Source organism: Neopelma chrysocephalum, unplaced genomic scaffold (assembly GCF_003984885.1).
Source record: "Neopelma chrysocephalum unplaced genomic scaffold, ASM398488v2 Primary Assembly neopelma1_60, whole genome shotgun sequence".
Classification (NCBI taxonomy): domain Eukaryota; kingdom Metazoa; phylum Chordata; class Aves; order Passeriformes; family Pipridae; genus Neopelma; species Neopelma chrysocephalum.
The window spans coordinates 14,249,207-14,390,378 of NW_020897715.1; the positions used below are offsets into that span (position 1 = coordinate 14,249,207).

At 44.6% G+C, this 141,172-nt stretch overlaps 6 protein-coding genes across 14 annotated transcripts in view; 4 read left to right on the forward strand and 2 right to left on the reverse strand.

The window, feature by feature from the left end:
- The first annotated feature begins 10,138 nt into the window (after positions 1-10,138).
- On the forward strand, positions 10,139-39,087 carry LOC113966458 (galactosylgalactosylxylosylprotein 3-beta-glucuronosyltransferase 1-like). Of its 3 annotated transcripts, none has more exons than XM_027681206.1 (6): positions 10,139-10,451; positions 29,402-29,550; positions 29,940-30,475; positions 31,815-32,111; positions 32,607-32,714; positions 35,774-39,087. In XM_027681206.1, exons 2-5 carry the CDS (start codon positions 29,439-29,441, stop codon positions 32,691-32,693), a joined length of 1,032 nt encoding a protein of 343 aa, XP_027537007.1. In that variant the 5' UTR covers positions 10,139-10,451; positions 29,402-29,438; the 3' UTR covers positions 32,694-32,714; positions 35,774-39,087. The 3 variants fall into 3 exon arrangements, with proteins under 3 accessions (XP_027537007.1, XP_027537005.1, XP_027537006.1); XM_027681204.1 differs by having other exon boundaries at positions 10,141-10,451; positions 29,937-30,475; XM_027681205.1 differs by having other exon boundaries at positions 10,141-10,451; positions 29,406-29,550; positions 29,937-30,475.
- A 3,742-nt stretch (positions 39,088-42,829) lies between these two features.
- Positions 42,830-57,229, forward strand: LOC113966457 (beta-1,4-galactosyltransferase 3-like). Its single transcript, XM_027681203.1, has 6 exons — positions 42,830-43,405; positions 50,135-50,370; positions 52,012-52,202; positions 52,766-52,888; positions 55,521-55,625; positions 56,567-57,229. Exons 1-6 carry the CDS (start codon positions 43,168-43,170, stop codon positions 56,706-56,708), a joined length of 1,035 nt encoding a protein of 344 aa, XP_027537004.1. The 5' UTR covers positions 42,830-43,167; the 3' UTR covers positions 56,709-57,229.
- A 923-nt stretch (positions 57,230-58,152) lies between these two features.
- B4GALT4 (beta-1,4-galactosyltransferase 4) lies at positions 58,153-86,117 on the reverse strand. 5 transcript variants are annotated; one of them, XM_027681198.1, is made up of 7 exons: positions 86,011-86,117; positions 71,462-71,941; positions 70,522-70,754; positions 66,906-67,093; positions 61,711-61,833; positions 59,244-59,348; positions 58,153-58,790 (listed from the first exon to the last, which is right to left on the reverse strand). In XM_027681198.1, the coding sequence occupies exons 2-7, from the start codon at positions 71,727-71,729 to the stop codon at positions 58,649-58,651; spliced, it is 1,059 nt and encodes a 352-aa protein (XP_027536999.1). In that variant the 5' UTR covers positions 71,730-71,941; positions 86,011-86,117; the 3' UTR covers positions 58,153-58,648. The 5 variants fall into 5 exon arrangements, with proteins under 5 accessions (XP_027536999.1, XP_027537000.1, XP_027536998.1 ...); XM_027681199.1 differs by having other exon boundaries at positions 86,017-86,037; XM_027681197.1 differs by lacking the exon at positions 86,011-86,117 and adding an exon at positions 85,601-85,783.
- A 10,851-nt stretch (positions 86,118-96,968) lies between these two features.
- Positions 96,969-116,483, forward strand: TMEM39A (transmembrane protein 39A). 2 transcript variants are annotated; one of them, XM_027681208.1, is made up of 9 exons: positions 96,970-97,291; positions 108,178-108,371; positions 109,900-110,122; positions 111,488-111,571; positions 112,951-113,093; positions 113,546-113,888; positions 114,692-114,879; positions 115,378-115,498; positions 116,054-116,483. In XM_027681208.1, exons 2-9 carry the CDS (start codon positions 108,259-108,261, stop codon positions 116,285-116,287), a joined length of 1,449 nt encoding a protein of 482 aa, XP_027537009.1. In that variant the 5' UTR covers positions 96,970-97,291; positions 108,178-108,258; the 3' UTR covers positions 116,288-116,483. The 2 variants fall into 2 exon arrangements, with proteins under 2 accessions (XP_027537010.1, XP_027537009.1); XM_027681209.1 differs by lacking the exons at positions 109,900-110,122; positions 111,488-111,571 and having other exon boundaries at positions 96,969-97,291.
- A 245-nt stretch (positions 116,484-116,728) lies between these two features.
- On the reverse strand, positions 116,729-133,903 carry LOC113966459 (fatty acid amide hydrolase-like). Its single transcript, XM_027681207.1, has 20 exons — positions 133,728-133,903; positions 133,579-133,635; positions 131,985-132,022; positions 130,577-130,717; positions 129,547-129,609; positions 128,278-128,398; positions 127,760-127,852; positions 126,545-126,705; positions 125,353-125,438; positions 125,054-125,137; positions 123,763-123,825; positions 123,549-123,626; positions 123,368-123,456; positions 122,652-122,688; positions 121,259-121,407; positions 120,981-121,043; positions 120,620-120,695; positions 119,902-119,986; positions 119,633-119,720; positions 116,729-119,091 (listed from the first exon to the last, which is right to left on the reverse strand). Exons 1-20 carry the CDS (start codon positions 133,884-133,886, stop codon positions 118,981-118,983), a joined length of 1,842 nt encoding a protein of 613 aa, XP_027537008.1. The 5' UTR covers positions 133,887-133,903; the 3' UTR covers positions 116,729-118,980.
- Positions 133,904-133,962: 59 nt separating this feature from the next.
- Positions 133,963-141,172, forward strand: part of CHD1L (chromodomain helicase DNA binding protein 1 like) — a 23,071-nt gene continuing 15,861 nt past the window's right edge. For both annotated transcript variants that reach the window (XM_027681444.1, XM_027681445.1), the window contains exons 1-6: positions 133,963-134,108; positions 135,668-135,780; positions 136,580-136,686; positions 137,917-138,031; positions 138,342-138,373; positions 140,484-140,565. In XM_027681444.1, the coding sequence (XP_027537245.1) occupies positions 134,012-134,108; positions 135,668-135,780; positions 136,580-136,686; positions 137,917-138,031; positions 138,342-138,373; positions 140,484-140,565 (546 nt within the window). In that variant the 5' untranslated portion in view covers positions 133,963-134,011. The remainder of the gene's footprint in view (positions 134,109-135,667; positions 135,781-136,579; positions 136,687-137,916; positions 138,032-138,341; positions 138,374-140,483; positions 140,566-141,172) is intronic.

Consider the following 141,172-nt stretch of genomic DNA (forward strand, 5'->3'; position numbering starts at 1 on the left):
CAGGCTGAATCCGGCGTCTTACAGCTCCGCGATACGCCCTATAGGTTAGTAAAGAAAAACTCTTATGTTAGTGATTTGCTAAATTCATTTGCTTGTAATAAAACCGATTCTTTATTTCTCACAAGGTCCTAAGAAGGGAATGGTACTACTATGTTTGATTGCCCTGAGTTTCTACCTGCCATATGCTCTTCTACCTTCACTTGAACCAAAACACCCACCAGGGATTGCTACAAGAGATCAGGGTTTGGTTCAGAATGCAAACCTGATTCCTTGTAACCCTTATTTTCGATCTCATTGCAACAGAACTGACTTATCTCTAGCTAGAATGACACAGCACAGCAAGAGGTACAAATATCTCCCATGAACCCATTTCCTCTCTAGGCAAGAGTGATAGACAAGTCGCTCAGTTCCTTTGCAGTAAAGTCCCATTCAGCCAGATGAAAGGGACACAAATAGGATTTGTTTTAAGAAGGTGTTGGAAAGGAGTGGGTAAAGACACTGATGACTGGGAGAAGTGAATCCTTCTTCTCTGGGAGCCATCTGGGGAGGAAAAATAGAAGTGTGGCATTATAGACCTCAGGAGCTGAGACCTGAACATTTGGGGTGAACCGAGTGCTATGTAGAGTAGGGAGAGGCTGCATCGTGGCTCCCCAGTCCTGGCTACTCTTCCCACCACACACACGGCTGCCTACTAACCTTTTGCATAATGACTCCCGGCTCTTCCACACTGGGCATGAGACTGCAGATTTAACTCTTAACACACACTTCAGAGAGAGATGGCAGCTTTAGAAAATTGCAGTCTGGTTAGCTGGAAACCTGTTCTATCCGTGCAGATAGCAAAAGGGAGGCGATTCCCCCCTCTCCCTCGCCCGGCTCACACCTTGCAGTGCCCCGACTGAGCGCTGAGCTGGCAAGAGAGGAATCTCTCACTCGCCCCTGGCAGCTGCTGAGCCGCTAGGGAGAAGAGCACTTGGTAATGATATGTATGCTTCGCTCTGTCAACACGAAGATTTGTCCCCTTGCTACCCTCCCCAACCTCACCCTGCAGCTGGATTTCAGCCAGTGGAAGCCCTTTAGAAAATGGAAATGGATGCGTCTTTCACAGTCATTAGTGTGGATTGTGCTAATGGGATGTCATGATAAATACTGACAGTTAGCTGAGGGCAGCAGCGTTCACTGTGAGACTCCAAATGAGAGGGCAGCAGATGCTACAACAAGCTCAAAGTGTGCCCGTGGAGGGGGAGGATGCAGTAGGAAGGCAAAGGAAAGCTGGTGGGAGGGCGGGCTGGTGGGGAGGTAACAGAGCTTGCTGCTTCAAGGTCACCAGCCTGAGAGCACTCCTGAGTGCTAGCAATGCTGCAAACACAGAGCGCGGGGGTGAGGGATGCAATGGCTGGGGATTTTGCATGTTAGAAAGATGAGGGTCTGCACAAGCCTCAGGAGAATCCCAGATGTTAGCAAATGTGTGGGGAGCCAGGGAAGGGCAGGGCAGGTGGCTGCATGGCAGGAGGGGGCACAGGCAGGATCACATAGGTCCTACTGAGCCCCGCTAGCAAGGGTAGTTGCAGGGAAGAGAAGAGATGCTGATGTTCAAGGGAGAGGATTACTTGACTTGCATTATCATTTGTGCTCGCACGTACATGAAAAAATGAGCTTAGAGCTTCAGTACCTCAGGGAACTGACCAGCATAACTATAGTTAGATAATTATACCATTAAATCTATGCTAATACTACTAAGGCTGGTCATGAATTTTTTAACAAACCAGTGTTTCATTGGAAAATACCAACTGATTTTATCAAAGATGAAATTTTTCTCAAGGACAAGGACATTTCAACTAATAAAAAAAAGAAGACAATAGGAGTCAGAACACACACTTATTACAGTGAAGTGTTTTCAGGACATTTCTCTCTAAGTAGAGTTTCCAAGTAAAAGTCCATCCATGAATCAGACAGTCAAGGGACCTCAAATTGTGGATCCTCCACCCATTGCAGACACTGATCAGCAGGCTGCTAAGGAGCTTTTCCTGACTTCTCTGATTTATTTTCACAGATAAAAATCTCAATCTGATTTTCATTCTGATGCAGATCAGAAAACAATTTTTGCATCCTGAAGTTTGGTAAGGCAGGAAAAACTAGTTCATTCTCTGCTCTTAGTATAATTCACCCTCAGGGAAATGCTGTTCTAGAATAAAAGCATTTTCTTACTTTGGAGTAATTACTCTTATTCCAGAACAGATTATGCACATGAGGGAGTTAAAAAAAAACATAGCTAGAGCAACAATTGTTATTCTATTGCCACACTACTAAACTTCCCAGTATATTCAAGCCTTAAAGGATACAAAAGTACATGTGTACTCTTTTTCTTATTGAGAGTATTAGCTCTCCTTAGGCAAAGGTTGCACATAAACACCTCGTTGATAAAATTAGTCTGATCGGACAAAATTAGACCTGCAAAGACCAGTGAATGATGAACCGTGACTTGCTTGAGGAGTTAACATTGACTTTACTTCTTGTGCAGCACAGCTGTGTAGTGTCGATGTGCACACATGTCCACATATGAACACATGTGCATGCACACGTACACAGGGCCTTTGCATAGTCATGTTTATTTCATGTCTTTGGCCTGATCCTTTGCTGATTCTGAGATGGGAAGCACAGAAATAACAAGGAGGCCTTTCATCACAAATGAGACTGAAATAAAGAGGGGGTAAAAGGTGCATGTGATGTCAGCATGTTACGTTACACCCACCCATCGTTTTTCTCCCAATATTTCTCACTGGAAGTAGCTCTGAAGACATCATAATAATGACTATTGGCAGGATTTGTGTGGGCGAGGTGCTAAGAGCCAAGCAAGCCCAAAGTCTGAATTAACGTTTGAGTCTCCCACGCAGAGTGGCCTCTGCAGTGCTGAGATGAGGTCAACAGATGGAGGAGGATGGAGAGGAAGGGAATTCCATATCAGTGTTCATGAGCTCATCCCATTTCTTTGTCCACCAGCAAAGGATATAGAGTATTCCCACCTGTTCCAGGCTGGGTGGCAGTGACTCTTGTTCTTAAAGGCAGCCCATCAGCAAGAGTATATCCCATGCAGAGGATTGTCCAGAGGTTTGAAGGCTTTCTGAGCCCTCTTATGTCATTGTCACATCACGTTGGCCCAGCACTACTTTGCAATACTCTGTTTCAGGTTGGAAAGAGAGTTTCACATTGCAAAAGCAACTTAACTTGCCATGCTACAAGCACTCAAAACTAACAGCTTAAAGGTTGAGATGCCTTTAACAAAGAGCCCAGCACAATGGCCTTTCCATCTGCTAGTGCAGCACAACATAGCAATCATCAGTCCTTAGTTCTTCTACAGACACTTACATTTGCAGCCTGTTGTCCCGTTCATGTCCTGTTTTTGCCCATGGATATGTGCTTTTTCACTGCTGATTGACATGGAAACAGCCTATCTTGACATTCAACTCTTTTTTCTTTTTTTGCTGTGCCACTCAGCACAGCTGTAATCACCTTGGCCTGAACAGTGCTCAGGAGATTTCCAGAAAACAAGCAAAGACTGTTGAAGGCACTGAATCAGTAATGTCCAAGATATCTCCCAGGCAGAAACCTAAGCAGGACTGCATTGGAGTGGTAGAGGCTGCCCTTGCTGAGGGAGAGCTTGCAGGCTTAGCGGAAAAGACATTGCAAAGAAAACTGGACAGAAACCATGTACTTCTCTGCCTTTACAAATTCTGCTTTCTCATCAACAGATTCAGCCCTCTCAAGAGGGAAGGCTTTGCCCAGATTTGGCTACCCAGCCTCACAAGGCTGGCATCAGTAGCTGACATAGTCAGAGGGACCCACAGGCACAAGAAGGCTGGATGAACAAACATCTAAGTGCATACCAGCAAAGATCAGCATGCATCCTAAGCATCTTTCTGTGAGCCCATAATATACAGCAGGAGGCAGATTCTGTTCTAGCAGAGGGTGATCAAAAGCTTCTGTCTCATTTGTGAGATCTCTTTGCATGCTTGTGTTGGAGGAGGCATGCAGCTGACTCGGAGAATCCATAGGGATTTGTGGCTGCCTCTCATTTAAATCACAACTGGAGTTGTTACCAAGATCAGAACACCACCAGATCAAGAGAAATTTCCTATCTGACCTCCACATGTGAGTCTTTTATACAGGACTTTACAGTTGCAACTCCACCGAACTGCAGGCATGCTCAGATTTGCATCCAAACACTAACCCAGCAAGTGGGGGGACACCAAATGCAGAAAAGCCCTCACCACCCACTAGATGTTGCACGTATACAGCACTGGATCTTGCAGAGGGCAGCACTGCCCTGACATTTGCCTCCTTCCCTGCCTGGATGGATGCATGGACTCTGCCCCCGTGTGTCCAGTGCCAGGAGGGAAGCCAGCCTTAGGGGCACATACAACTAACAGCGATTGTGTGTCTCCCGGACAAGCCCATACTATGTGAGGCAGGTCCCAGCCTGTGCAGGCAGTGCTATTTGACCCTTACACGAACCATTCATTCCCCTCGTACAAAAGAAAGTCTTGTTTAATGCGATGTCGATGAAAGATGTCAAGCAGAGAGAAGCTCGGAAACAGAAGCCACTTTCTCATATAGCCAAAGAGCTGGGTGACAACTGCCCTCTGTTCTCCACTCCCATCCTCCCTCCACCTCCCAGAACGAACAAAGGACATGTCATGATGTGCTTTTGGAAAAAGAAGGACTTGACATCGCTGTCAGTAGAGCGGTTGTGGAAAGCAGGACCGTTCACATCCTTCTGGATGTGAGATTAATATTGGCTGTTAGGAATGGCAGTGCACAGAGAGAGCTGCTGTGGTCGTTGTGTGTTGAGTGGCAACGTCTCCTCATCAAAGTTGGGGTCTCTATGACAGCACTTTCAAAAGCTGTTCCTGCATTGATTAGATGTAATGGGATGGAGGATCCATTTGTGCTTTCAACAAATAGCTCACTTAGGATGTAGTTTCTTACAATAGAAGTTACTGACCTTTATGGAAAAGCCTTATGAAATTTTACGGAGATGAGACTGACAGAATGGCATAGAAATTATTCTTAAAGCCAACAGTTTAACAGAGATTGTCTTTTTAAAGCCATTCTATAGAAATCAACCATCAGAATATAACTCTCTTCCTGACATTAAAGAATGGGTCATAAATCAGTTGAAAGGTAAATCATATTTTCCCTCTGCAAAACTTTTCCAGAGGAGCAGGATCTTGAAGTGACATCTCTGGGGCACATATGGAACCCCTGTTAAAACGGCTTAATGGTTCAGGGAGACCAGAAGGGCTGGTTGCCTTCAGATGATAGTTATGCGTATTTAGGTTTCTCACCTGCTACTGGCATTAGAGAAAGCTCAATATGAATTTTTCACCTGAGCTTGGGTTTCTTTAAACTTCTCCATCAGTACAACACTCCTTCTCATCTTCCTCTTTGCATCCTGTTCTCTCCCCTGGGAACATTTCCTGCTACTGCTGTGAGACCAAAGCTTGAGACTCTCTTTTGTTCTTTAGCTGGTGGGCAGGCACCAGCTGGGGAAAGGCAGGTACTCAGGCTTTCTCTAGCCTTTCATGGGTAGACCCCATCCCTAGGGTGCAAGGTACATGCAGAAGCAGGCAATTGCTTCACCCATAGAGAAGGTGCATTAGGGTTCTGGCACCCATACAGCGACCCTTGCACATGCTGCACAACTGTAAGCTGATTCCCAGGGGAGTTTTGCAAGCTTGAAGCCCGTTTGCAGTAACAGTGCCTTGCAGGTGACTAAGGAATAGGCAGAAAGCACTGGGAGCACCAAGCCAAAGCCCTGTTGGAGGCTGAGAGCCGAGTCTTCACAGCAGCTCCTTGTTGCACCTTTGGAATTGCACTGCCAAAAGATCTGCCTCCCAGTTGAAGAATAACAGATGTGTTTACCACACATCAATCTGTCTCTGTCTGGGTCCTTACACGGCCCCCATCATCATCCTATTCAAGAGTCTGCAAAGTATTTAAAAATAGCATTAACACTAACAATCTCTCTTTCTTTCCTCCCCAGCTTGTAGCAGAAATAGCTTGATTAGTGTACAGTTCTGGTGCTTCAAGGGGGAGAGAAATGAAATTGCAGAGCTTTGCAGAGTGGCTTTTCAGCCTTCTTCAGGCATCAACTGCCGGCTGCTTCACTGAAGCACAGGTTCTTCAAAGGATGGCAGATTTTAGATCAAGGACTGCTTGTTCTGCCACACATATTCTCAGGCAGATATACAATGAGGAGAGAGAGAGAGGCCCTGCTGCAGCTTTGGACCTTGGGAGAGATGCACCTGATGCCCCTCCCAACTTCCTGCTGTCACTCTTTTACCATGTCCAGAAGGCTGGGAAGGAAAGGACTTGGGAAGGGGGTCTGTCCTGGGGCAGATGAGTGGGTTAGCCAGAAAATAGCTCAGCAAGCTCTCTGAAAATACCACCAAGCTGTAGCCTGACCAGGGAGGAGCTTGGCAGGCAAGACCACCAGCATCTCATCCTGTCCTTCAAATGTGGATTTCAGGGGTGACTTTGAGGGAACAACTTGTCTTCTCCAGGGCTCATCCTCCTTCTCAGAAGAAAAGGGAGGTTCACAGGGAAGGTTTCACTCACTTTAGTACGTGTGCAGTGTTTTGAGGTTTGCATTTACAGAGGCTGTGTGATGCCTCTACCTAACAGTGGCATAGGCCATGTCAGCTGCAGGCATGACTCTTGACTGACCTTTTCAGTAGGTTTCCTGCCCAACTCCATATCCCCTCTCTGCCTTCCTCTAGGGCTGCTGGCAGCTCTTCCTCATCTTATGTTTCTGAAATACACCATGCCAGCCAGAAATCAGCAACAGCTCTGCTTGCTTCTTCCCTGCCTTGAGGGCAACAAAGAGGCAAGTTCTCAGCACAGCTGCTAACAGATGTGTACCCACAGCACAGCATCACACACACACCCACAGCTGAGGACACCAGCAAGGCCCCTACTGCCCTGTAGCCAAATCCCTTGTCAAAAGCAAGGGTGGGAAATGCAAACAACTCACTCCCCCAGTCCTATAAGGTGCCTCAGATGCTCATAGTGCCTGCTTGTAAGAGCAGCAGCAGCAGGAATGATGAGCCAGGAGATTGGGGAGCAGCTGCAGCCACTCAGCCCAGATGGAGCAAGACCTCGGGAGGCTCATAGTGCCGAGGCACAGTTTCCTCCTTTGCAACATGAGTCAGTGAACATTTTCCACAGCATCTCCTGTCCTATGACTTACTGCTGCAAGGCTTGGGGATGTGGTCTGTGGGTCTGCCTCAAGGCTGACACAGCATCAGGCCCCTTAGGGCATAGCAGTGAAAAAGCAAGAAGAGCAAATTGCAGGAATAAATTGCACACAGATTGCAACAGTAAGCTACCCTCTCCAGCAGCATCTCTCCCAGGATCTCAAAGCACTTACAACTTGAGAAGAAACTTAATCTTAGTGGCAACCTCAGGATGGAGATTTGATGGAGTTTCACATCATGTTGTACTTTCAGTGGAGGAAGTGTGGGCAGAGAGAGCGGCAGACAGCCTACAGTGTGCCAGGGAAGAGTTGCCATCCAGAGCACTGCAGTGTAGATTGGTGCATATGTCTGTGCTGGTCACAGCTGTGGTGGTAGTGGAAGGAGAAAGGTCTTACTAGGGCAGCAACTCCACTGCCATGTGGCCAGGAACACAGACTGCTCCAGGCATTGCTTTCAGGAGGGATAAAGAAGACTCTAACACACTGGATACTCCACTGTCTCCTCCAATAAATCTACTCTGGATGCTCTAGCCAAGAAAAATATCTCTGCACAGACCCACCTTCCCCAGAACTGAGTCTCATTTCAGAAGTGCACAGCTTTTGTCAGGAGCCAGCTCTGACCAGGGGAAGGGGGAAAGAAGCATGATCCTGAACTGCTGACCCTCAGCCCCTCCAGTCCAACCATAGGATGGACTAACTAAACTGTGGCTCTGTGTGCGGCAGTGAAACAGTCATATCAAAAGTTGTGGACGTAAAAAGGGAGAGCCTGGAGCATGAGTAAGCAAAGCCCGAGTGGTATGGGCTTCCAGAGTTTCCAGCAGCCTTGGATCTGATCTCTTCCTCCTGCTTCTGCACTCCAGAGAGAACCTCAGAAGTCAAAGTCCTTAGCCAGCCTCTCCTAGAGAGGTCCCAGGGTTAGGGTGTTCACCCAAGGATCATCTCCAACTCACCACCCAAGTTGTCTGTGGCTAATAAGCAGTCAGTTATCTCCTCTGTGAGTTCTTTCTCCAGCCACAGGAGGATAAAGTCTCTGTGTTATCCTGGGGAATGCTGAGAGATTCAATGCCTTGCAGGCGTAGGCAATCAATTTCCTTGGTGCAGGTTTTCCTAAAATCAAGGTGCTGCAGAGCTGGAGCACCCCAGCTAGCTAATTCTTGGAGCAGGGTAATGCTTCTGCTGGCAGTGCAAGAGTAATGCAGGCTTCTGCCGAGCCATCTGCGGGGAAGCATCTTGCCATTTCCTGACACCCACATGCTGGCTTTCAGCCATGAGCACACAGAACTCTTCTGGGCTGACCATACAACCTGTGGACTTCATACTTCCAACACTGAGCTGGCTGGGTGGGTGGGTCGGTGGGTGGATGGATGGATAGATGGATGGATGGTTTCCTCCCATTAAGGGCAGCCTGAGATGCCAGAGAAGGATAGTGCCAGCCCTAAAAACACTTGGTGAAGGGCAGCAATTTATGCCCTGCTCTGGCCGAGGGAGAGGCGCGGAAGGACATAGCCAGTGTCTGCACAGCCATGAGGACAGCAGTGGTGAGCATGGCAGTAAGTCCTGATGGGTGCCAAACACATCCCCCTCAGAGCGTCCCCTTGGCAAAGGGAGAAGCAGAAGAGCAAAGACACTGGCACTGGCCTGCTGCTTTGCTCATGTTGGGTTTTCCTTTGTGTTCCACTTTGTAAATGTCATTTGGGCTGTAAAATGTCACTTGATGTCTTTCTTTCCAAGGTGTTTTCAGCAATGACTGCTCCAGAAACATGGTCAAGACCTGCCAGTTAACCTGAGAAAACAGACTTCTCTTGTTCTTCTCCAAGAGCACTTGCCAGCCAAGGATCTCAAAATATTTTGCCCCACTTAGTGCTTCCCACAGCAGGAGCTTTGTTACCTGAAGCCAAACCTGATGAACAAGTTCCCACCTGAGCCTGGGACTGTGCTACCTTCTATGCCTAATGGTTTGCTGAAAGTTGTGGCCACCTCTTCAGGAGAAACTCCTGAGATACGGCAGTCACAACCCTCGGAAGGGTAAGGGAGGCACAGATGTGTACTGTGCAGCCTAGTGCAAGGTGAAGGCAGGAAATTAGTCTCTCACAGCAGGGCTAAGGTGTGATAGCCCTCACTTCTGCCTTTTGTGCATCCACCCAGCATCTGGGAGGCTGAAGGAAGAGCTGCTTCTCACCTGCCCCCTCAAGCAGCATGGTGACTTTATGGCCAAGAGACACAGCTCCTAAGGGAGGCAGGCAGGGGAAGATTGAAGCAGCTGTTCTCTGCGCCCACATAACCTGCTCCGAGTCAGAGGCTGCCAGACAAAGCGTTGGCTGTGTCTCTTTACGTGGCCAGAGCAAGAAATGGCCCAGCGGCTGCTGCAGTGGGAAGTGGTTGCACCAGCACTCTTGCCCACCTCAGAGAAACTGAGGCACGCAGCGGCGATGTGCGCCATCAAGCACCAAGTGGGGGGACCAAATCCCAGAAGCACAGTGGTCCCCGGCTTAGGGCTGTGCCCCGTGGGTTGCCTTATCGATAGCCAACCCTAATGGGCATTAGCCGTGGCAGGTGGCTCCTTCTTGCTGCAGTCGGAGCGAGAAATCGCTCCAACACCCGGTTAGCGGTAAAGCGATCCCCCCGGGACGAACAAAAAAAATTCCACGCCCTCGCCTTCAGCGGGGAGAGCAGCGGCCGAGCCCGGGTCAGGGAACCCTCCCCCTCCCGGGGTGCCCGGCCCCGCCGCGGGCGGCGGGGGCAGCGCTGCGGCCGCGTCCGGCCCCGCTCTCGCTTCCCCCGCTTGTCCCGGCTCTGGTCCCCCCCTGGCCGCTCCTTCCCCCTTGCCGGCTCCGCTCTCGCCCCTTCCCCGCTTAAGGCGGCCCCGCGGGATGCGCGGCGCGCAGGAGCCGCTGCGGGCGGCCCTCGGCGCTCCCCCACCCCCGGCGCGGGGTGGCCTTAAATCGGCCCCGCGCCGCCCGTAGCCGCATCGCCGGCGCCGTCTGAAGGCGGGCGCCGCCATCCGCCGGCAGCGCCGACGGGCCGGTCCCGGCTGCCATCCTGGTCCCGGTCCCGGTGCCGGTCCCGGTGCCAGTCCCGCGGCGCAGGGAGGACACGCCTCCGCCCGGCGGCGGGCGATGCTCCCCCGGCAGCCACCGGCGCGGTTCCGCCCCGCGCTCGGCTCCCCGGCATCTCCGCCGTGACCGACCCATCTCGCCAGGTAAGCGGGAGCCCCGCGCTCGGGCACTGGGGTTTTGGGGGTGGGGGCAGCGCCGGGGATACAGGGGTGACCTTGCCGTCCCCTGGCGCTTGGCGCTGGAGGAGTGCTCTGCCCTGCGACCGGCAGCGGGGTTCCCGAACTTAATCCCTGCTCAGCGCCCGAACCGGCTCCGCTCTTCACGGGGAGCCCCTGTCCTTGCATCTCCCCACACCTTGGCCCGGGCACCTTCCAGAGGAGCGACAATCCACTCCCAGGCTGGAATTTTCCAGCTGTGGGGAGATGCCCCCATTCCTGGTGTGTGTCCACCCGGGAATCTCGCCGCCGGGATCTCAGAGCGATGGTACCCAAACGCGGGTCCTGGACACGCCGCTGCTCCCGGAGAGGTTTTATTGCGCCTCTTGGTGACAAATATCAGGGAAGCCAAAGTACAGAGGGGCGAAGGGGTTTGTGTGCAGGCACAGGCAGGAACGTTGGCAACCGAATCCAAGTGGACATCTCTGTGAGGGGCTCTGGAGAGGTGGACTGGGAGAGGGCAAGAGAAGGAGGGCGGGGAAGGGCTCTGCCCTTTTCACCCCAGCCTGACACACGTATGTCTGCCGAGGGATGCACTTGCTGGTTTTCTGGAGCAGAGTTTGGGGTCTATGTTGCTAGGTGAGTTGGAAAGTACTTTTTTCAGCATCGTACTCCTGCAACTCACCCATCCAGCTTCAGGCCAGGGGAGAGGAGGGTAGTGCATGACAGGGAGAAACCCCTCAAGGTGCTGCAAATCTGGAGAGAAGCAGCTGTTTTCTCTGTAACTCTTTAGGGAAAACTGCCAAGGGGCAATTTCTGTGCATCTAGAGAGAAGGGCTATTCGAGTCAGTGGGGCAGCACCAAGCATCACCATAGCAGAGCAGTAATGACAAGCAATAAATACCTGTCCAACAACTTGAAGTCCGCACAGCTCAAGCAGTGAGTGGGGGAAAGGGAGCGATGCAGCCTCTGCAGGTGCTTTCAGCTCGTTTCCTGGACCCAGTTTCCTTGTGCAAAGCACGTATGCAGAGAGTGTAACAGGCAACAGCAGCTTCACATACAAGTCTGATCACCCACCTCTGCTTCGCCTTAAATCTCATCTGCTGCAAAAAGGGAAAAATGAATGGGGAGGTTCATACCTTGCATCCCTGGATAGCCAGCAGAAGTGCAAGGCATTGACTTTGCTAGCCTCAGACAGGACTAGGAACAGGGACCATATCACAAGTTGGGAGACAGGTGCACAGAGACAGCAGGATGGGAACTTCACAGAAGGGAGGCCATCGTTTCTCTGAAATTAGATACCTTGGTAGAAGATTATGGGGACCTCAGTCTCAGGTAATAGGGAGGGTTACAGGGCATGAGGGGGCAGTGGCAGAGCTGTGTGTGACAGCCTGTGTCACATCTTTTTGCAGCTGTGCATGCTGCCAATCCCCTTCTCTTGATGCCTTGAAGCAGGCTCTGGGGAGCTTGATGACTTTCGGTTGGTGCTTGCTCCATGGTTTCCTGGAAGCTCTCTGTTAGCAGGCATGCTTTGGACACAGACCGTGCGTGAGTGCCAGCGGCTGAGCACACACTGTGTCTGCCTGGTGTGAGGCCAGGAGCTCAGTGACTGTGATTCCTGCCCTCCCTACCTTCCAGGAGCAACTTTGGTGTTGCTTTCAGGGCACTTCAGTCTACACTGAATTAAGGCTCTGCAGGGCAGTTAATGTGCAGAGGTAGATGCACTGAGCAGCTAACTTGTCGTATCGGGTGTTTCAGGAATAGATGACATCAAATTAAAACTCTTGGCTTCTTTGGCATTTTCAGTGCAGTAACAATAATAATAATAATAATAATAATAATAATAATAATAATAATTTTAAAAATCATCTAGGCACCCTTGCAATCCCAAAGCAATTCAATCAGCTGACACAGAGCACAGCTGAGATACAGCCACCTTTATAGCGAAGGGCCTCGGTCTGGTTTGCAAGACACTTTAGCAGCCATGGGATAGAAAGCAAAGCAGTTGGGCTGAGGACACTTGCTCTCACGGAAAGGGTTTTAACGAGGGAAGCTCCCGCACCTTTGGGCTTTGTTACAGTGTCATTTGGGAAGACTGTTGCCTAGGGAGCTGTACAGAGCTATAGAGCAGCTAAATGTACACAAGAGAGAAAACACTTTCACAATGTACAGCCCTTAAATTCATATTCTTTCCACGGTTTTGGAACGTCTTTGTGACTATTGCCTATGTCCTCTAATGCCGTTTTCCCTGCAGAGTGTCCGAGGTCACACTGGACAGCTCAAGGCTATATCTCCTATGTAGCCAGCGTCCTTTCTTCTTGCTTATGAAGCATTGGTAGAGGTGCTTTTTGGCAGGGAACTTCCCTCTGCTTCAGCAGCAGGCCAGGAGATGTCCCTAGTGTCTGAGAGCAAAGTCATACCTAGCTGACAGCTTGCTGGCAGGAGCCTGGATTGCATTCACTCCAGCTGTACCCCTGGATAGCTTTCCTCCCCTCTTCACCACAGTAGTCACCTGCCAACGGCAGTGCCCTCCACATCCTCATGTTTCTCAGTGCCTTCATAGCTCCAGCCTCTGCTGCCCCTCTCCCTCAGGGTGCTGGTGCTGCAGGCACAGTCACCTCCAGCTTCTCACCAATGCCTCGGGACGCAATGTTGCTGTCCCAGTCATCAGAAGCCACCCCACAACCCCATCCAATTCCAGGAACTACTTCCAAAGCCTCTTCTTCCTCGTCTTCAGCTCTCTCGGTTGTCTTTCCTATTCCCAATATTTGTGAGCAATAAAGATATATGCTGCAAGCCTTCATATGTATGCCTACAAGGGATGACATATTTGACAGGCTCCAAAGATGCCCTTTACTAAGCATGGAAAATTGCTTTGGGAAAGCTCTGCAATTATTCTGCAGGATGTACACAGGAAAGATGATATCTGCCCCCTTCCTCTTTGTATCTAATTGTTCCTAATAAAAGAAGAAGCCTAAAAGGGAGGTAATAAGCCAGACTGGAATCCAGGTCCCACACACCTCCAGGGCCCCGGAGAAGTCTAGGATCTCTCTGCCCTTTTTGCTTCTGGCCTTTCTGCCTAATAATAAGCATTACACTTTTCTGCGCCACTTCCCATCCCGAGATCTCAAAGTACTCCACATATGTGATTAAGAGCACTCCCTGCCCACATACAGAGCTGTTTGTCAGGATGACTACCCCCACTTTACAAGGGAGACACTGCAGCTCATCACGTCAGAGCTGAGACAGACCCAGATCATCTGTCTCCCAGGCGAGGCCCCTGCAACTCTGAGAAGCACTTGCTGGGAAGAAGCTCGGACTGACAGGACAGCGATTTTAAATCAATGAATACTACAAAAGACTAATAAATACAGGGCACAATGAGACCTGTGGCTGTCAGCAGCCCTCCTCTTGGGTGCAGGCAGAACTGCCTAAAGCCCATTCTTCGACAGGGACGCTGGTCAGACCCCACTGATTCCTTCAGGTTGGGGTGTGTCTCCAAACCGTGCCTTGATCCATGGTCAGCACACTTATAGAAACTTGGTCCTTTAATCTTCCATGCTGTTTTAGGCTGTGCAGGCTCATAATTAAGAGCTTGAAGTCTCTTCTAGTTTGCTCTCATGTGACATTAGTACTCCCAAAGGTCTTTCCTTAAAAGTTTGAATTTATCTACTTTGCCAATGTTCCCAAGTGTTCAATCAACTGCCTTGTTGGCTTACTCCACTATGCAGTGTGGGGTGCTGTCTGAGATCCTTCTCCCTGAGTTGAAAACAGTGCACTTCGCAAATTCCTCAGATTTATAAAATGTGAGCCAAGTTTCCTCAGGAGGCACAGCTTCCCAGGACTGAGACACAGAACTGGGATCTACAGCTCCAGCACAGGGGCCTTTAGGTTTCGTTTGCTGCTCATCCCTACTCCGATCAGCTAAACCCACTAATGCCTAATGCACATAGAGACATTCCTTAAAATGGGGTTGGTTAGCTCAGAGACACAGTTGACAAGGGACATTGAGGTGAAAAACAAAGCAATCAACAACACGGAAGAGGGAGAATGAATGCTTCTTTATATGGCTTTTCTCAGTAGAGGAACTGGAGTGCATCCAGGAAAATGTGAAAGGTAGCAATTTGATGATAAAAGTATGTTTTTTCCCCTGCTGTGATAGTGACATAAGAAACTCGCTGCTACAAGATGCTGCTGGTGCTGAGTGTAGGATTAAGAAAAAGAGGAGACATTTTGATGGATAGTAGATCATTTATCACTGGACAGGTCAGTCCATTTGAAATAGATCTAAACCTTCAGGCTTCAACCCCTCACAGTTGCCGAGCATAGGATTTCTTATATCTCCTAAAACCCACAATATTTATCAATGTAAGAGACAAAGAACAAAAGGATAGAGACATGTTCAAGTGAAGATCACTGGGTTGTATTTTAATTTCCAGGCAGAAGCAAAAAATATGTGTTTTCCAGCCTGTGTGCTGACACTTAGCTCTCATAGATTTGGGTTTGTCAGCTAAAACAGGTTCACATTAAGTTCTGTTGAGACTTGAGCTGGTCCAGTGGTGCTTATGTTGCCACTTCCCTTGCCTGTGTTATGGATTTTGACAGACTGGAAGCATCCTGGCAACTTTGTGTGGTGTGGGTCTATCAATAACGCTGTATTTCAAAAGGAAATGGTATTGTTCTATTCTTTGGATGTTACCTCCTGGCAATGAAAGCAAGGGCATTTATTCCCAGTACAGCCAACCTCTAGCCAAGCAAGTGCTGGGATTACTTGGAGCTGAACAGGGTTAGCAGTTGGGCAATCTCAGCTCTGGATAAAAGATTTTTAGAGCAGCAGTATTGTCTTGTTCTGTAAGTTCACGGTGGGTCTGTGTGTGGGAGTACAGGGCACGTGGGAACTGTGATTTGCTAAGCAAAGCAGGATTGCTCCTTGACAATCCTTGTATGGGAGAACTTGGAGAAAAAGCCAAAAGCAAGGCAGGCAACAGTACCTTGCAGACCCTGCCTCCCCTGAGACAATGCTCCCCATGTGGCATTGCAGGGCAGCCTGGCTCCTAAAGACACTGTCTTTAAGGGCAGGGTAGCGACGTGGTTTTAGCAAGGTCCTCTACATCCAACAAAAATCTCCCAGTACTTCTTGATAGAAATAGCACAGGTGATCCTTGCCTGACAGAAGCAGAGGTTGCTGGCTTCTCTCCCCTTTCATGCCCCAGTAGTTAAAGTAAGATACTTTAATATTCATCTTGCCCTGACCCTCCCTCATTCTGAAAGCATTCTAAAAACAGCTGTAAAGGGGTATTTCTCTTATGACTGTAGTTTTATATTATTATTATTGTTACATCCATAGCTATGGGACAGGCAGCAATACTGAGCTTCATGAAAGTCCTGGCTGTGACCACAGCAATAGGATTGACATTCACCGGGGCAACACTGCACCAAGTGTCACCTCAGAGACCAGTGCTGACTGAGCCTGGGTGGCAGCAAGGGATCTTGTCCTCTCTGCAGTGCCGGGGTGCCTTCATCAGTGGAGGTGGTCCGGTCTATTGCATTCATTTTGTCCTCTCCTCCACTTTCTCCAGCACAGATTGCCAGGGTGAACTTATCTTTCTCCCTACTGATACCTCACCCCCTGGATCCTTCCCTCTTGAAGCCCTTCCCCCAGCCCAGATCCACACAAAGGTGAAAAGGAAGGAGGAGACTATGATTTCCTGTATCTGCCAGCTTCTCTCTCCACCTCTGACGTGAAAGAGGCCCTTCATGGTTTTCTCTTGAGCAAACACAGATGCTTTTGTTTTATGGGCTGGTGGGACGGGATGGAATTAATAAATCAGAGAGCCAGTGCTGTGCCGCCACATTCCTGCAATTTTAAGGCAAGATCACACACACAAAAAAAGCAGAAACAAAATAGGCAATCTCTTCAGAGAGAGCTCAGATGATTTGACTGTGCCTCCTGCTTGCTGTCCCACTCGGTCTCCTGCTCCCTCACCCTTGTTCATTCCTCCTCCTCCTCCTGTCTCCTACTTTCTCATTCCCATTAACCTCATTTCTTCTCCTGTTCCCTCTCCTTCCCTCAGGAACCACTTTCAGTCACACCTTAGTATCTCACCTACACCCATTTTTCTTCCCTCACCTTCCTTTCATCTATACTTCCCTTACCTCTACCGCACAGTAAGGTGCAATCAAGGCTTGTGCATCCAGGTATGAGGTTCAGTGTCCTGTATGCAAGTCCAAGAGCCAGGAATGCCTCAGCTTTTATACTGTGGATTGAAATGTCCACTCTTACACCTGCTTCCTCCACCCTGCTTCATTTGCTCCTCATAAGGAGAATGTTGCTGCCTGAGAGATTCATTGAATTTCTCTTGGAATAAAGCACACAAAGTATTACTGTTCTCTCCGACACGGTATTTAACAGCGTTCCTGCAAGCAAAATTGGAGCCTGCCTCAGAGGTAGCAGACCCTTTTTCTCCTTGAAGGGTAACCAGAAATGCTTTGTCTAAAATTAATTCTTTTGAGCCCAATAACAAGTTTTAACATCTATACTTGCCTACCATCAGGTGGTAAGGGGCTAGGAAAAGATTTTTTTTCCGCCCTGTAATTAGCCGACTGTATGTGGGGCTTCAGGAGGGCAATGCAAATCATGTGGTTAGTACAAACCACCATCAAGGGGCTGAGACAGTTTTTATTCACTGCAAGGTTTGTTTTTCTCTAATGAGCTGAGGCACTTGAAAGTCATTTCCCCAGAGTGCTTATACATTGTTGTGCTTATCTTACCTGTGGGGGAACTGAGGCACTGAAGCAGGTGAAACGATTTGCCCAGATCCGCATACTGACGCATAGTTGAAGCCAGAAAAAGAACCAAGAAATCTTGTTTCACAGTTGACTGCTTTATCCTCTGGCCTTGGAGGAGGCCAGTAAAGACCTTTATCTTGTTTATATGAGTGGATAGTCATTCCAAGAGGACACTGGGGCAAGGGTATCTTTCTGTACTAATATGTGTCTTAATGAGTCCTGTTGCTAAGCGGCTTCAATGATAGATCATGCATCTTCTTCACTAAGCATTGAAATAATTTTTTAATCATTAAAGCTAATATAGAATCCTCAGAAACATCCAAATCTCACAGCAGGGGCTGAAATTAGCAAGCAAACAGAAACCAAATCATGATTACCCCTGTGCACCTCTACAAAGCCCACAGGCAGCATCTGCTGAAGTCAAACATGAGCAGGGCTGAGCTGGGCTGGGCAGTCAGAGGCAAGCTGGCAAATCCTACCGCTTCAAGGTCCACAGCAAGCTTCTTTCCTCCCTCAGACGTGTCCCAGCTCCTCATTTTGGTGGAGCAATAGGAAAGGAGGTAGGAGTATTAACCGCTGACCCCAGATAGCTGAGGCATCCCCTGGCAGATCTTTTGGAAGGAGAAATTATTTGCATTTTGTCGAGTGCTATTAAGTGGCAGATCTCAGCCTGGCCAACATTGTTCCCCCAGCCTGTTTTTCTGTTTTGTTTTGTTTTTTCCCTTGGAACCACATCCTCCATCCTGCTCCTGTCAACCTCTTACAGCCTCTGTTTTGTAAAATACTAGATATTTCAGGTGTCCTCTCCAATCCAGTCCCCTGCTCTGCCTTCACTCACACCTCTGCCCTCCACTGTGGGATACTAGCACCTCTTGCACTGTATCAGACCATAGTCTTCTCCACAGCTCCTCCAGTAAATTCCCAGTGTGTTTCCCATTCTGGTTAGCAACTCTTATGCTGTTTCCTGTTTTCCTCAAACCTACAATGCTCGGCTGCATGTTTTCAAATTGTAACGGGAGCTTTCTTTACAGCAGAAGTGATGTTTCTAACTTCCATGTTAGAATAGGACTCTTGGAGCATTAAGAAAAACACAACAGATCTCTTATTACTCGATATGCATCAGCAGCTCCATTACAAGGGAAGTCACAGGACATTGATAAGCACTTTGCTAAGATCATTACCACTGACCTCTGTGTTAAGAAGACTTTCAGGGGTGAATATAGTTTACACCAACAGTTTACAAAACAATAGTTTACAAATCTTTGGGAAAGGATAATTTAAAATTGCTCTTTCCACCTCCAAGAGTCTTCATGCATGGAGTCTCTTGTCACCCGCTTGAGAACAAATCCAATACTGTTCCTGTACCATGACCAGTCTCCCCACTTGCCCTCCCAGTCACGTTAGTCTGCTGGACAAATTCTGCACCCTTCATCCCACCTAGTAGTCTCTTCTGGAGGTGCTGCAGAGGACACTTGTGGCTCTTCTGTCAACACCAGCTCCCATTCAGTGGTAGATAAGCTGCCATCCCAGCAAGTTTTGTTCATAGTACATCAAGCCAAAGCCATGCTTGGACTGTAGCTCCCTGGAAGTCAAACCAAGTTCTGGAACTGTTAAACACCGGTGCGAAAAAATTACTAAGCAAGATTTCTGCTTCTTTATGCTCCCTTTTGCAACACACCTACCAGAGTGATAAAATCTGATACTAAGTATTTCTTTCCTAACACCAATATGGGCCCTGACCTGAGCATCGGGACAAACACAGATGGCCTACAAATTAGTTACAGCAGCAGGAGCAGAAGTCCAATTTCTTCCCTCTTCCTTCCCAAGAGGTTTTTCGATGTTTCCTCTGTCTAGGAAGTGTTGCTGGTCCTTCAGCATAATTTTTTGTGGAGCTGGTAAGGGATAGAGGTAGTTCACATGTGCATGTGTAAAGCTAGGAATGCCTCACCTGACTTCTTGACTTCCAGAAATGTCCTCACAAAGAACTGCTTTCGGTTTTGTGCTGCAGTAGCTCAGAAATACCAAGGTGACTGTCACGCTGAGGACACACGAGACCACTGTCGACAGAAGACCAGCACGCCAGGCACCAGCCAGAGATGCAGGGGTTGTGTACACGCTTGCAGGGGTTTGGGAAGGATGTGGGTGGGAGCAACCTTAGTAACACCATCCTAAGTTTAGCCCAATTTGGGTAACACCCAGCATTGCTCTGCTGGGAAAGAGCTGATAAGTTGAAGAAGGAGACTTTACTACAGACAGAGAAAAAAGTCTGTTAACAGTCACTTAATGTATGGAATCTGGTTCAGGACAAAGTCTGTGAAAAGCAACCAGAAGCGTGCTCCGGGGAAAGGAGTTCATTGTCCAGTAAAGACAAATTGGCCCCTTGTTTTAAGGCATTTCTGAGTTTCCAGAGATCCAATTTCTACTTCTGCAGCTGCCACTTTTCCCAGCATCTCTGTGTGTGGGGAGACTGCACCCTGACCCAATGCACGCAAAGTTTTTTGATAACCAGAGCAACCTTTCCTCCCTGCAACACAAGCAGAGAGCCAGATTCACCCTCAGAATTAAGACAGATTCAGATCCACCTCTCAGATTTACAGCAGCAGCCCACTTTTAATTTTAACAAGAAACCACTCTTTGACCTGACGTTTCAGGCCAACCTGATCTGCTTTTGAAGTGAGCTCCAAGGGCTCTCAAAGTGCAGAGGAGGGTTCAGAAAAAGCCTAGTTCATCTTTCCTCTCCGACCAGAAGTATCTATTCATGAGTTATTCTGTCCAAGGCCAACTGGCAGCCCATGAATGTGGAAGGAAGATAGGAAGGACAGCACGGTCCAGAAGCCTTGAGTGCAGAGGTGTAAGAGCCAGGGAGAGGCATCTCCCAGGATTTTCTTGCTTGTATTTCTGCAAAGATGATACTTCAAACTCAAGAAACAGACAGAGCAGGCAACTTACCAGGTTGGAGGGAAGCATCACCCCCTTATACATCCAGGTCTCGAGCAGCCTGAAGCACACAATTTCACAGGTAAGCCCACAAGTACAATCAGCATAGGCTGACCTCCCTCTCACAGGAAGGTTCACAAACACTGTGTGTAAAGATGACTTTTAGACCTGTCTGCTTTCAGGTGCAACTAAGGAGCATGGCAGAGAGCAATCGCTGTACAAGCAAGCCCTATGGCAACCCTATGCACTCTAAGGGAGAGATCAGAGTTTGTCTCTCATGCTGAGAGCTCGTCTGCCCTCACAGCCTTCCCTGCCTTCCCAACAGACTCTTCCATTTTCACAGTGCAAGACATGGAAAAACAGAAACCAAAACCCACATCTTTTTTTTCTGGTAGGCTTGGATTGTTGTCAGAAAGGGGCACTTGACTTTTGCTACTCTTCAGCTCCATCTGTTCACCCAAATGGATCCACTGCTTACCTTTTCTACAAAATAAAACTTATTTCAATATCTTCTGGCAGCTGCTGCCAGTGTCCAAGTTAGATATTTCAACTACTGCACTAACTGTTCCCTTGGCAGTGGGAGGTGGGAATTGCATATGGGTTTCTTGATACCTTGGCACCTTATTCAGATGTGACCTGCCTGTAGTCCAGAGTCAACAGCTTCCCTGATAGGACAGGGAAGGACAGCAGGACAGCCACAGCAGGACACTGGCCATCATTTTCCTGCCCCTTCTTTCCTTTGCAGTCTTCTCTTTTTATTTCACATGCAGAAGGCAGAAAAATAAACACTATTTTCTGACTCTAATTTTCATTTTACTGTTTCTTTTAATTGAGCCCAAGCTACACAGATCAGCTGTGGCATTGAAGGTACAAGTCAAGCAGCGGACCATAACGTATATCTATTGCAAAAGACAATTCTCTAGGTGCCAATTTATTTCTCCATTCTACATTTGTTTATAAAAATGTCTGCATGACACTCGGATGCCGCGCAGCAAGTGGCAAATCTAATGAGTGCTGATGATTTATTTGGAGGAAGAAATCAGAATTAGTATTTTGGACCATCTCAGCTAGTTACAAAGCAAGTGTATTTCACACAGTTCAGAGAACTGCAACGGCAAAAATGTCCATCAGGGAGACCAAAGTGATGTTTCTCCTCTTTTTACTTCTCACACAACTAACAACTGCGTGATGTGGTGGCAACTCATCAGGGCTGGTCAGTGTCCTCTCTGTGCTAATCTATATGGAGCAGTCACTCACAAAAACATTCCACACAAATTTGCTGTTTTCTTGGTGGTTTTATTGATCACATAACTCAGCCAGCACTCCCAAATAAAAACTCTGGGCGATTCTTGCCTTTGCATTGCACTCACTTGCCCACAGTTCTTCCATGCAATAATGGAACTTGACTTCAGATTCTTCAGGGTGCCAGCACATACATGTAACCATTAAAATGTCAGTATTCCCACAGGTTTTGGGAACATATTCAGCTACATTGATATTTTAAATGGCATAATCACTGTTCCACTCATTTGCACTCTGATTTCAGCCAGAGAAGCTTCTCCTTTGCTTTCTTTTGACCTCCTTAGGGCTAACCAGGAAGTCCAGCAGGGAAGAGCATTTCAACATTGCCTTTGAAAGCAGGAGGAAAACAAGCTGTCTAAATCAATCAAGGGTGTGCATTAGTGATAGCATGTTCCTCTGGAGGTCTGCATTTGATGTCATATTGACACATAGCTAAGATCAAAGCCTGTCTCTGCATCCTGGCTGCTACCACAGGAACAGCATTAGCCTTTGGGCCTCATATCTTTAGAAGGAGCTTGTGATCAACATGATTTTTTTCCTCCCAAAACAAGCACCTGTGAAATATAATTATCCATCAAATAATGCCTAATGCCTTTTTCTCTGATAAAGTAATTCCTCTCCATCTTTGAAAATGTTCTGGAAGGAAATACTATGGGTTTTTCCTTTCTGCTTTTGTAAGAAATCTGTAAAATGACAGCTCCCACTCCTGCTGAACAGGCATCAGCTGTTAACTCAGTAGGGAAAGATCTGAATGAAATATACAGAAACTTTGGAACAATCCGCTATTGTTTTTGCTTCCTTAGAATTATTTTGCCTCCTCGGAAAAAAAAAAAAGAAAAAAGCCTTTTTTTTGTTGGCTAATGCAGATATTGGGCTGATTCATGCTGATATGTTTGGAATGATTATTCTGTAATAGTCATCAGCGTCTGAAAAGGACTTCAGTTCTGCCAGAGCTCAGCAGCAGGGGAGAGAAGCTGACATTTGAATAAGCCCCCGACTTTCCTTCCAAGAGAGGATAACTCCAAGCTTAGAGGTCTCTCGGGAGACAGCTAGCTTTCTCAGGAGACATCTGGTACCACCTGCTTCTCTTTAGGCCTGAGTTGCTAATCTTTCTCCAGGTCTTTCTGGCACCCCTGGATTACAGCTCTGCAGTGCAAGGAAATTGCGATGGGGCAGAGGGCTGTGTCCCTCAGAGTCACAGCCCACCCTTGCCAATGCTCAGGGGGCAGGAAGGTGGTGACAGGTTGCATGGGTCGATCATGAAGGACATTTGGATCTCAGCTGATTAAAAATAGCCTGGTTTAGACCTCCTTTTTCAGGCTCCGGAAGGCTCCCTGCAAGGATGAGTTTTGCAGCCAAGTTCAAGGTCTAGTGTTTATCTGAACTGGGTTATCTCCATTCCTGCTGATAGCCCAGATAGCGCCTGGATACCCTTGATCTACCTGGGGATAGCAGGCTGAGCCACGTGCTGTCTCTAAAGTATTGGATCCCATGGGACATAGCCAGCAGATTTAATTAGCTTCGTTAAAGTTTCCTTTTTGTTTTCTGTTGAGGTTTTTCAGCCTTTTTTTTTTTTTCAAATTGGAACAAAGCCCTGTATAAAGCATCACCCTCCTCCAGTCTGTGTTCCCCCACGCAAGCCACATGTCTGGGATAAGGATGCTTTTGGGAAAGGCACCATGCCAAGCTGTTTATGGACCAAGACTGGAGGAAGATTCTTGACTTGGGTTCATGTGGGCAGTGGAGAGATGGGGGGGTGTGCATAGTGTATTCCCCAAGGACAAGTCTGGTTTCTGGGCTGAAGTAACTGCGCTCCCATACGGTGAAGGGATCAGAGCTGGCAGGGAGAGGATGAATCCTTTCTTTGCATCTGAGGAAAAGGCACAGGAACTTGGGAAGGGCGGCTGTTTCACTGGGAGTGACTCACTTCCTGGGGAAGTTGTCCCCACAGGAGCCTGCTCACCGAGAGACAGAGTATAGATGGGGCTGAGCCTTGAAACCCCACAGCTGCTGGTAGTTCTACTCTTCCTGCCCTGGGGAAGGACCTGGCCATCCTTCCCTGTATTGTTTTATTATTTGTAGTTCTCTGATTTTTGTCTCTTCAGGGGACTCAGTTAATTTTCCCCTGCCCTCTGTCCCCACAAGTGGTAGAGAAGTGCTCGCCTCATTCAGATGGCAGGTGTCACTTGCCTGAAGGCATTCAGAAGGTCTGCAGCAGAGGGAGGATTAAAACCCCTAGCAGAAGAACATTCTTCCATCTTCAGACAGAACCACAGTCTTCTACATTGCCTGTACTACTGTGGTTTAGGTGTGGTTTAGGAGAGAGCCTTTCTCTTCCCTGTTCCATGCACCTCTCCTATGAAGTCATGCTGAAAGAATTGAGATTGTTCAGTCTGGAGAAGAGAAGGCTCCAGGAAGACCTTAAAGCACCTTCCAGTACCTAAAGGGGGCTACAAGAGAGCTGGAGAGGGACTTTTTATAAGGGCGTGTACTGATAGGACAAGGGGAAATGGCTTCAAACTGAAAGAGGGCAAGTGTAGATTAGATATTAGAGAGCATTTTTCACTTTAAGGGTAGAGAGACACCAGCACAGAGAGCTTGTGGCCGCCCCATCCCTGAAAGTGTACAAGGCCAAGTTGGATGCAGCTTTGAGCAACCTGGTCTAGTAGAAGGTGTCCCTGCCCATTAAATGATCTTGAAGGTCCCTTGCAACCCATATCCTTCAATTATTCTATGATTCTATGACACTCTTTCAGATGCACAAATGCTGCTCAATCCAAAACAATCCATGATTCCATAATTAACATTTCTCTTCCTGGAAAAAAATACTCTTCCTTCTTTTTTTTCCCTTTGCTTTTCAGCCACCCAGTTCCATCAGAGTTTAGGGGAGAAATTGGTATTTATTGAGCAGAAAACCAAATTTTCCTTTTCCCCTTCTCTTTCTCACCACCACAAAAAATACAGCTGACCGTGAACCCTCCTTTCTGTCCTACAATGATGCTATTCCTGCAGATCTGTCTTGGGGTCAGAGGAGTCTCACTACTGAGAAATGTCCTGTGTGGCTGTGTTTGCACAGTAATTACCCCTGCTTATTCCAGAGCAATAACCCATTCCACCCACTTCTGTGGTTCCTTGAATCCATCCTCCCACTTTATCAAGCACATCTCAAACAGGCAGCCAGCTGCCTGGTGAGGGGAAGCGCTGCAGCATCTTGGCCTGTCTCGATTTTAAACACTATTGTAGTTTCGGCTGAGGGCTCTGATGGGCCCGAGGGAATGGGGGGAGAGGGGACAGCAGCTTCCTGTGCATTTCAGCAAAGCAGAGACTGAGCCGGTGCTGCTCACCACAAATACCGGCACTGTCATGAATTATGCATTCCTTGTTTAAAGAGAGGTCGCTCTCATCAATAATTGAAAACTCCCTGCTCTGCCTTCAGCATCACATCTCCCACACCGGGAGTTAGGAATCTCATGAAATCTGCATGGACTTCCTCAAGGTGGCTAGAGGCTGATGGAGAGAGGCAGCAAAATGCAGGCAAAACAAACCAAAAACCCTGCTGACAGTTTCAGTGCATGAAATTAAGAGTCATCTGCATCTACCTGCAGCTCTGCTCCAGTTCTGCCCCTCACACTCCTCTCTCCTCCCCTCTCCACGCCTCTCTCCTCCCAGGGTATGCACAGAATGGTAGGCTTGTAAACATGGTACAAACCAAGATTAGCAAGTGTTTCTTGAAACTTTTGGCTCTGTTAGCTGAGACTAGTTTGCTTTGAGTGCTTGCCTAGAAAATCTCTACACTGAATGGCGGGATGTTCCCAGGGGACACTTTGAACCGTGAAACTTGTCCCTCTGGGAAGATAATGATCTTTACAGCCTGTGTCTCCAACTATAGCTGTACAGTCCTGGGGCTGGTTCAGCATTCAGGGTCTTCTAAGCCTGGCTCAGGTAGACTGGCTGCCCTGAACCAGAGGCTGCAAAATCACCTTTCTTGCAGACCAAACTTTTCAAAAGGTGTGGTTCTTATTCCGGATAAGGAGGAGGAGGGCAGAACCAAAACCTCAGAACAGACCTACCGAAGCCCATGTGATTCTAATAAATTTCTGAGTTATCAAGGAGGATGTAAATTGAGCAGCTTTTCAACACGGTTGTAGGAAAATTGCAGGCACCTGAACTCATATGTCAGCCTGATAATCCCCAGTCAGCTGGGTCTCTTCCTAACTTTCACCTTTCTCTGCCATTCACTCAGCACATCCTTTCAAACTCCTCTGCAACTTAGGGAGAAAAGTCACTGCCTGAGTTGTTCTCCAGCCTGGAATCCTTATCCCTCTCTCAATATCTGGGCTATCCTGCCTGTAACAAATTGTTGGTAATTAGTCAACAGCAGATGAAGGGACTGGTCACATGCAATGCTCTGAACCTCAGCCAGATCTAACTTCTCTTCAGTATCAGTCTGGGGCATTCGGCTCTTCTCACTGTGTGCTCCTCTGGTTCTCTTCTCCTGAATCCTTTCAGATTAAGGCCCCCTGCATCAGCACATGAGCCTAAACGGAGGCTGAATGTTGTGGTATCTCAGGAACTGAGAAGTCTGACAAAGCAGCATGAAACAAAAGCAGTACAAGAAACATTTTGTCCCTATCATGCTCAGTTTTGTGCTCTGTGTGTGTGTTTGTTTATTTTTTAATGGAGAACAGAAGATTGATGGATGAAATTAAGAAGAGGGATGTGTAATTGGAAAACAGCTCAAGAAAGCTACAGGCAGCATATTGAAGGCATCCATCAAACATCCAGCTAATGTTGTTAAGGGTGTGTAACACAAACAAGGGCTGCATGAGACACTAGGGAAAAAAAAGAAAAGGAAAGAGAAAGGGGAATAGGCAGGACAGGAGAAATAGCAAGGGAGGAGAAGTGCCAGCAAGAGAGTACAATCAATAATATTTGTATTGCGAGCACATCCAAAGGCTCCTGTTGGGATCAGTGCCGGACTGTACAAGCACATTAAGGGATAGTCCCTGCCCTCTACAGCTTAAATCCAGGAATTACCGGATGATCGCTGGAGATGGGTTTAGATGATCACAAAATTTTCTTCTGATCTTCAATCTCATTTAATAGGATCTACTCTGAAAGAGTTTAAGGCAGAAGGAAGGTAACTGGTTGTGCCAAGAATACACATAGTAATGCTTGCCAGCAGGCATGCAATTAATCTGAACCACTTAGGAGACTTTGTTTTTAATTATAAAAAGTAGGTAAAAATATGTGCAGTAAACCTCTGTAAGCCCCACTGGGGCCATCAGCAGGCTACTCAGAGGTATTGAAATGTGACTGGGTTCTGATACTCTGTTTTCAAAAGGATGGGCTGATGCTTTAATGGACTACTTTGTGGGAAATATTCTATGCAGGGTGGACATTAAGAGAATGCAAAGGGCCTTTGTGTGGGGAAGGATAGAAGACAAAGGCTAAAATTATTAGTAAGTCAGGGAATTCCTGCAGTCCTGGAAAGAGGTAAGAAAAGAGATTCTTAAGGATTGAGATAAGGCAGGTGAAAGATGTAAAGCAACAAAGAAGAGCACAAGCATGATGGATACAGTGGGAGAAAGTGGGGGAGAGAAGGCACCATTTTAAAGAGAAAACAAAGTATTCCAAGAGATATTTTTTGAAAATGGGGTTAAAGTCAGCTCCTCTGCAAGGTTCACAAGTTACCCAGGGCTTTATGCAAGGCTTAACTTGTTCAGCATTGCCTGCTTTGGAAAAGTAATAGAGAGAAGGTGCATGTAGAAATAAATGAGCACAAAGCACCAGGGGAGTTGCACACACAGACAACATCTCCACTTGTTTGCAGTGTTCGGGAAGCATGAACAGGGCTGGCTGGAAGGGGGAGGAGGAGAAAGAACTAGAAAGGGAATTCGTTAAAAAATCTTCTAACTCTGATCCACTCTCCTCTGTGCTCTCTTGGTAACACAGCTGCCACTGCTGCCTCCTCCTCTCCTTCCCTCCAGAAGCAACCTGAGTTTGCAGCAGTGGCAGATCTGCTGCATAGAAACTGCGTCTGTATAATTAAGTCCTTTTATTAAAGGGAAAAAGCACTGGCTGCCTGACTCTACTGCAGGGATGTTTGTAATTTCAAGCTACCAGAGGAAGCAAGGAGCTTCAAGGAGCCTGAGTGGACCTAGGTATCTGCTATTGTTATTAGCAATCTTTGGATTTCTTTTGTGGCTCTGTCTGTTTTCACAGCCATGAATGATGGAAGCTTTTCTCTGCAGTGCTGTGCGAGGAAGAGAAGGGATTTCCTGTAGGGAAAGCAGCCCCTGGAGTGGGTAATATCATTCTGCCCTGTGTCCAGCCTGGATCTGTAGCTTACCAAACACCTATGCCTTTGGCATTAGAGCTTGAAGGGGACTCTTGTACCTGCCTGGGACCCAGTCATCAAAACCCAATGAAGCTATGCAGAGCCAGCATGTTTGCTGCACAAGGCTCCTGCTGGCATCACCAAAACACTCCCACGTGTCCCCGGCCACACAGGTTCCTTGGCCCACTTCTTCACCAGTTTCTGATAGCATGAAAGTAGAGAAATGGGCACCATGGTGTTTACTGAGTGAGTAGGTAAGAAACATTAGAGATTATCACCATGAATGGCTGTTTTGGGAAGCAGTCAGTGGAAGTAGATTCCCTTGAGGGATGGCTCCAGTGTGGTACCATTGGTGCCGAACAAGGAATGAGCTTGTGTAGCAGTAATTACCTTAACAGGGAATGCTTGTGTGCATCCACTTGAAGACTTGCTGAGATGTGCTAGCTTCTGTCAGATCTGGCTGAAATAGATTTGATAGTTATTGGTGGTAGGGCACTAATGAGCCCCGCAATTGTATAATCCTTGTTTTTTTCAGGACACCAAGGTAAAATGTCAGGGAAACAATTAAAGACAGATTGTAAGAAGGTCCCAGAGGATAAATTTAGAATAGCATCTCCTAATAATTCCAGGAGTACCCTGTGGCTGCTGTCACTGCAAAGCAGAGCCCTTTTGAACTAGTTGTCGTGTTTCTTCTCACGTCATTCTCTAAGGCTGAAGCAAGGCAATCCTTCCCGTTTGGACAGATGAGGAGCTGCTAGACCCAAATCCTTGACAAGGAGTTGTCTTTGAATAATATGTGCCTAGGTCCCTTTTAGGACCCTGGTTTTAGATGACTGGCCTTCACTACACATAAAATTCCCTGGCCTTCAGCCCAGGACTGCAAGAGGATCTGGTGGAGCCTGCTGGGTACTCTGAAGTCTGTCATTTAAACTAAGTGCTGCAATAGCCAAACACTGGAAGCCAGAAGGAGAAAGTGATGTGGAATAATTAAACTTTCAGTAGGCATCACCAGCACTGTGGAATGACCAAGGCAGGGATTTCATGGAAAAGTTAGTAGGTGATAACATGCATCCCTGATTGCCTCAGATGAATTAAAACCGCAGAGATGAAAGAGATGCTGGCTATCTTGAGGATGCCTGACATTATTTGTTTTCTCCACTTGCATATGCAGGCACACAAATCTTTCACACAATTTTAAAAAATTGTACAAAAGAAGCAAATTAAATGGTCACTGCAAAGCTCAAGAATGAACACGAGTCCCAGAGAGGGGGCAAGTAGCAGTCTTCTCTGGCTTCAGAATCAGCAACATGAACAACCTTAAGTTAAGGACAGTGGGTTTATCATGGGACAGTGGAAGTTCTTTATAGCAACATCAATAGCTAAAAGCTTTATTCAATAGCACCAGAGTTGGCCAGGGCAGCTGGCCCATGGTTAGGGCCTGCAATGTTAATGGGGCTCCTTGTGAACTTAGGCAAACACTTTGCTGGATCAGGGCCAAACATTTATCATGTCTCCCTGCATTTGTGGCAACTGATATTTTGGAACCTTACTCTTTTTTCTTTTCTGAAAGGTAGAGAGATGCCTGGGCATTGGAAGCTCCCTGCAGCATGCTGAGGAGACGTAACCTTCTTACCACGCTCCTGATTGCCTTGCCATGGGCTCTTCTCCTGACCTTGTGGCACCAATACCCAACCACCCACTACCTCAGCCTGCTGAGAAGTAAGTGCAAGAGTTCTGCTGTCATTGTGCTGGTGGTTGTGATGATTGCTGGTTCGAATCCTGGTAGGAGATGCTCTCTAGTGGGATGGGTTAAACAAAGATAAGGTTGCCTGAAGGCCCCCTAAGGGTTTGCCTACAGTAGGCACATAAACTGTTCTTAAGAGCATGTTAAACATGTATCTTGGGCTGGCTTTGGGGAGAGGATGCTGTTGTGCTGAGCACTGACTTCAGACAGATGTGTCCCAATCTCCTCCTTGAAGAGGAGGCAGCCCGGCAGTTGTTAGTCCTCTAACATCTTCTTGTTCTTTTCTCCTTCTCCTTCTTTTTCTTCGTCTTCCTGTTCCTTCCTTCCTGCCTTCCTTCCTTCCTTCCTTCCTTCGCCCCAGAAGAGACAGATGAGAACGTGACCTCTAAAGCTCTCCTCAATGGTACGTCTGCACTGAGAGAAGAAGGCTTCCCATCATGCACTCGGCAGCAGCAAAGCATAGGGGCTACCCCTAAAATCATCCAGAATTATGTGTACTCCAGGCCTCCCCCATGGTCAGACACCCTGCCAACCATCTTTGTTATTACTCCTACCTACACCCGGCCGGTGCAAAAAGCTGAGCTGACCCGCCTGGCCAACACCTTCCTACATGTACAGAACCTGCACTGGGTGGTGGTGGAGGACTCGCCGCGGAGGACCAACCTGGTATCCAACCTGCTGGAGAAGGCTGGGCTCAACTTCACCCACCTCAATGTGGAGACGCCCAAGAGCCTGAAGCTGGGTCTCTCTTGGATCCCATCCCACACCCCAAGAGGGACACTGCAGAGGAACCTGGGGCTGCACTGGCTGAGGGACAGCTTCAGCAACACTGCACCACCAGAAGGGGTGGTGTATTTTGCCGATGATGATAATACCTACAGCCTGGAACTCTTTGAAGAGGTAAGAGATGTAAAATTACATGGGGCAGAAAAGCAGGATATAGCTGCAGAGCCTCTTAAGTCCAGTTGCACTTGCAAAGACCTCTAAGGCAGGTCTACCACATGGACTTTTATCATCAGCTGGGAGACAAGGGCTCTGGCATGCTGCCTGGAGCCCACCTCACCAACTCTGCATATAATGCCGGCTGGGTGTAGGGCAGATGCAAACCTACAGTTATGCAAACCCAGGAACCATGTTTCAAAGGGCTTAACGAGCAAAGAGCACATCTGCCATAGTACAGACTGCAGATGTGAATAGTCACTCACACACCATTGCACCAGCTAGAGTCCCTTTTGCAGGGGACCAGAGGATATATACCCCAGAATTTATACTTCACCACAGGGACAGCTGACCTAATTTAAATAAGCACCAAAGACATACTTCCGGCAAAGCATAAATCTGCACTGTTGTAGGGGTGTGATGGGTAGGGGATGGCAGGACAGTTGTCTGAATTTCTAGTCTGCCTTTACTCCTTGGCTGCCCTTCAGTACTTCAGTTGCAGCCACCACAACAGGGCTGTGCCTCTGGGATCACAGAAGCTTGCCCAGACTTCAGCTGGAAACCTGGCTTTTGTGAGATGCCAAGTCTATTGTAAACTTGCAAAAATCCAGTAAACTCTCTTGTCACCAATTAAAGCCAAACTGTACTAAGCCACTTGAAGTGCAGAATTATGCATCAGAACATATTTCCAGTTCTCAGAATTTTTTAGATGTCTGTTAAGCTCATCCTTTCTTGCTTCCTTCCAGATCCTTTCTGACAATTTCAATAAAACCACACTCTTTTAGGCAGTAGCCATGGATGAAAAAACAGGGTGGGGGATGGGGGGAGAAATAATAAATGAGGACAAAGATGGATCAATCATGGGGGGAGATTACTTCCGTGAGGATGAAACTGGAGTGAGTGGCGTTAATAGTACAGAGCTAGAAGCTTGGTAGAAGTTGTACGTGGCATTTACAAAAATGATAAAATTCTACCAAAAAAAGGAAGAAAGTTCAAATGACATCAGAAAACCGAAGGTTTTCATTCTTCTGAGGGACTGAACATGGGCACAGAGAAGCAGTGAAGCAGGTGTTCAGAGGATAATGTGCTAAAAAACAGTCTTGTGGCTTTGGAAGCTGTAGCTCTTCAAGCGGTAGCACTAGTGCTGCCTAGAGCGATGTGCTGCCTAGAGCAATGTGATTGAATGAGAAGTCAACAGGGGAGGACGGGTGCCAGTGAAAGCAAAGAATGGCACACTAATGGTTTGGGACAAACACTGTGGGGTTGAATTCTCACAGCACTGTTTCTTTCCGGCACACAGATGCGCTACACAAGGAGGGTGTCAGTCTGGCCAGTGGCTTTCGTTGGGGGGCTGCGATATGAATCCCCAAAAGTGAGCCCAGCAGGGAAGGTGGTGGGCTGGAAAACCGTATTTGATCCTAATCGTCCCTTTGCTATTGACATGGCTGGATTTGCTATCAGCATCAAGCTGATTTTGGAGAAGCCTCACGCCAGTTTCAAGCTGGAGGGAGTTAAAGGAGGCTACCAGGAAACCAGTCTCCTGAAGGATCTAGTGACCATGGATGGGCTGGAGCCCAAAGCAGCCAACTGCACAAAGGTGAGTAGGACAAGAAACCTTGAAGATACAATCTCCTTGCTGTGTCCTGGCTGCTTTTACAACCTTCTGCCCTGCTCCTCTACCTTCCACTGTGCCTGCCCTGTGCTGGCACATGTCAGTGCCAAATGGTGTTGGGACAGACGGACAAAGCCTGCCAAATTCTTCTCAGATGTGAAGCTCAGAGAGAGCTGAGAAGCAGTGTTATGCATTCTGTGTTAATAAAGAACCTCAGACGTACAATTTGTGCCCAGACTGCTTCTCCAAAATCCAGGAGGATTGGCAGAGGTTTGAGTCTGGGGTTTTGGTCCAGAATGATTCCTCCTCCTTGTCACTGTTTCATGCACCTGTGAAGTGTATCCCAGGATCAACCCCTTTGAATCACGTGCTTCAAACAGCTGTGAACCCCAGGTTTCTGAGTATCCCATCCCATGGATGTGGTACTCCCATTGTTTCCATGGCATCCAGAATCCTTGAACTCCTTGTATTTCCTTCTAGGTGCTGGTCTGGCACACGAGAACCGAGAGGCCCACTCTGGTTAATGAAGGCAAGCGTGGATTTACAGACCCCAGAGTAGAGGTGTAAGCAAAGAGCCAGCTCCAGGGTGTGAGTACCTTTGTCTGTATTGTTTTTAACAGGACAAAAAATGTGTACCCGTCTCCTTATTTATGCTATTATTTCCTCAAAAACTGCATATATGACTGTCCCAGTAATTAACCATGCCACCCTTTGAACAAGAAGTTTCTTACTCATTCAATACTCCTTGCAGATCACATGGAAGCTTTGCCAGCTTACAGACAGAGAGAAAAGTGGCAGCAGAGTCCTTCAGCTTCACTCAGTATTAAGGACAAGATAAATTCCTTGCTCCACTCTTTCTGCCAACTCCAAACTCTCTTTAGTGTGGGAGTTGTCCTACAGTGTATGGAAGGAAACCACACTCCTGCAGACAACCTTTTGTCCCAGAAGCCCTCCCACCTCTGCAGTGCTTCATGCATCCACCTTCAGCTTTTATCCTGGATGAACAGCTGTGGTGTGGGTGCAGCAGGGAAAGGCTGATGGAATGCTTAGACCACCACAGAACAGGAAATGGCAAAGCACAACCTACACAGACTCTCAGTTTGAGGGGTTTGGTACCAACGTTATGAGAGCTAGGAATACATCTGCTGCTGAGGAGAAATAGTAAAGGCACTAGGAAGTGCCTTTGCAGTTCGCAGAGCCAGGATCAGCAGAAGAATGGGGGATTATGGCAACCAACACTGGTGAGGGCAGGAATGTATCAGAGATCATCGATATGTTCTTAGGAAGAGCTTGATGAAGAACAGGCTTCAGAGGAGCTATGACCTCCTTTGCCAGATGCCATGCCCTCTCATCTCAGTGTCTGCCCCTGACAGATTCCTATCCTAAAAGATTCAAAAGAATAAATGTATCCCATTTTGGGAGTACCCAGCTCTTTCTGAAATGATTCATATCTGTGTCAGGATACAGGATGCTGAGTGATTTAGTCCTACTTAGGAAGATATTCTAGGGCTGCTTTTAGTTCTGACCCCAATATACACCTCAGCTCAGCTCTACCAGTGGAAATAAAACTGGCAGCTTTTATACAGACAGGAACAAGTATTTCAACTTCTGCACTGATTTCCTGTGCGCATCACGAGTAGCTGCATACAGCATTTCCACATTGTCTCATCATCTCTGAGTGACAGCTGTACAAAGAGTGCAAAGCAATCCCAGTGCCTGCACACCCAGCAGCAGATGGAAGGGACACACGTCAGTTGCCTAAACACAGACACCTGGTGCCACCATAGGCACCCTGGGGTAGCCTACCTGGCCCTCCTGTAGGGCACAAACTCTGTACCGTATCTGCCAGCCTTTTATTAATATCTCAGATATCTTAGCAACCCATAAATGATGCAAGACACCTGTGCTTAGGCAGCAGCTCCGCTTTTCACCACTGCTTTTGTGAGATCCACTAGCAGCAACAGGCTTATTTTGCATACTCACCCATTCTGAGCCTGCAGTAGGCTGAAGGTAAGATTGCCCAAACTCAGCTTACAAGCCCTCAGAATCTGGTTAACTGGTCTGGAATTACCACTTACCTTGTAAAGAATGAGCAGGTCTATAAAATCTCAGATAGATTAGATCCTCCTTGACTAATTGCCAGAGGAGGGGCTGACTGTTCCACTACAGATGCAGGGTGCAGATGCGATGTTTCCATAAATGTGCCATTTACATATCAGCACTTTTGTCCTCACCATCTCTCCCAGGCCAAACACTCAGTCATCCTCCATGAGAAATGCCACACAGAAGCTATGGATTCTCATGGGAATGGCTCCCCACAAGTCATTTGTTGTGGGAAAGGAAAGCAAACAGTCTGAGAGATAAAGACGCTGCCAGACGTTCACCAGCAGGACTTGCATCCTTATCTAAGCCATCCTCTCTGATGCTTTCAAGCAGATTGTTGGCTGGGTCAGCCCTGTAGATTTTGAAGGAGCTTTTCACTTGCACTAGCAGTGAATTTGACCACAATACCTTCTGCATCACTGTCTGCCGTGTGGGGCATCTACTCTGACCTGCCAAGTGGGCAGGAGGCATCCACTCCAGGAGACACCTGCAAGGTAAATTGCTTGACTGGGCAGTCAAGCAAAATTGTTAGATTGCCTCTCTAAAAGTTTTAAATTGAGATCTCTGCTGATGGCTACGGTGTTTCGAAGGTCCTTGCTATCAAGGCAGCTAAACTTCAGAACTTTGACAGACATGATCTCGATAAACCAGGGCTGAGGGGAAAAAAAAATTTGCTTCCCTGGGGATATTCTGTTCTTAGACACAATAGGGAGAATGTTTCCGTCTTTCCCTCCTGGCAATTAGTCCTTGTTGAGGATCAGACTGAGCCAGTTAAATCCCAGACCTCCCAGAGTCTTCTTTCCCTTCAAAGCCTGCAGATGTGAACTAGGCAGACATTGCTTGATGCAGGATTTGGCAATCGCTCATAATCTCTAGTTGGGCCACTTGCATGGCTGCTTGCCACAGAGTAACCAAAAGCTATCACAGCATACATCCCTGCCGACTCTACTGAAAAACCTTCGAAACACAGGCTTTGGCTTCTGAAAATGGAAGACAGAAATTAATTTCACTTCCTTTTTTTCTTTGTTAAAGCCCTGAAAACTATCACTCAAGACTGGTATTATAAAAACTACTTAGTCTTATTTCTAACATTTATTTACAGGCATTTGAGAGAGAAGAGTGTGTTTAGGTTAACACAGGGCTCCTGATGCCTTGTGAAATTCAGAAACAGAGAAAGTTCATCTGCATTTCAGAGCTCCCAGACAGATTGAACAGGGATCCTCAGATCTCATCCTCCTGCTCTTTCTTTAAAAAAAATTATCAAAGCAGTTAAAATAATGATTTTTAAGGGCAGACAAAAAAAGATCCATCAAAAACTTTATCTAATCCATAAATAAAATCTCCCGGCTAGGACTCTCTAGTGCAAATAGAACGAGCAGCTCTTCAGCCATATCCCAGCCCAAAGCTGTGCACAGTGTGGCTGAGGAACCTATTTGCTGATGCCTGCCAGGTGTTTGCCTCAGCCATGGGATAGTCCTGTTATACTGGATGTTGTATTGACACCTCTATCTCCTTCTTACCTCACCTTGTGTTTGTTTTGACAGAGGCAGCTGGCTGTGATCGTTCCTGAACTTTGTCAGCAACCATAGCAGCTGTGCACCCTGCCTGTTCTGCCCAGCGCTCTGCTCCACTGCTGGAGGATGATAAACACTCCCAAATGTCACCACTCTGATCAGCTCCCACTGCCCAAAAAGGTGGTAATAAGCAGGGACAGAGCTTATGTGATGCCCTGCGATCCTCCCCACCTGGGAGAGGAGTGCTTCCCTTCCCCCATGGGCCCTGTACTTCTAACCATTCATTAAAATTTATTAGATATGATCTTCATTCTCAGCTGTGCCAGCATAGGGGTTGACATCTGGGATGGGTGCAGGTGCCTCCAAAGGTCTCTCCTGCCATATGTAAAACCTGAGCTTCTGTGATTCGAGGGCAGGAGTTGTCACTAAAGCACAAATGTGGACCTGTTGGCCTGAGGCTGGTATGCTCTCAAACCAGCTTTAAAGCAAAGCTAGCCTGAGACACTCTCGCTCTGAGGGATGCATTCAGATACTTACATGGATCAGCCTTCAGTGTTGGAGAGGAAGCTGTGATGAAGCACCTCATTTGGGGTTTGGGAGTTCAGAAGCGATCTGGTGCCTACCTGTCAACTGGGATCTTGAACTGTTCCTGCTTAAGGTTGTTTTGGAAAATGCCATCCCAGATCCCCAGGCACAGAACCCTCTGGATAAAGTTCCTCTCCTGCTCGGGGAGACCTGGCAGGTACTGTACCTCAAAGGCCATGCCTCTGTGTCTTGCTGTAGGGACCAGAAAGCAAGGGCAAAGATGGATGGACTTGAACATGTTCAAGGCCTGGAAGCCTGCTGCAGCACCATCAGGTGCTCCAGTAGTCTCAAATCATGTACATGGACTTCCTTCCTAGACCGCCAGAGAGGAAGACAACTCTCTGAAGTGGAGGTGGGCTAGAAGTGCTCAGAGAAGAGGAACCCTCAGCTGGCACTCATCTGCTGTGAGAACATCAAGGAATGGGGAGACATCACTGGAAAACCTATCTTGAGCACTTACATGACAATTGAAATAGCAAATGTGACAAGGTTTTCCAATTGAACTTTGAAAGGAGCATGTGGTGCTGTGAAGAGAGAGGAGTCAGTGTCATGTGGAAGGGTTTCCCTTTCCCTCAATAGAACAGGAAGACAGCCAGGTGGAAGGCAGCCCACAAAGCAGGAGGTGCAAATGAGGACCGAAGGAAGGATGCACTGGATTAAAAGCACAAGTGTTGGTACCATGTGTGTGCGTGGGGAGTGGTGTTGCTGTGACTTTTCCAGGAAGATTCCTTGAATGACCCAGAAACCCCTTTGAGCATATCTTGAAAAAAAACCTTCTTCACTCAGGCCATGAGAAACAAGGCTTTAGGCATTCAAAATACATCAAGGATTTCACAGCTGGGGGAAAGTTATAAGCAACTGAATCATCCCTCACCCAAGAAATTCTGGGCTAGCAGAAAACTTATTTATTTGTTGATTTATTTATACTAGAATTCTTCTCTTCCTATTCCTTGTTTAGTTTTGATTTTTAGCTTAGATCACCTGACATATTCATGAAGAAAGAATATTACCCACTCGCCTCAAAACAGTAGAGCTTGGTGTTCACCGATGAATGTCATATGTTTTGTGCTCCCTGAGGTTTTTTTAAAATGGTGTCTTAAACTGGCAAAATAATCAGAAGCACAGCAAGGAGGGGAGTACAGCGAAGGAAATTATAGTTCCTTTATGCAAGAGACGTGGGTGGCATCAAGTTTCTGGCTCCCAAGCAATCACTGTGAGGTAAAAACATGAGCAAAGGAGTGCCTCACTCAGCAGATAGTCCCCATGGGATCTTAGGAAGCCTCCATGAAGGGGCCTTCTTGAAGAGTATCTGAGAGAGGGAGTTGGTCCATATTCCCTCAGTGGAGAATGAACTGCCATGCATCCTGCTAGGAGGGGGCTAAAGTACAGGAGGGGGCAAAGGGGATGAGATGCCTCCCTTCAGAGAGGGAGACAGCAGAAATCAAAGAATAGGCAACAAATAGAGAAATGGAGACTGTGTTCAGTGAGGCTTCGGACAGGGTCTGTCTGGATGAAGACACCCAGCAGTACGAGGCCATCCTCCCAGCTGTCTCAGTATGAAGAAATACTGAATGGGCTGAAAAAACAGTGTCTGGTCCCTAGGAAGGTCCTTACAGAGCAAGGGTCTGGCGTACTGTCACTGGATAGCATGAAGGAAGCCCAGCATCCACAAAATGCTTTTCACTCTGCATTTCTCAGAGCTTTCTGTCCTGTCCTCTTCAGAAGGTAACAGGGCTTGCACTCCAGTGAGCTTTGCCAACCCATCCTGCCAACAGGGCTCAAAGCTTCTACCCAGCATTAAACCAAGATTAGGCCCCCTTCTTTGTGATTTTAATGAATGAGCAAGAGTGAGGGAATAAAGGAGTTGATTTATGATCCTCCATTTTCTCCTCTGAGATAGGCAGGGTTTCTGCCCGTATGAACAGGAGGAGGAATGGTAATTAGTTCTCAGGCCTTTAGTCCTACACAGGCACTACAATAGGCTTTTGACACTGACAATGAGAGTGTATACCAAGGATCTATTCTCTTTGCAACACATACCACCATACACGTGTTTTTAGTGAGTTGTTGTTTCTACACCCCAGAAGAAAGCAAAATTACTATTCCTGTATGTACTACACTGTCAGTTCAGTGTCGGTCAGATTCAGCTCTCAAGACCAGCCCCACCACACCATCTCCATTCTTGCCCCGGCCTAGCCCTGGGGAGCAGACTTTCTGTGAATCAAGAAGTTCTGTCTGTCACTAAATTGTGCAGAACCAAGACCTTGTATGGACAGCGTGAATGTACGCAGCTGATGTTCCAGGCTAGCAGACATTTAGACCTGTTCAGCACAAATGCTCTTCCCTGTAGAGCAGCCTAAGGACAGCAAGGACTGCTGCTGGCCAAGGTGTATCAGCTAAGTTAAGATGCCTGTTTGTTAGCAGAGATGGGTGGGAGAGCCCAGCAGAGAAGCAACTGTCAAGAGTTACAGGCTTCAGGGCAAGTGAATGCAGTAAGGAGGGAAGCTGCAGATCAAGCCTGAAGTATTTAAACAAGAGAAGGCATCCCAGTGCCTGGTTTTTACTGGCGCATTAGTTAGTACCTGATATTCATGTTCTCTGAGATTCATCCAATTCACCAACCAATGTATATTACTAACCTTTCCTGTTGCAGAAAATACTAGTGATGAAAGAAGGAGAATGTCAAGAAAGCACTTTTTAATGGTTATTTATTTATATTGAATGGTACTAGAGCATTATTAAATACAATGTGAATAGTATGATATTGCACCATTGTCTTGTCTGCAGCGTAAGTGCTTACTCCTTTTCCAGGAAAACACAGCGGACTCTGCAATGGAGAATGTATCCATTTTAGTTATTCTCATTTCAAGGCTACTCATTTCAGTCTTCATCTGACCCAAATGTTACAAGAGAAAATCAAGCAAAAACATTTCAGGTCCCCAAGACTGGTGCCTGCATTATGGAGATATAGGAGACAGGAGAATATAACCTGAAATCTATAGTCTTACGGCATCTCTAGCTGTCATTTTGGACATGGTGACCATCCCTACTGAGATTGTTCTGCAAAGGTGCTGACCACGACTCAGAAGCGAGTGAGTGGTGGTCAAAACATTGGGCAGGCTGTCAGTTCTCCATCATAAAAGAGAGGGGAAGACAAGCTCTCTCAGTGAAACGTCTATTTGACAGGAAGACACTGTTGGCTAATCCAGAATCCTGGAAGAAGCTAGCAGATCCAGGTCCTGTTTGTAATGCTCTCACTGATTTGCTCTGTCTTTGGGCCAAGGTACATGACCAAGGTACGTAACCCAGTTATCTGGGTTTTTTAACACCAGCAGGACACCCACCTCCCAGAAAAGTGGAAGAAGTTTCAAGACTTTTGTGAGGAAGCCTTGCTGAAAATTTAGCATGTTAGAGCACAAGCCAAATTCATATATGTGTAATAAAAAAAATCACATTCACAAAGATGCTGCTTAAAGTACAATATGAAGTTTACAAGCCAAGATCCTGCAAAAGGCTGAGAAAGAACTTCTGTGGCCAAAGAACCTGAAACATCTACCCCATTAGAAAACAGTCACTCCCAAAAAAGAGGGACAGCTCTGATTGGCTGTAGTGACTGAAAGTTGCTGCAATGTTTGTACAACAACTAATTCTTCGTCTTCCTTTTATAGAAACCCTGGGGACTGAGAGGGCAGTGGATAAGGCACATTGACCAACACCATAGGAGCATCTGCTCTGGTATTGCTCCATTACACCAGCTGTTCCTCCCCTCCTTGGGCCCTGCATTTTCAAGGCAAAGCTCCCCAAAGTCACTTTGCTGCAGGGATCTAATGCAGGCCCCAGGAGACAGGGCATGGAAGGGAGGTGGAGAGAAAAAGAGCAAGCAAGAATGAATCTTATTAAATGCCAAAGTACTTCTTTCAGTCTCTCATCACATTTGGGGCTGATTGGAGGTAAAACTGCACTTGGAGGGAGGGAAAGCCCCCTCCCCTGGGACAATTCAGAGGCTGTCGCACAAACTTAATTTCAAGCTCTGTTGAAGATGGTGTTTGTCTTTTTTTTTTTGTATGCATTCAATTTAATTTCTCAGGCAGACGTGTGAAAATGAGAAAGGCAGACTTTTGACTGTGAAGACAGCCTCGTGCCTGTTTCTCACAGATCCAGTCTCACATTGTTTTCCTCCATCACTGCTCTCAGTAAATCGCTATGCAGAGGTTGCTAAAATGCCCGCCACCTCCCTTCCACGCTTCGATGGAGACAGTTACATTTTTTTTTTTTTTTGCTTTTAAGCAATACAATTCACTTTTAATTCAAAACACACCCTAGCTTTCCATAGCTCTGTTTAAAACAGGATCATTGTGACCTTGGAAAGGCTCAGACTTGCTGGCACCATGAAGTTCTGATCTGTACTTTGCTCTCCAGACCTGACTTGTTTGCTCTCTTGTGAGAAAAAGGGTCTTGGTGGATTTATGATCTACCCTTTTTGGTGCTGATGATTGAAGGGGAAAGAGATGAGCTGCATTTGGTTTTGGAAGGCTCCCAAGGGAGACATTCCTGGACATTCAGCTCTCTCAGCCTGCACTGAAACATGTGCTGTTTGGCTCCTCTGCAAACAGTTGATCTGGCAAGCTATATGTTCATTTTCCAGCCTTGAGAGCATATATACACACAGGTAAAAATACAGATTGGAGTAGGCTTCTGCCTTTCCATCTGACCTGATTTTTCTGACCAAAAACTGGCACAGGGTGACGATTTTTAAATCTAAGCCCTGGCTGCGAGGAAGTTAGCAGAGCCACTGGTGCGGGACAGTTCTAGTGGGTCCAGCTTCTCCCTTCTCCAAGACAGATGGAGGCAGACATGCTTTGCCCAAGTTGCTCCTACATTGTGATTTCCTACTGTGACCCAAGGAAGGATCGCAAGCGAAATATAAAGCAGTACTAGGCCCTAAAACAATTGCTGTCTGCAACTCCAGGTCATACCACGAAAATCTTGGTTGCTTTGTTTGTTTCATAGCTGACACAGAGATTTTTTCCTGTCCATGGCATTGTACTCACTGGAGCTACCATGGAACAGCAAGCGTTGCTTTGTTTTGTGGAGGGGAAGACAAGCAGGGTGGGTTTGCCGTGATCGTGGAGGGAATGGCACAGGGAGAATGTAAACAGTAGAGACTCACAGCAGTGTGCAAGAAAAGCAAGCTTTGCAGCAGCAGCATTGGGTGGGTTTCAGTAAAGAAAGACTTTGCCCAGGGAAAAGAAATGTTAAGTACATTTTTCATTTTAAAAACCAATTAAGTTTAAATTAAATGTGAAATGACGACAATTTGCATCCAGGCCTTAAGCAATCCACTTAAATTGAATAATGAGTTGTTCTGTGCAGCAGAATGACTGAGGTCGTTTCCTCTGTAGACGTATGCCCTATATCTTAGACCAAGTCTGAAGGAAGAGTACTCCCAGCTCCCCAGCTCCCCATAAAAGTGCTGTCAGCCTCTCCCCCCATCTTTTTCCTATGCCACCCTATTTGGAGGACAAACAGCAGCACATGCTTCACAGAATCACAGAATGGGTAAGGTTGGAAGGGATCGCTGGAGATCATCTGGTCCAACCTCCCTGCTCAAGCAAAATCCCCTGGAGCACGTTAGTCAGGATTGTGTCCAGGTGGCCTTGGAATATCTCCAAAGAAGGAGACTCACAGCCTATCTGGGCAGCTTGTCCTGGTGTTCAGTGCTGTGCCTGATCTGGGATCGCACACAGGGGCTGGCTGCCTGGCCAGCGGCTATACCTTGGAGCGGGATGCTGAGCTCAGGGTGCTGCCCCCTCTCACGGGCACAGATTTCGTTTTAACTCTCTCCCCAGTGCAAACCCAACCCCTGGCTCTTCTTTGGAGCCTTGTAGGAATTTAATACCTGTAAGACGTCTTTTCCTCTGCCGCATTTAAGTGAAAACGGGCTCACAATATCAGGCAGATGACTGACAGCGCAATCTTTTAAGAAGCCCCATCTCTTTACAGAATCAGCCAGTGAAGAGAGGATGTGTAAAAGCCAAAATACTTAGGGACAGCGAGGCCATGGCGGGAGGCCCCTCACAGTGGGGTTGTGCTGCTGTGGTTCCTTCAGGCGCAGGCAGAGGTGTACCCATTTCACAGAATCACGAATCAATTAAGTTGGAAAAGACCTCTGAGATCATCAAGTCACATCAAGCACCACCATACCAAGGAGATCATGGCACTAAGTGCCACAGCTGTTCTTTCCTTAAACACCTCTGGGGACAGTGACTCCATCACCTCCCTGGGCAGTCCATTCCGATGTCTAAATTTCTGTTCACCTCTCCCTGACCAATTTAAAGTGGGAACAGCAGCCAGGTGTTGACCGAGGAAACGCCACGCTGTGCAGCCCAGTCGGGGGGACGGGGTCGGACTACACCTCCCAGGATGCCGCGCGGGAGCACGGCCTGCCCCGGGCCCGCCCCGGCTCTGCATGCTGGGAGCTGTAGTCTGGCCGCGAGGTGGGCGGGGGTGGGCGGGCGCTGAGCCCGTGCCAGTGCCACAGCGAGCCCGTGCCGCTCTTACCGGGGCTCTGCTCGGCGTGGCCTCGGACACTCTGGACCCTCTACTAGCCCACCTGACACAGCTCGCAGCCGGAACGGGAGGTTTGGCTCTCGGCGTCCTGACGAAGCCGCGCTAGGAGAGCACGCTGCCGCCTCAGAAAGTTGGAGGAGGAGGAACAGGAGGAGGAGGAGGAGAAGGTGAAGGTCTGCACAGCGATGTAGCCCAGAGCGTGGGACGGCAGCTCGTGGAAGGCAGATCAGCTCCTTGCCGCCCAGATCCCGGAGCATGGGCTAAAAGCTATGTCCCTCTCCCGTGTGGAAAATCACTGTTTTCTGCTGTTTGTGTGTGTCTTCCAAGCGGTATTTATACTCATCCTCTACCGAGGTGGACCTTCGAATGTGTTTCGCGGGATTTTAGACTCGCCTCAGGTTGTGGATTACTCGAAGCCCCACGATGTGTACACAAACCTCAGCTTGTTCACCCGGGCTCCCAGTGAGGACTCTATGCCGTACTGCTCAGCTCAGTCACCGGTCCTTGGTAGGTATAAACTCAGGGTGTTCACGGTAACCTCGAACGCTTCACAGATGTAAGTTGTATCTGCTTCAAACTTTTCCACTTTGGAACCCATGTACTGATGTAATGCTTACACTGACAGAATTTTCTCCCGTTAACTAACTTGGTTTTTTTGGTCATGCGAGGAAAAGTATTTTACTGACCTATAAACTTTCCAATATTAAGGGCTTGGCTACATAGATGTTGAGATTGTAGAACAAGAGTGAAAACAGTGCATGGTGATAATATCAAGTTAGTAATACTTTTTTTTCTTGGCAGCCCTGAATAAAATGTGCCAACAATTCGGTAGCTGCCTAATATTGACATCTGACTCACTATAACTTCTGGGTTCTTTGTCTCAACCTTATATCAAGCCTGTAGTTCAATATAAATTGATTAAGTTGGATTTAAATATCATTTGCATGAGGATATAGCTTGGCACCTCGGTCTTCATGGTGAACTTATTGGCCTGTGATTGTTACACATCCTTTAGACTTAGAAACTTCTCCATTATACTTAAAAGTCCGGACACAGATTAGTTTAGATTTACACTAGAACCGCATTAGAGCTGATCCTAAAGGCAGCATTCATCCAGCTGTTGCACTACTAAAACAGTTGAGAATTTTTAAGGAAATACAAAGTCAAACCTATACAGCAAGTGTAGTGATATTAAAGTGCTGATGCATGTCAGAAAATAGTGATTCTGCCAGCATGCACTTAACAGCTGGTTTGGGGCCACCAATTTCTTAGACTACTGTGTAGCACATTACTCTTGCCTGGCTTTTCTGAACTGCACAGGTTTCTGCATATCTAAATGCTGTATATAACTAGCCTTGGACTGCTGCTTAGTAGTGGCCCTGCTGTTCTAGGACAGCTGATCACCACAGATGGAACCCATTAAGAGCAAATGTCTGATCTTGGTTCACGTGGAAGTTTTGTGGGAAGCCAGTGCTCTTGTGTCAAGTTGCTTCCTTGTGTTAGAGAACTCTGCTAGGACCCTTTGGATGGGCCTTTTTACACTGCCATCTTTGTAACGATGCCTGCTCTTTTGAGAAGTTTTCTTCCTTCGTCTGTTGTTTGTGGTTAAATGAAATACATGCAGTATGTATGATGAACTTGTATGATAACTTTTGGGTATATGTTTCAGCGTTTTCCTGGGAAACAGCTCTACTAAGTAAATCCTGAATCCTGATAGCACAGAGCCTTTTTGCACAGGTGCCAGCTTTAATGGTCTTAGTGCACTCAGACCATCAGTTCTTCTGGGAATCTACAATACCTTGTTTCAGACTGAATTGTTTTATTTGAAAAAGCACAGCAGAAACGTGACTGTACCCTATTTGTCTCCACTACTGATGAGAATCCGCTGTCCTAAAGAGTCAAATGAGACAGCTTTGGTCTCAAAAAAAAAGAACACCAAACAAAACTAGATGCAATTCTGTGCAGCCTGTCTGCAAACCATCAGATAAGCGGGAGTAGTGACAAATAGGAAGGAGGCAGATGCAGGGTAAAATTACCCTAATCTGTGCTCTTAGAGCTATGAAGTCTTTTTAAGACTTCTTCTGCCCATCCCTGAGAGTGCTGGGAACAGGGGATTGGCCTGCATGTGGTACTGCAGAGCTAAAATGAAAACATAATGTTAGTCATAGACAGAAACAGTCAGTTGGCTGGGAGAAAAAAAGTAAGAGGCAAATGAGACAGAGTAATTCTTGAGGCTTTGCTGCCTGAAAAATTTTGAGTGGAGCATATGAACCATTGTTGTGGTGAAACACAAGGAATTTGGAGCACTGACACAGATTCAGCTTAAGAAAAATGAGCGCTCTGCTACAGCTTAACTTTTACTCGGTGATATTTCCCTTTAAATATAGGAAGTAAATTATTCCTTCTGGTATCTCTGTATGCTAGCGTCTTCTGGGTGTTTTGCTTTGTTTTTAACCGAGAAACATGCTACTTTGCAAGGTAGTTTGCCCTTTGTTTTGTATATAATGGGCACATATGAATAGATATATAAATACTTTATAAATATCTTGACTGGTTGTTATCATCTCTCATGAGACTGATCTCTCTTGGAAGTGTTATATCAGAGACCAATGCCTTTTAATATTTATTTCATAAACTCTATTAAATGAGATTTTGAATCAATTCTCGAGGACTCCAGTCTCCAAGTCAGAGCTGGTAATAAGTCACTGTGCCCACTCCAAAGCGTGTTAAAGTAACTGGAAGGATGCCAAATGGCTTAAATGGTTTCTGCATCAGGGCTTTTATGAAGTGCAGCACTTTCTCCATTTATATATATATAGTAGATCATTTTGATAACTGTTTGAATGTAAATCAGCTTGCAGCTCATCTGTCTTTTTCCTGCCTCCTCAATCTACAGTATTTTGGTTCTTCCAGGGCTGTGAAATAAGAATTCAAGTATAGTTGCTAATCATCTCTGCCTTAGAGGAACTAGACTCTTGCTGACTAGTGGTCCTTTTTTAACATCTGGTTAAAGTCTAGACATTGGACCTTTTGTCATCACAACTTCAAAAGCATTGCACAAGGTATTCAGTGTCTTCATTAATATCATGAATAAATTACTCGAGTTCCCTCAAAGGTTAAAGTTTCTACACAAATAACCGGCTGCCTGTTTCCTCCTTCTCTGTTTTTGGAAAAAGTGAAGTGTTTGTATGCTAGAGTTGTATTTCTTTAAACATAACGAAGTAGCATTTAAATTCAAAATCTGACTTTCTCACATTGCGTGCAAGATGTCATGTTTTGGTCCGTCTTTTCCTCTTACCAGGAAGAAGTTTGATGCTTAGAAGAATTGGCCTTTTTTATTATTTTTATTTTGGTTTAAAGAGGTACCTTACTTTATGCATGGGATGTGCTGAACAAGTTGGTTTGACCCTTGAGAACTTTATTAGTTGAAAGTTCTGTCTGTAACTCTGCTGTTTATAACTCGCTCCTGCTATGGAAGGATTTTTTTCCAAGCCCTTCTTATAGCAGTTACTGCCTTTCACTCCCATCTGTCATAACCTTTTCATGAGCGTGACCATCTGTTGTGGTAATAAGTAGCTCCTGCTATGTTTTCTAATGCTACCGGAGTTTCTTCTCTTGGATTTAAGGAAAAATAAAAAGGTGGTAATGCTGAGATTTATTTTCAGTTGCCGCTGAGGCAGCCTTATATTCTGTCATTAGAAACCTGTGCTTAAATTAAAGCTGTTGGTCTGCTTTTTTTTTTTTCTTCAAACAGTGTTAGAATTACACAAATATGACTCTGTTAATGTCGTGCGTGTGGTGCTGCATTATCTCAGTGCAGCATTCAACCATGCTACCCTTCCCATTTCCTTAGCTTGTGTAAGTTCTGCTTGTTCTGGTTGAGCTTGGTAATTAGAGCTGCAAACTCTAATTGTGTAACAAGGAGTTTAGAAGTCGAGTAGTTACTTTCTTAAGGTGGGATGGATCTGATCAAAATCAAGATATCCCTGACAGACAAATGTGTTGCCTAGAAAGTAAAGCAAACAAGGAATGTGTTGTTACTGGCACAACAATGCAGACAGGGAATCATGAGCTGTACACACTGAATTTCATATTAATTAAACACCCTCTGTGTGATGGTACAGGCACAGAAAGAGCTTAGGAACCAGGGTATGGAGAAATTGCTTGGACAGTTCAGAGTCTTGGCTCTGTACCTTGCCTGAATTGAGATCCTGTGCTTTCTGATATGTCTAAGATGGGGTTTTCCTCCTTTCGAAAAGCTGTGCTTTAGCAGTTTTATTTTTCCCTCTTTGGTCCAGCCTGCAACTGCTCTGTTCACATTTGGGATTTAATTGGATTAAGATGCATTAGCCTTTTGTTAGTTGGGCAGAAAGGAGACATGACAGCCAGAATTTAGCTTGTAGCCAAGGAGTGTAGGGCAGCCAGAGATTTTGGAAATATAAGTCACACTAATTTCTTTTCTCCTTGGCGTATACTAGTTTCATTTTCTGAGCTGAGTTGTCTGAGGTGTGGAGCCAGGCAGCATGGGAGAAATGACATCTTGAAAAAACTGGAAAATGCAGATACTACCCTCCTGAATGGTATGCTTGGGTATGGAAGGAGAGAACAGGAGTGAAACTATTGCATGTTATCTTACTCATACCATTTAACACTCAAATTTAGATTTTTTTTTTTTTAATTTAAGGATTATCGCTGCAGAATCTTACTCTGCAATATAAAGAGTCCTAATTGTTTTATAGAAAGCAAAATCCTGCCTTTGTGGAAGGGATTAATTCCCTTTCTTATATTTTCCTTTGAGCTGTGATTTATAGTTGAAATCCCTGAATATAACATTTCTTTATCAAGCTCCAGTAGTCATAAAATCCATGGTTAATGGTGGTTTAGTTAAAAGATCTGATAATCAGGGAGTCCACAGATCTAAAAGACAATATAAACTACAAGTTAAAAACGTTGGACTGAAACATGGGGGTCCTAAAGGCAGTAAAGGAAACCGTATGCATAGAAGTAGGTGACAACATCATAAAATCTTAACTGTAAATGTGACCTACATTCATGGGCCCACAGCATGATTCTCTGAAGAACTACCCTTCTGTTTCAGGTACGAATATATGGCAATGTACTCCAGTTTCCTGCTGAAGGTAATGCAGTCAAAATCAAATTGCCCTGCATTTTAGGTGCTTGGGAAAGGACTGAAACTTAAGAGTCAGCTGTTGTACGATCTTGCCAACAAGCAAAATTCAGGTTTTCTTTTTAAAAACAAATAGAAACCAACCAACAAAAACCATTAAGTGGGATTCACAGTGGCTAGACCTTTTTGACAGCATGAGGAATGAGATCAGTGGCTGCTAAGAGTTGACCTTCAGGAAATGCCGTTTGTATGTTCCTTTGCCCATCAGAAATGTGATGTATAACAACTTCCACGTAGTAGCAAAACATTTCCCAGTTCTGAATGGACACCTTGAACCTTACAGTAAATTTAGTCCCTAAGCCTTGTTACTGCTCAAAAAACCCCCACCAAACCCCAAAACAAACAAACAAAACCAAAACCAAACCCCAAACACACAAAAACAGTGGAGGATGTTGCTTCCTTCTGTGTCAGTTAAACAGGATGTGGGTGAGCACAGGCTCAATTTTTATGTTTTTCATTAGAATTGTAGCAGAGACTTGAATGAAGGATAGCCTGGAAGAAGTAGTTTCTGGACCTGCTTGATTAGTCTTAAGACACACCTGTACCTCTTCCTGCTCAAATGAAAGCCACTAAGCACCAGGCCTAAACATTTGCCCTCTCTGAGGCTTCATTATCAGAAGGTTTTAGAGAGAATAATTTACTTCAGTGGTTTGAGAGGGAGTCTGACTTACAAGACATGGAATAAGTCAGCTGTAGCATTAAATATGAGCTTGGAAGGAAAAAAAATCTTGTTTACAGCTATTTAAAAAAAAAAAAAACTACAACAAACTTGCCTTACAGACTTTTGGTGCAAAAAAATATTTTGCCTTTGGTAGCATGGTTTGCAGAGAATTATTGAATAGAAATGTCACTTGAAATTGTCAGCTTGCAATTATGATTTACGTGAAAGTTTTTCCCTAGTTCTTTACAGTATAACATTTTAATCTTGCTCTGCATTTGTTCTTTATTTTCTTAGAAGTTGACAGTTGTAGGAAATCATTAAGACACACTGATTTGTATATAAATGTAACTCTTCTGCTACTTCTGGAAGCTTTTCTCAGTACTCAGGATGACAGGCATTTAAATAATTGTAGAATTTGTTTATTTATATCATACAGTGAGATTTGTGTTAAAATGGTAATTGATTCTTTTTTTCACTTGTGACTTTCCAAGCTTTTTCCACCTAAAGAATGGATGAATTCATGTAAAAATGCAAATTATTGTTTTTAATTAGGTAAAAACTGTTGAACGTATCCAGTATGTTTTGTATTTAAAATTGAGGTGCTGAGTAGAGGAACAGCAATATGTAGTTTCTTTTGCTACCTTGCGCCTGTTCCTGAAAATGTAACACCTTTCTTCCTTCTCATTTCTGTCATCTGCTTCTCCCAACATTTTGAAGTACTGCCTACTTATCACAGTGTATAAAATGAAATAATATAGCAAATACAGCCCTTGTGGCATGTGATTATAACATCAAATTGAACTTGAAACGTTTTTTAAGATAAAGCTAACATTTCCTAAAGTACTTGTATTCATCCAGGCTTTAAACTATTTCTCCCCTGACCTGCTGAATATCCATTTGGACGTTTTTGTCCTCAAATCTCTTCTGAAAGAGGCTTAGAGAAATTTTCTAGATGGGTAGCAAAAGCAGATGTGTCTGTTCATCTTGATTAATCTTCAACTCTATTCTTACAGTGAATACATTATTCAAGGATCTCATCCAAGCAACACAAGACTGTAGGAGGGAGCCAATACCAGGGAATAGCAAGCTGTGCAGGAGCCCAGTGAGACCTGCTGGCTGTGCCAGGACTCAGGATGCCTGGCAGGGAGCGTGCCATCCTGGTACTGAGCCCGGCACCCCTCAGTGTGGAGCCCTGGGGAGGTGACCAGCAGGCAGTGGTGAAATTCCTGCCGTAGGCACAGCTGTGTGGGCGTTGTTAACTGCTCTGTGGTAGGGCTGGTGTCTGAAGTAGTGAACATATGTAGCTAATCTGGTAGGTCTAAATGAAGGTTGAGAAACATCACTGACCTTACTCTTTTTTGTTTCTCCTTTCTGTCTCTCCTTACAGTTGGTCCGTTAACCATCACCTTCAGGATGCTCCCTAGCGAAAGGATGATCATCAAAAAAAATCCTTTCGTTCAGGGTGGTGGCCACTACAGGCCACCTCACTGCTTCGCCCGCTACAAATCCGCCATCCTCGTGGCCTACAGGAACCAGGAGAAGTACCTCCACCATCTTCTCTACTACATTCATCCTTTCTTGCAGCGCCAGCAGCTCAGTTACACTATCTACTTGATTCAGCAGGTAAATCTAAATCAAATGTGCCTGGTGGTGCAGCTGAGCTTCCCAGTTATGGGTTAGTTCTGAACTTGAAATGCACCTGGGTCGGGGCAACCGTCAGTATCAATACAGACTGGGGATGAACAGATTGAGAGCAGCCCTGCCAAGAAGGACTTGGGGATGCTGTTGGATGAGAGACTTGAGATGACTCAGCAATGTGCACTTGCAGCCCTGAAAGCCAAATGTGTCCTGGCCTGCACCAAAAGCAGCATGGCCAGCAGGTTGAGGGAGGTGATTCTGCCCCTCTATTCCACTCTGGTGAGATCCCACCTGGAATGCTGCATCCAGATCTGGGGTCCCAACACAGGAAGGAGCTGTTGGAGCAAGTCCAGAGGAGGGCCACCAAGGTGATTGGAGGGCTGGAGCACCTCTCCTGTGAAGAAAGGCTAAGAGAACTGGGATTGTTCAGCCTGGAAAAGAGACACCATAGGGGTGACCTGATTGTGGTCTTCCAGTACCTGAAGGGAATCTACAAAAAAGATTGAGAGAGACTTTTTACAAGAGCATATAGTGACAGGACAAGGAGGAATGGCTTTAAACTGACAGAGAATAGGTTTAGATTAAATAGGAGGAAAAAATTCTTTACTGTGAGGATGGTGAGGCATTGGAACGGGCTGCTCAGAGAAGTTGTGGATGCCCCATCCTTGGAAGTGTTCGAGACCAGGTTGGATGAAGCTCTGAGCTACCTGGTCTAGTGAAAGGTGTCCCTGCCCATAGCAGGGGGTTTGGAACTAGATCATCTTTAAGGTCCCTTCCAAGCCAGGCCATTCTATGATTCTATGAAATATGACTCTTCTAGTATGGAAATACTGTTTTATGCATGGGCTGAGAAGAGATCAGTTACATGTTGTACCATCTCCATGGCTGCTAATGATTGAAATATCATAACACTTGTCAAGATCATCATTCTGCTATTGATTGGTTCTGTTGGGGATTTTCTTCTAGAGGGATAAGTTGTCATTTAAGTGATACCTTGTATTTTCATCTGTTTGAGAGTTGAATGCGGTTTGTCTGTAGCTTGTCAGTGTGGCTACTGAGCAAAATCTTAAAACTAAATGCTAAAGTGAAGTTGGATATTTTCAGTCTGTATCAAATACAAACATCTGGCTTGACCCTGCTGAGGGGCAGCCTATGCAGGGCAAACAGCTTTTTGTAACTGAGGTGCACTGGTGTTGCAAAAGATCTGTGGTGAGAGAGCAAGTTTTGGATTCATGAATTAAAACTGATAGTTTATTGGGAGGGAGAAGAAGCTTTTTTGTTTGACCAAGATCTTTTTTTCTCATTTCTAAGCTTTAATAAACAGTGGTCAGGGCAAAAGTGTTGATGTACAGATGTACCCCTGAGGATTGGCTTATGGATCTCTTGAAAGTCAGCCTTCTTCAGGTGCCAACAGTGTATAGCCCCTGGCACAGCAAAGCTGACAATTGTTGAGAATGTTGTGAAGAGGGTGGATGAAATCTTCAGAGTCAGGAACATGGAATTTGCAGCCAGTATTGATTCAGTACTGTGTAATTCAATTGAATAAGGCTTTTTTACTAACACAAATTTTTAATTGCATTACCATCTTTGTTGTTTTGGTGAAGAAATGCAGGTTTTCTTTTCCAGGTGGGGGCTGGTTCATTTAACCGAGCAAAGTTACTTAATGTTGGTGTCCGGGAAGCCATGAAGGATGAAGACTGGGACTGCCTTGTCCTGCATGATGTTGACCTAGTACCTGAGAATGACTATAACCTCTACATTTGCGATGAATACTATCCCAAGCATATGGCAAGTGCCATGGATAAGTTTCAGTACGTGTAAGTGCCTCCATTTGCTTTCTGTTTATGCATTCTACTTGGTTCACTTTCTGCTTAGAAAGTAGGAATGGGAACAGTGAAAGATAGAACTTTTAAGAGGTTTTCTGTGTGTTAGTTTTGTAGTAGTGACTTCCCTAGAAAAGGATATTCTTGACCTAAGCATGCAATCTTGAACAATTCCTTTGCCTGTAGTTCCCTGTTACGCTGTTAGCTCAGCTTGGCAAGTAACTAGCAGGTTTCAGTTTGACTTTCCTTCAAGAATAAAAGTATAAGGGTGGGAAATACTGGATCATATGGAAGATGACATGATAGGATGCAGGTATTTTAAACTGACTCAAGATGTGAAATTTGAAACCAGCTTTACTTTGGTCTACTTTGGGGGAAGATGGCAGGGGACAACGTGGAGAATGATGGGAATTACACTGGGTTTACTGCTTTGGGTTTCAGCATTGTAATGACAGTGTCTGTAAAACATATGTGTGACTTGGATCACAGTTAGATGTGTTAGATGTATTAGGCTTCAATATTGATGCTTTCTTTGTTGTTTTTTTTTTCTCTTTTAGTCTGCCTTACAAGACCTTTTTTGGGGGTGTATCTGCTCTGACTCCAGATCATTACATGAAGATGAATGGGTTTCCAAACACATACTGGGGTGATGGTGGTGAAAATGACGACATTGCTACAAGGTACTAATGCACAGGACAGGCTTAAAATAGCACCAAGCTGGAATGAAGTGTAGCGTTACCCTAAGAAAGGAACCAAGTATCATTATAATCCAAAATGCTGTTGGCATTGGGAATGGTTAATATCAGAAGCTGCTCAGAAGCTATGAATCTAATCACTGTGTGCTGGGAAAACAAAGCTTTCTTGGCTCTGGAGAGCAGAATGTTACTTCACATCCTTGTGCCTTTAGTCCAAGGGGTTATAACCACTAGGAGTTGACAAGTGCCTCCTTTGACGTGGACAGCCCCAACAGAGGGAAGGAATCTGCCAGCTTGACAAATAAGAAGGTACTTACTAATTCTCAGACAGTTGGGAATTTAAGTTAAGTGCATTTAGGTTGCTCCAAGTATTACCTTATCACCAATACTGGGCATTAAGGAGTGCAAGGAATTCTATCTTTTGTCTGCAGTGCTGGGTGATGGAGAAGCCTGTGTACTAATGTGAGTCAGTGACAGCAAGAGTTGATGGTCTTTCTTGTACTTGGGTTGCCATGGCAGCAGCATGCTATAGGAGCGAGATGAGTTTAGTTCCAGGTACTCTGCCTCATGCGAATTCCTCAAGTACAGAATCATGGCTGCAGCTTCTTTATTCAGCTTTGCAGTTGCACTGAGCACCTTTATCATCCAGCACAGGCAGGCTCATGGGGAGTTTATAAAACTAAACTGACCATAGAAGGCTTTTTTTTTTTTTATCTTGCACAGTGCAACAAGTTACGTGAGGTTTTTCAAAGCAGTTATTTGTCTGGAAATTGAAATTGATTTTCTAACGTAGAATTCTTCCTTTGCCTTTCAGATGAAACCAACTAAAAGGTTGTATGGTTGTTTAAAGAGTCTGCATTTATGAAAGGAATGGAATGCCAGGAAAATAGATCTTTACATCAAACTCTACAATACTGGGTCTATTCAGCTGTTCTTAGGACCGCTTAGGCATCTAATGTGATTTTCGGTATGAGGGATAAAGAATCATGCCAGTTATGAATAGGAGTGCACTTCCTTGAAGAGACTCCTGTAAGACAAGTGGATTATGTAGCTCCCAAAATAGCCCTTTCTTGAAGGGAATTAGATCATATGTTTTCAGAAAAAACTTATATTAATGATTAGCAATGTTTTGGCCCAGAGATACACATAGGCCATGGACAGTGCCTGTTAATGATTTATTCACATTCTGAAGTCTCAACCTGCCAAAGTTAGAAATGAGCTGCTGTTCTTAAATGACCACCTGGTATTTGGATTTTAGGAGGTGCTTAAGCACTTCTTGCCGTGTAGCAACAAAATTAATGATTTGTTTTGACATTGCAATGTCCAATTTCAAAAAGTCCTGTGTAAAATTTTTTTTTCTGGGATGCTGCTTATTAAAGCAGAGCTAGTGGCAAAAAAACTGCTGGCTCCTACTTACATTTGGCAGACTGCAGAACTGTATTAGGTGTAGCAAACACCAGGATCTACCTTCTCTTAGAGGAAAACGGTATTCGAATTGGAACCACTTATGTGTTTACATTATCAACTACAGGAAAGTCTGTTGGGTTCTTCTTAACAGTAAATTAATGGAATAACTGCACCATATGACAGTTTAATTTTGCAATGCAAAAACTGTAACAGCAAATCTAGTTTAGTGTTCTTGCTTGTCTCTTTATGATTGAATGTGCCATAAGCTTATGTTCAGAAAACAACAAACGTCGTCTAAAACTCGATCTGAAATAATAGTATTATAACACTTACTGACAGTGATGGCTCTAAACTAACAAATACTTTCAGTTCTGTGGCCTCTTTCAGCTTTAAAACATTCCTGCTCTATCAGATCTCGATGGAACGCAGTCAAATGCTCGAAACATGCCAGTTAGATAACCTCAACTGAGCAAACATTCATTCTTATGTTCAGAAGAGGAATCTTCTTTGTGTAAGGGCTGTCCTGTGATAACAGCCATTGCACTATTAAAGGCACTTCTTATTAACAGAGGTGCCATCAGCAGTGGGTTGTGGGTTGCTTGAGAGTCACCCAAAATGCTGTTTTTAGGAGCTCTGTTCTAAAATTCTGAGCCTTCAGTTTACTCATGTCTTATCTAACTGTCCCACAGCTGAGCTCACATTTGCTCACATTTGGTTATCTGGTGACTGTATTTATCACTAATCTGTTATGAACCAGTATAATCAGGCCATCTGAATGAATGGCACTTCTCAAAGAACAGGGAGTCTTAATCTGGTTTTGAAACTTAGGACTGGCTTCCTTTCAGAAACTGCAAGTTTGAGGTCTTTTTTTTTGTTTGTTTAGGACAAAAACGACCTCTAGGCAGCAAAAGCTTTGCTCTGAGAAGAAAGTGGAATAATGATTTCGTCAAATTCATAGAAATTGCTCTTAAATGCTCTGTATGTTTTTGCTCATTCTCTGCTTGTCATAATCCTCTTGTAGCCTGTGGAAGTGCACTGCAGCTGGGAGCTTTCTAGCCCAAGCTTGGCCTCGACCCTGCTAGAAAAAATCATGTGCTGCTTCTGCATTTCGTTTTTATTGCATTAACACTGAAAATCATCTCTGACTATAACTAAGTCTAGAAACAGCATCTTTATGCCTAAGCAAATATTTTTATATGTTGTTTTAAAGGATTCAGTTAGCAGGAATGAAAATAATCCGGACATCACCTCACCTTGGACGCTACAAAGTGATGAACTACGAGGAAGAGACAGAGATGCAAGAGCCTTGGAGAAGGTAACTGTTTGGGTTGGGGGCTACTCTTTGCCTTGTGGCAGGCAGAGTATTACTGTCATCTTCCCCAGAACAGGCAGTAAATATACCTCATGTCACTGCTGCTTCTTCTGCTTTAGGGAGGCTATTTAAAAGCAGCTCCCAGCCAGTTTCAACTGAATCACTTGTCTCCTGTCTTTGCACGTGAAGGGTTTCTCCTTGTTTCCTATCTTTTTTTCCTGTTGTGAAGATACATTCTAGCTAGGAAGCTAACACATGTCAGACTTAAAATTTTACTCCCTGAATTATTTGGTGCTTAAGAAAAAATACTGCCTGTCTTGTAAATAGGGAGAGTTCACTTTGAAGAGACACTTTGTTACAACTTCCCTATAATAAAAACTTGCTCTTCAATCTGTGTGGAGTTACAATGTGCCATTAAAATAGTGGAAAGCAGTATTCTCGCTTAAAGACATGTCGAAGGTGCTATGACAGACTTTATCTAACACTGTTTTATATAGAACAGCTGGAGGAGGGTGTTGGGTCAAGTGTGGTGGAGGCTTCTCATACGGACAGTGCAGATTTCCCTTTATCATCTCAAAACTCAGGTTTCCATAACAACCCTGTCTAAAAACCTACCTACAGCAGCCTATGTACACCATTGCTGCAACCCTCTGTGTTGCACTCCCAGGTCTCTCTAAGCAGCTGCCAGCTTCTTGGGCTTTGGCAGACTGTAGCTGCCACCTCACCGGTCTCCCTGTTTCATTAGGGTCCAGTACAAATTGTCTTCCTCGTTCAGAAAACTCAGTGTGAATTTATTGTAATCTGTTTATTCTGTATCATGTGGAAAGAGTTAGGGCTTTTCTGCTACCCCCCTGAGCCCTCTGGAATCCTCTTTGTTTCTTCTGCAGCTTCAGCTGCAAACATCACCTTCGTTCTTCTAACTGCAGGTATTCTTCCTTCCTCAGGCCTACTTCTCAACACAACACCAGGAAAACATGGAAAGCTGATGGAATGAATTCATTACAATTCAGGCTCCTTTCCAGGACAAAGCATCCTCTTTATACCAAGATCACTGTTGACATTGGATATGTTCCCCCATTTTCTTAAGAGACTGAAAACAAAAGCAGAGGTTGGGTGCAGCCTGGGCATTCAGCTGCTACCTCCCATTGCCCTGTGCAGTCTTCACCACCTGAGACTAATCCCTTTGCCTTTCATGCATTTCACTTTTCTTCAAACTGTTTAAGATTTAGAAGGACAGGCTTCAGGAATAGGATATGACAGCTAATAAGCAGGCTGTGGCTTACTGTAAAAATTGTCCACGTCACTGTAAAACTAACTACTGAGCCAAGTCTCCTTGACAGTAAGCTGATCCAAGGTTTATGGAACCTTTGTTCCATAACTGGATAACTCTGTCCTGCTTTGTACTTAAGTGTTAATTAGGATGCAAGCCATTCTGTCAGAATGGCCTCTGAAGTGTTATATTTTGAGAAAGTGTTGAAGCCAGTCACAGTTCTGTAAATATCCTTTGTGAATTTGAGTAAAATAAATTGAGTTTTGTGTTTGGCTTAAGAGTTTTATAAAATATTAAGTAATAGTGTAATAAAAGAGAAAGTTGCCCTGAAACCAAACAAACCAGAGCTTAAGTCCCTGCTTTTCTTTCTGGCCTGATCCATCAGTGTTTAAATGTTTTTATTCTAGCTATGCTACAGCTATACTGTAAGTAATGCAGGCTGAATGGGACCTGAGGCTGTCACCTAGTGTAACCTCCTGCTCAGAGCAGGGAAATGAATCTAGTTCTTCAGCTGTTGCTCAGACTAATAATCATTCAAGGTTGAGCAGTCTTCAACACAAAATACTTCTGAAAAATTAAATACTAGAGGAAAAACTAAGTAAAACATGTCAACAGGGGAGCTGTGACCGTGGCAGGAATGCATTTGTACTTACCTGAGACTGACACATTCTGCCCAAGCCCTTGCCCTTGCTGTAAACTTTCTTTGTCTGCCCAGTCAGTCTGTAGCATTGCCTGCCAGGTCCAGTTATTTTGAGAGCAGGACACTGGGTATTTCTGCTTGTTACTTGAAGATAAAAAAAATTCCTTGTTCACTAAAAAGCTGCATCTATCCCACTACACCCAAAAAACATTTAAAGTTTCAGTCTTCTCTACAGTTGAAATATGTCCTAAAAGAAACTCTCCTGAGCGTAGCTTCACATTTACATATAAGAACAGTTAAGTATAATACAGTAAGGCAAGTGCTCTAATCAAGATTTTAGCACAAATCCTGTAGCATAGTAGAACACCTGTCTTCTTCAGCAAGACTCACAAATAATAATGGCCTGAGTATCTATACAAATACACAGTCTACTAACAGCGTGGCCCAAAATGTGGAGAGGATTTTCTCTCCATCTGACACAGCTGGCTACTGCTTTTCCTTCCAGATCCCTGGAGAATAACACACATCCTGCTGCAGCATCGAGACTTTGATCAGTGCCACAGGATGCATTGGCAGTCCCTCAGCAGGGGATGCTGCAGATTGAAGGATGAGAGGCACTGTGGAGTTCAGCAGACTGCATTTATTGAGAGATTTTTAACATCTCCTTGACCATTACCATTATTGCCCTTGCCTCACATGCAGTTTTTACTCAGGCTAGAAAAATTAGCTTTTCTTATTAAGTTTGTAGTTGTTGAAGAATTCTTGTGCTTTTAATAAGATCACAAAAAAGTTTAGAAATAGTTGCAACACAAAATTTTTTTCAGTGACTTAGTTCAAGTCCTTTCACTGGACCAGCCCAAACAAGGACACTTTTAAAAATGTCCCAGCAAAAAGTGCATAGAAGAACAGGAGGACCTGTCTCTCGGGTCAGTCCATAGCTCCAGTCCTCACAAAAGGAAGTTTTCAACCAATCAATTAGATGCTGTGAAGAAACACTTTACTTTCTTCTTTGCTACTGAAGCACTCTTCCAAACAGAGTGCCAGAAGCCCTCTGCTCTAACAGCAGCCACAAACATGATTTGTTGCCATTTCCTATAACCTGTGTGGTGCTTGCCCCTATGAGACCTTGGGCTGCATGCTGAAATCCACTGTAATGTTGATGTACAATGGGTTGTGTTCCACTGAGAGCAGTTTGTATGAACAAGAATTCAGCCCGTCTGTTTTCCATGTTCTAGATACCTGACGTAGAAGCTTCATCCTGAGGAGAAAGAGGAGAAAAATCTTCATTGATATGCACAGGAGAGAAGTTTTGACCTCTTTCCCACTAACTAGTAAATTTGGCAGCAATGCTACTGCCATTACCTATCTACTGGGAATGTAAAGTCCTGATTTTCCTGTCCTCAACACAGACAATCAGATATGGGGTAAAAAAAGTGCTTTGGTTTAATCTCTGAAATCATATGCTCAAATCATATCCATATAACTATAACTTTGGAAGTTTCTAAGGAACACCACCCAGTCAGTTCTACAAAGACCTCAGGTGCAAAACAACTGCCAGCTATGAACAGTGTTGTCACAGGGGTGGCCCCCAGAGCCCATGGGTACTACAAAATGCCTCTTTGGCCTAGAGCAAAGACCTTGTCCCCCCAGGTGCCTGGCTCCCAGACAACAGACCAGGACAATGCAAGGTGGAACGCTGTTCTTGACTCACCTCTCTCGATTCTCCTCGTTCCCATGGTCTCGGTTGTGGAAAATCATCGTGTACCTGGCTACATCAGCAGATGGCCTCACCACCTTCATCTTCTGCAACTCAACCCTGGAAGAAGCAATACTGGTATGAGGAAGACAACAGCTACAAGCTAGCTGTTAAGGGAAAAAAAAAACAACCAAAAACCGAAGACTTCATCTTTTGTAGATGCCATGGAAGGAAGTATAGAGAGTTGTAAAAACTCATCTGCATCTCTTCCACAACCCATTTTGCCAGCAAAATGAGGCTCAGAGTTGCATTTCTGGAGAAAAGGTTTAGTAGAGTGACATACACACCTTTCTTTTGAACAGAAGCAGGTAGTTAGTACAGTAGAGATCACACAGAGCTTAGGTACACATTATATAGCAGAGTATGTTTACATTAGTATTGACTGGTCTGCTCTGTAGCAAGTTTCCACACCTTTTGCAACAAGTTTATCTCAACTCCTGCAATAAAACCCCCATACTTGATAGTTCTCCACTTAAAAAGAAGGGGGGGGGAAAAAAGCTTGTTTTCTTCTTTAATGGCTGCAAAAATTCTTATTTGTTCACATGAAAAAAATTTCTTTGAGAACAATGCCAGAAACACTGAGCCCCAAGCACAGATTTAAGTGTCTGACATCAGGCACTTGGTTGGAGCTTTTGACCTTAAACATATCTGTGGAACACAACAATTTTGCTCTGACAGCAGAAAGGGTTTACATCATGACAATGGAATTAAGGAATAGTCCACCTCTGTGCTAGTCACTCAGCAGCTGAAACAGCAATAGAAAACCAAGATTTGAAAAAACTTGAGCCCCTTTCAGATTTCAAATTACTTTGTAGCAGTAAATTATGAAACAACTACAACAAACGATCTGAAAAGTCGCTTGGTGATGCATGCCTTCGGATGGGCCAAAAGAGACATTTAGCCTGGATGCAGTACAGTAGGACCCGAGAGCCCTCCAGGCCTGAGTTCTGACAGCACTGAAGGGATGCTGCCATCTGCTGCCTTCACTCAGAAAGGCTCCAAGGATGTCTCTGCACAACCCACTGAGGCGGCAAACTTGCCCTTACCTACCCCTGCAAACTGTCTCCATCCCAGCCCAAGACCCACCCGAGAGGAAAGGCACAAGAAGTTGCAGTGCACACACTGTGTTGTACGACTTGGTTTCCACACCGAGACCAACAGCTGCAAAGTTAAGAGGTGCCACACACAAGCATCACTTTCAATTCCAACCCCTTGAAGACATCACAGAGACTCTCAGTAAGTCCTACTGGTCTGCTGCACAGCTGCTTCTCCAGTGCCCACAGGAATATCTGAAACACCACTGTCACCCACGGGAAGCTGGGAAATAAGATGGTACCAAGCCACCCACGATAAAAGCCAGCTCCCAAGAGGTCACTGAGAAGCTGGTGTGTCTAGGTAGGGGTAGGAAGGAAAAAAAGTGATTAAGAAGGGATGGAAATCCATGTCTCCAGTAGACCTTTTAAATTTCTTGAGATACAGTTGACTAATTATTAAACTGACACAGAAGAAAAGCTTTCATTTGGAAGTTCCTAACTTTAACACACTTGATCCCCTTTGCAATTATGTAACATCACCAGGGATACGACTTTTATGTCCCCAACACTTAATCAGCTGAAAAGGATAACCACTTAAGAATGACAGTTTGTAACCCACGTTACAAACCAACTCTGCCAGCAGAATTTGCAGGGCTGTGGGGTTTTTTCTGTTGTTTGTGGGTTTTTCCCCCCCCTTCACCAACAGCAGTGCAGGATTAGAGGTTTCTTCTTAGGCGCAGAGCAAAAGATCAATGCAAGTTTTGCTGACTTCCTTGCCCCACTAAACATCTCTCAACTAACAAACTTACCCTACTTCGACAGGCACATCTGCAAAACTAGTTTTAACAAGAGCAAAGGATATATGCATATATATGCAGCCTTTCTAAAATTCAAATTATTTGCTATCTTTACGATAATCAACAGCACCCACATACAAACTAAGCCGTGGCTGGAGTAAATTCATGGTAGTCAGTGAACACAAAACACCCGGTCCCACCAAAACACTCCCACACTTGCAAAGTACTGGAACTGAATACCTTTGTGTCTCTGGTAAACCACACTCCAAATTCAATCTCATTATTTCCATTATAACCAATTTCCAAGCAAGAATACAAATACTGTGTGGCTGAGACAAAGCCAAAACAAACCAAGCAAATACCTTAACCCACACCCAACCATCAACAATGCTGTCAGGAAGAGGATGAGGTATCAGGCATGCCTAACACTTGCAAAGAGGAAACTGCTCACAGAACTGCATCTTACACTTCAAATCCCCACTACAATACTGTTTGGAACTGAAGGCCCCTGTAGTGTTCTACTTTTGGAGGCTTGGTGTGAAGTCACACCAATTTTTAAGTAATTTTTTAAACCAATTTCTCATTGTTTACCTGATTCGAAGGTCATCATCTTCTCCACCCCAACCCCAGTAGTTGTTTGAGAATCCATTCACTTTGGAAAACTGATCTCTTGTTAGAGCAGTTACACCTCCAAAATATCCCCGGTACCGTAACCTAGAGGTACACAAGAAGAGAGAATGAAGAATTAAAAGTCAAATTTTAACAACAATCAAAATATCACCCTGAAACTCCAGATCTAGACTTGTCTTTCACAGAGTTAACGGTGCACAAATCCTTGTAGCTGGTCCTGTTCTCTTCCTCTTTTGACAAAAAGATGGTGATTTGCTTTAGGCCAGAAAAAGTTAACTCTCCAACAGAGATAATCGAGTCTTCTTCAGTAGCTTCTCTCTTTTTACACAATTCCCCTTGCCAACCAAAAAGGCACTTCACCTCAGGGACTCTGATGTGTAGAAAACAAACAAAGCTACACACTAACATAGTGGAAGCTTTGCAGTAATGATGGCAAGCCATTGACTATCTTAAGAGCTGAATCTGAAAAACTTGGAATGAAATCAGCTCACAGCAAGGGGGCATGTGCTATGGGATATAGCAAGAACAATTCCAGGGTAAGGCACAGTGCAAGTTACTTAGTAACCCAATGTAATGGAGCTCAGCTCTAAAGGAGATTAATTTCTAACTTCTACTTTCCTCCTCTTGAATATTGCACCTACTTTAAAAAGGTGTTTACATACCATGCTTACTTATCTTCTTATACCATTCTGCTAATTGCTTTTTATTATGCCCTCCTCTCTCTTGGCCCTTAAGGGAACATTACAAAACAGCCTCTACCACCCTGTCCCTGTCAATTCCGGTGATGTGCACGCAGCTACAGATTGCATTTGGATTTCTACATGTATGTGAATCTAAACAGATGAACAAATTGCCAGGGCTAGGAAGTATCCATCATGGCAATTTACATGCCAGACAAGCAAAGGTGCAATGCTTATTATTATTCCTGGTTTACCATGAACATAATTTAAAAAACACCAAGAAAAAAAAACAACAAAAAACCACCCTCAGACTACTTTTTCTGGCTGATTTTTGTTCCTGTCATATCATCACAGGAGAACTGCTAAAGGCTGAAATGGCCTCTGGAGATCCAACCCCTCTGCTCAGAGCAGGGTCTGCTAGAGCAAGTTGCTGAGGACCGTGTCCATTCAGGTTCTGTGCATCTCCAAGGATGGAGACTCCATAATATCTCTGGGCAGCCTGTTGCAGTATTTGACCACTCTCACAGTAGAAAAGCTTTTTCATATGTGTAAATGGAATTTCCTGTATCTCAGTTTGTGCCCATTGCCTCTTGCCTTTCATTGAGAAGGGTCTGGCTGCACCATCTCTACTCCCTTCCATCAGGTATGTACACACCTTGCCAAGACCCACCTCTGCCTTCTCTGCTCCAAGCTGAACAGTCCCAGCACTCTCGGCCTCCCTTCACGTGTCAGATCTGCAATCCCTTAATCATCTTCACAGCTCTTCTCTGGACTTGCTCCAGGACATCCAAGTTTTTGTTGTGCTAGGCAACCCAGAACTGGACACAGCACTCCAGGTATCATCTCCGTGGTGCTGAGTAGAAGGGAACAATCACCTCCCTCAACCTGCTGGCAAATTCCCTCCTAATGCAGTCCAAGATGCTAAGGGTACATCACTGGCCCAGATCCTTTTCTATAAAGCTGCTTTCCAGTTAGTTGTCCTCCAGCAGCTACTGGTGCATGAAATTACTTCTCTCCAGGAGCAGGACTCTGCATTTCCATTTGTTGAAATTCTTTAGATTCCTCCTGGCCACCTTCTCCAGCCGGACAAAGGCCCTGGTACATAAACCACCCCTCCAAGATTTCTATCTTCTGAAAACTTGCTTAGGATGCAATCTGCCCTATCTTCCAGGTTACTAATGAAGATACTAATTAGTATCAGCCCTAGTATTAAACTCTGGGGTAAACCACTAGTGATTGTTCTCTAGCTGGACTTTGCCCCACTGATCAGAACCCTTTGAGCCCAGCAGTTCTGACAGTTTTATCCCATGTCACTGTCCACTTATTAGTCCATACTTCATCACTTTGTCAATGGGGCTATTATGGGAGACAGTGTTGAAAGCCTTTTTTAAGATAAACATTATCCACTACTCTTCCCTCATCCACCAAGTTCAAATCAGAGAAGGCTATCAAGCTGGTCAGGCGTGACTTGTGAACAGATTTGTTCTCTCTCCTCTATCTCCCCTCTTGGAGGAGACCAATCATAAGGTAGAGGAGGCCCCATCAAATTTTAATTATGCATTACTACCTTGAGATTTCTGCTATAGGTACTCCAGAGAAATGCAGTGAACAGGTGGAATGGACAGCAAGAAGATCCCATAAGCAGCAACAGCAGGGGAGAGCCTTCCCCAGCCATGCTTTCAGGCTGCACTGCCAGTCACTAACAGTACCATATCCCCCTATTCCAGCAGCCTGGCAGGGTTTGGGAACTGACTGCTCACCCATGCATCCACATATGGTACCCCACTGCTTGCTTATGCACCCCATAATTCCCCTACACCACTGGAGAGGCAGACATTGAAGGAGCCAGAGCTGGGATGCACCGGGAAGAGTGTGGCCTGCAGGTTGAGGGAGGTGATCCTCCCGCTCTACTCAGCCCTAGTGAGGCCACATCTGAAGTTCAGTTCTGGTCTCCACAGTTCAAGAAAGACAAGGAGCTACTGGAGAGGGTCCAGAGGAGGTTACAAAGATGATGAGGGGTCTGGAGCATCTCTCTTATGAGGAGAGACTGCAGGACTTGGGCCTGGTTAGTCTGGAGAAGAGAAAACTTGAGACAGGATCTCATCAATGCATATAAATATCTCAAAGGCAGGTGCCAAGAGGATGGTGCCAGACTCTTTTCCATGCTTTCTGAGAACAAAGAGCAATCGCCATAAACTAAACCACAAGAAGCTACCTCAACATGAGAAAGAACTTCTTTACACTGAGGGTGGCAAAGCACTGGAGCAGGCTGCCTGGGAAGGTCATGGAGTCTCCCTCTCTAGAGACATTTAAAACCTATCTGGATAAGTTTATGTGTCACCTGCTTAGGGTGACATCTTAGCAGGGGGGGTTGGACTAGATGATCTCCAGAGGTCCCTTCCAACCCTAACAATTCAGTGATTGTGTACCCAGGACAGTGTTGCCCACTCAACCCTCCTCAGGCAGCGCAGAACTGACAGGGCCCAGGCATATCTTGCTTCTAAGGTGACATCATCTGCAAAAATGCACCTCTGTAACAATGTTCAACCACCTCTTCCCTGAGGACAAGAGAATATCAGCTCCTCCGTAATTTTTAAAATCGGTCTGAAGAAACCACACTATAGGAATGGTCAAACAGGAAATGATGTTGAGGTGGTCTCAAAGAAATAGCTTAGCTAAGATAAAAAAAGTTTTTCCACCCTTATCTTCAAAGCCTTAATATATAAACCTTGTATCTAAAGAATCTAAAACTGAGCAGTAGTTTATGTAGGTAAAGATAAGGCATTGGCTCTCCAAAGGAGCACAGCTGCTAAGATTACTGCACACTGGATCACCACAGGAGATATGCCCCTGGAAGATAAACATCCCCCCCAAGGAAACTCAAAAACAAGCAAATAAACAAATAGACCAAAAAAAAAAAAAAAAAAAAACAAGAAAAGCCCACATTCATGCCCCACATACTTTGTGTTAATACAGAACATGTGTGATTTCAGTTTTCTCTACCTTATCTGAGCAATATGTCTCAGCATGCTCACCTCAGCTACAGCAAAACACTGAGGTCACCCATGTGGGACTTCAACCTGTGGTCTCAGCTCAGTTCAAGTATCATTCTTGAGCTCAGGATCTGAGTCTCTTCAGATATACCCAGGAATTCCCGTGAAAGTAGAGCATTATTATCCCCACTTCATGGATGTGTAAACACAGGCAGCAACACAGAAAAACTACGAATCAAATTCAAACCACCAGTACTCTAGTGAATGCTGGTGCACGGTATTCACAACAAAAACATTTAGTCTGTACTCTTTAAAGCCAAAGCATAAAGCTGACCTATACCAACAGCTCCTTTACATAAACAGGAGAAACATGAGAAGACTAACAGTAAGAAGATCTCTTAATAAAAGCAAAAGTCCATCTGCAGGTTTAAGTAAGAAAAACACTTGCAGGAACTAAGGCACAGGAGGTTAACTAAAGCCCCTTGAGCTTTGTGCCATGTTATTTGCCACAACATGCCTGTCAATTAACTAAAGCTAATTGACAGCTAGGTGTTTCTGTTCCTTTGGTGCAATGACCATCCTGTAACCCTCAGCATTCTCTCTGCAAGACACAGTGATCCAAATGCCTGTCACAAGCCCAGTTTCTATGCATGTGTTCAAGTTTTTGCTAAATGACTGAAAAGTGAATAAATATTATTCTGTATAAGAATTGGCACATCCCACCTCTTTCTCCTATATTTAACAAAGGAAACCCAGAAGTGAAGAAGAGCTTTACTTCAAAGTACTTTGAGATCAGCTTTTGCAAAGCCCACTTCTAATCAATATTTAGAGTGACGTGACATGAAGTGAATCTTGAAAGAAACAACTTCAATGAAAACACTTCAGTCATTAAACTCACCAAGCTCACAAGCCTTTTTTCTCTGAGGTGGACTGAACCTGACTTTTCACTTTAAATTATTTGTATCACACAAGCACTTAGGGGACCCATTTAAAAATCAAAATGATGCTGTGTCAGACACTGTTTAATCAAATAATTAAAGGACAATCCTATCCCTTAGCAAATTCTCACACTTGAGCTCTCAATATCAGATATTACCTCTTAAACAGCAAAGGTAAGTGGCAAGTCTTGCTATAGTAAGATTACACCCTCAAATCACAGGACCAGTAAAATGCAAATGCACTTTTAGCTTTGACAGAAGGTCTCAGCACCACCTCTGGCACGTTGCTTTCCTCTCACAACACCCTTTAACTCGACCCCAGGAACAAGCAGGATGACAAGGATCCTTTGTACAGGGCAGATCTCAGACATGTCTATATAGATATGTGCAGTCAGAAGGCACTCCAGAGAGGTGAAGTGTTACCACCAGAAACCTGGTGTCAAGAGGAAGGGTAGATACCAGCATACAGCCCCATTTGAAGAGGAACATTATGAGTAATTTGGCATTTCCCAGTTTGATATTTTTCCATATTCCTGGGTTCCTACCTGTATCCAGTATTGTTCCTGCCAACTACAAGGTGCTTTGGTTGTGTGTCACACATGTAAATGTTAAAGTCATTTTCTGGCACCAAATCCACATCATGGAAAATGAAACAGTCCCAGTTCGCTTCTTTTAGGGCCTCTAGGTATCCTACATTCAGCAGTTTAGCTCGATTAAATTTGGTGTTGCCGGCCTGTGGAAGAGAATGGAAAAAAAACTCTGAAGAAGGTGTCACAGAGTTTAAACAAGAACTACTCCCGGGCACTGGTCCTGATCACACAGTTTGCAACCACATCCATGGGGCACAGCCTTTACAGCAGTAACTACACAAGGAGCTGCCCCATAACACTGGGCACATCATCGGAGTGGCCAGTGACGCAAAGGGTTTCTTCAATCTCTATTCATCATGAAAACACGCAGCCAGGGCCAGGAGAGCCCACAATTATCTGGGCACCAGAAGTATAAGTGATCCATGATGCACTTTAACTGCCATTGCTGCACCCTGTCCTGGAGTTGCCATCAGGCTCCATAGCAAAAGAGGTATCAGTACACAGTTTAGAAACCGGTATTCCATACAACCATGTCAGAAAGGCTTATGTAAGTGTTTGTTTTTTTTTAAACAAACCAAAACCCAACCCCCACATTAATCCCATACTAACTAGTTTCTAGATGTCAGAGCCCTTGCCACAAACGATTTATGCTTGTCCACTCAGTTTCAGGGATAGCCATGCTGAAAGAGTTCCCTGTACTTCCTCAGATCACACACAGGTGGCAGAGTGGGAAGTAAAAAGTGGGTCTCTTCATTTTTAACTCCTACTGAAAACCTGATGCTGCTGCTGCTGCTGCACGGGACCACCTCCTAGCACAGGACTTCAACTGACTTGTACTAGTCTTCAGTGTTAGCTTTTGCTGTGAGTTTGAATTTGCTTTTCAAAAACATAATTTTTCACCTTTGAGGTATAGGTATATACATACACACATAGCAGTTTTGTAAGCTTATCATGTCAACATTCACTGCGGAGCAATAGGTGTGTTTATCTTGCTATTTATTTTTTACCTGACTGCACACATGTTCCAGCCTGCAGAAGGTTTTCTGCCCCTGAGGACAAAGTGGTGATTTCCCTCATTTTCCCACCTGGGAGCCAGAGGGCCAAGGCCAGCACTCTCAGAAACAGACAGGGCAGTCATTTTCCAGATCTAGGAACCTGGTGTACTTGAAAGAATAAAAAAGACATTTTCAAGAGAAATTGCTTGGAATTCCAGCAAATTTACTAGAAGATACCTGGATGGAAAAAGGCTCTATGGAAAATGAGAAAGAAGCTGGCCTCCCCAGGCTGAGAACAGGTGAGCTGTAGGGAAAAGCTGTTGTATACAAAGCATGTTTTATTGCTCTAAAAAGTAATGCTTTGGTCCAAAGCAGCATTTGTTCACCATCACTAACAGCCATCTGCTCCTGCACAAAGAAGATTTATGGGATTTATGGCTCTATCCTGCAGGCCGGAAAACACAGTTCAGTGTCCACTCTGAGAAATTATGAGATGGATAATCAGTTGCTTCCATTCTCAGGGAATAAATTTTACAGGAAAAATTTAGATATAATTCACCCAAAATCTATGATGTCAAATTTCTGAGTGGGGTTTTTTTAGTATGTTTGAGTGGGGAAGGAGGGGATTTGTTCATTTTGCTTAAAATGTCCTGTATATGAAAATAGCCATCAGATAATCTCCCCCAGATGCTGAAAACATAAGTTATCGAGTGAACAGAACAAATCCAATGGCTGGTAAGGTACACGTGGAAAACATCACTTGTATTGAGTATCAAACCCAGCCTAGCTCAGGAGCAGCATCTACCATCTGCTGAAGTTCTGTTTTCCTCATCAGTGCAAGCCACCACAGTGGCTAAATGGCAGCTGATGTTGCTTTCCAGGAAGGGCAGTTTTCCATGTCAGACCACATGCTCAACAAATAGCAAGACTTACTCTCATACTTTATCAAGGAGAGAATTGTCCTCCTTTGTTCCTATGGAAGAAGAACACTGACCACAAGACTAATTCACGTTTGGAAAGGAATTATTCACCCTTTAGAGATTACAAACTCATGCTGTTTTCAGCACAGCACTCGTGTATGCACACATTTACATACAGAAGCACAATTTTCAAGATGTTACAAGTAGTCCAAAAAAGAAGAAATCTGGAGCACACCCTTCAATGACTCATAGAAAAAATACAAAAGACCCATTCATTAATCTTCCTCCAAAGTAGACTGTGTGTTTTAATAGTTAAATCCTGTTTTACTTTCCCTAAAACATATTTAAAACAATTAATGACATCACAACTGAAGAGTAAAAATGGATCTTCCCTAGAAGATTTTTGTTAGACCAGTCTTCGGGTACGCCTATCTACATGGAAAAGCTATGTGAAAGCTTCCAATCTTCCAAGCAAAATCTCTGCTAGAACAAGTCCAGACTTGACAGTGCTGCTCACATCAGACAAAACTTTCCTACTTCCATATTACTTTTTGCTAACATGACAACAGCAGTTCTCCACCTCACATATTTCAATTAAATAAGAAGGTATAACCATTCTCCCAATGATTTATTGCTCACCACTGCTTCCTACCTAGAATGAGTCAATAGATGTATGATTATAGTACATATTAATGCAGAAAAAAAGCCTCAGTTTTTCCACTCTACAGGCCACATGATGACTCTAAACAATGGAAGAACAGTCCACTCCAAGTGAAAATATCCTACCATGACTTTTGTTGCTGTTCTGCTGAAACATTCAGCAAAAGTGTAAGGTTTCATCTAGAATGCACTGCCTCATACTGGTTAATTGACTCTAGGTTCTTTAAACAGAAAAGAGAAACTGTATCAATTTATCACCTTTTTCTCCTGCTGTCTGAAAAGTCTGTTTAGAGTCAAAGCAGAATACGTAAGTAAATGACAGTAAAAGAAAGTAAACATGATAAGAGATCAAGGAAAAGACAACATATTACAAAAGAGAAATATATACTGCTTCTAGCTCATGCAAGTAGAAAATAAACACTTTGATGAAAGACAATGATGTGGACAAACTTGTGCTCAAGTTTTAGCCGCTAGACCCAGCATTGCTACAAAGAATGTAAAAAAACAAATTAATAAATCTTTCAGGAACAAAGTGCTCTGCCATGACAACTTCTTCTCACCACCCTTGCTGGGCAAATAAAGCAGCTACAAGTAGTAGCTGCCATGTTTAGTTTGAGAAAGCAAAGGTAAGTACAATCACATGATACACACGACTTACTAAGCACAACAGCCAGCAAGCAGATGGGGGAGAAGGGCTACATATGAACTGAGGCCTTCAATTCAAACAACTCTAAATGTAAAGACAGAAAACAGGTCAGCCTAGTCACAGTGTGCATACTGCAAGAGAAAGGAGTTGCACTAGCAGTGCAGAAGGTGCTTACCTTGAACACTAACTCAGAAACAGTAAGAAATCAACACCATGTTAATATTCCCCAGCAGTTGAGCTCAAAGCAGGCTTGGAGGACTGATGTGGAAAGCAGAGGCACCAGCCTCTTCCTGGGCTGCAGGGCACCAACATCACCCAAAAACAAACACATCTCTGCACTGTTGCCTTACCTGGTGAATAACGTAGATGCCGTAGTTCAGCTGCTGCCTTTGCAGAAAGGGGTGGAGGTGCTCCAGGAGGTACAGCAGGTGCTTCTCTCGATTGCGGTGTGGGATAAGGATGGCCACGTGTTGCAGTGCTGAGCACTCCATAGGGTGATAACGGCCCTTGGCTACCTGAGGGTTCTCCTTTTGCACTTCTTCTAGTGTAACAGATGGTTTGAAGGTGAGTTTGCTGGCACCTCCTGTAGGAGAAGCACAAGGACCTTTCCTGAGTCATTTCAGGTTGTGGATAGTCCAGTCACTTAATGAGGCACTCTTTAACCAGTACAAGAAACCCAGGTTTCCTTGCCTTTCTGAGAGAAAACTATTGCTACAAGGATATTACACAGGCGCTGGAAAGAGAGGGTATCAAGTGTTTAGTTGCTTAAACTGGGTGTCCAGCCACATCCAGGGAAGAAGAGCTTCAGTACATACAGCAGTTGTTGGGAAGACAAACACTGTCACCATGAACATCCCCCTTTCCTCCTTTCCCTGAGCTTTTATTGCTGAGCATGATGAATGGCATGGTCACAGGGTATGGAATATGGGGTCAGGCTGTGTCAACTCCCAACCTCCTGCCCACCCCACCAAATTTTAGGGGGCCAAGAAAGAGAGAGACAAAGCCTCAACAGAGTACAAAGGCTGTTCAGAGTAGCCAAGTAACTGGTGCATTACCAAAGCTGTTTCAGCCAAAAATGCAAATCACGGCACCACACGGGCTGCTCTCCCAGCTGGACCCAGCACAGGCAGTCTGTGTCACAAGTCACTTCCTCACCCAGAAGTGCTTACTGCAACTGGCTGTGTTGTATTTGTTTCACAAGAAAGATATCCAACTGTAAAACCACAAGGAAGTCAGCAGTACCAAAGCAGATTAATTTATTAGGAAGCAGAGAGAAGCACCATCACTTACGCAGGTACGGAGACAGAGCTGGGCAGGGACCCTGAAATGACTTCACCACAGGAACATTTGCACTTGATTTGATCTTCGTTTCCTTTTGATTGTCCACCAGGCTAGTTACCTTCCTGAAAACCTCCATCATGCTCTTAGCTTTAGAAATTTCCTGTCTGGAGTCCACAAAGTAACTGAATGTGGTCCATAGCACCATGAAAAACAAAGTGACAAGCACCAATACTTTGAACTTAGAGAAGAGATGAAAAACATTCAAGCTCAAGGCCATGGTTCTCCCTGATCTGCAAACTGCTTCTCTGCTCTGGTGCCAAGGCAGGTCACTGCATATCCCGTGGGGGTGAAACCAAAGTTCCCAATGAGAAGGTCACAGTAAGGAAGTAAAGCTGGAGGTAGGGAGGGCTGCCACACTTCCTGCAGTTTTGCAATTCATGGAGCCATAGTACTGTTTGCTCTTCAAGTGTCACAAAATATGACTGTAACCTGGACCACAAAAAAAAAAAAAGGAAGGAGAGAATTAATTTCTATCACCTCCACTACTACACCTTCACAGACTCCATGAAACCAGCTTATGACAATATACCAAAAAAACAGCATGTATGAACAACTGGTCAGAAAATGAGACACAGCCACAAACAAGCTGCATGATTTTATGCAAATCATTTTCCTGTTTTGTTCTCCTCTCTCAGTCTTTTTTCTTGTGTTTTTTTTTTTCTTTTCAGATCAGAAAGTGCAACCACTACCCCATGTTATGTCTGTGTACAGTGCCTGGCAATACCCAGGCTTTATTATTTCTATTCCTAGCAAAATTAACAGCAGCTTAAAAGCAAGAGATTCTGCTGGCTATGAGTAAAGCTAGCTCCCCGACAAAATGAAAACCACGTGAACTTCTGCAGAACTAAACTCTTTTCTTCTGAAAGATAGTAGTATAGATGCTACGTTGCTCTGCACAATGCAGTGTCAATCCTACAACATTTGACTGGCATCAAGAAAGCATTCCTCCATTTCTGCTGCCTGTCAGTACAACTTCAGGGGTCTTTGCCCAGTATGCCCCACTTACATGCTGCTGCAGGGGGCAAATCTTCCTGCTTTTTAAGGAAAAAGTTCATTCTTTCAGTGTTAGGTCTGTGAGGATCCAATCCTTTGTTCCATTTCCTGCCCTCTTTCAAGAGCTCCATTTTCATACAGCCTTTCACTGACATCATACCACAGTTACCACTCAATACTTTTGGATGTTATTATCATCTCATAGCAAAGAAAGAATGAAATTTTAATAAAGAGAGCTTTGATATAGAAAACACTGAAGAAAACTGCTACCTGTGAGAAGAACAAGGACTGAGGCTAAGTAAAGCAAAGGCAATGATTAAAGACGATGCACATGAAACAGGCTGGATCAAACGGAAGAAACACAATGTGAGGTTATTCTATACCAGCTTCCAAAATATGCATGAGACCCTGGAGAGATACCAGAGGCAGAAGGAATACAGTAACTCCACATTCCCACTAGACTAGCCCAGGTGTCTTCTGAAGAATTTTGCTGATTCATGGGGATGTATGTGGGACCCTGACCTAGGATGGGCAAGATGAACTACTGGATGTAACTGCCCAAGCTTCTCGGGGTTCCCTGGGAATGACTCGCTGCTGTTCCCCCTGGCAGGCACTACATGGAGTGGCTAACCTGCTCTCTCCATTCACACACAACACACAGTGTTGCTCTAAGGAAGCAACAGAAGAGCTTTCCATGACCTTACCACTAACAGTGATGGAACTCCACATCCAATTCAACCACAAACAGACAAGAGAGCAAAAAGAGAGAGAGGCTACACCAGAGAAGAGATTATTACTTACAATTACAGGTAGGGGAGAAAAAGAGGAGAGGGAAGGGTTCTCCATAAATAAATAAATAAGTAAATAGAATTTTTTTAAAAAGCCATGCAGTCATATTATAGCCACACTTTTTGAAGTGTTTTACTGTTTTGTTTTTTTTTCTCTAGCTAATCTTCAAGAACACAAGGGCAGAATCACCAAAACAAACAAGAAGGGAATCCTGAGTTCCTCTTAGTCCTACTCTCCTCATATTCTGCCCTTGAGACCACATTTTCCAATTAATTCTTTCTAATCTTAGATAAATTACACTGGAAACCTGTCTGTCTCATTGTTTTAAAAGATATTGAGAGCACTAAGCTAATTTTTCTTTAACATTCTTTCCCCTGATTTTCCACACAGGAAAACATCAGAATAGCCTGTAAGGTATTGACAGCATGGGTCTCTATTACTCTATAAAGAAACCAGAGAATGAAGAGAACTAGTTTTTCTTCTGTTGATACCCATTAGCTCCTGTTCTGTTGTCAGAACAGGAAAAAAAAAAACAGCATCTGACTGAACTACAAATAAGGAAATCTACACAGTTCAGGACAGCTGTATACATGTGGGGGAAAAAAAAAAAGAAACAAAACAAAAAAAGAAAATTAAAAAAAAATCCAGAGGATCAGCAAATCTAAGCTTCATGCTGATAATACACACTATGTTCTACCATCAGTTTGTAGTAAACAACTGGAAAGCAACTTTGAGGAGCAGTCGGTAACACATTTCACAGACACATTAAGCTCAACTACTTGTAGTATATTATCACCAGAACAACAGGGATGCAAATAAAAGAGAAAATGTCCACCCTTCCCCATCAGCTTATACTCTGCAGTAGCTGCATACAGGAAATCAGTGATGAGCTCTATGAACCATCTGAGAGCAGTGTGGACCCCACAGGTAATTATTAAATCAAAGACCTTATAATTTGCTTATCTAAACTCTACCCACAAGTTTCTATGGAATAATCTAAATTGCTGCATTTCATAACCTCTCAGTTACTGTGCAGTGTTCAGCAGGTGAAGCATGTCCCCCGAGGGGTGTAATCTTCTCCAAAATAAACCAGAAGCAACGCTGCACAAAATGCATACAACAGGAGGGAATTTCCTTCCCCATCATCCAACCCAAATGCATCCCAGATTAACCTGGGCTGAAAAGGACAATATAAAAGTTAAGATACTGAACTTAATATGCAAGGAATGACTATGAAGAGGTGTTTGCTAAAAATCAATTTATTATTTATTATATGCATAGCTTCCCACTTTACCAGAAGTGAACTACAATTTTTAAAATAAGTTAAGACAGTTGCTTACCACTGATATGCAGACCAGTGCAAATGGGCTGTCTTCCATAAGAAACTCTTTTTTTTTCCACAAATAAAATTAAAAATTAACTACCCATGGAAAAAGACATAAAGAAACAACAGGAGGCAATTGGCAGTATTAGTCAGAAGAACAAGGCTCTGAAATACTTTGTCGTTGTTTTTAAAATTCCAGGATGCAGGTGTAAAATTGCTAAGGTACTAGGACATTAGATTATGAACATAAACTGTAAACTTACTGCACCAACATTATTTCTACTCTTCTCCACTCCTATTCCAAATCTCACACATATGAATTTCCTTTGTCAGCTTTGCAAGGTTCTATTATAAGTGAACTAAAAGTTCATAGTACTCGTCTCTGACAAATATTCAGATCATACTCCAGTCAGGGCAAATTGTTTTCCATAATAATTAAAATCACATCTCCACTAAGTTCTATGGCAGCAACAGAATGGTGCTCTTGCTTAAAATACACTTGAGCGCTTCAACAGAGCAGCATAAATATGAATACAATCACAACCATTAGTCACCTCCAGCTCATCACAACACAAGTGCAGAAGGCAATAATTATGTTTCAGAAACCTACAGTTCAGTATTTTGATGTTATCTATGGAGAATACAGTATGTATTGCAAAATGTGGAAGCACCTAGATATTTTGGTATTTTAAATGGAAAAACACACAAATCAATGTACCCACAATTCACCTTACATTATTACTTCACAGGTTAAAAGGTTGTTTGCTTGGTGTTTTTTCCCCTGAGGCACAAAAACTGCATGTGCACAGAAAGGCACAGCTGATTCTAGTAAGAGATGAGAAAGAACTATACCCTTGTGAATAAAGACGGCAAACACAGTGATGAGCTAGCACTTCTGTAACTCCTAACAAAGACTGAGAACTTGTGAACTTAAGAGGACAATAACTGAAAGTATAAGAACAAGCAAGAGGTTAAGCCTCAATATGAACTTGCCTGTCAGAGAAACAAAAGGAAACTTGATCGTCTCCCCTCTGGAGGGTGTTGTGTTACCATTTCACACTAAGGGCTCTTCATTTGAAAAAGTGATCTTTCACCAGCAAGCTTAAAATACCTGGGTAGGTAACCTAGAGTCAAGAATACCAAAGTTTGGACCTTGTTAAAGGAAAACAATTCAAAAACATGTCAGGTCCAGGGTCTGCTGTTAAAAAGCCATACTTGGAGAAGTAGTATAAAAGTCAGAGTTGTAATACATGCATAAAATAATTCTTAAGGGAATAGTCTTAATAAAATAATGACTAAAATAGTCATGCAAAATCTACTCCAACCTTAACAGTCCTGGTACTAAAGACTGAGGCAAAGAGAACATTTAGAAGCTGAACCTTTTCCATGTCCTGTGTAACCAAGACCCCTGTCACATTGAGCAACATGCCCACATTTTCACTTGTCTTCTTTTTGTTCCCTATGTACCTATGGAAGCACTTCTTGTCATCTTTGACAACCCTAAATCATGGTTGATATATTGGTGGGGGGTGAAAAAAGATCACCCAGTCAGACATTATAACGTGCAAACAATAATTCAATCAAAAATTCAATACTAAACAAATCTTGCTCTAAATAATAATCTCTAAGACACTGAAAACGTGGTTCTTTTTTCTATATTTTGTAACTCAGGGTGACTAACCCTCAAACATGGGTGGGAAAACATCTCTGGCGCAACTAAGCTCTTCTCATAGCTCTGAAACCTGACTCTAGCTATATCTGCCCATCATCAAAGGTACCAAGAAACTTTCATAGGGAACATAAAGTACAACACTCGTGAAGAAAATTCTCAGTGAAGCATAACCAAACCTAGTTTAGAAAGTTACAGCTGGCTAGAAGGGCACAGCACTTCCACAGCTCAAAACCACTACAGTACATATTTGAAAATCCATGACTAAAAAAAATTAAAGAGAAAAAAACATAGTTATCCAAATATTACATTAGTCAGAATTCCAAAATCAGTGAAAAATGTGAAAGGACCCCATCCACTTGTAGATATACTCATATTTAAACAGACACTTTAACGCAATTCTAAATATATCCCTAATCATATCGAGGCACAAAATTAGTGCACAATCTGCATTCCCCAACATCTCGTCTGTACCAATAACCATCCCTGGTCTCTGCAGCTTGTCTGGCAACTCAAGTTCTGTAGCCTATGTTTTTTGAAACATGTGCCAAACCCTACTTGCTTGTTCCAGGGTTCTAGGCACTGCTCATAACAGGTTACCCGCAGGAACCGATCAGAAACATAGAGCCCTATGACTCCTCCCTGAACACGGGGGCTCCTCTGTTCTGATTCCTGAGCCCGCTGGCAAAAACATGATGCCCCAACTTGCCCTTCTCGATCCAGGAAGTCCAAAATAGTAAGGAAGGTTCCAGCATGGACAAGTCTTCTAACTAGGAAAATTAGAACCCCATCCATTTTCATCCATGGTTTTCCCAACAGAAACACACATGCATTGGAGTCTGACACACTGTGTAAGCACAGAACAAGCGAGCAACAAACGTACAAGATGGTTCCCCACATAAGGGCTGCAGGGTCAACCTACCCATTTGCCTAGCAGCCTGAGTGAAGCCACTAGCACTACCAAGCTCAGACATACCCAGAAATACTGGACTAAAAGTTGTTCTTTTTCATCTAAGCAGAATTCCTAAGTAGACAAAGTCAGTATCAGCAGGAAGACTGATAACTGGTAGCCCTGATCTAGATATTAGTGATGGAAAGCAACCTTATAAACAAAATTTGTAAGTAACTGGAGTTGATAAAAACTCGTTATTTTCTAAACATTGATTTTTCCTGATCCATTTTCAGAAAAAAATTGCCATAACTATGCTAAAGCCTAGATTCACATGATCACTTTTTTTCAGTAAGTAATGCTTAACAGTAATAATAATCAGTGAGAACACACTGCCTAAATTTTATTTTTTGTGTGTTTGCATTTAAAACAACTCACCCTATAAGGAACGCTTGCAAGATAACTCCAGAAAGATATTTTAATTTGATAAAAGGAAAACCTAATTGTTAATTTATACAAACCAACTTTCTGACTCTACCTATTTCACACTGTCCTGTGTGACAGGTTTCCCATCACATAGGATTTTCCAGAAGCTCCTGCGACCTCATCAAGCTCTCGCACAAATTCCACAGGTAGCAGAACAGGTTCAGCAACAACAAGAATTCACTTTAACCTAACTGTAATAAGTTCAAGCAGGAAATTAAGCATGAAAGAGCTCTTTGGGACTGCATTTATCAGTTCTGTACTATGCAGACAATTATTTATTATTTTATCTAGGTCAAAATCAAAAGCAGCAATGGGTTTGTTCTGTGAGTATGGTGAAGAAGTACAGTAATCTTCTTCATTAAACCCACCCAGAAGGAATTAAATTCAACTGACAAGGTAGAAAGATCACAGTACAGCATCAGCTTTTCTATGCAGGACAGTTCAAGTCTTCAAGTTTTACAAGTGCCTACACCTACTCCTTTCACAGGCATTTCCTTCTTTTCAACAGATTAGTTTTTTAGTAGGGCATTTAGCCAATAGTTTTTGACACCTCCTTTATGCAACACTTTTCTAATCCTATTATCTCTTCCTATTTAAAGCCCACCTATTTAAACTGCACTGAAAAATGATGAAATCATAGGCTATTTAAAACCAAACCAAAACAAAAAAGACAAACAAAAGAAATCCAATCCTGAAACAAAACCCTCTTCCACTTCTCAGAATTTCAAGCCAAATGAAGAAAGCACACTAAACCACTCACTGCTGCTGCCACATCCCTCCTTCCTGTAGAACAGTCACTCCAAAAAGTACGGAGAGCACTTCGCAAGCAGCAGACACTTTTCGTCCAGGAAACCCCACACCATAAAGAAACCTCTGTTACCTCTCACACGCTGCAGAAAAGAGTCAGCTCAAATCATAGGACGAAAGAAAAAAAAAAAGAAAAAAGAAAGAAGTGCCAACACATCCCACTTTTCCTCAGGCCAAAGAGGCTCTCTGGTGCCGTCCCACATGCCCCTCCCTCAGCTTATGTCCCAACCTGGGATGGCAGACAGACTCCATCCTCTCTTCCTGGCACAGCAGAACCAGCACAGAGGCACTCAGGCATACCAGGACAGAAGCAATACTGCTTACAAATAATTCCCACAACAAACCACTCGAAACAAAGGCTCAAGCCTTTGCTCCTGAAAGCAAACCACAATTTTTATCAGTGTCCTTTCAGCATCTGCTCCATTTGGAAATCTTATATATTAGAGATACCGTTCTTCTTATGTAGATCAAGCTGCCAACCCTCTTATCCATACCTGTGGAGAAGTCGAGGTGCTCCCCCTGCATTACTCTCCGTTATTGCCTGGACATACCAGTTGATGACAATACCACCACCCGCAGAAGCATCTACTTTATGCAACCAGCCTGGCTCAGTGACCAGGCTTTTCATAAAAGGTAACTCATTATTACAAGGTTGTTCCTCACTGGTGCTTTTTCCACCCCTCAGCCCCACAATACTCCTCTAGCAACCTCATAGGATCAGCTGGATGGAAACAACCAGAGGTGTTTCTCTGTCATCTTGTCTATCTGGGGATCCCCCAGGCTACCAGGGAGACAGCACTGCTATGTCAGTGGTGCTGGCTGAACTCTGGTCTGGCACACAGCTACCTGGAAGAGTTTTGCTGCCAACCTTCCCAAGCCTCCTCCTCAGCTGCACTATATTAAGCTGGCAAACACACTTCCTTCAGCAGAGTTGCACCTGCATTAGAGGAATTTATAAGCATGCCTGTGTCTGGTAAGGTGTAGGTTTTTCTCATGCTTCCATTCAACATAAAGATAATACCTAGAGATATAGAAAGGATGAGACCTGAGTAGACACAGGGTATATGGGTAAGAAGGATTGTGGCTAATGCAGGGAGAGAAAGGACAGGTACAGCCTCATGATGAGTGTCAACCTCCTGTAACTTGAACCTGTTTGAACTCTTTGTGCAATAAGTACATTCCAAGCAGGTAGGTATTTGAAAGCTCCTCCAGTAAGCTTCCTTTATGCCACAAAGTTCTTATCTACTATCAGGACTGCACATGAGTTTTGAGGAAAGACTTCCTCGTTCCAGACACTTAATAGTGTGAAAAAAGCTTTTTGGACTTCTGCATGTTTCAGCTTATCAGTTACATAAAGTCAGACTAGTCTGGATCTTGACTGTCGCAGTCTCAATCTTTCTCTATGGTTCAGTCCCCAAACTATACTTTCTCTGCACCAGCACAGGCTCTCATGGAAATTTGGGATAGCTGCATTAGGAGGCAAGCAGTATTTCTAGCAACCTTCTGTAATCCTTTGTCTACACTTCCCACTGAAAAATGTCAGAAAACCTGGTATGGCAACCAGCAGAAAAACAGTAGCTCAGCTTTCAGCTGACTAGGCATGGTTATTTTAGGAGAATGGTAACAGACGTTTCCAGACAATGACTGGTAACATTCTGCAAGCTCTTCAGAACCAGACAATTTTACAGAGGAAACATATGAGTTAAAAAGAAACAGAGCAAGGTGCACTTGCGGGACCTGATTACAGTAATAGCCACTGCCAGCTAAAATATTCAAGTTATGTCAAGAATACAGATACACAGATGTGCTGGCTCCACATTCTTTTCTTACTATTTATTACTTGATAACTAGAACAAAAGTACTGGTAGCTCCAACTCCCTAAATTACAAACTGAGAAAGATAAAGAATACGTAACACACCAGGAAATAAGTGATGGTTTAACCCCACATGGCAATTAAGCACCACAGCCACTCCCTCACTCTCCATCAACAGTGGGATAGGGGAGAGAATAAGAAGAGCAAAAGTGAGAAAACCGATAGGTTGAGATAAAAACTGTTTAAGGGGGACAGAAAAGGAAGACAATAAGAATAATAAATAGAATAATTGTGATCATAACGATAATTAGAATATACAAAACAAAGGATGTAATTGCTCAATACTTGCTGACCGATGCCCAGCCAGCCCCTGAGCAGCAGCCCCTGGCCAGCTTTCCCCTCAGCTGACACGCTGAGCATGATGCCATATGTTATGGAATATCTCTTTGGCCAGTTTGGGTCACTTGTCCCAGATGTTTCCTTTCCCAGCTTCCTGTGCCCCTCCAGCCTTCTCACTGGCAGAACATGGGAAAAGTCCATGTAAGCGCTTCTCAGCAACAACCAAAACATAAGTGTGTTATCAACATTATTCTCATACTAAATAAAAACCACTCACCTACCAGCTACTATGAAGAAAATTAACGCTATCCCAGCTGAAACCAGGAAAATAGCCTACATACTTTGCTTACACAACTTACAGTCTCCATGCCTGTGGGCATCAAGGAAGAAGAAATTGCAAATGCGGATGTAAATGAGGAAAGGCTTGGCAAGCAAATACAATAAATCTGTTTTGTACAAAAGGAACATCACAGCAGAAAAGCACTGAAAGAGCACTCTCCACACATCCTTAACTCTGACATGTAGGATAGAGAAGAAAGTAGGAGTGTCTCAGTATCTCCCCTATCCCTAACATTGTTAATCTACTCAACATTACCCCAAATGAGGATGCCTTTATGAACTGCTCCAGCATGAATCCCTTCCATAGGCCACAGTTCCTGCCCGAAAAACCTGCTCCTGCATGGGCTCCTCTCCACAGGCTACAGTCCATGGGCTGCAGCTTCCTTCAGGGCATATCCATCTGCTACAGCATGAGGCCCACTACTGGTACACTCAGTTCTCTCCACTCTGTGCCTCCAGACATAGCATGCACCTGTGAGCTCTATTGATGTCCAGAATAGTAACTACAAACTTCTACCACGTCAGATTAACCGACTGACATGTTTTAACAGTTCATCTAGACAGTCACTGCTGCATGGTGTAACTATTCTGCCACAGCTACACAAACCTATCTTCAGGTAGACAAACTTGAGGCAACAATTTCTCCAATGTGGAAGAAATTTCAGTTGACGTTTTAACTTAATACAGAGCCCTAGAGTAATTTTGGCTTTAGCATTACTCAGTTCTTTACATTTATCTCAAATATTAGATGGTGGACATACAGCTACTTTTAACACTTCCAGTCAATGTGGTGAGCAAGCAGCAGACATTTTTACACAGTCACATTTCACTTATAAAAGAGGTCCAACTCTTCTAGTGCCTAAAACATCACATTAAGACTTCTAAGATTACCAGAGGAAAAGCTTATGCTTTCTTTACTAAACAAATACAGAGCCTTTTCTGCAAATGACCCAACATCATTACCAAGCACAGGCCAAACGAACGGGTGTTACTCCAATACTTTCCTAAGACGTAATGAACCCTGATTTTATGCTAGGAAATGCAACCTAATGTCTCTAGGCCAAGAAACACATTTATGAATGGACTCTCTTGTTACACAACTACAGCTGAGCCACTGACCTCACTGTAAAAGACACGGCACTGTCAGACCGAGCGCAGCAAAAGAGACAGAGCGAGGGGCACAGCAAACAGTACTGGCACAGCCCGTAGCTCCCTAAATGCTTACCACGGAAATACCTTTTAAAGAAATACAGCACATTTTAAAAACACCTTCCCTTCCAGGATGAGTGGAATATCCTGAAAAAACACATGGTAAAACAGATTTCTGTGAACACACGAATCTCATGTGTAATGGAATGCTCAGGTCACTATTCAGCTCTTTTTCTGGCAGCTGCTGCCTTGTTGGAGTGGCATCAGTCATATGGATGACAGAATGTCAGAGTCTTTGACACTTTATAAAAACCATTTCAACACATTCCTGGCCAAATTCCTCACTCAACTTTCTCCTGCACAAAAAATAACATCTGAGAAAACCACTAAATTACAACAATGCACATTCTTATTTCGACTTCACAATATATTTTTTAAATTAAAGTATCAGACACAGAGAGATAAAGTAATACAGAAGTTAAGTAGTGTAGACCTATGGCTACCTAATACATTTATAATTTTCAGTTTACAAGTATCTATGAACAAAGTAGTGAAAGAAATGAAAACTAATAAAGTTTAACGTGTATTATGAAAGCATAACAGAACAGAATCCCATTATTTGTTTCTCATGAAGGTGAATGAGAGCATGAGAACTGCACCAAAGACATTCCAGCTTAAGCTTTGTTAGGCATGAACAGATTTTATTTTTTATTATTATTATTTTTGCAGTCTTAGTAAGAATTACAAATTGTCAGGGCTTACTGCAAAGACAGCTATGACAAAACTGCGTAGATGGCATGACTTTTTTAAGCTACTAAATGTACAGGACTTTTTCCATGTCAGAACACAATTTATACCTATGCCAATTTTCAACCAATCTGCAGACGGATTTTTATGCAGGAGAAAAGTTTCAAACATACAATTTAAGGGCTCTAACTCAAACCCTTTGGAAGTGGTATGGCCTAGAACAGCATTTTCAAATTCAAAACTAGTTCAATGTTGCAACAAGAAATTTTAATCAAATGCTTGTGAAAGTAATTCTAAAAATATACCCCTGAGACTCAGGATACTATTAAACCTTTTGGACAAGCAGCTCAGTAAAATTTCAGGCAGAAGGATACAATGTATCATTCTTACATTCAGTTACTATTCTCTTTTCCCCATCTCACCACATCTTGCTGGGGTGTCTGTGGATTTAACGGACACTTGATGTGGGCTCCTTCTCTCCTATTCTCTTGGGGCTAAAGAGCTCTGTCTCTCTACAACCCTCCTCACCCAAGCAGCAGATGGGGTCTAGCTCTTTTCAGGAAGATGAGAGAAGGTCGAAGGGGATGATACTTAACTCAAAAGCAGAGTATCGGAAAGTGTCTCCTTTCCAACACTTCACTTCTCATTACTGTGCAGGTTTTACCCCTTCCCATCTCACTGATGAATTCATTTAGCTGCAAGAGTTCAGAAGTCAACCACAAGACTGAAGACTGAGATGAACATAGGATTAGTGCTGCAGATGCCCAACCAACATGGGATGCAAAAATGTTGCTATTGTTTATAACTGCATATATTTAGGACCATCATTATTTCAGTTTAAAAGTATCATCTGAATTATAATGCATGATAACTTTATTCCACAATTCACTGCCTTACAAATAAATATTACCCAGCTGTTGCTCTCAGGATACTAAGATGACGCAATCATAGCTGTAAGGCATGTTACTTGTAGTTATGCCAAAGCATTTCAAACAGAAGACACAATGCTTATAAAATCCTCTAAATATGTTGAAAACTGTTATGAAAAATGTGATGGAAGGTCCCTCCCACTGTTTTACAACAATTTCAAGGTCCCATTTATATGCAGTGCAAAAACCTAGTCTCTGAAGAAAAAAAAACAAACAAAAGAAAAAAACAAACAAAAACAAAACAAAACAAAAAAAACCAGCTAGCCAAGTTATACACCTGCTGGGTGACTTTTGAGCTACGTATTTGCCAAAAAAAGTAGTTTTTCAACCAAGCTCTTGCATCATTCAAACAGGCTACCGAATCTCTATGCATGCCACCTTCAAATTAGCAAGACCCAAGTTCACCAAACTGATTCATGTAACTTAGATTTAAGATCATATAATAAAAACACAGAAATGAAACACCCCTCAACTTCTGCTTTAAATAATATGTAGGAAAAAATAGAAGGACTTGTCAACTCAAACCAGAGAGAAAAAGAAAAAAACAAGCTTTCCAAAATCAAAAAAATTAATTTCTTTCTTCTAACCAAAAAGTATTTGTGAAAATGAAACACAGCTGTTTCAAAAATGACAAAGAAATACCTACATAAACCAAAAACAAGATCAATCATACTTAAAGGAACTGTTTACCAAGAAAACTCATTTACAGTAACAGTATCTTGGATGAAAGGTGATACTTCACACTGTTAGAGAAAGGTTCATGAAACATTAGCAAAGTTGAATACTGACAAAGAATAATATAAAACCTCAAAGTCATCCTTTACAGTATTCTAAATTTAATCAGTGTTTGTAATTAAAAACAGAAGACTTACAGAATCATCACTGAGTTGCAAAGAAAAAAAAATCTTTGGAGAAAGAACATCTCACATAACTGGCAATCTTACTGACAAAAATAGTAAATATTTAAGTTGAAGAATGTGAACTGAACCCAAAATGGTTTTTTTGGTTTTTTAAATGTTAGCCATTTAAATTACAACAAACTTTCCTATTCCCCTTCTCTAAACCTCTCTGTTGAAAACTGTCTTCTAACCTGACTCAGCTGTCCCTTGGGAACTTCCATAGCTGTTGCATGAAGGGGTAGAAAAAAATGTTAAATCCACAAGAGATCTTCATTGTTAACTCTTTGAGACAAGTAAGTGTTAGTAAGAAACTGAATGTATGTATTCTCCTTTTTGACTATTACTACCCTAGTGCTGTGAAAATCTTAAGTGTGCAATCATACCACAGCTGTACTTTAAACACACTTATATTATGACTCAGAAATAAAATCTTCTTGAATACTCTTGCTCATAGTCCCACTTCTGCTTCTCCTCAACACCTGCAAACACATTTCCATCGTCACCTGGGGCATTTTTGTCAAATGAGGACTCCCATGAACCTGGGCAAGTCTCCTTTCAAGTTCTCTGATCACTGTTCTGGAACCTCCAAAATAACACCTAGAGCAGTGAATGAAGCAATTTATGTCTCGTCAGTGAAAAAATCTTAGTGAACAGCATCACTTGCCCGTGGTACAGTTTCTCCACGCGTGAAATGGAGAAAGTAACACCTAGTACTGCATTTACTTTAACACAAAACCATTCAAAAGCTGCAGCTAAAAGGCAAACACCAATGCACTACAGCCGTCCTCCTCACTTACGATCCCTGAGCCCGGTACAGTAAGTACTTTCATCTGGCACGGAATTTTTAGATACGAAACTGCTCCCAATTATATCAGCAACACTACGCTACAGGGCACTATGTACCGGCAGACTTACTTGCAGGATCACACCCCTAAGTCCTGCCTGTGATGGTCATGAGGGATTTCCCGCACATATAGGGACTCCCCAGAACACCCGAGCTGCAGGAGACGACCCAAAGTTTCCGCCACGTACCAGATGCTCTAAGTACGAAGAGGTACAATTAAACCAAACCCCTTCGGTAACGCTGAACTGCAACACCGGCCGGGAACTCGTTACCCCCCGCGCTCATTCCCATACCCTCCCTCCGCAATTTTACCCGCTCCCGGCCGTGCTCCCCCTCTCCGCTCGCCCCCAGCGCAGGCGGCTCCTCGCCGCGCTCCCCCGCCCCGCACACCGAGCTCGTACTGACGGGGCCCGCGCCTCCCACCGCTCCCGGGGCTGCGGGGACACGGACCCGCTCCCAGCGCTCCCGGGGCCGCGGGGACACGGACCCGATCCCACTGTTACCGGGGCCGCAGGGACATGGACACGGTTGCGGACGCGCACACGCTCCCACCGCTCTCGGAGCCGCAGGGACACGCCCCCGAACCCGCTCCCACCGCTCCAGGGCCGCAGGGACACGTTCCCGTTCCCGCTCCCGGCGCGCCCCCGGCCCACCGCCCACCCGCGCGCGCAGGCGCCCTGTCCGCGCACCGCCCCTCGCTGCGCTCCCCTCGCCGCCCCTCCCGCTATGGCCGTCCCTGGGCCAGCGCGCACATAGCGGGCCCGCGGGCCTTGTCCTCTTGGATCCCTTCGGCTTCCCGAGCAAACGCGGGAGGCACGTCTCCATGCCAGCGGCTCAGCACGACCGGGGGCCGGTGACGGTGGCAGAACTGTGCCAGCTCTTGCCATTTACGGGAATGCTGAAGCGCCCGGGTCGGTTTTTTTTTGGAGCTGCAGGGGAGCTCCGCGGGCTTGGGCATCGCAGTGTTTCCATGGTTGGTACTTGTCAGGAAGCTGACAGTCTCGCGTCCTCTTCAAATGTATCTGGTGGAACTAGATGATCTTAAAGTCCCTTCCAGCCCAAACCACTCTGTGATTCAATGGCTCTGTGATACGTAGCACTGCTTTGCAATGATGGGGCTCAGCAGGAGTTCTTAGAATCAGAACTTTAGATGCCTGCTTCCAAAACCTAATTGCTCAGGAAAGAGAAAAGATGCCTGCTTCCAAAACCTAATTGCTCAGGAAAGAGAACTTCACCTTCCTTAAGTGAAATCACAACAGGGCTTTTTGCGTCCAACTCTAACAGTGGGGGGGGGGGGGGGGAAAAAAAAAAAAAGTAAAAAAAACCCAAACAAAAACTTTTAAGTGTACATGCTCACATGCAGGGGTTTATCTGTTATTAGCAAGTTTCTGAATATTTGAAAAAAGCCTCAAAATCAAAGGTGTTTTCACCTGCAGTGATCACAGTATGGATTAACCAAAGTTCATATTGCTATAATGTAACATTTGTTGTTTCTCCATGCAAAGCTTGCCAGCCTAACTGCCCCTATCCGCCAAAAAGGCCAATTATTTTAAATTATTTGATCAAATAGCAAAACTATTTCACTGGCAATGGCAAGAAAAGCAGAAGGGGAGCAGAAGGGATGGCCATGGTGCTGCCCTGCTGAGCCTACCTGGCTCTAGAGCGAGCCTGCATACATGCCTGTCACAAGCTGGGATATACCACACAGACCTCATACAGTTGCACCCATAGGGAGTCTGCAACCAGGCACTAGAAAAGCCCTTCAAGAAAAAGGCAAAATTCATCATCGTTTTTGGAGAGAAATTACTTCTGTTCAAAGAACCAGAGAGGAGAAAGCTTCTGTTTAAAATTGTAAGAAATTAAATGAAGGAGAACACTGAAATGGTCAGAAATAAGATTTAAGGGAGAATGAAGGATAATATTAAATTCCTCCTCCTTGTAAACAGTAAAGGGTGTTGATAATCCAAAATTAAAAGAGATGCGAGGAGTTGTCCAATAATAACTGTGTGAATTACCCCTTTTCTAATGGTATCAGTCACACCCACTGATAGTTTAGAAAGGTTTTATAATGTTATGTAGTTGTCAAACCCAGACTCTACTTCTTAATTGTAATCAAATCTGCCAAAGCACATCCATCTCAAATATAGTAAGTTTCTGTCAGTGCTGTGTGAATCAGAGCTGTAGATTCAGAAGACACTCTGCTGAGAGAGTGACAGAGAGAGTTAGTCTTTATTTGCCCCATGAAGAGTGTACTGCTGTTATCTAGCTTGTCAGTCCCCACACATACCACAGATTTAATCAGCATGTACCTCAAGTCCCAGTGCATGCAGCAAATCACGTTCTCACTCATCCTACAGGCCAGCAAAGACAGGGAAGCGAACAATGGGACCTCAAAGTACTATGGTGGTGGTCTCACAGGATAGGGGAGCGAGAGGAGAGATGGCCAAAGGTATGTGTGAAGATGCTACAAATGAACTGTGCTATGCAGAGGATCTGAAAATGTTGTATGCAGTTTCAGGAATACTGTGCTACAGGGGTATAAAGGAGATACGGGAAATTTGGGCTATTGCAGTGAAGGCATTGTAGGGGATGTGGGAAGCATTCTGAGAACAGCAATTGACTCTGTTTATGGCCCATGGAATGCTGTGTTAAACTGATACAAGCACTTTTTTTATAGAAGTCCTTCTGTGTGTTTTCCTCCACAAACGTTGTTATCTTGCAAATTTAAGATTTGTCAAACCTCGTTTAATCAGGTTTCTTTCCTCTGGACTGAATATTATGTTTGTTCCAAAATACAAAACCCTCTTGTGGATCTCATGGGAATGGAGTCTGTATTGAGAAGGTCCCTGAGTCTGGGTTTTCCTTTGGCAATCTACCTTTAATCTTTTATTAAGCAAAACCTTACATTTTCTCCTACTTCAGAAGCTCCTACCATTGAGCTCCATGCTGCATGCAGATGTAGTACAAACTGGTTTTTCCCCAAATGTCCTAGTGACTCAAGGTTTTCAAAGCATAAAAGTACATCTTTTAAATCTTTGAAAAGGAGCAAAGATCATTAGTTGTGGAAATAATGCCATCCAATAAATAATTATCTGTAAGCTTAGCAGTAGGTATTTAAGTGGAATGCTACATCTCTAGTTTGGAGAAGGACACACAGTTTATGGCATGCTGAGTAACATTATGTTGAGGTGATGAACAGACAAATTTTTTTTGTGTCCAGGAAATGGCAATGATATCAAACAGAAAAGCTGATACCTCATCAGTTTGCCTAGCACAACATAAATGGTTTCCCTCAAAAATCAAATCCATCCCAATGGGCTACTAAAAAATTGCCGATGAAGAGATACTGGATGTAGTTTGCTTTGACACAGCGCTGCAGAAATGGCAGAATTTCTGAACAAACAGAATCGGAATATGGGTTGTTTGGGTCTGATTATGTTAATGCTGCTATTTGTTGAGCTGGAGTAGATTTTGAAGCCCTTGATGCTTCAGAGGGTTTTTTTTGATTTTTTTAACTTTTGTAGATTTTAGAAGTAATTGTGTAGTAAATGTAGATTTTAATGTAGCTGTATTATATCTCTTACCCTTAGCATAATAGTTACACATACCCAACCCTGTTACACCATTTCATATCAATCCCTCTAAATTCTGTTAGCGTGTTTAGTCTTCTTTTCAAGGTAGAATTGTAGAACAACACCTGTGTTTAAGAACATGGCACCCTAGGCCTGGACCAGGAGATATCACGCAGACACAGCAACCTTCAAGCCCAGAACTTTGGAGGAACTCCAAGGACTATACCTGCTGTGAAGAAGACGAAGATGAGCAAGAAGGGGTCCCAAACGCCCCCAGACCTAATTCCCAAAGGGGTGTGTCAGGGGGCAGAACTGGGGGGTGGATAGACCTGGAATTGAATGGACCTTATTATAAAATCATGGAACCGCTGTCTGGGTGCACACACATGTGTGTATTCCCCTAATTAAAGGACTTGCTCTTTTTATCTTATCTTATGCACTAAATTGGCCTGCAGTCTTTTTCCCTGAGGTCTCTTTCAGGCAACACCCTGAAGGTTAGTTTCCTATTCACATAGGCATCAGTGACTTGAAATAAAATTTTTTCATAGCACAACTTTTAGAAGATGCATAGCAGCACTGTTTTCTTGGACGCAGATACAAAGTCCACATTGGACGTTCTTCCCTGCAGCATGCGAAAGCAGCCTTTCCTTACATCTCTGTTCTTCAGTCTTACAGTTTAAACACAGGGGGTTTTTACCTGATAAATTTTTTGGATGAAAGCTGGTACCACGTGACCTCTAAATGTGAACAAAAGCAGTGAACCTTTCTTGCATGCAAGATGTGCTGCAGAGGAGCCTTTGGGAGGGAGATTTGACTTCCCATGCAGTGTTTTGTGCACAAAGTCCAGCTGGTGTTGAAGGAAGATTTGCCTCAGCTTTTTAGACATCAGTGACTAAAAAGTCACTGACACTAGTTTTTTTTCTGTAAGTGTTAATATAGTTGTGCTAAATCCAGAGTTCGGTGATCCTATTTTTCTTGTGTTTTATTCAGATACACCTATTTTAAACCTTGAAGCCCTATCCTAGCACACACTAAGTAAACAACCTACAGCACAAAATAACCTCCATGCCAGTATGCCCTTGTGGTGGTGCCTTACTGTCACCATTGTACAAGTCAGCAAAGCAGAGCTCACTTTAGTATGGGTCAGAAGCCAATAACAGTGCGGTGTCAGCAGCGAGGAGTTTAGACTGGTCTTCAAAAGTCATCCCAGCAACTGATGGACATTCCAGCAATTAGTACATGCTGAATTTCATGTCACTACAACTACACCATTAGTGGTACCCAACCTCGTCTGGATACATGTACCCAAGACAGAAGTTATGTCTTTGCTTTATCAAGGTAAGGCTTTGAGTTAAGTAACAGCTGTATCCCAGGGCAAATTTACAGGACTGTTCCTGTTCAGGATCACACCTGTTTATGTCCCAGAGTTTGTGGAGCAATAGCCCTGGAGTAAAAGGATAGAGGGGATGTTTGATAAAATGAAAAATTAAGGAGTTAGTAAGATAGGAAAACAATTTGAAATAGGAGGGAGAGTGAGTTACAAAACGGGTCTAAGTCTTCTAAGGGACAGTGGAAAACAGACATGAAGCATGGCAGAAGTGAGAAGTAGCTGAAAAGGGCATTAACCTAAATACCAGAAAGGAAATGAGAGTTAGAAGAAAACAGGGACAGAGGTAAAGATAGGAAAATCAAGTGTACTACTGGCTGAGAGTGTAGAAAGTTTTATACCATTAGTGTTCACTGGGCAAACATGGTGTTGCGTGACCCAGTAGGAGTGTTTTATCAAAGTTTCTGCAGCAATTACACATTTAATCAAAGAAGAATCTTTTTGAACCTGGGCCTCTGTACTTTACTGGGCTTCTCACAGCTGTAATTCAGTGTTTTATATGATGAAGTCCCATGGAAGAATAAGTTAGAAGACTAGAGGGATTCCACAAAATCCAACAAGAATGGTCTCATCTTTCACATTCTGCCTGAGCTGCTCCTTGTTCCTCAGTATTCGTTTCCTTGGCTCAGTCTGGATTTCAGTTTCCTTGCAAATATGAGGAAAGCCAGGACCCAAACATTCACACAGCTCTCTGATTAATTCGGTGATAAAAATATAACACCCCGTGGATTGGACACTGGCAGATAAATGCAAGGTATTTCTGAAATTGTTATCAAGGGTAGGTAAGAATAAATTTTCACTCTGCAACTGTCCTGTCTGCATTACTGTTTCCATGTGAGAATGAGACAGGAAAACCAATACACCTAATCTCCAATACCATTGCATTGAATTCTGTAGGCATAACCATTAATATGTAGTATGGTAGAGAGGAGGGTGTGTAAACCTTTAAAACATCCAGGCAAAGTTGTTCTCAAGTTATTAGCCTAACTTTTACAAATAGCACAAAGTTACTTTGAGTCAAAATACACAGCAGCAGTAAGGTTCTTCTGCACGTATCCAGACTTGAGCTTGTGTTCAGATTCATGATGGAGAAGGAATTTTACCCCTGTTGAATTAGCACAGACCTCTGTCTCCTACCTTCCTGTGGCCTGTTGCACAGCTCCATCAGCTAAGATCTCCTGGGCGTATTTCATACAAAGAGCAGCTTTCTCCTGGAACAGAGGCCTCAGGCCTTAGAGACACCTGGACTGAGGTTAAGAACATTTTATTTTTTAAAACATTTTACGTTATTGGATTTTAAAACATTTCACGTTATTATTTTTCCAGTTTGATCTGGAACAAAAGAATGCTTTGGCAGATTTCCTAGTACAAGGTGTATATTACAGAGGTGCAGACACAGAACTACATCCGCAGTCTGCTGGTTCAGCTGAGCTGTCAGTGGTCATTTCTTTTGGCTATGAAGAGAAGATTGAGCAAGCTGAGGTGTGAGGGCAGTGAGGCAGGCACATTCAGTCTGTTCAGTGAGCAGCAGCTGTGGTCCAGTTTGTCAACATGAAAATTGTCTGAGGATGCTGCTGAGGCTGAAGGAAGGAAAGTGAATGCATGAGGCACAGACCGTGATCTGCTGGCATGGGATGAAAAGAAGGATTCTCTACCAGAAACAAGCCCAATAATACTGATAAGCCAATAAGACTTTACCAGAGCCCCTTCCAGACATTTGTTTTAAAAGTAAAACAGAACAGCTGTCCTGGTTTTGGCTGGGATAGAGTTAATTTTCTTCCTAGTAGCTGGTACAGTGCTGTGTTTTGAATTTAGTATGAGAATAATGTTGATTATGCAATGATGTTTCAGTTGTTGCTAAGTAATGCTTACCCTAAATGAAGAATTTTTCAGCTTCCCATGCTTTGCCAGCAAGCAGGTGCACAAGAAACTGGGAGGAAGTATAGCCAGGACAGCTGACCTGGACTGGCCAAAGGGATATTCCACACCATAGAACGTCATGCTCGGTAAATAAACTGGGGAAGCCACTGATGCCTGCTAGGGGACAGGCTGGGTATTGGTCAGCAGGTAGTGAGCAACTGTGTTGTGCGTGACTGTTCATTTGTTTTTTTTTTTATCCTGAGTTTTATTCCTTTCTCTCTTTTTGTTATCTCCACTTTCATTACCATTATTATTAGTTGTCTTAGTATTATATTTTACTTTATTTCAATTATTAAAGTGTTCTTATCTCACCCCACAGATTTTACCTTTTCCTGGTTCTCCTTCCCATCCCACTGTGGGGTGGGTGGAGCAGGGTCTGTGTAGTTGGCTGGTGTTAAGCCATGTCAACATCCTTTTTGGCACCTAACGTGGTGCACAGAGGGTTGAGATAGCGACAGATCTGACTAGAGCATGTTAAAACAAATTTGTTATGAGCATTCAATTAATTGTATTGGTTTTACAATTGCTGGTCACAATGTTGATTTTTCTGCTCTCAGTCATTGTGCTTGATCTCAGGGTTGCATTTTGTAACACTTGCAGCATGTGTTCCCTGTCTTGGGTTTATCGCCTTTGAGGTCTGGGCTCAGGTTATCGCTTTATTGTAGTTTGTAATACTGGCTTGTGATATGATAGAATTACTGGTTGTAAAACTAATCTGCTGTGTGTACTCAGCATTGCTCACCTCTGTTCTTCGGGAGCCATCTGTTGGGAACTATCAATAATCACAGCTTTTGTCTTTCCTCCTCAGAGAGACAGCCTATGGGGGAGACATCCTCCCACACCTTCCCCTTTCCCACCAGGCTAATTACGGTAGCGTTTGAGAATTTTGAAAATTTTGAATGTCCTTTGGATGTTGAAACCAGCATGGTCTTATTTCCAGGAATGCTGAATGTGTTCCAGGTCTTGTTTAAGATTAAACAACTATTTAAGAATACTACCAAGAGAACTCCGAGTTACAAGTGGCAGGGTGTGTGGGATAGCATGTGGCAAGTACATAGGATAGTGGGCACCTCCAGTGTTTTGGAACTTCATCTCTGAACAAGAGGAGAATAAATATTTGGGGAAAGTATGCTGTCATCCTGTCAACTCCAGACAGGCACAAATCACCGTGAAGTGCTGTGCTGATCCCTGTTCAACACGATTCAATACCCTCAAGGAGATGAGATGGTCTCTGCATCTCATGGCAAAGCATTAGGCACTGCAGCTACTCCAACCCCACTGACAGGCACGGTAGTTGAACCGGAGAATCAACCCATGCAAGTATCAGTCACTCCTATTGACAAGAAGAAATGGACACGAAATTTAGCTTGTTTAGTAAAGGAGGATGAAGGTACATCACATAGATGCACATGTACCTGAGTCAGGCCACTGCAGAACATCAAAACCACCAACAGGTGGCTCAGGTGGATCTGGATTGGCAACACAAGGGTGAATTATTTATAGCATGGTGGGCCCATGACATCTCAGGCCATCAAGGAAGAGATGCAACATATAGATAGGCTTGTGATAGAGGGGTAGATTTGACCATGGACACTGTTGCACAGGTTATGAATGTGATGCAATTAAGCAAATCCAGTGGATAAAGACTCTCTAGTATTAAGGATAGTGCCTGAAATATAAATGTAAGGAAGCCTGGCAGATTGACCTTATCACACACCCACAAATGCACAATGTGCTTACTGGAGTACTGGAAACATATTCCAGACCCTATTCCACCACCCAGAACACTATCCTGGGCCTTGAAAAACAAGTCTTGTGGTGACATGGTACCCCAGAAACAACTGAGTCACACAGTGACTCCAAAACAACCTTGTAGAACCTGGGCCGAAAAGCATGGTGTTGAGTGGATATATCACATCCCCTATTGTGCACCAGGCTCCAGGAAAATTGAAAAATGCAATGGACTGTTAAAGAATACACTGAGAGCAATGGGTGGTGGGATCCTCAAACATTTAGCAAAAGCCACCTGGTTAGTCAACACTAAGGAATCTGTCAGTCAGGCTGGTACTGCTCAATCAAAACTTTTATGTACTGTAGATTGCCTAAAGTTTCTGTAGTGCACATAAGAAACATGCTGGGGAAAACAATCTGGATTATTCCTGCCTCAGGCAAAGGCAAACAAGTCCATTGGATTGGTTTTGCTCAAGGATCTGAATGCACTTGATGGGTAATGCAGAATGATGAGGAATTCTGGTGTGTGCCTCAAGGGATTTGATTTTGGGTAAAAATAGCCAATGAATTAAACTGTTTGATGTAATTGCTATGTGATGCTGTGTATTGTCACTTATATGTGGTAATATGCCCATCACCACACTGGGCACTTTGCAGTGCCCGTCTCCACCAACTCTGGATTTGGGGATCTGAACTCAGCTGCCTTTTGATTACCACATTAATGAAGAATGAACTTTGATGAATCTGGACAAGCACAACAATGATGTAATCAGAACTGGCTTTACCATGCAACAGTCCAACAACACACACCATCTTTCTGGTCCTGAAAGACAGTTATGACAAATGAAGCCCAAGGTCATGGGAGAAATGAACTCAACTGACATTTTATAGAGACGGTTGATGGACTTAGGAAATTATATCTGTCTGTATATATCAAAAGACAGGAAAGGTGATGGGGTATTTGAAAGTGTGGAAGCTAGGAATGGTGTAAATGGTATAGAATAAGGGGTGGATACTGTGCTGGTTTCAGATGGGATGGAGTTAATATTCTTCCTAATAGCTGGTACAGTGCTGTGATTTTTATCGAGGAGGAGAATACCATTGATAACTCACTGATGTTTCACTTGTCCCTAAGTAGTGCTTACTCTAAATCAAGGACTTTTCAGTTTCCTATGCTCCTCACAAGAAGTCGTGAGGCAGCATAGCCAGGAAGATGACCAGAACTGGCCAAAGGGATATTCTGTACCGTAGAATGTCATGCCCCATATATTAACTGAGGGGAGCTGGCCAGGAGGGGCCAATTGCTGCTTGGGGTCAGGCTGGGCAGTGGTCTGTGGGTGGTGAGCAACTGTGTTATGCATCACTGTTGTGGGGTTTTTTCTCCCTTGAGTTATATTTCTCTCTCTCTGTTTGTTATGTTTTATTTCATTACAATTATTATTAGTAGTAGATTTTACTTTATTTCAGTTATTAAACTGCTCTATCTAAACCTGCAGGTTTTAGCTTTTTCCAATTTTCCTCCCCATCCCACCATGGGGGAGGGAGCGAGCATCTGAGTGGTACTTAGCTACTGGCTGGGGTTACACATGACAGCAGCAGTGAGGGTTGATCTGGCCAGCTCTGTCCCATTTGTCATAGTCTTGCCTAGCCCAAGTTACCAGGTTCTCAGGATAAACATTTAAGTGGTGCATCCCCACCCAGAAGTGGCTATTGCTCATAAGCAATATTACTTTTTTTCTCCAGTATTTCCTCTTGCTCCCTGGGAGAGCATTCTTGCCAACCATCTCTAACCTCTGTCTATTTGCTGCTGCGAGGTGACTATTGCAGACATCACTCAATGTCCTTCCCTGCTGCTGGCTCTTCCCAGGGGCTGCCAGTGCCCCAAGGCTGTCCTGGGTACCTTCGTGTACCTTCTAATGTGGTTGGCTGAGGGTGGCAGTAGCAGCTGAGCTTTTCAGCTGCTGTTATTCGGCCATAGGATAAATAGATGTGCTGACTGTAATGAAGCAGTTAATTCTGTTTTTTTAGGCGTTTTTTTGGCATCTCATGGTGCAAAACATGGCCACACCTCGAGTACTGCATGCAATTCTGGACCCCTCACTTCAAGAAAGACACTGAGGTGCTGAAGCCAGTCCAGAGAAGGGCAGCAAAACTGATGAAGAGTCTGGAGCACAAGTGCTATAAGAAGCAGCTGAGGGAGCTGGGGTTGTTTAGCCGGGAGAAAAAGAGGCTCAAGGGGGACCTTATTGCTTTCTACAATTACCTGAAAGGAGGTTGTAGCCAAGTGGGGGTCAGACTCTTCTTCCGGGCAACTAGCGTCAGGATGAAAGGACATAGTCATAAACTGTGCCAGGGGAGGTTTAGCTTGGACATTAGGAGGAATTTCTTCACATAAAGGTTGATTAGACATTGGAATGGACTGCCCAGGGAGGTGGTGGAATAACTGTCCCTGGAAGTGTTTAAGGAAAGACTGTATGTGGCTCAGTGGTCAAGGTGACATGGTGGTGTTTGGTCATAGGTTGGACTGATCTCAGAAGTCTTTTCCAAAGTAATTGATTCTGTGCTTATGATTCTGTGTGGAGCTTTCTGGCTCTATTTTTACTTGTGATTCTAGAGCAAACAAGGAGACGGAGCAGCTCCCGAGGAGACCCCGAAACCCCAGCGGCCAGGACAGGCCGGCAGCAGCACATTCGGGCAGCCCCGCTGCCACCACCAAGATGGCGGCGCGGTGCGGCCGCCGCCCCGCCCCGCGGCTCCTGCCCTCCCTGGGCCGGCCGCGGCCGCCGGGGGCCGCCGCCGCTGTCGCCGTGTGATGAGAGCATCAGCCCTCACTGCCACGTCTCCCGGGCAGCGGGCGCTGTGCAGGGCCGCGCCGGGGCGCCGAGGCCGAGCCCGCCCGCCTCTTCTTCCCGTCCTCTCCCTTCCCTTGCTCCTGCTCCTGCTCCTGCCCCGCCGCGGGGCAGCGGCGAGGTGGGTCTGCCCGGCGGGAGGAGGGGCGCTCCACGGGGCTCCCACCGCCGCAGCCGCAGCCTCGTCCCCCCGGGGCGGTCCGGGGGCTACGGGGGCCGGGGCTCGCCGCCGGGCCGCTGCCGCCGTTGGGGACCCCGCTGCCGGCTGATGTCCGAGCCGCGCCGCCGCCCGCGCTTGGATGTGTGAGTACTGGCTCCGCCGCTCCCTCAGGGCAGCCCCGCTCCGGGGCAGCCCCGGCGACACAGCCGGGCGGCGGGCTGGGACCGCCGGAGCCCCCGCAGGCTGCGGTGCCGCCCGCCCGAAACTTCGTGTGTGTGTGTGTATGTGTGTGTGTGTGTGGTGGGGAGGCTTCTGCCGGCTTTGTTCCGTCCTGCTGGTACGTTACGGCACTTGGTGCCGGGCTTCTCTTTTCAGACGTTTCCTGCTGTTCCAGGGTGAAAGCAGGAGGTCCGCTCACGCTGCGGAGAGCCGGGTGCTCCGTGGTAGGAGGGTTGGGGATTAAACGCGAGAAAGTTAGTCTGGGGTCACGCGTAGGTGTGCTTTTAAAGCGCTGTCCGTACGTAATCAGTCCTGCAAAGGAGGGAGGCAAGGGCACTGTTCTGTGGAAGATGAGAGCTGAGGCAATCCTCTGTAAGTCCAGGCAAATTCAATCCACCATAAGGTACCGTTTCCAGAATGCATGTGGATGCACATTTCTATCGCTGTTCTTTTTTTGTACCACTCAGAAAACAGAGTATCAATCATCCTCCGTTTTGTAGGGTAGCAGTTGGGCTGATGATTTTCCTTTTTACATGAGGCAGTTCCTTTGCTACTCCAGCATCATTTTAACATGTGAACGTATAGCAGAAACAGAGGCAGCTTTGTTTGCAATCTATGATTGCTCTCATGCATGCTTTTTATTGTGAATAAGGGGCCCCTACTGTCACTGGCATCTGTTACAACTGAAAGGGAAGAAATGAGATGTCTGTGTTACAAAGTGGTGAGTTACAAAGTTTTTGGAGACAAGGCATCCCTTCTATAACAATTCCTTCTGTCTGTTAACTCACTGTGACCAGAAGAGATTTTCTGGGAAAGGGTTACGGTAGTATGGGGATGGGACTGGAATGGCTCAGCTCCAGTCTTACAGGATACTGAAAGCAGAAGACATCAGCCCTTTAACCCGCAGTCTGCTCCTTTGCTCACGTCCCGGCACTCCTGTTGGAGTGTTTCTGATACTCATTTCTCCTTCCAGCTGCTCCTGTTGGAGTGCAGGCTGCTTTAGCCAAGGTGCTTGGCATTGCAGTCGGATGATACTTTGCTGGTAAAATCTGAGCCCACAGATGCAAAAGTGGTAGCCAGGCACTGCTGACCACTCCAGGAGTTGGGCTGAAACTTTACCTGCTCGTTGTTGTCCCTTACCTGAGTGAAAGTTCTTTAGGTGTAGATGCAGCTACTCCTTGTTTCTGTTCTTGAACATCTTTGACTTGGGTTTTGCAGTACGAACCAGGATGTCAGGTGGGAATGTCGTCCAGGTCATATGGAAGAACAGAGAAGCTCAGGTAATATCATTGACACTGTACCCAGTGTGATGTGTACTCCTGATTTCAAGACCATAAAACACCTCCATGCCTCCTGTACATCTCATTGCTGGCTGTCTCTTTGCAGACATGGTAACTTGTAAGCATTTGAGACCTGATTTTCAGAAGCTCTGGATATCCACACACCTACTGACAGAGGTGTCTATATTGCCTCAACCTGAGCATTCAAAAACATTATCAATATAGAAAACACAGGCCTTTTTTTTGCAGGCCTTTTATTTTTATTTTTTACTTTTATTTTTTTACAGTCTCTCTGGCTGTAAAGTGGGGATAAAACATTTTGCTTTCTACTTTTGCAGGATATGTTTTTATTCTGCTTGTAAGATAAATTCTTTTAAAAACTTCTTGGAATGTACAGGTTAGCACCTCGCTGAATTATTTTCCTTACAGGGATGCAGTAGCTAAGGAAATAAAGCTATTCTCATCTTAGCAGCCTGCCTGTATTAGCAATGTTTGTGCTGGTGTAACATTGCCAGTATAGATATACTTTTATGTATTACTCAAAAGCAGACAGGCCTAATCACTTTTTTTGTCTGTGCGTTCTTCAGCCACTACTTTTTGTTCTGAAATTTTAGAGAAAGAATCAAATTGTATATAGTATTTGAAGGGGAAACTCCACACCTTTTTGCTAGTTTTAAAGCTGAGCAGTGCTGAACACAAATCCTGCTCTGGAAGGGTCTGTAATGCAAATTGATTGGGGTAATTCAAGCCTGGATATCATAAAACTAACACTTCTTTTCCTTCTGTGGGCATCAAATCTGAATGTTTGAAAATACAGCAAAAGCATATGTGCCAGAAATGTTTGTTGAGATGGCTTCCAGTTTCCATGAGCATTCAGTTCAGAAGCCAGTTGGGCCACTCAGTACTACTCCATAGAGTTACAGCTCCTAAAAATGGATATGATGGAAAGCAACAAGACAATACTGATTCTGAGACCATCCTACTTCTCAGTCTCAATGATTTCCCTGTGCCTCAGAATCATGAAATCCTGGAATAATTTTCTTTTGGCAGTTACAATCATGTGGTTCAGTTTTAGTTTACCAGTGTGAAATTCTTGAGTTGGAGGGCTTGGGTTCATACTGTGGATTTAAAGAAAATACAGTTTGTTGATACACAGATGTATGTGCTTTTTAGCAGTAGTGAAAATAAGTTAGAGATTTGGCTGAATTTGTTTGTTGTTAGAACATTTGGTCTTAAAAATATTTTCCATTTCTGACAATTCTTTTGTTTTTCCATTGTGAAAATTTATGTCCTAGCATGTTTATGGACTGAGACATACAGAGAAGGATTGAATTTGGCTTGCAGAACCTACTTAAATGCTTGGGATCTTTAGTATTACTCAATCTGTCATAGTTAACTCTGCAGTATGATACTCTGTTATGTGTATTTTCCTTTCTGAGACCCAGTTTTTGTTCTCCTTGCACTGCCATTCTGGTGAAGAACTAAACCAGTTTGATGTTAATGCAGTGCTAACTTATACACAAGAAGCCATAAGGAAGATAGGATATTACAACAACTGACCTTCCTCTTTTCTCAGTGATCCCTTCCCTCTGCCATCTCCTTAACCTGCTCTCTGACCGCAGAGTTTGGCCTGCCCTGGTAATGGATGGTGCCATAAAGTTGGTTCTCTCCTCTTGTTTATTCACCTAATGACAGTAGGTCTTCTGTGTGAATCAGAACTTCAGTCCATTTATTTCTAACCCTACCACAGTTAGGTAAGTGGCATTGCTTTTAGCCAGTGGATTTTTAAAATGAGAGGTGAATCTCCAGGAGCTATGTGACTTGGGAAAATCTCTCATGAGCCATCATAAACTCCCCTGAAAGATTTTGTGCCTTTCTTTGTGGAGTGTGGTCATCGGAGAGTTATTTCCAACCTTTTTTTGAGTTTTTTGGGTGTTGCAAGCGGAAAACGAGACTTCTGGTGGGAAGTGGGTATTGTGCAAGCCGGTCAGGAGAGCCGTGCTGTCTAACAGTGCGGCAGCACCCATGTATGCCGGGGAGTTTGGAATGGTTGGTTTAAAGCAAAAATGTCAGTAGACATCTGTGGCCCATAAATACATATGCAGATTCAGACAGGTAAATTAGTCTTGATATAATTAATTAATGTATCCTATTGTATTTTCCCAATCTACTAGGTTAGTTGATCTGTAAATGGTCATACAAGGTTCTGAGTGTTGCCTACCAGAGTCATGGAAGTTGAATTGAAGACTCTTGCTATTTTGTGGGGAACTTGAATATTACCTGTACCTCTTATTAAAGAGGCAAGTAGGGGAGAGTTGATGCATTCTCAAATGTGGTTTATATTTTAATGCGAAATTATGATTTATTCAAATTACAATTTATTTAGAATTCCCTGAAATAATTTTGCTTTTCCACAGTGTTAGGGGTGTGCAAACTCTTGTTGCACCAGTACTTTCTGCTGTGAATCCCAGTGCAATGATTTGGAGTAAAGCTTAAGGAAGCGGCTTTTAACTTTCTACTTCATGCCTTTCTACTTCATGCCTTCAAACTCATTGCTACAGATGGCAGATGCCTGCCTTATTTTTAGCTATTTGAGGACAAAATAGAAAAATCTTAGTGACTCCCCATGATTTGTCATCATGGCTGATCTCCATTAAATTAAACATAGGGATTGGCAGAGAAACAAAAACAGCAGGAAAGCTGCTTCTGTTTGTTTTTAAAAAAGCTTGTCTAAAGCACTAAAATAATACTGTAAAAAATATTCACTACTACTTACAGAGACCCTTGGGAGGAGAAATACTTGCTGAACAGTTTATCCTGTTCGGGATAAGGAAATTGAGGTCTGATAAGATTGGTAAAACAAGTTCCCTGGAAGTCAGTTGAACAGGAGAGATTAAAAAGCAAATGAGGTCCTAGCCTGTACTCAGGCCATCAGGCTGTGTGTATGTGTTCAAGGCTGGGAGGAGAATGGATATTTTGGTGGCTTACTTGACTGAAAATGTTAAGATGGGCTCTTAAAGCAAGAGCATCTTCTATCTTTTTCTGTTTTCTTTCTTCACCCCCTTCAGGAGTGACCTGTTGTTGTGCATTTGCCCTGATAACTTGGAAAAAAGTTCAGTGGCCGTACCTAAAATTCCCCTCCTTTCCCAGTTACTGTACATGGCACAGTGTAACGGAGGGTGATCTGTGGCTGTGTTTTAGCAGAGCCATGGCTGTGTGTAATGCTTACTGAAGAGCTTTGGTGCAAGAGGTACTTAGGAGTGTGTGTTGATAAACTGTATTAACGGCCAGCTTTGATAGCCTTGCCTGTGTTGTGTCTGCTAACACATTGCCCTTGTGATTTAGCATTACTTCCCAACCAGTGGCCCCTTCTAAACAGAACTTCTGTTTCTATCAGTAATATGCACAAGGAATTGGAGCTTAAAACTTTTGTCTTGTTACATACGCAGAGAACTGTGGGTCTAGCTCGGTAATTCCTGCCAGCTCTTTAGTTTGGGCCTCTCATTCTGGATGAGGCTGGACTTGCTGTCTCTTTCCCCACACAGCTTAAAAGCATGGGAACTGTAGGACCAAAATAAACCATGACCCAACTAGTCAGGCCCGCATTTCCCTTTGCTGCTGGAAAAGCTCAACTTTGCAATTCTGTCTTGTTCTCACACGAGAACAAGCCAATGCTTTCTTTATTCCCAGATTCTGTATTTGGCTGTGAGTGTTGCCGTATACATCAGAAGAAGCCAAAGAAAATGTTAATGTCTTGCTAACTGTAATACTGTTGTCTTGGTGAGGAGTTTTATTGGCCACTTGTAGCTGCTGAGCCCTGAGGATCTTGTGTTGTGGGTTGGTTTTGTTTTTTTTCAGTTTCTTTTAGAATATAAATTCACTTGTGTTCATTCATAAAATTATTACAGTCATTCATTAAAGTCTTCCTAAGCTCTTTGCTTTAACCTCCTGCAGCAGTTTGTTGCACAAGGTAATTATATGGTTATAAGGTAATATTATTTTATTACTTCAGGAATTGTGGCTTTGTTCTCATACTCGCCAGAGGTTCATTAAGAGTGCTGAGTGTGTTTATCTTCTTTCCTCCAATTCACAAAGACTTAAACTCACCTGTATTCTGAAGAGGATCCTATCGCCTGCATACCTCTGGAAATTTCGTCCTTGCACCTCCTAAAGTAAGGTCTTCGAGGGGATTTTAAGCAATGTATAGGATTTGGGTTGGAAATCCCTCTCCAGTTTAAAAAATTGCTCTTTCAGTCTCTTGGATAATTTGCTTGGTCTAGAGTATTAAGAACTTAAATCTATGTCCTAACCTTAAAGAGCACATCTACAAAATGAGCTGGCTCAGCTTACTGCACTTTAATCTTGAGAGGCTTTTCCTGGAAAACTTTTCTTTCCTGCTCCCATTTTTGTCTGTGGGTATTTGAAGTACTGCAGCAGCTACAAATGGCAGATGCTGTCTTCACCTTGTCTTTAGCTAGAACTCTTAGTTTCCCCACTTACCTGTCTTCTCAGCTTTAGCCTTCTTTGCTGAAGATGCCTGAAATGTCATACACTGTTATATGCCATTTGTGAATTCTTGCCTTTTTCTTGCTACTTTCACCATTCAGTTTTGATGTGTGCGTAGAGGACTGGTAGATGGTGCCTCTTCAGCCAGAGTTGTGCTGCATCAGAAAAGCCTACACTGACCTGGTCTTGATGGGTTGGTTTTGTTATTACGGAGGAGGTTCTTCATTCTTAGTCACGGAGTGAAAATTAGTCTTGCTGGTGCATCACCTGACAGTGGTGATTCACTTCTCACTCTTGTCCTGTTTGATGGAGTCTGAGCTGCACTTCAGGGGGGTTTCTGTCTCTCTCTACCAAATCTCCCTCTTAATCCATTGCTGCATATGGCATGAGGACTTGGAAACTATGCTGACTTGGAGACCTCCGTTCTAACCGGTTTTGCCTCCCAGCTCTGGGCCAGGTGGCGGGTGTGTGCCTTTGGAGCCAGCCTGAGTTGAAAGGTTGTGTTGACTTAGCACTGGAGCAGCTCTGCGCAAGCCAAATATTTAGCTTTCCATCTGATAACCTGTCGGTTGTTTCCTCCCTCACAACAACCAAATGCTTATTTTATTCCCAGACCAAGTTAGGGCTTCCACAGAAGTTTTGCAGCTTCTTGGCTTTTGGTGTGGCAGATGTGAGGGTGCTTGGGTTCCGCCATCGCTGTTCCCAGGCTTTCTTAGGATTGTTTTTTCTTTTTGGCATTATGTTGGCTGAATTTGGTTACCAGCTTTGTGTCTCAGTTTTTCCAGCTGTCAAAATGGGTGGGAATTTTTTTTGTTTTGTTGGTTTTTTTAAATTATTATTATTTTTTAATTTAAATAAATAAATAAATGGTTCACACTAAAAGGAAATAAAAATAACCTGTAGTAACTGGGACTCTTAATGTTCAAAGTTCAAAAGAAAACTTGTCTATAAGGTAGATTTGCTGATAAGTTGCAAAGACATTAGGATTGCTGGACAAATGCAAGTTTGGGATTAGGTTGACCAGCTACAGCGACTTGAATTGAGGACATTAGTAACCAAGAGACCTTTTTACATTGCTTGTTTCAGTTTCAGAGACAGACTGCGCTTTGTGTCAGTGCTCTGCAGCCATGTTGTGGGGGTGACCTGCTGCAGTTCCCTGCGAGGGAACACTGCACAGGTGGCAGGTGTGTTTCCATAAAGCACAGACACCCGGAATGGAAAGTCTTACTGTGCATGTGTGTAGCCGAGGAGGAGGCAGGCAGAGCTCCCTCGCTCACCACAGAGGCGATGTGTTGCTTCACCCCCAGATGTCACATGCTGACCCAGCAGGAAAGGGCTGCTTTAATCGAGATGGAGAGTTGCAATGAGAGACCTGTGGTCTTCTTGAGCCACATTGCTGCAAGTGAGGATGGTCACATTTCCCTTTCTGCTCTTGAGAGTATCTGGTTGTAGGTCTTGTGGAGCCAAAAAGAGCCTCTTGAATGTTTTCCAGCCTCTCAGAGTTCTTGTGCCTTGGTGCAGCAAGCTTCCTGAGGGACTGGAGGCTCAGAGTTTTCTCCAATTGAAAAATGTTAACGCCATCAAAATAACTGGCTGAGCATTGTAGTGTTTGCAGCAAAGAGATGGGGAACTAGGCAGACTTTCCATTCTGATGAGTCACTGACTCTCTCCTGATTTGCCTCTTGAAAGAGCTGTTTGGGCAGCTGCTGATGCAGGAACATGATTCTGAGTGATGGTCCCTGGGGAGCAGGACAGGGCTGCGTGCTGCTTCACCTCTGAACTGGCGGATAATTCGTCTGCCTAGCTCTTTATCAGTAAAGCCTTGCACACCACTGTAGCTCTTGCCTGCCTTGATCCTGCCTCAGCAGGATAGCGGGGGAGCTGATGGGCAGGAGGGGTGTTGGTGCAGAGAAACAAAATGACCAAGTGGTCCTTTGCTGTGGTTCTGAAAGGAAGAATTGGAAATCAGAGGGTCTTGTGCCCTGTTTCTGGATCTTCTTATAACTATGTCACATGTGAAAGAGCATGGTCTGTTCTAGGACCAAGAGCTGTCCATACCCACACCCAATCCCTGGACCCACTGTCTGTTGTTCTGTAGCTGGTCCCCAGATCCTGCTTGTCTGTTTTTATGATGCCCACATCTGCCTGAAAGAGGAGATCTTGGAATATGGGTAGTTTCAGTTCTGAGGATTTGAGGATGAAGGGACTACAAGTATGTGACTAATTTTTTGAGGGAAATTGTAGGTGAACTGGAAAGAACAATGTGGAATCATATTAATAGACTAAAGAGGCCTGTCAGGAAGAGCTTTTATCTTTCATTACTCACTTTTTCTGCATGACTCTATATAAAATAAGATCGCTGATGGGTGGGTACTGCAAACAGAGAAGGGAGCCTGTAGACTTCATTAATACTTAATATGACTCAGATGCACACAGGAATCTTATCTGTTGAAATAAAGGGTTATGGACACTTTTTTTCTTGTTCACATATTTTTCAAAGTAGAATCATGCCTTTGTTTATTAATTGAAAGGTATAAAAAGGCCTTTCCCCATGCCTCTCTCCTCAAAAATGAAAGCTGTTGATTGGTTCAAGGCCAAAAAAAGCAGACTTAGAGTCGAACTGATCTGTAATCTCACTGCTTTGTTTAGCTTTATCTGTGGAGCTTCAGTTTTGTGTGGCGAGTTTTACAAAAAAAAGGCAAACAAAAAAGGAATGGTTCTTAGGCAGATTTTGCTCTAACAGACACCTACCTAATTTGATCTAACTCCAGTGAAGTAAAAGTTATTTAAAGCTTGATTGAGGAACTGCCCAGTCTATATGTTCATGGACCACTGTGAAAGGGCTTATTCAAGTGCATTTAAAATATGTGCACTGATGTTAAGGATGGCTGCTTTCCACAGGCAGTCTGTTTTACTGGTAGAAACCCTGCATTTTACTGGTTTGCAAAACCAGAGGGTAGAAGTGCAATTTCTTAGTGTCCAAGTGCCTGCTTTGGAGAGTGTGTGAGGCATACTAATGGGATGATACTAATGAGACCTGTTAAATTATTTACATTAATTATTGAATGTGGCATAAAATACCTTCCACTGTTAATAGCACTAATTAGACCACCAACATATTGCATCCATTATCATAAATATACTGTAGATTGAATTAGACCAGTTGTTTTAGCTTTCACAGTCCCTGTAGTAGTTGAATTTGGCTTAAAATGTCTTTCAAGTTTGCTTCTTTTTAGAGGTTTTTCTCATTTTTTTTCCCTTCATTTTAGCTGCTTAGCAAAAGTCTGGATGCCCTAAGTAAATTCAGCATTGTTTGTTGCCACCCCTGCTCATCTTGTGCATGCAGGAGAATTTTCTTCTGTTTGTATTTAATTCCTGACATAGAAATATTCCCAAATAAAACTCTAGAACATCCTAAGAAAATTGTCTGAAAGCTTTAGAGTCCTGACTAGAAGGGTAAGGAAGGCTTCAATTCTCTGTTGTGTTGTCATTGGAATTATAATGAGAGTTTTAAAGTCTGCCAAAATACATTATTTTCCTCCAAACCCAAATTGCCCAATGTTTGCTTTCCTTTCATGCATTTTCACATCTCCTTTTCCTTTTTTTTTTTTCCCCTGTCTCCAGGATCTCTGTTTTTTGTTGTGGTTTTGTTGTTTTGGTTTGGGTTTTTTTGGGTTTGGGTGTTTGGTTTTTTTGTAAGTGATCTTCATGTGGATATGTGGAAAGCATTCATCTTTTGAAACATCTTGGATTTTTGTTGAAAATTTGAGAATTGGTATCCTAGTTTCAACCACAACAGTTGGTTATTAGAGTAGAGATGAAGGATGGGAAATTTTAATACAAAGGACAGTTCTTTGAGGGAGTTTTTTAGAGTAATTCTCCTGCACATTGTGTTCATGGCGACAGTGGTGTGACTCACTGAGGAAACTTCCTGGCATTTCTGCCAGCTGCGATTTCTCATGATTTTAAAGGAGGTGATAACTGAATTATAAATAGGTGATAGGTTCCATCTGTAGATTTCAAAGCTAGATCCAGAGCTTCCCAGAAGGTGTGGGTGCTTTTTTGGACCTTGGGTTGGTTCTGGGTATGATATTTTTCCAAAAGGGCAGCGGATTAGTCTCCGGACTCGCAGACACACCAAAGTCCTTGGAGTGAGATGCTCACTCAGTGTCTTGTTTCTGTACGGCACATATGCTTGGAGTGACTTGCAGATTTACACTCCAGTTCAGTCCCTCACTTCCTTATGTCTGCTAGCCATCAGAAACTTACCTGACTGCCAAAATCCTTGCAGTGTCATGTGGGAAACCAATGAAATAGAAGCAAAACTGTACAGGAAGTGATAAAGGCTGTGTCAGAGAATCCACCATTGTTACTGATATTCTGAGTTGCCCAGCCTATACGTGCATTTGAAGTAGATGCATAACGTGTGTTTTGCTGCACTACTCTGCTAACTAAAACTACTTTTAAATGGACCTCCTACCTTCATGTCAGTCAGGCGTTCTTAGCACGGAAGGGAGCTGAACCATGCAGCTACCTTAATGGAGACCAGCCTGTCTGTTTGGACCTCTGCCAGAGGGCATCTAAATTACCTACCAGCATCAGAGCCTGTGAAGTAACATGTTGGATGGTTAAAAAGACCTGTGAAGCTCTAATAGCTCCACCACAACATGGGGAAGGCTCTTTCCAGGCTTGCTTTTGAAATGAAACACACAGTTGCGTCACCTCCAGCACTGCAGATGCTCAGTGGTGCTTTCCAGCCAGCAGGAAGTGCTAGCAGTCACTGATGGCTGATTTAAGCAGCCCCTTTTTAAAGACACAGTGTCAGTGATGTTCATTCTGCATGTGCAAGCAGAGGCTGATCTGGTGCCACTGAAATGGCACAGTGTTTTAGGGTGGTGATGGCTGTCCCACAGGGCTCTGAGTGTATGAGAGTGACTTCGCTTTGCATGAATTTGCTTGGCTTCAGTGTGAACTTAAGTGAACAGCAGTTTGCATCTTAACTAATGTTTCTGCCTCCTTTGCAGACTTGGGAAGGCTTTTGGATCATTGTCTGGGTCTCAGGGCACAGCCTGCCAGAGGCACTGGAAGCGGACTGGTTCCTGGTCATGCCCGGTGGAAGGAGGGGACCCAGCCGGCAACAGCTAAGCCGTTCAGCTTTGCCTTCTCTCCAGACACTGGTTGGCGGGAGCTGCGGAAACGGTACTGGTTTGAGAAACAGGTGAGGACAAAGGTGGGGTTGTTGAGACCCTTGTGGCTTGGACAGCGCTAAAAGCAAGGGACTTGATCCACTCTGAACTCTGCGCAGGAGGGTGGCTTTGTGGTGAAAGCGAAGAACTGGGAGATGGGAACTTTGAGCCTGCTGCTGTGGCATTAGGAGGTGACTCATCCAAGAGGGAACGTGTCATGTGTGACAAACCTCTGTTCCAGCTTCTCTTCTCAGCTCTGCTATGGCACATGCTGCCCTCTGTGGCCCCTCTCTTGACTTCATGCAGTAAAATCAGCCCCATGGGGAGGATTGTGGAAGTGGTCTCAGCCCCCCTTCAGTGCTTGCTGTGGTCACAACAGCCAGGGGTGGAAATTGCACAGTGCTCCGTTTGTCTTTCCTGCAGCAGTTCCCAGAGCAATGAGTCCTAGCAAATGATGAGTCCTTGTCTCTTGCTTGCCGGCAGCGCCACAGGGAATTAGTGTGACATGTCAGAACACTGCTGTGACTCCTCCTCCCGCATAATAGAAAGGCAGGGCAAGGGGATGCCCTTATTCTGTTTTGGACCTGCTGGCTGCAGATTCAACTAATTCTCACAGTTGGCAAAAATCATCTCCATTTTCTGGGGAAGTTGGGGGCTGAAACAGGAACAGACAGTGACATTTAGATCTCCACATTTGATATGAAAACTGAAAGGGCCCAGTGTTACTTCCTTCCATAGAAAAGTTGGCAAACTAGAAAAGCTATTTGCTACATGCAGAGGCCCTGGTATAGGTTCATTCTTACAAATTAGAGCAATCCAAGCCATGTAGGTTTGGCCTGTACAGACTTCTCTGTCTGGGACAGATGAACAAATGGCACAGTCTGAGGTTCTTGAGGAGCAAGTAACTGTAGAGACCATAGAGGCAGTGCCTAGGTCCTTGCTTATCCTGGTTTCAGACACAACATAATTATGTCTGAGCTTCCTCCATCAGTTCAGTCTGCCAGAGCTTTTAGTTGTCCAAGCCTCTGAAACCTAGGAAAGAAGGAAGTGTGAGAACACTTGACAGGTCAGCCTCTAGGAAGTGGCTGAACTACTTCATTCCATTTTTAGTTACCCTTCTTTTAAAAAGAGGAACTGTGAGCAGAAAGACAGTGGGCACTTTGCAGTACTGGAGAAGGAGGCTGGGTGCTACAGTAATGTCCTGGTGATGGGTGGAAAGAGCCAACATTAAGTGCTTGGTGTGGCACAGAGTCCTCAATGAGTTTTCCTCTGTACCTCTGCTCCTCAGTCTGCAAGTTTACTGAAATATTGCTGGGCATGTCACAGCACTCCGGCAGCTTAATCAGTTGTTCAGAGAAAATGCTGGATAAGGGTTTTGTCTGAGCTAAGATGATGAACCTCACCACCAGTCTCGTATCAGAAGTATAAATGCAAGACTGCTGTCACCTTTCCTCTAGTAATGCCCAGTCTCCAATTTACAACCTCAAGCACACTCTGTCCTGGAAAATGTTAGAGATGATGTAGAATGTTTACCAAGTCAGTGATACCCATCTGCTTCAGGAATGGTAGTGCCATCAGCCTCTCTGCGCCTCCGATCACAGCGCTGATTACTCCAGAGCCTGTGCGTCACTGCCGGATCCCTGAACTGCCGTTGGATGGGAGCCTTCTCTTTGAATTCCTGTTCTTCATCTACCTACTGGTAGCCCTCTTCATTCAGTACATCAACATCTACAAGACTGTCTGGTGGTACCCATACAATCACCCTGCTTCCTGCACCTCACTGGTGAGTTCCCCAGCAAGTGCCATCACTCGTGCTTTTTCATTACACAGCTGCTTTTCATGCTGCTTCAGTCCAGGAATCACCAAGCATTAGACATTAAGGGAGTGGATGGGAGTTCACATGCACCCCCATCATCCAGGGCCATGTCATCCCCCATTTTACAGGGGAGAAAATACATGGCAGATGAGAGAGGAATCAGCAGGACTCCTTCAGGAGAAATTTCTTGCAGATACTTGCATGGCCTAGCTAGCTCCTAGGGTTGAAACAGAGTTGAGATTCCAGGAGCTGTCTCCTATCGTGGGTGCCCTTCCCAGTGGAAACAACAGAGCCTGAAGAAGGAAGATATGCAAGTTTACATTAGGATCTCACAGCAGGTCAGCAGCAGAGTTGGGGAGGGGTTCAGATCCTCAGATTATGTAAAGCTACCAGTCTCCTCAGTTTCAGTCTTGATGGCGCAATAAGCTGCGCGACCTGGCAGTGACCTGTACCTGAGTCAGTGGGCGTGCGTGAGTGAAGCCAGCCTCTGCAGCTGGTATTGTGTCCTTAAGGCTGCTTGGAAGTGTGAGGTGGTTCCTCAGTTACCTGTACCGACAGGTGGTGCTGGTGTTCCAGCTCAGCTCTGCGATGTTGGACGCAGCTTGCTTAGAAGTAAAAGCGTTCTGTTTTGGGCTCCCTGCCTGGAAGGATTTAATAGTCATTTGTTTGTTCCCATCACAACTCAAGCATTCTTTTTTACCCAAAATGTCCTTGAAATCCCAAACAGCAGCATTCAGAGTCTGCTAACTCTGTTCTAGACAGGATATATTTGATGGCTTCACTGAAAAAATGTGAGAACTGTATCTAACTTGATGCAGCCAGAGTCAACATTAAACTTCTAATACAGATCTGTGACCTGTGAAGATGACATTTCTCACTTCATCAGGGAACAGTGGTTGCTACAGACCATTTTTGAGACCAAGAGGGAAAGTGAGCTGGTGTGCTCACTCTGGACTCCATTTCGGCTGCCCTTGCTCTGGTTGCTCAGGGGCTTTTACCTGGAGAACCTGTAACCTGTTCTCCATAGTAGGATTCTGGTCCTAGATGTCCCTTTGACCCTAAAAATACCTGCCTGAAGGGTGGATTTGTTTTGTTTTCTGTGCAGATCTCTCCATGGGAAGGAACCTCCCTGTGGAAAAGATCTTGCTTCTTGGAGACATTCCTCTGTTACTAATGTTTATCCCTTTTCTCTCATCCCTAATAGAGAGATTAGGGGAATGCTTCCATGAAGTCCTAGTGTACTCTCCAGCAGCCAGTTTTCTAGTCTCACCCCATCTGGGTGGTTTTAGAGTCCCTTTTCCTGGTGAAGACCTTTCTTCTTTCCTCCTTCAGAATTTTCACCTCATTGACTACCACCTGGCGGCGTTCATCACAGTGATGCTGGCACGGAGGCTGGTGTGGGCCCTCATCTCTGAGGTAACATTCCCAATGTTCCCTCTCCTGCCTGCAGTACTTACTGCAGAACATGACCATCCCTGGTCTGAGAAAGTTGGAGGGTTTCTTCCCTCAGAATAGTCTGCATTTGAAGGACTAAGATTTTGGTGGTGCCCTGCCTTGGAGATTTTTCCTGGAGACCATTCATGTCCTGCAGTATTGGGTAGCTCTGTTGCCTCTGCAACTAGAAGGAGATTAAATAGTCCCTCTTGCTTATTATCTTTGCAGGCACAGTACTGTACCCTGCAATCTTGTGTTAGAGAAGTGGCCAAGAGAATTGCAAGTCATGTAGCAAAAAGGCAAATAGGGAGGTTAGCCAAGACTGGAATAATGAACTGGAGATTAGAGGGGAAAAGGTCAGGAGGAGGATGTCTGAGTACACTGAAGTGAAATAGGAATGCTGGTAGAACTGCTTTTCCAGTCCTGGTTACTCAATAACTCAGACTCTGGTCATGTCACCACAGATTTTGAGACCTTCTCTGTGTTTGTGAGAGCAGAACCAGGCAAAACAGACCTTTGTAAAAATCAGTTTGAGGAAAATGGAAGTTTTGACAACTGAAATGTTGTCATTAACATTAACTAAGCAACTAAGCAGTGTTGTAAAAAAGGTAAATAAAAGAACAGTTATGTCCTGTTGAATAGATGAATGGAGAAGATGGGATCTCCGAAGTTCTCTTTTCATCTGATTCCTGCCATTTTCATTTATGTTCACATCCTCTGTAAAACTTTCATAGACCGAAATTTCTGCATTGAAACCTTCCATGCAAGTTCTTGCACATCCCATCTATTGGCTCTAACCCTCTATCTTTTCATAGTTCAGTTTCCTTCTCCCCTCTGGAGACTGGAACAAGCTTTCTTGCTGTGATGCTTCCTCACTAGACTGCAGCCTGTACATCGAATAGAGATGAGTCTTGGAAATCTGGTTTTGGGATTGCCAGGGTGCACCATCTTCTCTTCCCTTGGCTGAGAACTGTGACCTTCCAGAATGCTGAGACCTAAAGGAAAGAGCAGGAGGAACTGAGTTTCAGGCTATCCCGGACTATTATCAGAGCAATAAGGGACTTGAGCAAAAATATTTTTCTACTTTGCAGCTCTGAATGTTTTTTAAAGGCCTTACTTCAGTCATGCCCCACAACTTGTGATTATTTGAATCTTTTGGATTCTGTCAATCATTAATAAAATCAAAGGCATTTACCTTTGTAAGACGATCAGTTTCCTGCTTCTGGGAGGAAGAGGGCAGCTATCCCTCTTACAGTACCTCCTGGCACCCCTCTCCCTGCTGCTCCTCCACAGGCAGCCCTTGTGCTTGTCTTCTAGCACCAGCGTTACAGGGCTGCTGAGTGTTTCTTCTCCATTTGCAGGCCTCTCAGGTGGGTGCGACATCAGTGGTTCACTACATGGTGCGCCTGGTGCTGCTCACCCTCTGTGGATGGGTGCTCTGCTGGACTTTGGTCAACCTCTTCCGCAGCCATTCTGTTCTCAACCTTCTCTTCCTGGGCTACCCGTGAGTGACACCACCTTCTGGGCAGGGGGAGCACAGCTGCTTGGGTGTGACACAAGCCACCATGGGAGGCAGAGCTCTTGGCTGTGGTCTGTTTCCTCAACTTAAATTAGAAGGGAGGCAGGAGGGGCTGGGGGTGGTGCGAGAAGGTGTCACTGAGCTGATGAAGCAAATTGCCTCAGTTGCTGTTTGTGTGAGGGGCCTTTACTGCCACTTGAAGACTGAGCCATTGAGATGGTTGGTTCCACAAATGGGATTTAAAGAAGCTTCTCTGCCCAGTTGTTGAAACTGCAGCCTCTGGCCCTTTAGGGCAGAGAAGAGTTGGCCACTAGCTTCTGGAGTGAGGGTTCCCATGTGGTATCACTCTCCTAAGGGCCAGCATCTGTTGAGAAGGTGCCCCTCACTTCCTGCTGGGATGGCTGTCATTTCAACCATTGTTTTTTCTTTCATGGCAGGTTTGGTGTCTACGTCCCTTTGTGCTGCTTCCACCAGGACAGCAGAGCACAGCCTCTACCTGCAGACTGTGGATACTTGGTACAGGACCAGGTGGCAGATGATGGGGCTTCAGCCGTCAGCAGCCTGGTCAAAGATTTCTTCTCGCTTCTGTGGGAATCCCTGAGAGAACAGTTCAATAATCCTACGTCTATCCCCACCCACAGCTGCCCCCTTTCCCCAGATCTCATCCGCAATGAGGTGGAGTGCCTAAAAGCAGACTTCAACCGCAGGATCAAGGAAGTTCTCTTCAACTCTCTCTTCAGTGCCTACTACGTGGCATTCCTGCCACTGTGCTTTGTGAAGGTAGCTGTTGTCTGGTTCTCCCTGTGCCCCTGCCCGCTGTCTCCTTCTGACTGTTGTGTGAACTGCTGCCAGGCCAGATTCCTGGTTAATTCCCCTTTTCTCTGTCTCCCCTTTGGCAGCCCGGATAGCGGAGCATGGCTGCATCCGGAGTGCACTAGTACTGCTCCTGGTTGGCAGATAGGTATTGCCATAAATGTGATGCACCTCTAGTCCCATCACCCCACTTACTAACTCCCCTTCTCCCACCCTCTGTCCTAGGCAGATGGATAGCTGTGTTCTTCCTAGAAAAGGGAGCCTGTTGTTACCCATCTCAGATCCAGCATCTTGCCTTTTGAGTGCTTGGATCAGACGCTTTGGTGGTCAGGCTGTTAGAGCCAACTAGGATGCTTAGCAAGCTAAATCCAAGAGCCTCTTGTCAATGTGGGGGTTGTATATTTTCATCTGTCATTTTTTTAACTTGGACAAGCTCCTGTTGGTGCAGAAACGGGCAGGGCTCCATGTAGCAGTCTTGGTGCAATTGGTGCTCCTGGGGCAGTTCTGCGACAAGCATACTGCCTTGTTACCTGTTCCTGGAGGAGGAGATGCACCAGCTGCAGCATCATCCCCTGCCTTTTCTCCTTCAGGTCAAGGAGAAGGGAGTCTTGAGTGTTTCCTAAGCTGTAACCCTTCGAAATCACTGGTCCAAAAGCGCATGCCTGTAACGTGTGGTGTGGGTCTGCTGGATGCACACGCAGTATGTCACTTGTCATTCCTTTGTCTGTCTTGTGACAGTGGTGCCAAGTTCTTGTCTGGTCTCTTTGCAGAGCACCCAGTACTACGACATGCGCTGGTCCTGTGAGCACCTCATCATGGTGTGGATCAATGCCTTTGTCATGCTCACCACTCAGCTGCTGCCTCCCAAGTACTGTGACCTGCTCCACAGGTCAGCCGCCCACCTTGGAAAGTGGCAGAAACTAGAACACGGTTCCTACAGCAATGCTCCACAGCACATGTGAGTGGGCATGGGGAGGGGTTGGCATGCCTCGCAAGGGGAGGAGAAGACGTTCTAGTAGAGGAGCAAATACCACCAGTGCGTATTTACTGAGAACACTTCTGCACTCCCCATGCAACTCTACTGGCCTTACTGTTCCCTGGAAACAGAAATGTCTGCTCTAGAGAGCTGTCTGAGCTCCTCCAGTCACTGCTGGCTCGTTCCCAAAAAGGAAGGCTGACATTCTTCTTGGCCACTGGAGAGTATCTTGCGCAGGGGCGGGGGGTGGCCCCCTCCCATGAAGTGGATGAGGTTCTTGCACTGGGAGTCATTTGTTCACATTACTCAGAGTCCATTTGATGGGCTTATGATCACCTCTCTCTGCTTTTCCAGTAGGAGCTAGGACATGTCCCTGTGGCAGAGGCTTTGGTATTTTTCAAGATGTAGTCCACTCCTGTGAACCTTTATCCAGGGAGTTGGGAGCACAGATGCTAAAGCTCTGGCATTCTCTCCCCACAGCTGGTCAGAAAACACAATATGGCCACAAGGAGTTCTGGTGCGACGGAGCCGATGCCTGTATAAAGCAGTTGGGCCTTACAACGTAGCAGTGCCTTCAGATGTGTCCCATGCCCGCTTTTATGCAAGTATCTCTTCTCTTGCTTGATGCCTTAACGACTGTGGGAGGGAGGAGAGGCTCAAACATGGCTGCAGCAGAGCAGACCGTGCAGAACAGAGTTCAGTGCTGCGCAACAGCCTGTTGCTGCTAAACAAAATACCTGTTAGCAGCTGAGGGGTTTTCCCTTTCCAGTATTACAGTGACCTCTGGGCAAGATGGAAGCCACAGCTGCCTTGTCAGTGTTTTCTCATCAAGGTGGCACAGCTCTCTCATCAGACAGTGGCATATTCCCAAGAGGGTTCTAGTTAACATCGTTCAGGGAAACAGGAAAGTACATCAGCAGGCCAATTGGTTATCTCACCCGTCCTCCCCTTCTCAAGCAAAATGCCACTTCTACATGCCACCTCTTATTCTGTTTTCCCTAAGTAGCACCTGGTGGTGGCTGGAGTACAAGCATTTCTTCTGCCCCACAGTGGTCAGTGCCTCAGTGGTGCCCGACAGCATTATATATGTACCCCTCCTCCCTTTAACCCTGCAACAAATTACAGAAATCTGTCCTTTTTAACTGTTTCCCTGCAGTTCCTTTTCCACCGTCCATTACGGCTGCTCAACCTGCTGATCCTCATTGAAGGCAGTGTGGTTTGCTACCAGCTCTACTCCCTGCTGCGCTCAGAGAAGTGGAACCATACCCTCTCCATGGCCCTCATCCTTTTCTGCAATTATTATGTCTTATTTAAGCTCCTCCGGGACCGGATAGTATTAGGCAGGGCATACTCCTACCCACTCAATAACTATGGACTCAAGGCACACTAGGCCGGCCAAATGTGTACCCCTTCTCTTTTTCTTCCCACAGGGCAGGGAGGGAACCTCAGAAAAAAAATATTTTCGTACAGTTCTATTTTTTTCTTGCAGCGTTTATAAATATTTAAAATATTTTATATTTTGTATACTATTGTTTTTGTGGGGCGGGAAGGGAACCAGTGGCAATTAAATGTCGCTTTATAAACAAGGTGTTATTTTATATATATAAAAACCAAAAAAAAGTGGATGTGTATATACCGTATATCTATACCCATACATATATCTATGTGAAGCAACAGGATTGTGTGTGTGGTCACTGTGTCTGCTTCGCTCACAGAACTGCCCTGCCCCTGCATACTGTGGGGACAGAACTGCTGTTAATTAGGAACAGCAGGTCTGCTCTAGAATTTGGATACGCTAACAGCCAGGGGAAAAAAAGAAAACACTGGGGCCTTTCACATAGATAAGTAAAGTTTATTTTGGTAACCTCACTACCAGGAAAGTCTTGCATTGAAAATGTGCACTGATGAGATACGTTTAGGCAAAGGCAGGAAGCAGTGTGTGAAAAGAGTGACTAAGTTACTGTCAGTCAGTAAAAACTCTCAGTTCTTTCTTCCCACTGTTAGCAGGATGCAAGTTTTTTTTAAATAATGAACTATTTACTTTAGCCTCTCTCCTCCCAGCAACTTGAGCTTCCTCTCTATGCCAAGGGAATGAACTAAACATTCAAATCATAATTTTAGGGTAGTAAATAATTTCAGAATGGATTTGAAATAAATAGATTCATCAGCAGGATGGTAATTGAATATTTTAGACATCCATCTCTATGCCCTCGAGCAATAGCATTGAATTAGGAATATTCAGCTATTTTCTTCAAGCAGTACTGTTCCTTGCAGAAATTTATTCTTGTCAAACATTTACCACCTCCCTTATTGCTAAGCAGTACATTTCAGCAGTGTTTCACTCTAAGGTATGTTGACAGTGTTTAATAACTTATGGTTAATAACAGAGGAAATACTTTGCTTTTAAACCATTCCTCATAAAGCTAAACTGTACTAGAATCTAGAGAACAAACACTTTTGGCAGTATCACAGAAGGAATTAAAGGTCAAAGACAGTGTCAACCATATAATTAATTTAACTGTGGATGCTGGTGACAGCTGATGGTAGGAGTTGATGCTTTAACTCAGGTAATTAAGGAGATGGTAATGCAAGTTCTTCCATTCAGATCCCATCTGACTTAACTTCAGCCATCAGTAAAGAGCTAGCTATGGTTAAACAGTGGATAGGTATGGGGAAAAAAAACCCCCAAAACTCTACTGAGTTTGGGAGAAACTGCAACTACTTTCTGCTGCTTCTTTCCTTCCAAGCAACATAAGAACACAGTGATCTCTGCTCCTGTCTGTAGGGCAGCTCCTCCAGCAGCCTGACCACAAGCCCAGGATACCTGATAAGGTAGGCAAAAGGAGATGCCTCTCAGCATTAACCCCAAGCTACCCTGAAATGAACACAAATGCTTAGGTTTAGTTGCTCCTAGGCCTTTTCTTCTTTCATGTGGCCCTAGTGCTGCTGGCAGGACACAGGTACTCGTGAATCTACAGCCTGAAGCTTTTCAGTAAAATACAATACTGTGGCTAGAGCCATGCCATGCTTTATGTAGTAATCCATGTCTTAATTCTGCCTTGATTACTTCAGGAAGTACATTTGAGATAAGAGAAGGCTGGCATCTTATCTAGAGCAGGCTCTTTGCTGCAACACTTTCTTGCATCCAGCTTTAACTTTTGCAGTAGTTCAGTAGCATTTCCTACAAATTTCAGCTGTTTCTAATAGCTGCCTCAGCACTCTTAGAACAGTATTTTCTCTGCATTATCAAGTAGTTTCTTCCGTTTGGACATCTAAATGATAGTAGGCTTATACTCAAGCAACTAGTGGGAGAAAAGAGACTCTCCAGGTCTTAGCTTGGGAAATAGAGATGTGCAAAGGAAAGCCAGAACCCTGAAACAGGGTTTTGGGGCAGAGTTAATGAGGGTTCCTGCTCTGATTTTTCCTTCCCTTCCATGCAAGGCTGAAGGCAGGAAGGACTCTCAGGCAGTGAGCACACCCACAGTGTTGGCAGCATGAGGAACAAGCAAAGTGACACTTCTGTACCTATGGGATTTCTGCTTTGCTCTGAGGGACTAAGTACAGGGCCAAAACAAACACTGCCTGATTGCAGGTGTGTTAAGAGCCTCCTCATTCCAAGAGAGCTAGGCATTATTCAGTGCCCTTCCCCTTCAAAAACAAGACCTTTGTTATATCCTGGAGCAGGAGAAGTTCCATTGGAAGGTTTAAGGCCTAGAGATTGTACCTCTCCATGTACAGTAGTATGAACTACCTGCATGCAGTCCTGTAGATACAATTGTCTTCCATCTGTACACAGGACCCCTACATGGGAAGAAATTGTAGAAGATAGTTGCAGCTTCCCCTGCAAAAACAAAGCAAGGAACTAGCACAGTTGGTCTCGCCAGTATAAACTAAGCCATCCGACAAGCAGGGAGCAGAAATTATGTCTGCTCAGCATTAGTGCCTGCTTAGATCAGTCCCCATTCCTCAAATGAGCCTGCTACTAAGCCTTTCAGATGAACATTGAAAACAAGTCCACTCTTAATATTTGGTCAGGTCAGACTAGGGAAAAAAAAAGACTTAATCCCCAACTTGGTCACTCTATCATGCAAGGACGTCGTAATAAATGGATGGTTTTTTGGTCTGGGAACGGAACTGCTCTAGCTTTAGGCCAATCCTCAGAAGAACAGCTTCATCCCACCATTTTGCCATGACCTGGGAGAAGATGAGAGAAGCAGAGTGAAAGGAGGGGAAAAAACCCAACAAAGTAGCATCATTACATATAGACACTCTTGAAAGCCCTAGATTACATAACAGAAAACAGAATTTCCCTCCCCCCCCCCCCCCAACAGCACAAAAAGACACATTTTCCCCTTTTACCCCAGTAAGTATGACATCACTGCATTTGGGATAAAGGCAGCTGTGTGACTTCCAATTGCAAGACATAAGACCCATTTCTAGAGGGAAGGACTTAAAGGAAATGAGAAATAAGAGAGGAAAGTAGTGACAAATATTGGGTACTGATGCAAGTAGCCAGGGAAACAAATCTATCTCAAAGATACCTGAAGAGTCCCTCTGCCCTTCATGAGTGAGTTACTCTGAGGCAAATCACCCACAAGTTAAAACTTCTATTTCCAGTAGCTGCCAACTCCTCATATGAGCTGTGTGGAACAGCAGGAACCTGGTTATAAGTGGCTCAGGACAAATCCAGATGGGGATTTTGTGACCCAGTTTTCAACAAAAATCCAGTACTTGCCTGGAGGTTGATAGGAAGCCCAGCAGTAGAATATCCAATGGGGACCACAATGCCTGGTATCCCAGTGAAGTTACCAAGCTGCATGAACCTGGGGGAAAAGCTGTAATCAGCATTCTTGACTTGGGACAGCAGCAAATTCATCCTTTTTTGGGAGAGGCAGCTAGCATCAATCTCTCCTGCCTTACAGCCTGAGCTTCTTCAGTTGGTGCAGCTAGTCTCCAGCTGTTCCCAAACTTTTGTTTCTGTACTGCAAGTAACGTTGTTCTTACCTCATGGACCGTACTGTGAAGGACATATCGCTGCTCCCAGTCAAGAGGTCAGATTCATAAATTCTTGGGGCAGTGCAAGGAACAGCTGTGGAGAAATCACAAAATGACTGTAATGAAAAGGGACCTCAAGAATTCATCCTGTCTAACCTTCTGACTCAAGAATGGTCAGCTAGCGCAGGTTGCCCAGGACCATGTCCAAATGGCTTTTGAATATTCCCAGGGATGAAGATTCCACAGGCTCTCTGAGCAACCTAATGCAGTGCTTAAAGAGCAAAAGAAGAGTCAGACAGTGGGCAATCTTTAAGGAACAGCTCAGTTCACTAAAGCCACATGTTTGATATAGAGTGGTGATGCAAACTCATGCAAGTTGCTGGGATTTACAAATAAAGCAGTTAGCTTGTATTTAGAGCAAGAACACTGCATACATAAGTAGATATCCAGTCCCTCCTGTGCGTACGTGCCAGCTCTATAGCTCCTGTCTCAAGCACCAAGGGGGAATTTGTTGCTGCCATGAATACAACCAGTAAATCTAGAAATACACAGCAGTCTTTCTAACCAGGCTGCATTATCCTCTAAATGCTGTGCTTGAGGCACAGCAAAGTATTTGCACAGAAGTCATACTCTTAAAAATTGAGGCGGGAAAGTTAATGGAGTGACTGTTCTTAAAAGGCACCACAGAGCTGTTGGGGACTGGCTCTTTGGCCAAGAATAGCAATACCTGGTGTAAGGATACAGTTGACAGTGCTGAAGATCTCTCGCAAAAATCCCATGCTCCGAGTTCTCTGCCGATTTGCCTGCAAGCAGAGAGAATAGTGTCTGACCAGAACCTCTTGGTTCACGAGGCTCATGTTTGATGTTGACAGACTGCCCATCAGAGCCTCTACCTTTGCATGACACCGTTCCTGCAATCTGGAATCACAATGCAGGACAGGTGGCATGTCCTCAGCATGCTTTCACAGCTAAGGGCAGTTAGAGCTGGGTGACATCTTCCCACGTGTATGGGGAAGTTAAGCCTCTACCCCACCTGTAAAATTTCACTATGTGCCTCCCTTCAGCCTTCACCACACTATGTTCCTTACCGTAATATAATCCAGAGCTGTGAACTGGCAAGCCAAGGCCAGGTTAGCCCGAGTGTCCAAATTCTGAAATAAAAAACACTGATCAAGGTTCTGCTTGCAAGAAAGTGAATTGTGACAGCCCAGGAGTTCTCTTCCAGGTCTGTTCTCCTGTACTGGTAGTCATCCAACAGGTAGTTTGTCATAGAAGAAGGAGAGCCTCAGGTTTCTCACTGACATGATATTTGTGCTGCATCAGCTCAGGACAACTACTGCCATTGCTCCAAGCTGCTACTACTTACCATTTCCTGGAAATGTTTATTGAAGTCAGGTTGCAGGAAGTCTCTCATCTCACTGAGAATGCAGATTACATGTGCTACTCGAGCTTCCTCCATCTCTGGAAGAGAGACTTCAACCACACTGGCTCCCAAACTCTGCAGGTGCTCCACAGCTGTGTACAGAACAGGTAAAGCACAGACAGCATCCCTGAGTTCACCAGGCTGCACAGAAGGGCTGCAAATCTCCAACCCCTTGCCAAATTAGAGACCCCACAGGCCACAAGCACCTTCAGTGCACCACGTGGCATGCAGGCTGCTGCAGCTGCTTCTCACAGGTAAAAGCCTAAGGAGATCTCAGTATTCCAACGGGGCAGGGGTAGGGGGCTTGCCCACAGGTTCCTAACTTAGCAGCTATAGGACAAGTTCACCCTCTCCCTCCAGCCCCTCAGTTAAGCCAAAGAGTAAAAGGTGGACTGCCAAATGCTTCCCTGAGCACTTCACATGACCGCTATTCTATCAGCATGAAGTGATTATTTAGCATCATGAGATTTCCATTCTGAGCTTCTTCTGAACCATAATGGTGGAGGAACCCGGGAGATACTCAAGAGACCAGGTCAACAGTACAGGGTCACTAAATCCTGATGCACTTTAACAAGGCTGAACACCAAAACTTCAGGAAAAGTAAATCTTTTGCAGTCTAAAAAGAATCCTTTCTTTGACCCCAACTCATTCATAAATACATACCCAAGCTTGCCTATTTCACTGGCCTATGGTGCAGCTCTCCTAAGAAAATACTATAGAATTGTGTCTTTGGAAATAAGGAGGCTGAAGAAAATCCATGCAAAGCCTGAATACTGTGAACTATCTCAGCTCCGATGCACAGGAGGCCAACTACTATACCAAGCATTGTAGTCCTTCTCTCCCACCCCCAAATACTCTCCAGGGTCAATTTTACTTAGTCTAAACTCTGACAAAGCCACTCTAAAGGCACCATTTGGCTGCTTTCAAGGAAATGCCACAGGACTGGATACATCACAAAGACTTAGCACTGTCTTACTATTGAGTATTATGTTGTGAAACAAGGCCCTCCCTTAAAAGTCTTTTACCATTAAAGCTTGCAGAGTAAGTATTACTGAGCACAGATCTGTCTTTCTACAGACAGAGGCTGAGCACACTGGACTGCATTCTTCCATTGTAATCCGACAAGCCTACAACCGCTGAGATTTTTAACCCTCAGCAGTCAGGAGGGCTTCCCCAACACACTTCCAAAGCTACTGCTGTTTGTCCAGCCAGACCTCTTTAAGCAACTGTCTTTAAGGACTTGAGGAGAGGTCTTTTTAATGCATACATAAAAGGAGCACCAAGTGATACCATAACATCAGGCAGAATAAGAGACTTGCAGACTTTTCCTCTTTACCTTTCTTGCAGATGGACAGAACTTCAGCATCACATGCCTAAAGAATAAGAGGAAAGAACTAAGTAGACTTTAATAAGTGCCCCCCTCTTGGTGAGCACACTCACCAGGACTTCAGTCCTTATGGTGCCTTCCTCGTTCCTGTCCCTAATGGTAATGAAACAGCCCTCCAGACTGCCTTAGGCCACCTGCTCCAAGAGAACAGCTTGCAGGTCACACCCCAAGGAAAAGGAAATATCATCTTTTCCTCCTCTGCACAGTGGCAGAGCCAGTAAGTCTTTTTTTCACCTCTAGGGAAGAATCCTGAGAACATTTGTGGGGTTGCATTACAATTGCCAAGCAGTACTGGCTTGCAAGCCCAGTTTCTACACTGGCACTCAGCAGCTACAGCATTGTCACCAAGCAGATACACTAATTTTCCTCATTTGATTTTAAACTAACTGCCGTTCATAATGAGTTCAGAATCATTTTCTCCAATAGAATCAGCAGTGTGAGGAAGCATACTGCCATCAACTGTAGTTGTTACCTTTGCTCATGTCTCCAACAGACTTTTCAAAAGGCTGCCTTAGAAAAAAATTTACCCATGTTGCTGTTTTCACACAGGCTATATTATCTTCCAACTATGGACTAAATATGAGAAGCTCTAATAGTGACAGGCAAGAGAATATCGTATTCCTTTAAAATCTCATTTTGCAAAGCAGCAGAGATAGAATAGGCACCTTAAAAAATGTCCAGTCCACTCCCAGATTTAAGCCTTTCAGGTCAGGAGCACACATATCAGATAGGGTTGCTTTGGGCTGTTTTAGTCCTGCAGGGAACAAAGAAAAGTTCCTCCTTTTAACTAGGATGCCTCTAGGAAGACAGAGCATCTGGGTTCAGGGACAGAGAGGGCTCACCTACCATATGGATAGAGTGGATCTGGCTCAGCAAGGATACTGTAAACAATGGCTGCATCTGCCACTGATGTACAGATAGGGCCTGTAAAAGACAGATCAGTAATAAAAATGTGACAAGATAAATATACCTTCCTCCCAAGATGTTTTGTAGGTACAGATTGCCTCCCCTGTGAGAAGACCACATCAAGGTCCCTGAAGTGGAGCACGAGTCCTCTTACCTACGCTGACTGTGGAGTAGGAGAGTGGCAAGCTGCCATGACCACTGATGCGCCCAAATGTACCTAGAAGAACAAGAAAAGGGCAGTTAGCTATATATCAGTAGTCACGAGGAAAAGCTGACCAGATGGCTCTGGTGCACCCAGTCAGTAAACAACCTACCCCTGCCAGTCACTTTTATGTCTGCTGTTTCAGGGTCCAGTCACTCATCCTTCAGTATCCTGTTCTGCTGACCATGATCTGACTCATCAGTGAAACAGATGCATTCAGTAAATAATGAAATGGGTTTCCCCCTAAGAAATTATTTAGTTGAGGGGAAACATGTGCAGGGACATTTTGGAATATACACATTTAAATATGCAGAAGCAGCATTTATGGTATGGAGGATGGAGATGCAGGAACAGGATTATCAACAGCAGCAGACACCACCCCATGGGAGGTGTCACCCACTTCATCAGTGAGACTTCATGCCTAACACCAGTTGTCTTCTGCGAGTACTTGTATCGCCTTTCTGACCAGTTACATTTTTGTCATCATCACTATCTTCCTCGGATGAATCACAATTAGTGAAGTTGACCACATGCAAAGGATGGAAAGAGAGTAATGGCTGAGTATCTGGTCTCAGATGAAGCAGCTGAGATACTTCAGCATGATAAACCATTCCCAAAAGCCAGCATCTCTTCCAAGTGACAACCCTGCCTCACCATGTTCCATGCTGTAGACACTGCCCTGTGCATTTCTTCTGTCCTCTGCACATTTTCCTTGATTATATTAATTCTTACTGCAAAAACTGCATTGCTACTCCTTGTAACACTGAGATAAGAGGGAATGGCTACATCCTGGTTTCATACAAGCCTATTACCAGGTTTAACTTACTAGATACAAATCTGAGCAGCATCAGCCTCTCCATATAACTGGGGTGATGGCAACCCATCATGGGTGGAGATAGTTTTCACCAGCTCAATACAGATACCCAACTGTGTTGGGAACACCTCCCAGCAGAGAAAGAAGAGTGAAGAGGGGCAAGTGGATGAAAACGAAAAGCAGCATGATACTTTGCTTAGCATTTGACTTAAGTAAGTTAGGGTTTTTGAACATCTGTTCGATAGCCAGTACAAATACTTCCATGCTGCCAGCCTAACCCGCATGCCTCCTGGGGTGTTACACTCCAGAGTTTCTCTGGTCAAGTTTTACTTGACAGGAATTAACAGACTGTGCCCAACTTGTTTGTGGCATTATGTCTGAAACACCAACCAGACAAACACACCCCCCTCCATGATTAAAGAGCTCTACCTTTCAGCCCCACCACACCACAGAATGAAGCAGGAATCCTCACAGAGCCTCCTCCATCTGTGCCAATAGCCACCGGGCAGAGACCTACAAAAATCCCACACATTAGCCTGTGATCAGAGGGACATCATTTTGCCCTGTCCATTCTACCAGCAGCTGTAGCCAAGACAGCACAGAGAGCTCTCTGTTTAGCCAGGAGTTCTCTCCAGCTTCTAAACCCCATCATAAAAACTAAATGCCTGAGGTCCTTTGGCTCAGGACCTTCCTCCCACCACCCCTGAGCTCCATGTAGGACCACCTACCTGCTGCCACAGCTGCTGCTGACCCACTGGAGCTCCCGCCTGTGAAGTGGTTAGGCTTGTAGGGATTCCTAGGGATCTTGTGGTACCTGAAGCAGAAACAAAGAGCGTCTAATCTTTTCCTAGGAAGGACTGCATGCACTACAGTGCAGAAAAAGATCCAGAAACACAGCTCAGAGATTCTGATCTCTTGGTAAAGAGACACCATTTAATCTCAGAAAGAGCCATGTCCCTAGAAAACAGAATGTAAAAAAGACTTCTGCCTCAAGAGTACAACCTCTTGTTAGTGTAAGCAGCCGATCCAAAGAAACAGACACAAAGCAAGAGAAAAGATGCTGCTCCAGCTCTTCTGTCTGCAATGGCACCATGCCATTACTGCATGCCACAGGGCATTAAGCAATTCCAAAAGGTGGAGCAGTTGATGGCCAGCAATCCTTACACATAAGCAAGTCAGCATCCCCAGCTCTGTTCTTTATCTCAGAGCAGCAGCTCCCAAAGTCTCCAATCTGACCACAGCCCCCAGACACCAGAGGTCTGGCACGTGCCTGGGTATCCAGCCAACCTCACACAGTGAGGAAATGCCCTGGCATGCTCTTGCTGCAGAGGGGGAGCCCTAGTTCCATCTAGCTGCATGTGCATGAAGTGTGGCTCTATACAAGGCTTATCAAGGCTGTGAGGACCGCTGCTCTGGAACTGCAGTTCTCATCTTGGCTATAGCTGAAGAATTCTCAACAGTAAAGCAAATTCCAGTGAACCTCTTTTAGCTAGGGAAACAAAACCACTACATTCGTAGACGACTGTACCTTTTTCTCACTGTTCTGGGCCTTCAGCCATTACTGTGGCTGAGTATTACATTACTATTTATTTGTTTTCTGTCATGGCTTTTGTCTACCATTCATCCTATAAATATTCACACCTCCAGGCCTGTAAGGCCTGACAAACCAAGTTCCTTACTCAGCAGACAACACTCAGATCCTCTCCTTCCTTTGGTTTCAGGAGCCTTCAAGCTTCCACAGCTACTCTGACCCTCAAATCTACAATGCTGGGTTTTCATACCCCCAGGGTTCTCTCTGTATGGGGTGTTTCCATCAGTTTTATTCTCATGTGCTTGCCTTTATTTTTGTATCCTTCCCCGTTCTGGACAGTCCTATAGGTATTTCTAGACTGGGGGAAGAGAGAAGAAAAGGATTTTTACCTATTAGGGTTGCATCCAGTTGTTCCAGTCCCTAGTTCATGCATGTTTGAGACCCCAATAATGATAGCCCCAGCCTCTCGCAGCTTCTTGGCCACAGTAGCATCTTCTGTTTCTGGCTTTGTCCCAAGATACACTGTTCCCACTCGGTGATGGTAAGGGACCTTAGCAAGAAGACACCTTATTATTCATTCCAAAACCCTGGTACAGTGCACACATGCACATAAAACCCTGTGCATGCTGCACATGCACACTTCAACACCACAAGAGATCCCAGACATTGGGACCCGTGGAGGTAAGGGCTAGGAAGCATCACTCTTCAACTTGTCCTGTTTTGGTCTCTGTTAGGAGGGACACCTAACCCTGCAATATTTGGTCCTTCTCTCATGCAGAGGAGTCCTTTTCATACTGTGATACAGCAGAGCAGAAACATGTAGATGGTCTTAGTCTGCCTCCCTGCAGCAATGTGATTGCTATGCCCAGAGGCTGCAGAACAATCACCTTGGCCCCACAGCACACAGCTCCATGTTCCATGTTTCTATGGACAGAGCTACAGCAATTCAAATCTGCAGTGCTTTGAAACAAGGCATCAGGATTAGTCGAATGCCAAAATACCAGATGGACTTATTTCCAGGGTATGCTAAGAACTCTTCACTTCGAGGCAGTAGTAGAAGAATCTGTACATAAACAGGACTCCCACCCTACAGGCAGGTCTCTGCAGAGCCTACGACAGCCTGATGGCACTGCCAGGAGTATTTACTGGTAACTATTGTTGGGACCACAGGTAAAAATCCTTGTCAGTAGGGATTTTCAAAATAACTTGCATATTTCTGACACATATATTTTAAGGTAAGGAGAGAGGGATGCTTTGCCAGTGGAGCAGAGTCAGCGCCCGAGAAACACAGACAGTTACACCCACCACTACAGATGCTTTTATATATTCTCATTTCATCATACGAGAGACCGCTTCCCACACCCACCCTCTACTCCCCATGGATTCAAGAGATCGGTACGAGATGGAACACGTCTGCTATATGCAAGATCTGTCTTCAGCTTGCAAAACTTGTTAATCCTACTCATTGCAAACCCACATACTACCCCTTATTACAAACATATTCTCAGGCTTCTGCTGAGGAGTTGGCCTTAAAACCCTGTTGCAGTGAGTTGCCCAGGTTGACCACCTGCAGCACGAACTGGCAGCTAGACAAGGAAACTCACCACTTTGAACTCTTCTTTCAGACACACTGGGATACCATCCAGATAAGACAGGGTACATTTATTCCTGTAACGAGTAGTGGAGGCCTCAGCCATCTGCACAGAATAAAAAATCACCATGTGTTATATATACCTAGCTAAGCTGAAGGTCATCACCAATATCAGAATAGATATCAAAAATTACTTTCTCAGGCTTTTACTAAGCCAAACTATCAAAGTTTCTTTCTTCCACCATATGCTCGTGAGAAACTACTACTTGGAAGCATCTGTGCTAATGGATGCCACATAAGCACAGAAGTCCTGTTATAAACATAGTCATCCAGCAGAAATGGATTGCTTTAATGCTACCTCTCTTTGCAGGAAGGAAAACAAACTTGTTCATAATCCTCTAAACACAGAAGAAGGAAAAATGTACTTATTTTGCTGTGCAATATACCAGCAGAAGAGTCTCTGACCCTTCCAATGGATACTACTGCTCTTGGGGTGGCAGAGGCCCCTTTCCTACCAGAGGCAGACATTACCAGCATTATTTGCTCCCGGTCCCATTGCACTATTGCTCTGAGCGGGGGGGTGGATTTGTTGCAGTCCTCCAGCATGGCAATGATGTTCTTGGCTACCTGAGACGGTGTCAGCTTCCCACTCCTACAGGACAGAAGAAGTTGGGACCTTGTTACAAGACCTCCCACACCACACCCACACACAGGGTTTCTCTCCCATACACAACATGGCAGCTGTCACAGGTGTAAGCAAGAACTAGGTAAGAATCTCTGCATGGTGATGATTTCAACACGGCTGACACCATCAAGACAGGAGACTCCCTTCCTTAAGGAGAGAATTTGCCTACACAGCATGTCCCCAGCCCTTAGAGCAGGGCAAGAGTTAGGAGAGTTACCCAGATATTCCTGAATCACCAAATAAACAGAGATGAACAGGTGACAGCTTTACAGAGTCCTCAAGCTCCTGAAAGCTTGGAAGTTATGAAACTGCCAGTTACCATGAGCTAAGACCAAGAGGCCAGGCCCCTTTATACAGGCTTCCCATTATAGAGGAGGGGCTCCCAGTAGTACTGTCATAACTCACCTTAAGAAACAGGCCTTGTCTCCTGGCAAAAGGCTGTATTTCACCACAAACACATCTATCTCTAGCTGACACAAAAGTCAGGATGCACCTGTAACATCAGACTGCAGTGTCAGCCTTCTGCTCCAAGGCCGCAGCTTGGTGGCAGAGGGGGCCCTTGAGGAACAAGTGCCAGGAGCACAAGAAGATTTATCTGAGCCTTCCACATCTGGCCCATGTCCCAGAGGCAACCAGGAATTACCAAGCAGCCAACGGCTCACAGAACCTTAGAGTCAGGAGTGTGCTTTCAGCCCCTTCCCAGCTGGACATATTTACTGGGCATCACAGTCAGAGGAGCACAAGGAGCTGGGGAACCAAGGGATTTACCAGAGACCCACAGTTTGTGCAACTTGCATAATCCAGATGAACTTTCATCTACTTCTCACTTGTGTTTGAGCAAACAAGGTATGCAGAAATCTCTCAAGAGAAAACTGACAATAAGCCAAAGAAAATGGCATTTAAATATCCTTACAGGGCTTGTAAAGTTGTGCCAGCTCTCCCAGCTGACTTTCCTTCGTTATTCTACTAAAGGGAAAGAACAGCAGGGAGTGATGCTAAACAGTAGCACCTAAAGGACAATGCTAACAGAGATACCTAAAAGCTTGTGGAACAGTAGCAACCCACAGTAGGGGAACACATGGGACAGGTTGCTCCCAGACCACAATTTCACCTACCGGTAGCACTCCAGATAATCTTTGATCCCTTTGAAGCTAAACCCATTCCTAGCAGAATCAGACCTGCAAAGACAGGATTAAAGGGACAGCAGTGAACCATCAAAGCCACCTCTGTTTAGACCTATAGCTTTCAGCATCACCATCCAGTGTATGTTTGGGCATCACTCACTCACAGCACACCATCTGGATAGCCGGCCTATGCATGGCAGCTAACACTGTCAGACTCTTTGCACGTGCCAGACACCAGGTACACTAAAGGTGCCACAGAAATAAGGGATTAGTCTTAGCAGTATGTTCTAGTTCTTTCATATTTCTACTGAAAGACAGCAGTCATTAAACTGTTCAAAATGTGTTCCAGGTTTACATTTGCTACTCACCACTGCAATATTACAGACTAGCTGAAATATACTCGTAAACCTACTCCCAGGACCTCTGCCACAGTTAGATCCAGAGACAGCCAGCAGCACATTGGGTGTGTGGTGTGGGAAAAGGCACTATGCAGCACACACAAGGATACACATCAGCAAACTGCTTAAAAACCAGATGGCTCTACCACTTAAGCAACAGACCATTTCTCATCACTCACTAACAAAGCTAATTTCTTGTGCATGTTTTTCTTTTAAAACCTGCATTCCTTTTCCCTTCCAAGCAACCCTGGTGTTCTCTTTGAGACTCCCTGCAGGCAAGAAACAGCACACCTGCAAACTCACTTAAAGGGATCTATACAGTGGCTAGTCAATCACTAAGTGCATCTGCTCTAATAGTGCAAACAGGGCGCTGGCAAGGGCAGATTTTAGTCTCTCCCCAGCAGGCAGACTCCCTGCAGCCTGGAGAATTTTCACATTGCATGTAATTACTGATGATTTATAAGGTGCAAAAGGAAAGATGACTGACAGCACTATTTGTTTTGTAAAGTGGCTGGGCGTGGAAAAAAAACCAAATCTAAATTACTGACAATGACAGCTTCCCATAATATAACAGTGCCAACCCATGTATTTTTCTACTTCACTCTTACACAACATATACTGACCTTGCATCTATCAGCTGCTTGATAACATCTGAAGTGCTTTTAGCCTCAGACTTGTCTCCTGCAACCTCTGCAGCAACCTCCGGGATAAACGTGGGATCTTCGTGAATGTCAAGTGAACGCATAAGCGAGAAGTTGTTCAGTCTGAAAGAAAGAGAGTCATTGCCAGAGTCTGCAATCTCTACCATGACTAATTTTTCAGACTGTTCAGAAGGAACCTTACCCAAGAACATTTTGTGTTAGCAGTCTGCTTTCACAGCAGGGAGCTGCAACAGTTTCAACAGCTACAAGCTAATCTCTCTTACATCTTTCCTACAGGCAGCATCAAATCTATTCTGCTTGCTTAACAAAGCCTCCTACCTCTTGACATAAGACTAGCCAGCCTCTGTAAACCCAAGATGGGAAAGAAATGGCGAAATTTTTCAATTCACTTTAATTGGACATATCATACACAGACCAATAAAGATAGGAATGAAGAGGAAAATAAAAAGGGAAAGTAGTATAAGCCATACATTCAACCACTAATCCTGTTAAAACAAGCACCTCTTCAGACTTTTCCATGACCTGCTTCAACATAGTTTGATTGCAACCAAATACAACAGGGATTGCAGCATAAATCCATAGCTTGGAACACATAAAGCGAGGAAATTAAGACCCTGTCATAGATGTCCAGGAATGATCTGATGTATAATAGCAGTGACACTTGTCTGGGTTTGATTCACTCATAAAGCCCATGTCCAAATAAAATTCAGGGGTAACACATTTCTCAGTGTCCTGGGATCTGCACAGATGACCCTTCAAGTGATGGGCAAACTATGGGAACCAAGTGTGAGCCTAGGGTTCCTGACACCTCTTACCTGATAGGCCCTTTGTACAATGTACACTTGAAAGCAGTTTCTGAACAAAAACGTAAGTGTGAAAGAGGAAAATAGTGAACATCTTTAAAAAGGACTTATTAAAATCTCTGAACTTTATGTCTGGCCTCATTTCCCCACTATTACTATTCTTTTACCACTAATGGTAATAAATACAGCATATTTGCACATCCACGACCTTTGAAAGAAAGAATGTCCTTTAACAAAAGAGCAAAGGCAAAAAGACACAAAAGCAAACAAAAGGCAAAGAGGCAAGCTGACTAATACAGTTTCTGTGCACCTGTCTGAGTGTGAAAAAAGGTTAATTTCTTCTAATAAAGACCCACTCAAATGAGAATAGTTAAAAAAATAATCTAGTAAACAACATCTATTAAATAATCTTCCTCACTCTCCAATCAAGTTATGCAGCTTTCCTCTTAGAAAATGTCATGTCAGATAACCTAAAAGCTGTGTGCAATGTGAGTACCTTAAACCAAAAAATGAAGAAAGAAAAAAAAAAAGAAACTTGCAGAAGGGCAAAAACTCCCCACTCTTACCTCATTAAGAATGGCAATAAGCAGAACTGTCCAAAAGCCTAGAAGAAAAGCAAGTAGAAATGTTGGTTTGCAGCAACTTTGACCTGAACACCTTCTTCACTAGACAAGGAATGCTGAACATGCTCACGATTACTGCAGGTTTGCAGTACCCCAGAGAGCATGCAATGCTAAGCAGTAAAGAAACAGCACAAACACTTGTATTTCACACCACAAAAATGGCCTAAAAGGCTTTCTCCCACCTCTCATGTTTATATAACAAGTGTATCCTTCTGGCTCTCCTGCCTTTGTCTTTCCCTGACTCAGCACGGAAAGCCTGCATCTGAGGGCTGCAACACTGTTAAGAAGCATCTATATAGCTCCCATCCATTACTTTCCTCATGTTGCACAGACTATGCAAACATTGGATAAGGTAGAAGCTTATTATTTTATTTATCACAGCATTAGGATCTTTCCTGTCTCTCAACCAGTTCCTGCAATAAAACGATCTCAACTTGAGATATTTAGAGACTCTATGATAGCAGATGGCTGAAAACATTCTTTGAATACTCTGATTCTGAGTGTAGAAGCACCAGCAGTCCCAAAGAGACCAGCCTGGTTCTAGCCTGTCTCAATAGCTCAACAGTGGACTTCAAAAACATGTTATGGGATGTACAAATACAGTGTAAGCCTGACGCAAGGCTCACGCAGCTAGACCCACAAAGTGGTATGTTATCTCACACATTGCATAAGAATTACAGCATCTTTTTTGAAAATGCATTGTTCCTAATCTACATCTAAACTAATACAGCATAATCCTGTAGGAGATTGAGAATCTCAGGTCCCGCCTCCAAAGGAGATGCCAGGAAATGAAGCAAGCCCCTTTACCATGCATCAGAAGTGGCCACAAAGCAAAGGATAACAAGGTATTCTGATCGTTATATCTTGGAAGAAAGCCACTTGTACGGTATTCCCACAAACAAACACAGCCCACTCCTAGCTTTCATTCCATGCCCAGCCAGACACCAAGCTCTGTAACAGGTCACACTGCCGAAACGAAACTTTCATGCCTATCTTGATACTGGCTCAAAAGGCCAAGCAGCAGCAACAAAATCCATCTGCTTTCAGGCAGAAGCTGCTGCAAAGTGGGCAGTGCCCAGGGGCCGCAGGCTTTTCTCATCCCTCACCTTGACACAGAGCGCTCCCGCCTCCTCCGCACCCGCCAAAGTGGGGATCAACCCGTAGGCTCCCAAACCCGCCCGAGGAGAGCACCGGGGGGTCAGCCGCCTTCAGCACCCTCCTAAAAACCCCACTCAAAGGGCTGAAGGACCCAAACCCCTTGACGTCCAAGAAAAGCTGGTGGCAGCTGTATTTCGAGTTTGATATCGACTTTGGACTCTCCGCACCCAAAGACACACCTGACACCCTGAGCCAAAGGCCCGCGCTCTCAGTCCCCACGACATCACACCTGGGGGAGACAGGGTGAACCCGAGAGCACGCAGAGCGCCACAACCTCCCAGAGAACGCGGGTTTTGCCTCCCCGCCGAATCCCCGTCAGCCTCGGCTCCGTCCGGTTCTCCCCGAGCTTTACCGCCGTGTTTGCCCGGCCCCGACTCACCGTGTTGGCCACATGGACGAAGAGGCGCAGCCCGGCGCCGCACAGCCGCGGGGCCCACTGCGGAGAGGAGGCGAGAGAGAGGTGAGCGCCGGGCCCCGCTGTCCCACTCCCGCCCCGCTCCAGCCCCCCCTGCCCGGCCCGGCGCTCACGGTGTCCCGGGGCAGGCTCGGCGCCCCGGCCCGGCGCGGCTCCCGGCGGAGCAGCAGGGCCCCCGCGCTGCCCGTGTGCCGCCGCACGCAGCACAGGTACGCGGCGGCGGCGGCCGCCAGCAGCGGCAGGAGCAGCAGCAGCAGCGGCGGCGGCGCCATCCCTGTCCTCCCACCGAGCCCTCGGACTACCGGGGCGGTGCTCGAGCTCGCCCCGCCCGCGCCCCGCCCTCGGCCGCGGGGAGGAGGCGGGAAGCGCGCGGTGGTGCTGGTGTCCGTGTCCCGCCATGTCCCGGTTCTTACAGGCGCTTCGGCGCTCCGGCAGGGCCCCGGCGGGGGGCCCGGGCGTGCAGGAGGCGGACGTGTCCCAGTGGGGTCTGACAGGTCAGCGGGATGCCCGGGGGAAGGGGTGGGGAGGGAGCGCTGGGGCTGGTGCTGTCAGACGATGGCGGGAGGCGGCGGAGGGGCCCAGCGCTGGCTGGTGCTGCCCATCTCATAGAACCACGGAATGGTTGTTCCAACCCCCTTGTCGTGGGCAAGGACATCTTCAGCTACACCAGGTTGCTCAGAGCCCCATCCAGCCTGGCCTTGAACACCTCCAGGGATGGGGCACCCACAGCTTCTTTGGACAACCTGTTCCAGTGCCTCACCACTCGCACTGTAAAAAAAAAAATTTCCTAATACCTAATCTAAACCTATTCTCTTTCAATTTGAACTAGCTCCCTCTGGTCCTGTCACTACATGCTCTTGTACACAGACTTGCCCGATCTTTCCTATAAGTTCCCTTTGGGTACTGAAAGGCCGCAATTAGGTCACCCTGCAGCCTTCTCTTTTCCAAGCTGAACAATCCCAGTTCTCTCAGCTGTAGTGGTCTGGGCTCTGTGTTAACAGCCCCCAGGCATGAAATAAATAAATGTGTAAATAAAGTGAAAGCGAGAGGGCATTGCTGCCGCAGAGATGGCATTGCTGCCATGCTCGCTCCTTTCGAGCCTTCCCCAGCTGCTGTAGTCACTCCCTCTTCGGCGATGCGGCCCGGGGCTTAGGCCAGCTTTAACCCCTCAAGTGCCTCAGCACAGCCTTAGACAGCTCTGTGCTTCGGGACGAGATCAACAGGGGTTGCCCTGTTCAGCGACCTTGAAATGGGCTGATGGTGAGCATGAATGAAAATGCTTTCCACTGCCTGAAGGGTAAGATATTAAAGAGGAATGCCTGGGCTATCCATCCCGCCTGCACATTTTCCTTAGCTGCAGAGAGTGTCTGTCTCAATCCCCATGCCGGTTTGGGTTTGTGTATCCTGCGGGCTGCTGAGTTGCCTCATGCGCTCAGCGTGCACATCTTCCCAGGGAGGAAAGGGCCACAATGGCACAATACCCAGCACTTGAGTCTTGAAGAGATCTTGAAGAGTTCTATGTGACTTGTTTTGTGCTTGTTTTAACATAATGTGCCCCATAATAAGGATTGCAAGGGTGGTAGTACCTAAAGTGACCTACAATTGAGGTCTGCCCTAACTTAAGTGCAGGAAAGCTGGAAAATATTGAGAAATTATTATTATACAGTGCTAGATTGTTACAAGCATTTCCAGTAGCCTGAAGCATGACCCTGGATCTAGTATTTAAGAAGGTATTTAAGAGTGGCTGGAGCTGAAAATCAAGCTGTCTTTTAGGAATGAAAAGTAGCAGCCTAATTATTAGATCAGGTTCCTGTTACAGGCCTTTGTAATGACTTGGGGCATTTTTATGTGTACACGTTTCTGAATAGGGTTTAATTTAACGGAATTGCTGTAAACACTGGTGTCTCTGCTCTCTAGGAGGGTGCGTTTCCTTTAAGGCAGATGTTTGGGAAGGTCTGCTCTGGGCAGGACCTGTTTCTAGTAGCTTCAAGGTATAACTGCATATAGTGTATTGGATGACTGTGTAAATGTAACAAATCACTTTTATTCCCAGGCATTAAGCTTCGTCCCTATCAAGTAGAAGGTGTAAACTGGCTGGTACAATGCTGTGAAGTCCAGCATGGCTGTATCCTGGGTGATGAGATGGGTCTTGGGAAGACTTGTCAGGTGTGTCTTCTTCTTCTTCTTCTGGAAAATGATCTTTGCTTAACTTTTTTTTTTTTAGCCCAATGTTTCTGCAGAATGAAAAAGGAAAAGCACTCTACTGACTGGTCAGTTAAGCAGTCCCATTCTGAATTCCATACTCAAACAAGAGAGTTCATTGTCTTTTTCATTCCTTAACCACTTAAAACAAGTCCTGAGTTAAGTCCTGAGTAACACTTCAAAGAGGTTTCAGGGTTTTGTAAAAAGATGAGTGGTCATTTTATACAAACACCTCATAGTGCCCAGAGTTGAAGGCACAGTGCACATCCAGTACAGGGAAAATTGTGTCCTTTTGATGCACCTGTACCAAGATGATATTTGAGTTCATCAACACATGAATTAAAATTTATAGGTGTAATTTTTTTCAGAGTTTTTGGAATTTTTTTTTTTAATAAGTTTTTCAATGGGTTTAAGTTTTGTTGGAAAATGATCGTTTGTGCTTTGGTTCAGCTGGTTTTGTTCAGTGGGTCTTAAATAACAAACTGGTAGTTTTAGAAAGTGATGCATGGCAGATCTGTTTTGTGACTGTGGGAAAAAGGTTTTCGAAAGGGGCTCCATATATCAAGGTCGTGTATTGAGGCCTGATGTAAGTCTTTTTGTCATTGATTGTGGATCCCAAGTGATATTCTGTTAACTTTGCTTTGTGCTAGAGAACCTGTGGGAACTAACTGCAAAGCTCAACAAGGAGACAGCTTATATAGATTCAGGCTATTGGGTTGCACTCTTCCCTTGTTATAAAAAAAATATTTTTCTTGCCTTTTAGACTATTTCACTACTTCTTTATTTGACAAAAAAATTAACCAACAAAGAGAGATTTCTGATACTTTGTCCTCTGTCTGTTCTGAGCAACTGGAAGGAGGAACTGGAGAGGTAAGTTTCAACAGTTGTCTGGCTCATTATATTCTTGCTCAGCAAGTTACAAAGATTGTTTTCAAATGTGCTCACTCCAACACTTTCATTTTATCCTTTCAAAGGGATAAAAAGTAAAAAGAGAAGCTGCTACTAAACCAGCTAATCAATGCGGACTACACAGTTAATGCTTAGTCTTTACCATGCTGTGGTATACACGAATTCATCCATCTTATAGTATTGGCTGACTTTCAGTCCAAATGCCTCCACTAGCTCCTTGCTTGTTATTGATTTGTAACCCTCCATGCTCAGCCTCTCTTAGGCAAAATCTGCTGAAGACAGCCAGGATTCTGTATGATGAAAGGTAAGACCCAAGCTGGGGGGCATGCTCACGTGTGCACGCAAAATACATTACATATGTGCATGCAGCCTGTCTTCACTGGGGTGCAGTGACTGTGCTGGTGGCATATCTGCTGTGCCTGGAATATGTACGTTTTATGTCTGAGCCCAAAGATTCCTTTTAAAAGGGCAGGAAGTCAAAGATTAGAACAGAAGGTCTGTGTATGGGCCATGGGGCAATGCTGTCTCTCAGCATCTGAAGTCACCCAGGTTACATTCTGAAGTGAGCTGGCCTGATTTGGATAGACTTGCGGGTGAAATAGTTGGGAGAAAGTGCATCCCTTAGAGATAGCAGTGAACGGCTATCCAGAAGTAATATCAAGTAAATAACAGGGGGGGATTAAATGAGGAAGAATTTTATGGTCCCAACTCTTTCTCCATGGAACTGGGTTTATCTGCATTTTGACTAAGAGAATATATTTTTGAGGCCCTGACTTGGACCTGTTTGCTGCAGACATTGCTTGTTTTAGGCCAATTCTTTGGTCTCAGCTGGGCAAACTGTATTCATTCACCTGCTTCTCATGATCTTTTTTCAATTCTCAATAGCACATGGGCCATGAGACTGGTTTTCAATTGTCTACTTTGGATTCATTACCTAGGAGAATGCAGTTTTACTTGGGACTTGTCCAAACCATAACCAGCAGCTGAGGTGCCAACCTGAGATGCAAATTAATCATGAAGGAGTGAGGTTCAAAAGCTGAGATCCAGGCACATCTCACAGGATGGTGGGGTGTTTGGATAGGCGTTCTCATCTGTGCAGTAACTATGTTTTATAATAGGGTCCAGGTCAAAAACACGTGGAAATACTTAGCTGGGCTCGCTGGTTTTCCTCTCTCTTTCTCTTAAAAACAGGTTTGCTCCAGGTCTTTCTTTCACAACGTACATAGGCAACAAGGAAGAGCGACCCAAACTGCAGCAGAACTTGAAGGAGGACTATCACTTCCATGCACTCCTGACAACGTACGAGGTACGTGATGCCTTTTTCACTTGAAAGGAGGGCTCAAGTTTTTTCTTCTTTTCCCTTCCAGTTCTCTTCCCCTCTCCCCCAGGGAGAGTGTGAGTGAGCAGCTGTGTGGTGCTTATTTAATGACTGGTGTTAAACCACGACATGCTGAAGGTGCAATGTAACTGTCACACTATTTTCCTCAAGTAGTGAGTGCCTTCATTCCACTCTGCTCCATTTCACCATGGTTTGCAAGTAGACAAAAAGATGCTCTGTTTCTTAACTGGTGTGTTTACTTAAATCATAAATCATGATTCGTTTTCTTCCATTGCAGATTTGCCTGAAAGATGCAGCGTTTCTAAAATCGTGAGTCTGGTTTTAATTTTTTCAAATTTAAATCTACATATCTGTCAGTGATTTCTTAAATGTATATTTGTATGTGTGAGATCCTGTACTTGTTTCACAAGAGCCAAGGTTGTTCTTTGTTTGTGATTAGAGCTTTGCCTTCTCCAACTTTCAGTGAAGAATCTTTAATGTCAGCTAAGGTGTATGTGAACTTCCCCCAAGGACAGTTTTCAAGCCTGTTAACTCAAAATAATAATACATAATGACTTATAGCACTACCTGAAGTATCAGTCCAGAAGACTGATCTTTAGAACAAAGGAGATCTTCAAGAGCTTCAGGTTTTAAAGGTATTCCTTGAAAATTCACAGAAACTGACCTGCATTATACCACAGTCATCATGTGTTAATACCATATCCTGAAGTTTATTCCCTCTTGCCACCAGTCAGAAATGTAGAGGGCTTCTGGAGCATTATGCTTTCTAGCAAGACTGATTATTCAGCTGAAATTCAGCCTGTAGGAGGTATTGTCACAGTCACGCAGAATTTTGCAGAAGTCTGCACTTGAAATGGGGAGGAATTTTAGTAGTAGCACCAATGCCTTGCAATGATGGTAAATGCTTTGACAAATGCTAGGGACAGCTATATATCATGGATGGCTCAGTATCTTTGTAGCAGCAGAAATCCAGTAGCCTCCAGTGACACAGTTTTGGGTCTGGCAGGACTAGTCAGGCCTGCAATGGGCGCCCTGTTGTCTTTCAGCAAAGCACCTGTCCTTGGCCTGCTGGAAGTGGCAGGTTGTGCTGGGTGGTAGAAACCAGGCCTAATGAAAAGTAGCCATGACCGTATTGTCTTTACAGTTTCATATCATGTTCTGCATTGCTGCATATGATTCTGTTCATTTTGCAGTTTAGCCATGGTATGTAGTACCCAGGGAGAGCAAGTAGCTAGCCTTAATATCACAAAAATCTCATCTCCTACTTCTAAAGCTAACCCATAACATCAAAGCCTTGTCACTCAAATTTGGGGGGGTTTCCCTCTGGGCTTCCTTCTGAAAAAAGTAGTTGCTAATCATTTGTACCTTGTCCTGTGCAGGAGCACTTGGAGCACTTTGTAAAAGTGGGTCAAAGTTATCAGATGTCTCACCACCACTACTGCTTATGAGCAGCGTAGCGGCACAAATGAGTTGAGCAAGAGCTGTGCTCTAATGTAATACATGAGAGATTAGTCTCTGCTCTGCACATGAGCTTCTGCAATGCTTCACAAGGCAGTGTCCCTTCTGCAGTTCAGCTCCTGAGCCCATAGAATAAGAGTAATGACATTTGACTGACAGAAGGCAGTGGAGAACCACTCTTACATAGCAAAGAGGGAAATCAAGGCAAACAGAAAGGCAGTGGGGAGAATGTGATTTCAGACATTGTATTCCACTGGGAAGAGAAGCGTGTGGGTAAGAAAAGCTGGAGGATCATGCTTTCCCTACCCTGCCTACCCATCAGCCAGACTTGACTGTGTGGAAATAACTCTGTGATGTGGGAATTGAAACCCTAGTGATAAGGAGGCACAAACACTGAGGCCTGAAAAGATGTGGAGTTTGTATTAAGCCTAGTGGATCTACTAGATCACCAGTGATTCTGCAGCCTGCTTGAGGAGGCACTGCATAGAGCTGTGTGAGCCTAGAATAAGTTGTCACCCTTGTCTTGGGTGATTTGCAAAAGACTTGTAATCACTCTTCCATCACTGCCTCACGATAGTTGTTGGGTTTTTGCACAAGTGCTAGAGCCTAGTTTCATGTTTCTTTTTCCAAATCATAGGCTTCCTTGAATGTTTGAATAATTTGTGCTTATGTCATTTTCCCATAGTAGTGGGGGTGGAGTGAGAAGCAACAAATAAAAGTGAATGTATTTAGTTTTGATTTCAGAAAAACTCGTCTGGGCTATAGCTAAGAAACTGTGTTGGCTCTTCAAAAGAAGTACCTGTGAATTCCTCCCACCCCACTTGTGATGTTTGCTTGTTCTTTATGGGGTGGGACCACCTCAAGTTCAGCCAAGCAGAGGCACCAATTATTTCAGTCTTTCTGTACTTACAAGAATGAACTGTCAGCCCCTAACTAAAGTTGCTGTATTGTGTTTGTTCAGCTTTAACTGGGCTGCCTTGGTTGTAGATGAAGCTCACAGACTGAAAAATCAGAGTTCTCTGCTTTACAAGACACTTTCTGAGGTAAGTCATCTATCTTCTAGTGTATTAAGACTTTTTCCCTTCTGTATAGCATACAGATTCTCTGTTTGTTTCTCTGAGTATTTATTAAGCTCTGGCCCACAAGTAGTTTCTGTCAGAGTTGGTGAACTGATTCCCATATTTAGTAGCAGAGAGATAAAGGCCTATCTTACTGGCTTTGCATGGAGGTGGGCAGTTTTCAGAGCTTCTTTCTCATTCTGATTCATTTGAAAGACTTAAAAATGTAAACCAACTAGAAATAGTGCTTAACCACAGCTGTGTTGCTGAAGTAGTAGAAGTCTGGCTGACCTAAGACAATGTAAAGCAACAAGAGGCTGTCTCCAGCTCTGGGAGGGTGAAGGAAACCTTGCCTAGTACATGTTAGGAACTACTGACTTCCACTGTCCCTTTCAAAAAAGTAGGAGAATTGCTCCAGCTCCCAAAGCACCCTGCCAGAGTACAGCGAATGCCTGAGTGAAGGCTGCATTTCTTGTCATGGCAGCGAAACATAGGCATTAGGTTTGCACTGCCATCAGCCACAATGTACTACAATATACCTTGGAAAATAGGTGTTTTTATTAAATTACTGAAAGTTTTATACCTTCTGAAT

What these genes read in the sequence shown, in the direction of transcription:
- LOC113966459 (XM_027681207.1), bottom strand. Translation starts at nt 133,886, where the DNA reads ATGGCGCCGCCGCCGCTGCTGCTGCTGCTCCTGCCGCTGCTGGCGGCC. An exon ending in TGGACTGGACATTTTTTAAG is followed by an intron (nt 122,689 to 123,367) that starts GTGCCTATTCTA and finishes CTTATTCTTTAG; the next exon opens with GCATGTGATGCTGAAGTTCT. An exon ending in CAACTGTATCCTTACACCAG is followed by an intron (nt 119,987 to 120,619) that starts GTATTGCTATTC and finishes ATTTCTCCACAG; the next exon opens with CTGTTCCTTGCACTGCCCCA.
- B4GALT4 (XM_027681198.1), bottom strand. Translation starts at nt 71,729, where the DNA reads ATGGCCTTGAGCTTGAATGTTTTTCATCTCTTCTCTAAGTTCAAAGTA. An exon ending in AGCTCTGTCTCCGTACCTGC is followed by an intron (nt 70,755 to 71,461) that starts GTAAGTGATGGT and finishes CTTCTCCTACAG; the next exon opens with GAGGTGCCAGCAAACTCACC. An exon ending in GATGATGACCTTCGAATCAG is followed by an intron (nt 59,349 to 61,710) that starts GTAAACAATGAG and finishes TGCTTCTTCCAG; the next exon opens with GGTTGAGTTGCAGAAGATGA.
- TMEM39A (XM_027681208.1), top strand. Translation starts at nt 108,259, where the DNA reads ATGCCCGGTGGAAGGAGGGGACCCAGCCGGCAACAGCTAAGCCGTTCA. An exon ending in AGCAATGCTCCACAGCACAT is followed by an intron (nt 114,880 to 115,377) that starts GTGAGTGGGCAT and finishes CTCTCCCCACAG; the next exon opens with CTGGTCAGAAAACACAATAT. An exon ending in TGTCCCATGCCCGCTTTTAT is followed by an intron (nt 115,499 to 116,053) that starts GCAAGTATCTCT and finishes GTTTCCCTGCAG; the next exon opens with TTCCTTTTCCACCGTCCATT.
- LOC113966458 (XM_027681204.1), top strand. Translation starts at nt 29,439, where the DNA reads ATGCTGAGGAGACGTAACCTTCTTACCACGCTCCTGATTGCCTTGCCA. An exon ending in CTACCTCAGCCTGCTGAGAA is followed by an intron (nt 29,551 to 29,936) that starts GTAAGTGCAAGA and finishes CCTTCGCCCCAG; the next exon opens with AAGAGACAGATGAGAACGTG. An exon ending in AAGCAGCCAACTGCACAAAG is followed by an intron (nt 32,112 to 32,606) that starts GTGAGTAGGACA and finishes ATTTCCTTCTAG; the next exon opens with GTGCTGGTCTGGCACACGAG.
- LOC113966457 (XM_027681203.1), top strand. Translation starts at nt 43,168, where the DNA reads ATGTCCCTCTCCCGTGTGGAAAATCACTGTTTTCTGCTGTTTGTGTGT. An exon ending in AGCTCAGTCACCGGTCCTTG is followed by an intron (nt 43,406 to 50,134) that starts GTAGGTATAAAC and finishes CTCTCCTTACAG; the next exon opens with TTGGTCCGTTAACCATCACC. An exon ending in CTATCTACTTGATTCAGCAG is followed by an intron (nt 50,371 to 52,011) that starts GTAAATCTAAAT and finishes TTTCTTTTCCAG; the next exon opens with GTGGGGGCTGGTTCATTTAA.